General features: G+C 48.4%; 7 protein-coding genes across 7 annotated transcripts; 2 read left to right on the forward strand and 5 right to left on the reverse strand.

Annotated features, from left to right (window-relative positions):
* Positions 1 to 1065: 1065 nt before the first annotated feature.
* On the forward strand, positions 1066 to 9504 carry LOC132581443 (lysozyme C, milk isozyme-like). The gene is made up of 4 exons (XM_060252682.1): positions 1066 to 1231; positions 4067 to 4225; positions 7701 to 7779; positions 9438 to 9504. Exons 1-4 carry the CDS (start codon positions 1087 to 1089, stop codon positions 9502 to 9504), a joined length of 450 nt encoding a protein of 149 aa, XP_060108665.1. The 5' UTR covers positions 1066 to 1086.
* A 5681-nt stretch (positions 9505 to 15185) lies between these two features.
* On the reverse strand, positions 15186 to 22296 carry LOC132581850 (immunoglobulin gamma-1 heavy chain-like). The gene is made up of 3 exons (XM_060253268.1): positions 21867 to 22296; positions 18405 to 18767; positions 15186 to 15508 (listed from the first exon to the last, which is right to left on the reverse strand). Exons 1-3 carry the CDS (start codon positions 22294 to 22296, stop codon positions 15186 to 15188), a joined length of 1116 nt encoding a protein of 371 aa, XP_060109251.1.
* A 17404-nt stretch (positions 22297 to 39700) lies between these two features.
* Positions 39701 to 48271, reverse strand: LOC132581851 (lysozyme C-like). The gene is made up of 4 exons (XM_060253269.1): positions 48125 to 48271; positions 42303 to 42464; positions 41888 to 41969; positions 39701 to 39767 (listed from the first exon to the last, which is right to left on the reverse strand). Exons 1-4 carry the CDS (start codon positions 48261 to 48263, stop codon positions 39701 to 39703), a joined length of 450 nt encoding a protein of 149 aa, XP_060109252.1. The 5' UTR covers positions 48264 to 48271.
* A 4020-nt stretch (positions 48272 to 52291) lies between these two features.
* Positions 52292 to 56347, reverse strand: LOC132581852 (Ig heavy chain Mem5-like). The gene is given in 3 exon segments (XM_060253271.1): positions 52292 to 52632; positions 56000 to 56068; positions 56071 to 56347. Coding segments are annotated over 3 exon segments (687 nt in total).
* A 19748-nt stretch (positions 56348 to 76095) lies between these two features.
* On the reverse strand, positions 76096 to 84528 carry LOC132581638 (lysozyme C-like). Its single transcript, XM_060252986.1, has 4 exons — positions 84386 to 84528; positions 79595 to 79756; positions 78979 to 79060; positions 76096 to 76254 (listed from the first exon to the last, which is right to left on the reverse strand). Exons 1-4 carry the CDS (start codon positions 84522 to 84524, stop codon positions 76188 to 76190), a joined length of 450 nt encoding a protein of 149 aa, XP_060108969.1. The 5' UTR covers positions 84525 to 84528; the 3' UTR covers positions 76096 to 76187.
* Positions 84529 to 89697: 5169 nt separating this feature from the next.
* Positions 89698 to 98254, forward strand: LOC132581401 (sperm acrosome membrane-associated protein 3-like). Its single transcript, XM_060252636.1, has 4 exons — positions 89698 to 89865; positions 92531 to 92689; positions 95050 to 95128; positions 97967 to 98254. Exons 1-4 carry the CDS (start codon positions 89727 to 89729, stop codon positions 98031 to 98033), a joined length of 444 nt encoding a protein of 147 aa, XP_060108619.1. The 5' UTR covers positions 89698 to 89726; the 3' UTR covers positions 98034 to 98254.
* Positions 98255 to 137364: 39110 nt separating this feature from the next.
* Positions 137365 to 138312, reverse strand: LOC132581853 (olfactory receptor 1L4-like). Its single transcript, XM_060253272.1, has one exon. It carries the CDS (start codon positions 138310 to 138312, stop codon positions 137365 to 137367), a length of 948 nt encoding a protein of 315 aa, XP_060109255.1.
* Between the last annotated feature and the right edge of the window lie 2536 nt (positions 138313 to 140848).

A 140848-nucleotide genomic window follows, 5' to 3' on the forward strand; every position in this document is an offset into this window, starting at 1 on the left:
CCAACACTCTGTGTCACATAAGAACATAAGCGAAGCCATGTTGGATCAGGCCAGTGGCCCATCCAGTCCAACACTCTGTGTCACATAAGAGAAGCCCTGTTGGATCAGGCCAGTGGCCCATCCAGTCCAACACTCTGTGTCACATAAGAACATAAGAGAAGCCCTGTTGGATCAGGCCAGTGGCCCATCCAGGCCAACACTCTGTGTCACATAAGAACATAAGAGAAGCCCTGTTGGATCAGGCCAGTGGCCCATCCAGTTCAATATTTTGTGTCACATAGGAACATGAGAAGCCATGTTGGATCAGGCCAATGGCCCATCGAGTCCAACACTCTGTGGCCAAAAAATTATACACACACACACACACACACATATATATATACACACACTGTGGCTAATAGCCACTGTTGGACCTCTGCTCCATATTTTTATCTAACCTCCTCTTGAAGCTGTCTATGCTTGTAGCTGCCACCACCTCCTGTGGCAGCGAATAAAGCTGTGGGGGAGAAGTAGAGAGAGGCAAACTTGATGTCAGCAGCCACACCAGGCAAATGGGGCAAAGAGAGATTCAGTTGCTGGCTGTGCGTGAAGTCTGGAAGAGCTGCAAGTAGGGAGGAAATGGGGGGAAAGCTGGCCCGGGGCCCCTAAAGGGGTGGGGGCCCATAGGCCAGTGCCTACTTTGCCTAATTGTTAATCTAGCCCTGGCTGTATAACATTTTTCTCAAATTGTTGGGGAGATGCATTAGATAATGAAAAAGCTAATTTATTGAGGATAAAATGACCCCAGATTTTATTCATCCAGTTTTCTATTGTAGGCAATGTTCCCTCTAAGCTGTGGAGTCTACTGCATCAGTTAGTTTGCCCTGGGGCCGTCCTTCCTAAGCTGAGAGAAAAATGTCTGAGCTGGAGGCTAAAAAACTGAGCTAGCTCACGCTAACTCAGCTTAGAGGGGACATTGATTGTAGGTACCTTCTTATCTTTCCTCTTTACTTGACTCTTGTTTTAGGCACCCTACCTGTTCCTCTTCTTCCTGTAGGAGTCACCAGATCGACTGTTCAACTTCTCATCACATGTCCAGATGCAGGGATGAAGGCTCTCTTGCCCCGGCCTCTCTTCCTCCTCGCCTCCTTTGTCGTTGCCGTCCAAGCCAAGGTCTATGAGCGCTGTGAATTGGCCAAGAGACTGAAGGACCACGGAATGGACAGCTACCAGGGTTACAGCTTGGCCAACTGTGAGTGTGACTCAATGAATAGCATCCTTGGTTTCCAAATGTTGTTTGTGGATGGGATTTGGGCAGTAGAGGATATTGGAGATACCCCCTCAGCTGGGCTGCGTGATCTCCCAATAGGTTGCCAAGTCCAATTCAAGAAATATCTGGGGACTTTGGGGGTGAAGCCAGGAGACTTTGGGGGGTGGAGTCAGGAGACATTGGGGGCGGAGCCAGGAGCAAGGTTGTGACAAGCATAATTGAACTCCAGAGGGAGTTCTGGCCATCACAGCTAAAGGGGTCATGCCTTCCTTCCTTAGGAAATAATGAGGGATAGGGGCACCTTCTTTGGGGGCTCATGGAATTGGACCCCCCAGTCCAATCTTTTTGAACTTGGGGGGTGTTTTGAGGAGAGGCACCAGATGCTATGCAGACATTTTGGTGCGTCTATCTCAAAACACAGCCCCTCTGGAGCCCGAGATACCCACAGATCAATTCTCCATTACACCCCTGTGGGAATCGATCTCCATAGGGAAAAATGGAGTGCCATGCAGGAATTTCCCTCCACCCCCTGCTTTCTGATGACCCTGAGGTGAGGGGAGGGCCTCCAAACTAGTGGATTCCCTGCCTCCACCTGGGGATTGGCAACCCTAAGCAGGAGGGATCTCTCACTCAAGGGGTGGTGAGTCTCTTGGCAATAGAGCAGGGGTGTCCAAACTGTGGCTAGGGAGCCACATGTGGCTCTTCCACACATATTGTGTGGCTCTTGAAGCCCCCACTGCCCTGTCAACTAGCTTTGAGAAGGCATTTCTCTCTTTAAATCACTTCTCCAAGCCAAACCAGCTGGCAGCTTGGAGAATGCATTTCAAGTTAAAGTTGCTTTTTTTCTACCTCTCCCTCCCCAATCTTCCTTCCTTCCCTTCCCTTCCCTTCCTTTCTGCTCTCAAATATCTGACATTCCTGTCTTGCGGCTCTCAGACATCTGCTGTTTATTCTGTGTGGCTCTTATGTGAACCAAGTTTGGCCATCCCCTACATTAGAGGAGGGAAACATGTAGTTAGTCACATTCGGGCTGTTATTTCTTTGCATCACCTTTACTGTTTCTACCTTTCACTGTTGCATTAATAATGAAAATGTCTTGTTGTTTTGAGCCCGTAAAATAGGCTTGTTATTGTTACGCTGCCTGGGTCTGACTCCTCATGTCTCTTCAGTCGGATAGAAGTTTTAAAAAGAAGATGAAGGGGTTTTGTTGAGAAAGAAGACACAGGCACCAAATGCTCTAGTCCAGGGCTGTCAGACATGCAATTCAGGGGCCGAATCAGGCCTCTGGAGGGCTCCTATCAGGCCCCCAAGCATCTGACTGTCAGCTGCTTCCTTCTCCCTATATCTTGCTTCCTTCTGCATCACAACTTGCCTTGCAAGGCTTACTCAATCGCACAGGAGCTACAGAGCAAAACCTCTATTTTCTCCATTGGCTGAGGCTCCTCCCTGGGGGAGGAAGGGAGGAGGAATAGCTTGCTTCGCCAGGCTCTCTCAATCGCACAGCAGAGCTACTGAGTCAAGCCTCTCTTCCTTCTATTGGCTGAGGCTCCCCTCTCCCCCAGTCCCCTGGGGAAGGAAGGAAAGAGCCAGAGCTTCCTTTGTTCAGTTCCCTGCATCCCATGGGAGAAATACAAAGAAAGCACCTTTAAGACCAATGAGTGCTAATGTTTTAAGTTTTTTTTAAAAATATATATATATATTTGTGTTTATGTTCTTTATAAAATTTGTATCTCTGCTACCTAATCTTAAATAGGTTCACACATGGTCCAGCCTGACATGGCTAGGCGCTAGCTGACACGGCCTGGCCCAACAAGGTCTCATTTATGTCAGATCCGGCCCTCATAACAAATGAGCTTGGCACCCCTGCTATAGGCCCTCCCAGACAGACCCTTGCCAGAGTGGTGGCAGCCAGGAGAAGGCCCTCTGGTCCCCTGCTGTGTGGCATCCCCATCAGCAGGGTTCTTTTTTGTAGCGGAGCTCCTTTGCATATTAGGCCACATCTCCTTGATGTAGCCAATCCTCCAAGAGCTGACAGTAGGCCCTGTAAGAAGTGGCCTGTAAGCTTTTGGAGGCTTTGGCTACATCAAAGTAGGGTTGCCAATCCCCAGGTGGGGGCAGGGGATCCCCTGGTTTGGAGGCTCTCCCCCCGCTTCAGGGTCATCAGAAAGCGGGGGGGGAGGGAAATATTTGGGGGGACTTCCATCATTCCCTATGGAGACTGATCCTCATTGGGAATAATGAAGAATTGATACTCCGCAGGTATCTGGGACTCTGGGGGGGCTGTTGTTTGAGGTAGAGGCACCAAATTTGCAGTATAGCATCCAGTGCCTCTCCCCAAAATACCCCCCAAGTTTCAAAAAGATTGGACCAGGGGAGGGTCCAATTTTTTGAGCCCCATAAGAAGGTGCCCCTATCCTTATTTCATATGGAAGGAAGGCATTTAAAAAGGTGTGCGATCTCTTTAAATGTGAGGGCCAGAACTCCCTTGGTAGTTTAATTATTCCAGTCAGTATTTTATGTGAACAGGGCAACCCCAGGGATCCCTGGGGGTGTGGAAGGTAGTTGTGAATTTCCTGCATTGTGCAGGGGGTTGGACCCTGTGGGGTCCCTTCCGACTCAGTCAATCAATCCTTATTGTTACACCCTTGTTCCTGGCTCCAGCCCCAAAGTCTCCTGGCTCCACCCCCAAAGTTCCCAGATATTTCCTGAATTGGACTTGGGAACTCTACATCAAGGAGGTGTGGCCTAATATGCAAAGGAGCGTCTACTAGAAAAACAGCCCTGCCCATCAGAGATCTTTCATTTCTCTCCCCGCAGGGGTCTGCCTGGCCTTTTTTGAGAGTAGCTTTGACACGGAAGCCGTGGCTAGGAACAAAGACGGCACCCACAACTTTGGCATCTTTCAGATCAACAGCGGCTGGTGGTGCACCTACAGCGATACCGCCTCTGATAACCTGTGTGAAATAGATTGCCAAGGTCAGCTGCGCTTCTCACATCAACACTAGGGGGCGCCATGCCCAAGCAAAGGATCTCCGGGCTGCGACATACCTGGAGATTAGGGGAGGGGAGTCTGAGGAAGGCGGGGTTCAGAAAGGGGAGGGGCTTCACTGGGGTTTAACAGTGATATTGACGATATTGGATTTATATCCTGCCCTCCACTCCGAATCTCAGAATCTCAGAGCGGATCACAATCTCCTTTCCCTTCCTCCCCCACAACAGACACCCTGTGAGGTGGGTGAGGCTGAGAGAGCTCTCCCAGAAGCTGCCCTTTCAAGGACAACTCTTGCCAGAGCTATGGCTGACCCAAGGCCCTTCCAGCAGCTGCAAGTGGAGGAGTGGGGAATCAAACCCTGTAATGTAGCCGGGGCTGAGAGAACTCTGACAGAAGCTGCCCTTTCAAGGACAACTCTTGCCAGAGCTATGGCTGACCCAAGACCCTTCCAGCAGCTGCAAGTGGAGGAGTGGGGAATCAAATCCGGTTCTCCCAGATAAGAGTCCGCGCATTTAACCACTACACCAAACTGGCTCTCATGGACTCCACCTTCTGAAGCAGCTATTTTCTCCAGGGAATGTGATCTTCATCACCTGCAGATTAGTTATAATCCCAGGAGAACACCAGCCACCGCCTGTTAGGGTTGCCAGCCTCCAGGTGGGGCTTGGAGGTATCCTGCTTTTACAACTGAACTCCAGCTGGCAGAGATCAGCTCCTATGGAGAAAATGGCTGCTTTGAAGGTTGGACTCTGCGGCATTGGACCATGCACAAGGGAGAACTTCTATCCTTTTAAAACAGGGGTGCCAAACGTGGCCCAGGGGCCAAATCTGGTTCCCGGAGGGCTCCTATAAGGCCCCGAGCAACTTGCTTCCTTCCACATAACAGCTTGCTTTGCCAGGCTTGCTCAATTGCACAGGAACTACAGAGCAAAGCCTCTATTTTATCTATTGGCTGAGGCTCCTCCAGGACCAGATCTAGATGTTTTTTGAGGGGGGGGGAATTAAAAAAATGGCATCCCCTTATAGACCCATTCTACCTTATGGGCCCATAAACGAGAATGGACTCCATACAACTTGGCGCTCCCCCGACTCCGGTGGCGCTCAGGGCAAGCACCCCCCTCTGCCCCCCCCCAGATCTGACCCTGGGCTCCTTCTTTAGGGAGGAAGGGGGGGAGGAATAGCTTGCTTTGCCAGGCTCGCTCGATTGCACAGCAGAGCTAGTGAGCCAAGCCTTTTCCTTCTGTTGCCTGAGGCTCCTCCCCCTCCTGGTCCCCTGGGTGAGGAAGGAAAGAGCCAGAGCTTCCTTTGCCGAGTTCCCTGGATCCTGTGGGAGAAAAATAAAGAAAGCACCTTTGAGACCAACAAGTGCTAACGTTTTCACCTTTCAGACCAAAGAGTGCTAATGTTTTAAGGATGTTTTAAGGTTGGTTTTTTTTTTTTAAAATCTTTGTGTTTGCCTGTGTCCTTTATAAAGTTTATATCTCTGCTACCTAATCATACATACGGTAGGTACACACATAGTCTGGCCCAACCTGACATGGTCTCATTCACGTCAGATTCAGCCCTCATAACAAATGAGTTCGGCATCCCTGTTTTAAGGGAAGTGGATTCCACATATGAACGGTTGGAAGAGTTGAAAATTACTGCCATTCCGTGTTTGGACATTCTGTGAAGTCATTCTTAGTGGAATCATTACCCTGCCCCTTTTGTAGTTTTTTTGCTGCTGTGGGCTACTTTGTATATATAATGAGATTTATATAGAAACAAAAATGGCTAATTACAGAATTCAAACGATACTTACCGACAGGGTTTTTTTTTTTAACAGGAACTCCTTTGCATATTAGGCCACACACCCCTGATGTAGCCAATCCTCCACGAGCTTGCAGGGCTTTTTGTACAGGGCTCTTGGAGGATTGGCTACATCAGGGGTGTGTGGCTTAATAGGCAAAGGAGATCCTGCTACAAAAAAAGCCCTGCTTATCGAGCTTTATACATCACAATTCCTTTTTATTTGCTTGAGGGGGGTGGGTGTCCATTTTTGGATCTTGTTATAACTTGTTTATACACTCCGTATGATCTTTGACACACTTCTGTAATGAACAATATTTGTGGGCTAATCTGTACCCTCTTGGATTAATGTGTTGGGATTTTTCTTTATATATGTTATTGTTTTATTTCTATTTTCTTTTTCTAAGATTTGTATCCAGCCCTCCCTGCTGAAGCAGGCTCAGGACAGATCACAGGCTATATTAAACCATACAACGTTATAAAAAACATAATAGGCGCTATATTGCAGGGGTGGCCAACGGTAGCGCTCCAGATGTTTTTTTGCCTACAACTCCCATCAGCCCCAGCCAGCATGGCCAATGGCTGGGGCTGATGGGAGTTGTAGGCAAAAAACATCTGGAGAGCTACCGTTGGCCACCCTTGCATATTACATTTGTGTGAGAAATAACTAGGCGGTATCCAGGATTATCTTTGTTGTCACAGTTTACATCCGGTGGTCCTGGCTAGCAGGCCCCCACTTTTTCGGCAACAGGGAGCAGTTTTGTGGAAGACAATTTTTCCATGGACCGGGGCGGGGAGGGGCGATGGTTTCGGGATGATAAAACTGTGTACTTTATTTTGTTGTGGTGGTTAAGTGTGCGGACTCTTATCTGGGGGAACCAGGTTTGATTCCCCACTCCTCCACTTGCAGCTGCTGGAATGGCCTGGGGTCAGCCATAATAGCTCTGGCAGAGGTTGTCCTTGAAAGGGCAGCTTCTGTCAGAGCTCTCTCAGCCCCACCCACCTCACAGGGTGTCTGTTGTGGGGGAGGATGGTAAAGGAGATTGTGAGCCACTCTGAGATTCAGAGTGGAGGGCAGGATATAAATCCAATGTCGTTGTCTTCTTCTTCTTCATCATCATCACTACTACATTGTAATATATAATGAAATAATTATACAACTCACGGCCTGGTTGCTAACAGGCCACGGACGGGTACTGGTCCATGGCCCGGGGGTTAGGGACCCCTGGTCTAGGCAATGTTATGTGCAAGTTGTTCCTTCAGTTCCTCCACCCATTGTTATGTATCCTCTCAATAAAACGAAACACAATCAGTGTTCCCTGTAAGCTGAGTTAGTGTGAGCTAGCTCGCAGATTTTTGCCCTCTGGCTCACACATTTTTGTCTTAGCTCAGGAAAAATAGCCCCAGAGCAAACTAATTTATGCAGCAGCTCACAACTTTTAATGCTAGTAGCTCATCACTTTCATACCAGAAGCTCACTTTCATACAAAGTAGAATTTTTGCCCACAAGACTCCACGGCTTAGAGGAAACGTTGAATACAATAATGGCTCACACTGGCTTTCGTAACACCACCAGAAATTTGTGTTGTGCCTTTTCTTAATTTTGTGTGGGGAATCACACCAAGCGACAGCTTTCTCAGCCTTCTGTGCCTTCTTGTGCTTTTCTCCTAGAGCTGCTGCACCCTGGCATTGAACACGACATACTCTGCGCCAAGAGGATTGTGGAAGATCCCCAAGGCATGGCGGTCTGGTAAGAGAACGTCCTAAGCTGGCCGGTCCAGTTCAGGGGCTTCCTGGGTCCTCGTCTCCACCTGCTTGACATTTCCTACCTCGATGCGCTCTTTGACTCTGCATTACTCTTCCCCCACCAGGGGTGGCATTCTAGCAGGAGCGCCTTTGCATATTACGCCACTCCCCCTGATGTAGCCAATCCTCCAAGAGCTTACATGGCTCTTAGTACAGGGCTTACTGTCAGCTCCTGGAGGATTTGCTGCATCAGGGGGTGTGGCCTGATATGCAAAGGAGCTCTCCTAGAATTCCGCCCCTGCATATTAGGCCACTCCCCCTGATGTAGCCAATCCTCCAAGAGCTTACAGGGCTCTTAGTACAGGGCTTACTGTCAGCTCCTGGAGGATTGGCTGCATCAGGGGGTGTGGCCTGATATGCAAAGGAGCTCTCCTAGAATTCCGCCCCTGCATATTAGGCCACTCCCCCTGATGTAGCCAATCCTCCAAGAGCTTACAGGGCTCTTACTACAGGGCTTACTGTCAGCTCCAGGAGGATTGGCTACATCAGAGGTGTGGGACCTATTATGCAAAGGAGCTCCTGCTAGAATTCCACCCCTGCTAGTTTGTAAGAAAGCGCCAACACATTGACTTAACACATTTATTTATTTATTTTAGTAAATTTCTATTCCGCCCATTCCCCATAGGGCTCAGGGCCGAGTACGACATAAAACAACAAAATACAATAAAAACATTTTAAAACAGACAACTCAACAGCACTCAGATTACCATGACATCACATATTGCCCAGCCTAGCCGTCTCACATGGTATCTCATAGGGATGGCAGTTTTAGGTCCAATTTCTAGCACAGACGACAGTGCTGGCCGGGGAGGCCAACCAGATCAAGAATAGACGCCCGCAGCCTCAGCTAAAAGCCTGGCGGAACAGCTCCGTTTTACAGGCCCTACGGAAGGCTAATAAGCCAGGTAGGGCTTGGATCTTGATAGGGAGCGGATTCCACCAGGTTGGGGCCAGGACTGAAAAAGCCCTGGCCCTAGTTGAGGCGAGGCGGGCGTCTCTTGGGCCGGAGACGGCCAACAGATGTTGGGAGGCCGAACGTAACGACCTCCTGGACATATATGGAAAGAGACGGTCCCGCAGGTATGTTGGCCCCAGGCTGCGTAAGGCTTTAAATGTTAGCGCTAGAACCTTGAAACAGATCCGGTAATTGGTGGGCAGCCAGTGCAGACTGCGGAGCGCTGGCCAAATGCCCATCCGTAAAGGTGGTGCAGTCAGGCGAGCCGCTGCATTCTGCACCCGCTGCAGTTTCTGGATCAGTCTCAAGGGTAAGCCGGTGCAGAGCGAGTTACAGTAGGCAATGAAACCAGAACAATGGTCTCTCTAAGCTGTGGAGCCTTGTGAGCAAAAACTATTATTCAAAAGCCAAGAGAATGACTAGTATTAAAGTTGTGAGGGAGCCTGATTTGACTATCGTGTAAATTAGTTTTTCAATAGGGCAAACATGTGGTTTCAATCCCTTGTCAAGCTGTACATACATTGAATGTAACGTGAGAATTAGCCAACACACAAAGAAAAACCCAGTATCCCCTATCAAGGATGGTACGTGTGTTCTGTGTAATTTCTGAACAGGGGATGATTCTGTCTCTGATTTGCTTTCTGCAGGGATGAGTGGAAAACCCACTGTGAGAACCAAAACCTGACAGAATGGGTGAAGGGATGCCATCTCTGAAATGGTTGCTGGTCACTTTTTTGCCAATCCTCTTCAATGAAATATATAAGCCATATGGGTTTTTGGAATTAAATTTTAATTTTTTTTAAAAAAATGTGTATGTTTTGTTTGCCAGTTTATTGAGGCTGGGGAATCCTGCTCTTAAAACAAAGAAGAAGAAGAAGAAGACCAGAGTCTCAGAGCGGCTTACAATTGCCTTTACTTTCCTCCCCCACAGATGGGGAAGATGCTATTTTACATTTGTATGAGAAATAACTAGGCGATATCCAGGATTATCTTCATTGTCACAGTTTAGAAGAAGAAGACGACTGCAGATTTATACCCCGCCCTTCTCTCTGAATCAGAGTCTCAGAGCAGCTTACAATCTCCTTTACCTTCCTCCCCCACAACAGACACTCTGTGAGGTAGGTGGGGCTGAGAGAGCTCTGACAGAAGCTGCCCTTTCAAGGACAACTCCTGCGAGAGCTATGGCTGACCCAAGGCCATTCCAGCAGCTGTGAGGAGTGGGGAATCAAACCCGGTTCTCCCAGATAAGAGTCCACACACTTAACCACTACACCAAGCTGAAGATGCAGCCTGGTTCTGCATTTTATAAGGTCTGAACTGCCATGCCCTTTCCACCTACATTGGTTTGCTTGTTTGTTTGGAGCTGTAAATCAGACCCTTGGTCCATCGGGGTCAATCTTGTCTACTTAGACCTGCAGCGGCTCTCCAGAATCTCAGGTCAAGGTCTTTCACATCACCCGCTGCCTAAGAGCCTTTTAAGTAGAGATGCCGGGATTTGAACCTGGGACCTTCTGCACACAAAGCAGAGGCTCTTCCACTGATCTACACCTCCTCCCTAAGGGGATTCTCATGTGTATACTTTAGACTGGACAATGGGACATGATTCACAAATGAATAGAAACTGTTGTGGGGCAGGAATCTTCCAGCGGTGGCCAGCGATCTAGATAAAAACAGCTTAGTTGGTTCTTGTACTTTTTTACAACAAGTTTAATAGGCATATTGTGGTAGCTAAGGCTCTTCACTGAGTGCTGAGAAACATGAAGCTGTCCTGCACTGAATCAGACCCTTGCTTTATCAAGGTCAGTATTGTCTACATCAGCGGTGGCCAAACTTGCTTAACGTAAGAGCCACACAGAATAAATGTCAGATGTCAGGAAGGAAGGAAGGAAGGAAGGAAGGAAGGAAGGAAGGAAGGAAGGAAGGAAGGAAGGAAGGAAGGAAGGCAAAAAGGAAGGCAAATGGATAGGGGGAGGGAGATGTGGAAATAAAGCAACTTTAAATGCATTCTCCAAGCTGCTGGCTGCCTTGGCTTGGGGAAGTGATGATTATGATGATGAAGAAGACTGCAGAGTTATACCCCACCCTTCTCTCTGAATCAGAGTGGCTTACAATCTCCTTTATCTTCTCCCCCCACAACAGACACCCTGTGAGGTGGGTGGGGCTGAGAGGGCTCTCACAGCAGCTGCCCTTTCAAGGACAACTCCTACAAGAGCTATGACTGACCCATGGCCCTGCCAGCAGCTGCAAGTGGAGGAGTGGGGCATCAAACCCGGTTCTCCCAGATAAAAGTCCGCACACTTAATCACTATACCAGGCTGGCCAACGAGGGCGGTGGAGGCTTCAAGAGCCACATAATATGCATCAAAGAACCACATTTGGCTCCCGAGCCACCATTTGGCCACCTCTGGTCTACCCAGTCTGGCAGTGGCTCTCCAAGGTCTCAGGCAAAGGTCTTTCACGTCACCTCCTACCTGATCTCTTTAACTGGAGATGCCGGGGATTGAACCTGGGACCTTTTGCATGCCAGACAGAGACTCAACCCCTTGAGCTGTGGCGCATGCCCCTTGCTGGTTGCTTCCGATCTAGCCTCTATTAAAAGCATAGCAAGAGAGACTAGTTTCCAGCTAGATCTTCTGTATGTCGCAGTGAGGTGCTGGATCATAGAATAATAGAGTTGGAAGGGACCCCCAGGGTCATCTAGTCCAGCGGTCCCCAGCCTTTTTGGCACCAGGGACTGGTTTTGTGGAAGACAATTTTTCCATGGACCGGGCGGGTGGGGGTGGGGGATGATTTTGGGTTGATACAATTGTGCACTTTATTTTGGTGTGGTGGTTAAGTGTGCAGACTTTTATCTGGGGGAACCAGGTTTAATTCCCCACTCCTCCACTTGCAGCTGCAGGAATGGCATCGGTTCAGCCACAGCTCTCGCAGAGTTGTCCTTGAAAGGGCAGCTTATGTCAGAGCTCTCTCAGCCCCACCCACCTCACAGGGTGTCTGTTGTGGGGGCGGGGATAAGAGAAAGGCAATTGTGAGCTACTCTGAGATTTGGAGTGGAGGGCAGGATACAAATCCAATGATATAACTCACATCCCAGTTGCTAACAGGCCATGGACTGGTACCAGTCTACAGACCGGGGGGTTGGGGACACCTGATCTAGTCCAACCCCCAAGTCCTTTTATAGTAGGCTTCCCAACCCTCCTGCCCTGGCGGGGGACCCCAGGATTTCCAGCCTCTTCCTCCGCTCCCCAAAAAAACGGAAGCGGGGGGAGGGCGGGAAACGGCGCCAAGGAGCGCGGCCCAGTGAGTGGCAGGGGCGGCGGGACCGTGGCGATTGTCCAGGGCTGGCTGCCCTCTGGCCGCTTTTGGCCTTGCTCCCCCTCCTTCGGCAGTTCCCGCAGGGAGGAGGGGGCGTCTGGGCCGGGCTGGACTCCGAGCCCCCTTCGGCCGCGGCTGACCGGGCTGCCCCCTTTCTGACGTTGGTCCCATCCCCAGCAGGACGGCAAGAGCTGCTATGCTGGCTGGCTGGGCTGGGCTGGCCCCCCGAGGGGCTGGGCGGGCGGGCGGCCAATGACTGGCAGCAGCAGCTGGCCTGGGGCTGAGGTGGGGGGGAACGCGGGCAGTGTGCGTTGTGGAGAACATGGCCCAGTGAGTGGCAGGGGCGGCGGGGCGCTGTGGGGCGGCAGGCTGGTTGGAGGGGCTGGCTGCTTTTGGCTTTGCTCCCCCCCTCCGGTGGCTCCCGCGGGGAGGAGGGGGCGTCTGGGCCGGGCCGGGCTCCGAGCCCCCTTCGGCCAGAACTCCCTTCGGAGTTCAGTTATGCTTGTCACACCCTTGCTCCTGGCTCCGCCCCTAATGTCTCCTGGCTCCACCCCCAAAGTCCCCAGATATTTCTTACATTGGACTTGGCAACCCTATTTTATAGGGGTCAGCGCGTGCAACTGGAAACATGAAAAGTGTCCTGAAGCAGAAAGAGGCTGGCAGGGAAGCGTTTGGAACCCAGATATGAATCCAGACACAGTTCTTCTTACAAGCAGATGCAAGAACAGATACAAGATGGCAGATCCAGGTGGGCAGCTGTGTTGGTCTGAAGCAACTGAACAAAGCTGGAGTCCAGGGGCACCTTTAAGACCAACGGAGTTTTATTCAAGGTGGCAGCTTTTCCCGTGGGCATGCTCACTTCCGCAGATACAGAGACCAGAGTGAGAACCAATCTGATAGTCCAGTGGTGCCACCTAGTGGTCATGTGCTGGAAGGAACTGCACAGGTTGATGAGAAAAGGGACCTGTAAATACCTTGGGAATCCTATCAAAAGGTAATACGTGCAGACAACAAGGTTATGCAGATCCATCACCCCCAAGTCATAGAATGATAGAATCACAGAGTTGAAGGGGGGAATCAATGGATTATAGTGAGTTGATCCAGGAAAGAGCTGTCTATATTTTTCAAATGGGGAGGGACGGCGGCTCAGTGGTAGAGCATCTGCTTGGTAAGCAGAAGGTCCCAGGTTCAATCCCTGGCATCTCCAAAAAAAGAGTCCAGGCAAATAGGTGTGAAAAACCTCTGCTGGAGACCCTGGAGAGCCGCTGCCAGTCTGAGTAGACAATACTGACTTTGATGGACCCATGGTGCAAAGTGGTAAAGCTGCAGTACTGCAGTCCTAAGCTCTGCTCACAACCTGATTTTGATCCCGGCGGAAGCTGGGTTCAGGTAGCCGGCTCGAAGTTGACGCAGCCTTCCATCCTTCCGAGGTCAGTAAAATGAAGACCCAGCTTGCTGGGGGGGAAGTGTCGATGACTGGGGAAGGCAACGGCAAACCACCCCATTAAAAGTCTGCCGTGAAAACGTTGTGAAAGCAACGTCACCCCAGAGTTGGAAATGACTGGTGCTTGCACAGGGGACTACCTTGAACTTTTTTACAAAGTTGCACTGTGATAAGATACAAAGAGTCAATTTGATATTATATTTATCCGCGTATTTTATGTCCCATCTTATCTATTTCTATTTTATATGCCAATAAAGGATGGATTGATTGAGTCAGAAGAGACCCCCCCAGGATCATCTAGTCCAACCTCCTGCATTATGCAGGAAATTCACAACTACCTTCCACATCCCCAGGGACCCCTGGGGTTGCCCTGTTCACATAAAATACTGACCACACATTGCAGGTAGTGTGTTGTCCCATCACACAAGGTTGCAGTGCAAAAAAATCACAACTGAACAGGGCTTGGAATATATCTGAAGATTATTTCCGCATCCAAGTAGACTAATAAAGGCTGTGTGATCCTGCCCCAGAGTTATTGTTATTTATTGTATGGTAGAATTACACATAGGAAGTATTTAATAATATAAAATATATTGGATATGTAAAATATATCCAATGCATGGTTATAGGATGAGGGAAACTTGTCTTAGCAGCAGTATGTGCGAAAAGGATCTAGGGGTCTTAGTGGATCATACGCTGAACATGAGTCAACAGTGTAGTATGGTGGCTAAAAAGGCAAATGCAATTTTGGGCTGTATCAACAGAAGTATAGTGTCCAGATCATGTGAAGTGATGGTATCTATCGCTTTACTCTGCTCCCTCACCTGGAGTATTGTGTTCAGTTTTGGGCATCACATTTTAAGAAGGATATAGACAAGCTGGAACGGGTCCAGAGGAGGGTGACAAAGACAGTAAGGGGTCTGGAAACCAAGTCCGATGAAGAAAGGTTGAAGGAGCTCGGAATGTTTAGCCTGGAGAGGAGGCTGCTGAGAGGTGATATGATCACCATCTTCAAGTACTTGAAGGGCTGTCATATAGAGGAGGGTGTGGAATTGTTTTCTGTGGCCCCAGAAGATAGGACCGGAACCAATGGGTTGAAATTGACTCAAAAGAGTTTCCGGCTCAACATTAGGAAGAACTTCCTGACCATTAGAGCGATTCCTCAGTGGAACGACTTCCTCGGGAGGTGGTGGACTCTCCTTCCTTGGAGGTTTCTAAACATAGGCTAGATAGCCATCTGACAGCAATGAAGATCCTGTGAATTTAGGGGGAGGTATTTGTGAGTTTCCTGCATTGTGCTAGATGACCCTGGAGGTCCCATCCAACTCTATGATTCTATGCCTAGAAGATGGGAAAAAAACCTCCAGGGTCCCTGGCCAAACTTACCTTTAGAAAAATGGATGTCTGACGCCAAAGTGGCTATCAGTAATTCCCTGGACTTGCAAGAAGAAGGGCCCTAGCCAGGGGTGGAATTCTAGCAGGAGCTCCTTTGCGTATTAGGCCACCTCCCCCTAAATGTAGCCAGTCCTCCTGCAGCTTACAACAAAGAGCCTTGTAAGCTCTTGGAGGACTGGCTACATCAGGGGTGTGTGACCTAATATGCAAAGGAGCTCCTGCTAGAATTCCACCCCTGGCCCTAGCACAGTTTGAGACTCCTCTCTGCCTTGGAGCCAGAAGAATAATGGTGCACCGAACACTTGAGAGAGGCATTCTTGCCCAGCAGTTGGCGGGGGATTGTCAGGACGCTGCTGGCGCTGTAGGAGCCGTCGTCATTCAAGATAACTTCTCCAGGCGTCACCCCCTCCACGACGGTGTTCCCAGACATGCTCCATGTTATCTCCACAAAGCCTGGGTAGAACTGCTCGGCCAGACACAAGGCATGGAGATCAGGGGACTCCGATAGGTGGGCAGCCGCGTCGGACAAGAGGATGACCTTGGCGGGTTCCCTGGTTGATTCCCCTAGGAAAGAGGCATTTCCTTAACTCTCTGTTAGAGCATTTCTACCCCGCTTTATTGTCCCAGACTAGAGATCCCAACCAGAACCTCCAGGTGAGATCCGGAGATTCCCCCAGATTTATAGCCAGGGCTTTTCTTGAGCAGGAACGCATAGGAATGCAGTTCTGGCTGGCTTGGTGTCAGAGGGTGTGGCCTAATATGCAAATGCTTTCCTGCTGGGCTATTTCTACAAAAAAGCCCTGTGTGGAAAAATGGTGACATCAGGAGGTGTGTGGCCAAATATGCAAATGAGTTCCTGCTGGGCTTTTTCCAAACTGGAGAGCCAGTTTGGTGTAGTGGTTAAGTGTGCGGACTCTTATCTGGGAGAATCTTGATTCCCCACTCCTCCACTTGCACCTGCTGGAATGGCCTTGGGTCAGCCATAGCTCTGGCAGAGGTTGTCCTTGAAAGGGCAGCTGCTGTGAGAGCCCTCTCCAGCCCCACCCACCTCACAGGGTGTCTGTTGTGGGGGACGAAGGTAAAGGAGATTGTGAGCCACTCTGAGACTCTTCGGAGTGGAGGGCGGGATATAAATCCAATATCTTCTTCTTCTTCTTCTACAAAAAACCCAGCGTGCAACAACGGCGCCACCAGGGGGTATGGCCTAACATGCAAATGAGTTCCTGCTGGGCTTCCACAAAAGCCCCACGTGCAATGGTGGTGCCATCAGGGAGTGTGGCCTAACATGCAAATGAGTTCCTGCTGGGCTTTTTCTACAAAAAGTCCTTTGCGCAACAATGGTGACATCAGGGGGGTGGCCTAACATGCAAATGAGTCCCTGCTGGGCTTGTTCTACAAACAAAACCCTGATTTCAGCTCATCCGCAGACTATAGACATCCATTCCCCTGGAAAAAACTGAGGCTTTGGAGGGTGGGTGTTGTTGGTATTGTATCTACAGCATTGGGCGTGATTTGTAGAAAAAGCCCAGCAGGAACTCATTTGCATTTTAGGCCACACCCTCTGATATCACTATTGTTTCACACAGGGCTTTTTTGTAAAAAAAGGCCAGCAGGAACTCATTTGCATGTTAGGCCACACCCCTGATGCCAAGACAGCCGGAACTGTGTTCCTGTGCATTACTGCTAAAAAAGAGCCCTGCCTACGGTTGCCAGCCTCCAGGTGGGGGCTGGAGATCTCCCGCTATTACAACTGATCTCCCAGCAACAGAGACAAGTTCCCCTGGAGCAAATGGCTGCTTTGGAAGTTGAACTCTTTAGCCCCATTGAAACCCCTCCCCTCCTCAGGCTCCACCCCCCAAAAGTCTCCAGGTATTTCCCAGCCAAGAGCTGTCAACCCGAGCGGCTGCATTCCTTCCTATGATGTTCAGGGGTGGAGACCTCAGCAGGGCCCCAGGCCACGGAGTGCAGTCTCCAGAGCAGCCATTTTCTCCAGGGGAACTGATCTCTGTAGTCCACCTTAGTCAGCTTCACATGGAGCACCCAGTTCTTTTGAGGAACTGACCAGACTGAGGGCGTTTAGAGCACATTGAGCACTGGTTCCGGGTTGTTAATCATTGTTTGAGTGCCAAATATATTGCCGGAGGAAGGACGCAACCAAAACATGCCTTTTTTTTTTTACCAGAAGCATGTCACTTTCATTATTCTGGAGAGAAAATCCTAGCACTTTTCGAATATCCACTATATTGAAGGAAACTTACTTCATTCAGTGGACTCTGTATATTCATTCTAGTCAGGCCTCAGATTCAGCAGGAGCTCACAGGAGCGCAGCTCCGGAACCTTTCTGAGGGTTCCCTCTCCTCCTCCCCACATACCTTGTCCATTGAGTAGTAGGTGCAGCTGCATAACAATCCCTGGATTAGGAGAGCGGGCAGCCAGCCAGCCACCAGGGGCTTTGCCACGCCCCCAGCAGCCCTCATTAACCCCTAGCCCTTGCTCCACTTGTTATGTGATTTTGGAAGGCGGGTGGCTTGCTGGCCTTTTGACGGGGGTGGGAGGTCCAGGAGAGCCCCAGGTGAGTGAGGCCTGCTTGGGCTAGCTGGATCTCTGGCCAGCCCAAGCAGGCCTTGCTCACCCAGGGCTCTCCTTTCTTGCATTGGGTTACTTGTGGCTGGGGGGTGGTAGCATAGGTTAATGAGCTCCCCCACCTATTTTTCTGCAAAACGACCCCCGATTCTAGTAATGCGTGTTTTGTACATCCGTATTGTACATCTGAAACATATGGTAAACCCTTGTTGTATTTTCTGCTGATGTCACTGATTAATAAGGTCATTACAATTCAAAATCATTTTTTCTGGTATAATTAATTAATAAGTTTTCAATATGATTATTAGTATACATTGTGGAGTAACTGTATTTGTAGACACAGTGATCTCCAATCTGAGAACCAGTGGTTCTCAGTTTGGTGTAGTGGTTAAGTGTGTGGACTGTTATCTGGAAGAACTAGGTTTGATTCCCCTCTCGCCCACTTGCACCTGCTAGCATGGCCTTGGGTCCGCCATAGCTCTGGCAAGAGTTGTCCTTGAAAAGACAGCTGCTGTGAGAGCCCTCTCAGTCCCACCCACCTCACAGGGTGTCTGTTGTGAGGGAAGAAGATATAGGAGATTGTAAGCCGCTCTGAGTCTCTGATTCAGAGAGAAGGGCGGGGTATAAATCTGCAGTCTTCTTCTTCTGGTCAACCTTGTCCGTGTTCTCCCCCCCCCCCCTTTTTTTTTTTTTGCAACCTCCAGCTGCCTGGAGATCTCAAATCTCATAAATCAGTTCACCTGCAGAAGCTGGCTGCTTTGGAGGGTGGGCTCTGTGGCATTATATCGCCAGCGGGGTCCCTCCCCGCCCCAAAGCTCCTCAGGCTCCACCCCCGGAATCTCCCGACCTGGAGTTGGCCGCGCTCATCCGCACTCACCTCCCGTGACGCTGAGCTGCGTGCCAGCCCCCGAGACGGCGACGCTGAAGGAGTCGATCTCCGCCATGCACCAGTAGGTGGCGCTGTCCTCCGTGCGCAGTTCCTGGACGTGCAGCAGGTAGCTGTTGGCCGCGGCGTCCCGGACAGGTGCGAACCTCTCGTCGAAGCCGCTGGTTCGTTCGATCTGCCCGTCGAGGCGATGCTTCAGCACGTGGGCCGGCCGCTCAGCGGGCTGTTGCCGGAACCAGAGGACGTGGTAGTCCTGGATGTGGCCCTGCTCCAGGCGGCACGGCAGCACGGCGGTGGCGCCCTCGGGGAACGAGGCTTGCGGAGGCTGGACGGGCACCGGCTGGAAGGCTCCGCCTGGGGGCGGGGGGACATCCCGAGAGGCGTCTTGAAATGGAAGTAGGGTTGCCAATCCCCAGGTGGGGGCAGGGGATCCCCCGGGTTGGAGGACCTCCCCCCACTTTAGGGTCATCAGAAAGCGGGGGGGGGGGGCGGGGCGGAGGGAAATGTCTGCTGGATGCTCCCCGTATTCCCTATGGAGACCGATTCCTGTAGGGCAGTGGGGCAAACTGTGATTTGGTTACCAAGAACAATTCAAGAAATATCTGGGGACTTTGGGGTTGGAGCCAGGAGCAAGGGTGTGACAAGCAGAATTGAACTCCAAAGGGAGTGCTGGCCATCACATTTAAAGGAACCGCAAACCTTTTTCAATGCCTTCTTTCCATAGGAAATAATGAAGGATAGGGGCACCTTCTTTTTGGGGCTCATAGAATTGGAATCTCTGGTCCAATCTTTTTGAAACCTGGGGGGTATTTTGGGGAGAGGCTCTGGATGCTATGCTGAAAATTTGGTGCCTCTACCTCAAAAAATAGCCCTTCCAGAGCTCGAGATATCTGCGGATCAATTCTCTAATACCCTATGGGAATCGGTCAGCAGACATTTCCCTCCCCCACCCCCCTCTGCTTTCTGATGACTCTGAAGGGGGGGGGGGCTTCAAACCGGGGGATCGCCTGCCCCCACCTGGGGATTTGCAGCCCTGCTTTGCAGAGCCAGCCCTCATGAGGCCTGGGGAAACATCCTATGCAAGCATACCCAGAGGATTAGTCATTCCCTATATGTTACACTGAGAATTTTCTTCTCTATATAAATGCAGCTAATGTGGTATTCTTTAAATTCATCCTTTCCTTCCAGTCCTCATTCAGCACTGAATAGGGCAGAAGGGAAGGTGGATGGATGAAGGAACGAGCTTATCGATTGACTCCCCCCCCCCACCTTTTGGGTTCCAAACATCCTTCACGGCACTTCCTAGGGTTGCCAAGGCCAATTCAAGAAATATCTGGGGACTTTGGGGGTGGAGCCAGGAGCAAGGTTGTAACAAGCATGACTGAACTCCAAAGGGAGTCCTGCCCATCACATTTCAAGGACTGCACACTTTTTAAAAGCCTTCCTTCCATTGGAAATAATGAAGGATAGGGGCACCTTCTTTGGAGGCTCATCGAATTGGACCCCCTGGTCCAATTTTTTTGAAACTTGGAGGGTATTTGGGGGAGAGGCACTGGATGCTATGCTGAAAATGTAGTGTATCTGCCTCAAAAAACAGCCCCACCAGAGCCCCAGATACCCGTGGATCAATTCTCCATTACACCCTATGGGAATCGGTCTTCATAGGAAGTAATAAAGTGCCCAGCAGACATTTCCTTCCACCTCCCGCTTTCTGATGACCCTGAAATGGGGGGAGAGCCTCCAAATTGGGGGACCCCCTGGCCCCACCTGGGGATTGGCAACCCTAGCACTTTCCCTAAAACCTGTCCCCTTTTCTTAAACAGTTCCTGCGGCTGTTTGTTCTCCTCTAACAAAAATAACTAGCTGGGTTGGTAGACTCACCCTGATTGAAGAAAGTCAGTGAGAGGCACAGCTGTAGAACCCAGCAGCTCATCCTTCCTGGCTTGGAGGGAGACCCCTGATGCAACCACTCACTCATGCGGTGTACACCCTTGGGAGGCCTGCTTTTCTATATGCGCTGGGCTGATTTGCAAGTATTTGCATACCCAGCCAATGGCTTTGCTGAAGAAGAACAAGAAGACTGCAGATTTATATCCCGCCCTTCCCCCTGAATCAGAGTCTCAGAGCAGCTTACAATCTCTTTTGTTTCCCTCCCTCCACAACAGATACCCTGTGAGGGCTCTCACAGCAGCTGCCCTTTCAAGGAATCTGTTTTGAAGAGAGGTCCAGCAATGTGCCACAGAAGACCGTAGATTTATACCCCACCTTCTCTCTGAAACAGAGCGGTTTACAATCTCCTATATCTTCTCCCCCCCACAACAGACACCCTGTGAGGTGGGTGGGGCTGAGAGAGCCAGTTTGGTGTAGTGTTGAAGTGCATGGACGCTTATCTGGGAGAACCGAGTTTGATTCCCCACTCCACTTGCAGCTGCTGGAATGGCCTTGGGTCAGCCATAGCTCTGGCAGGAGTTGTCCTTGAAAGGGCAGCTGCTGTAAGAGCTCTCTCAGCCCCACCTACCTCACAGGGTGTCTGTTGTGGGGGGAGAAGATATAGGAGAATGTAAGTCGTGCTGAGTCTTTGATTCAGAGAAAAGGGCGGGGTATAAATCTGCAGTCTTCCTCTTCTTCTCACAGCAGCTACCGTTTCAAGGACAATCTCTGCCAGAGCTATGGCTGACCCAAGGCCATTCCAGCAGCTTCAAGTGGAGGAGTGGGGAATCAAACCCTGTGATGTAGGTGGGGCTGAGAGCGCTCTGACAGAAGCTGCCTTTTCAAGGACAACCTCTGCCAGAGCTATGGCTGACCTAAGGCCATTCCAGCAGGTGCAAGTGGAGGAGTGGGGAATCAAACCTGGTTCTTCCAGATAAGAGTTCATGCATTTAACCATTACAGCAAACTGGCTCTCCCTTCCACAAAATGGGAACCACAACAGAGAAAGACAGGTTGCTTACCTGTAACTGTAGATCTTCGAGTGGTCATCTGTGCAGTCACACTTGTGGGATACTGCGCCTGCGCGGGTCCCCGATCGGTATCTGTAAGAAGCCCGGGAATTTTCCGCGGTCGGCGCCACTGGGCATGCGCAGGCGTCCCATTGCGCACGCCCAACGGCGCCACCGTGGTAATCCCGCCAGTTCCTTCATGACCGCTGAAAAAAGCCCCCCATAAGAGGGAGACCGTCAGCAGTGGGGAAGGAGGGCGGGTAGTGTGACTGCACAGATGACCACTCGAAGATCTACAGTTACAGGTAAGCAACCTGTCTATCTTCTTCGTGGTCTCTGTGCATCACACTTGTGGGAGATTAGCAAGCAAGGCATACCTGGAGGTGGGAAGATGGTCAACCGGAGACGACAGATTGCAGCACCGCAGTCCCCAACCGAGTCCTCTGCTGAGCATGCACGTCCAGCGCGTAGTGCTTCATGAAGGCATGCGGGGAGGACCAGGTGGCAGCTTTGCAGACGTCCGCCAAGGAGACGCCTTTCAGGAACGCCACCGATGTCGCCATTGCTCTGGTGGAGTGTCCGCGAACAGGTCCTGGCAGCGGCCTCTTTGCTAGGAGGTAACAGGTCTTGATGGTCTCCGTCAGCCACTTTGAGAATCGCTGTGAAGAGATCCTAGACCCTAGCCTGGGCGAAGTATATGAGACGAACAGCTGTTGGTCCCTGCGAAAGGCTTTAGAGCGCTTTAGGTAAAAGAGTAAGGCACGCCTGACGTCTAGGGAGTGCAGCCTCCGCTCCTCGTCCGAGGAGGGGTTAGGGAAGAAGGTGGGTAGGCAAACCTCAAGATTGAGGTGGAATTGGGAGGGTACCTTGGGGAGGAAGTTGATATCTGGGGCCAGGGAGACACCAGATTCTGTAAAAGCTAGGTAGGGGTAGTCACAGCGCATCGCCGTGAGTTCCCCCACGCGACGAGCAGAGGTGATGGCCACGAGGAAGGCAGTCTTCCAGGACAGGAGCTGCAGAGAGCACGTGGCCATAGGTTCAAAGGGACGCCTGGTTAGCATGTCTAGGACCAGAGTCAAGTCCCACAGCTGGGTGGGGGGTCTAGATGGTGGATGTAGTCTAAATAGTCCCCTCATAAACTTTTTGGACTGAGGGTGGGCGAAAACTGAGTATCCGCCCACAGGGTCGTGAAAGGCAGATATTGCTGCCAAGTAGACCTTGATGGACGAGAAGACTAGGCCTGCGTCGACTAGAGACAATAGGAAGTCGAAGATTGCCGGCAGGCCTGCCCTCTGTGGTGTGCCTGGCCGGTCGGCCAGAAAGTTGGAGAATTTCTTCCACTTTCTATCGTAGGAAGCCCTGGTAGAGGGTTTTCTGCTATTTAGTAGGACTTCCTGGACCCTGCTGGAGAAGTCTAGGGGTCTATGAGCCACGCTGTCAGTTTCAGGTGTGGCACATTGTGGTGCAGCACTAGCCCCCCTTGAGATGACAGGAGGTCTGGGTCCGCTGGGAAGTGGTAGAAGTTCCTCCCTGCCATGCGTAGTAGGGAGGAGAACCAGTTCTGACGTGGCCACCAGGGGGCCACTAGGATGCAGCGTGGCCTGTCCCTGGCTATCTTGTTGAGTACCCTCGTCAAAAGGGGGAGGGGCGGAAAGAGATAGAGGAAGCGGCCCTCCCAGGAGATGAGAAGGCCGTCCCCGAGGGATGCCGGGTCGGCACCCCCTCTGGAGCAGAACCTGGGACACTTCTTGTTGTGTGCTGTGGCGAAGGCGTCCAGCTGAGGGTAACCCCACAGCTGGAAGACTGGCTGCAGGAAGCGCCACTGGAGTTCCCACTCGTGCGGTGAGGCCCCCCCTCTGCTCAGGGAGTCCGCCTGTATGTTGAGGACCCCTGGGAGGTGCGCGGCCTTGACGAAGATGTCGTGCTGGATGCATTCCGCCCATAAGTCCATTGCCAGTGCGCAAAGGCGACGGGACACTGTTCCACCCTGTCTGTTGATGTATGCCAGGGCGGTGGTGTTGTCTGTGAGCAGAGCCACCGTCTTCCCTGTCAGCTTCGGGCGGAATGAACGCAGAGCAAAGTGGATTGCTAACAGTTCCAGGTAGTTTATGTGTTGCAGGGCCAGCTTGGGTGGCCACTGGCCCCCCACGCACAGTCCTTCCATGTGAGCGCCCCATCCCCACTGGGAAGCGTCCGTGGTGATGGTCACTGTGGGGGCCGGAAGGTGGAAGGGCGCTCCTTGGCAGATGTTGTCCTTTGACCCCCACCAGTGAAGCGAGTGGAGCGCCATGGGGGGAATAGTGAACCTCTTTCGAGGTGAGTCCCTGGTTGGGCGGAACTGACGTAGGAACCATAGCTGCATGTTCCTCATCCTCAGTTTCGCGAAGAGAAGCACGCTTGTCGTCGCTGCCATCAGGCCCAGCATCCGCTGGATCTGTTTGACTGTGCCCCATCCCTGCCTCTGGAGCAATTGTACAGAGCTGGTAATGTCTTTTGCCCTTTGGGCGGGTAAGAACGCTCGGTGCAGGTTTGTATCCAGCACTGCTCCTATAAACTGCACTGACCTTGATGGGGTGAGTTTCGATTTTTCTAGGTTGACCTGTAGGCCCAGGGCATCCAGGAGGCATAGCGTGGACGTGATGTGAGCAGATAGGCTTTCCCTTGAACTGGCTACCAGGAGCCAGTCGTCTATGTATGGGAAGACCATCACCCCTTGTAGCCTGAGGTGGGCAGCCACTACGCTCATCATTTTTGTAAACACCCTGGGTGCTGTGGAAAGTCCGAATGGTAGGGCCGTGAACTGGAAGTGCTGCGGGCCTACCGCAAACCTTAGAAACCGTCTGAACTCTGGGTGGATGCTGATGTGGAAATAGGCATCCTTGAGATCTAGGGTGGCCATCCAATCGCCTTGGTTGATGAGGGGCAGGATGGATTGCAGTGTGGACATCCGGAACTTGCGGTATAGGATGAACTTGTTCAGATTCCGAAGGTCCATGATGGGTCTCAGTCCCCCGTCCCTCTTGGGAACCAGGAAGTAACGGGAGTAGAAACCCCCGGGACTGTCCTCTGGAGGTACTTCCTCTATAGCTTGTTTCTGTAGGAGGGTGGCCACCTCTGCCAGCAGCGGTGGGGAGGGGGGGGTGGTAAACACCACGGACTGGTTTGGAATCTGAGCAAAGTCTAATTTGTAGCCCTCTTTGATGATGGAGAGAGCCCACCTGTCTGAGGAGACCTGCTCCCAGGCAGGGAGGAAGGGGCGGAAGCGGATGGTGCAGCGGGCAGGGGCGACGATGCGTGGGACAGAAAAGTCAAAGTCCCTGCTTGGAGGGGCGGGCACCCTTAGGTTTGCCTGAATGCTGGGTGGTGTAGCGCCCCCTGTTAGTGTTATTGCCCGAATAGGCCTGCTTGTCGGGCTGCGAAGGGCGTGGGCGCCACTGTTGGTCTGTGGACGACTTGTGGGAGGGTTTCCTAGTCCAGGATCTACTCCACTGTCTAGCCCTGGGCTGTCTGGAGGGTGCCTGCACTCCCAGGCTCTTGGAGATCTTAAGGTTCTTATCTAGTTCCTGCAGGGCGTTATCTGTAGTGGAACTAAAGAGCCCGTCCCCCTCAAACGGCAGGTCCTCGATAAGTGCCCTGGTGTCCTGCTGCAGGGCGGTGGACCTCAGCCAGGAGTGCCTGCGGATGGCGATAGCGGACATGATGTGTGAGGCAGAGACGTCCACTAGGTGCTTTGCAGTTGTCAATTGCTGCTTGGCCACCTTCAGGCCCTCCTGCTGCAGTTTCTTGGCAGCCGCTTTTTTGTCCTCAGGCAGGGCGGATAGGAGCGGGGACAACTGTTCCCACATGGCGTATTGATATCTCGCCATGCAGGCTGCGTAGTTGGAGGCCTTGGCACCCAAGGATGCTGCAGAATAGATCTTCCTGCCCATGGAGTCTAGTTTCTTCCCCTCCTTGTCAGGGGGGGCAGAATGCACCTTGCGCGACCTCGAGGAAGACGAGACGATGGCTGAGTTGGGTGTTGGATGAGTGAATAAAAACTCAGCCCCCGCCTCCTGGATCTTGTATATGTGATCCAACTTCCTCGAGGACACCGGTGCCGATGATGGCTTTTTCCATGGGTCCTTGAGTGCCTGCAACATGACCCTGGTCATCGGTAGGGCTATGGCTGTGGAGGCGTCGCGTTGGACGATATCGAAGACGCTATCGTCCACCACTGGCTTGGGTTGCGAGATGGGTAAAGCGATGGTCGATGCCATCCTCTTGATCATCTCCGCATAGGAGCTCAGGTCCTCGGAGGGTGAAACCGGGAGGTCCTCCGCAGTATTTGGGTCGGGCGAGGGTTCCCAGGTCCTCCCCTCGTCGCTCTCCGAACCCGATGGTTCGGACTCTTCACAGTCCGAGTGTGTCGACAGAGGTGGTGTTGGCTCCCTCTGCTGGATCGGCGTCAGCGGTCGGGTCGGGGGGTCTATCGCGGCGGCGCGTTCCTCCGGCGGGATCGAGAGTGATGCCGATGGTTGCCTGGGTCGGTGTGATGTCCTAGAGAAGGAGGACGTATCGGACCGACGCTCCCATTCCTGGTGTTCCGGTGGCTGGTACCAGTGGTAAGGCGGGCAGCAGGGATACGAAGGCTGCCATCTGTGCTGTTCCCAGGGGGGCATAGATGGGAAGCGGCGCGGGTCGGCCGATGGGTCCCTTCGTCTCACGCGCTCGACCGATGGGTCGGTTCGCCTCACGCGCTCGACCGACGGGTCCCCTTGTCTCGGTCGCTTGGGCGCTGCAGGCGTCGCCTCGTCAGCCGATGGTAGGGGCTCGACGTCCGATGCCGAGTCGATGCTCCGACGAGAGGCCACCGAAGGGGATCGACGGGTTAGGTCGATCTCCGCTTCTGGTGCTGGAATGTGCTGCCCCTTAGCGCTCGGGGTCGAGGATCGGCGAGGTGTGCTGCCGATGAGCGCTAGCCCTCGGAGTTGAGGGACTGCGCGGCCGATGGACGCTAGCCCGCTGAGTTGTAGGGCTGTGCGACGTATGCGCGCCGACCGCTGGAGTCGAGGGGCTGCGGAGCGGAGAGGGAGGAACCCTTCTGCGCGGCTCAGTGGCGGTCGATGCCGCCGTGTCCGGTGGCGGAGGAGAGGAGCGAGGTCGCTTTTTCTTTTCTTTACTCTTCTCCTTCTTGGAGGACTCGCGGCCCGCTTCCTCGCGTCGCTTCTTCGACGGCTTCTCGGTCGATAGCTCGAGGGACCGTTTCGCCGAGTGCTGATCTCTCGGCGTTCCCGTGTCGACTACGGGGGCATCGACCGATGGACCCGTCGACAGTTGGGCATTTGCCATTTTCGGTACCGAAGCCGAAACTGGAGGTCTCAGTGCCGAGGCGGTTAGCGCTGCCGAAAGTCTTGCCGCCCTGTTTCTTCCTTGTCTGTTTGGAGAAGTGCTGGCAGTGTGGGCAGGTCTCCACGCGGTGCGCCTCTCCCAAACAAAGAAGACACAGGGAATGGCCGTCGGGAGGGGCGATCTTCTTCCCGCAGGCCTGGCACCTCTTGAAGAAACCCCAGCGACTGTCCATAGACAGTGGTCGCTAGGAGGGTCCTCTCAGAGTCCTCTGAGAGGAGAAAAAATTTTAGGGAGCAGGGGAGGGGGGGAGTCCCGGAGGACAAACCCCGCGACACGCACCCTGAGAAAAAACAACTTTTTTTTTTTTTTAACTAACTAGCTAACTACTAAGAACTAACTACTATTCTAAGAAAAACAATAAACAGGCTAATATATATACAGAGGCTAAGGGGGAAAAAAGGGTGAAAAACCCCGAAGCTCACCGACCGGGAACACGATGAAAACGCAGCTTCTTCGCGCAGCGGTCAGAAAGGAACTGGCGGGATTACCACGGTGGCGCCGTTGGGCGTGCGCAATGGGACGCCTGCGCATGCCCAGTGGCGCCGACCGCGGAAAATTCCCGGGCTTCTTACAGATACCGATCGGGGACCCGCGCAGGCGCAGTATCCCACAAGTGTGATGCACAGAGACCACGAAGAAGATCCTGTGGGGACAGGTGGCTTCTAATCTTACCTGTTTGCAAGGGGGGGGACCTCAAATCAATATTCAAGAGACAACTGGAGGGGTCAGTTTAAAAGCTGGTAACCCTTGTATTACTTGGGAAAATGACTGGACCTTGATACTGCTGCTTTTATCTGCATTTCAATTTTATGGGTATTTGGTCAACTCACACTTCATCATGCAGGAGGGGGCTGGAGATCTCCCACTATTACAACTGATCTCCAGGCGACAGAGATCAGTTCACATGGAGAAAAAGAGAGAGTACAGTATGGAGGATCAGTAGAAACACCATAACAATTTATTTATTTATATCCCACCCTCCCCTGACGGGCGCAGGGTGGCTAGCCACAGTTAAAACTACATAGTATTAAAACAGAATCGCAATAAAATTGTTAAAGTCTTTTCATACAATTTCATACAGTTTCAGTCACCAATCCCTAAAATCCAAGATGGCGTCATTTTTAGTTCTTATTGAACAAAACAATGAAAATCAACAAGGTTATTATCAATAAGGTGAACATACTAAAAATACTGATGAATAGTAAACTCTATAATTTGTAAAGATATATAGTCTAATGAATATAAATTATCTTAACATATTTCACACATTTTAACAACTCGGTCATAGCAATACACAATCCACAGGAATGCACAGAAGGAATACATACAAGGCTCTCTCCACTAGTAGTCCATTAGTATTCTAATCGTGACAAGTAAAGACAAATTTCATTCCAAAAAATAGTTCCAAGGCCGTCAGCTCAACAATATTCCCCCAACCCCAGATAGTAGCGAAGGTAGTTTCAGTGACTGACGGTCCTATATTTTCAGATATCAATTCAGCAACAACATGCATCCAGGACTTTAGACATATTTCTGGATCTTCTCCACAGTCGTAGTACACAAATGATAAAGAAAACCAATGTTCAAAGGAAATTACTCTTTCTCCAATAAAGTCTGTCACATAATTGTCCATGACATATCGGCTCTCATAAGTGTTTCACTGATTGATAGTAACATTGATCTTCATTGTTTTGACACAGAAGAGTTACAAGATTATGCGTGGGATAGATCTGGTAGAGAAAGAAGTACTTTTCTCCCTTTCTCACAATATGAGAACTCGTGGGCACTCAATGAAATTGCTGAGCAGTCGAGTTAGAGCAGGTAAAAGGAAGCCCTTCTTCACCCAAAGGGTGATTAACACCTGGAATTCATTGCCACAGGAGGTGGTGGTGGCTACAAGCATAGACAGCTTCAAGAGGGGGTTGGAGAAACATATGGAGTAGAGGTCCATCAGTGGCTGTTAGCCACAACATATTGTTGGAACTCTGTCTGGGGCAAGTGATGCTCTGTATTCTTTGTGCTTGGGGGGTGGGTGGGCAACAGCGGAAGGGCTTCTAGTGTCCTGGCCCTACTGATGGACCTCCTGATGGCACCTAGTTTTTTGGCCTCTGTGTGACGCAGAGCGTTCGACTGGATGGGCCATTGGCCTGATCCAACATGACTTCTCTTATGTTCTTATGGTATGTTCTGCAGTCCGGTTCCCCAGGGCTCCCAAGAAGTAGTAGCTGAGAGCTGGCAGCCCTCTGTTTCCTGCCCATTTCAGCAAGTGGTTTGGCTTCACTTGCACCAACTGACATTTCCCAATCCCAACCATCTTCAAGGGCTAGGGATGCCAGCCTCCAGGTGGGACCTGGGGATCCCCTGGAATTACAGCTCATCTCTCAGACTACAAAGATCACTTTCTCCTGGAGAAAATGGAATGCTTTGGAGGGTGGACTCGATGGATTGTACCCCACGGAGGTCCTTGTTCTCTCCAAGCTCCATCCCTAAATCTCCAGGAGTTCCCCTACCTGGGTTTGGCAACCCTTCACCCCTTCCATATTCTCTGCCAGTGGCCGGGCGGGGGGCGGAACCTGGCAACCCATATCAAAGGCAGCCTATGCAGAACACGTTATAGTAATCTACTCTGGTTGTCTCCGAGGGATGCAGGTGTAGCGAAAAAATAATTTACTTCAGGTGTTGGCCTAACTTTTAAAAACAAATACAGTAGAAAGTAGGGGATGCCAGCCTCCAGGTGGGACCTGGGGATCTCCTGGAATCACAGCTCATCTCCAGACCAGTGTTCCCTTTAAGCTGAGTTAGTGTGAGCCAGCTCACAGTTTTTTAGCCTACGGCTCACACATTTTTGTTTTAGCTCAGGAAAAATGGCCCCAGAACAAACTAATTTATGCAGTAAATGCCACTAGCTCACAGAGCAGAATTTTTGCTCACAAGACTCCACAGCTTTGAGTGAGTACTGCTCCAGACGACAAGAATTACTTCTCCTGGCGAAATCGATGTTTTGGAGGGTGGTTTCTGTGGCATTGTATCCCACTAAGGTCTCTGTTTTCATTCCCAAAACTTCAGGAGTTTCCCAACCTGGATCGGGCCATTCTACCTCCACATCTCCTGCTGGTGGCTGGGAAGGGACCTAGCAACCCTAGTAGAAGGTATAATTTGTGGTTGTGTGTCCCCCTTTCCCCTGTGTTCCATCGGTTCCACCAGTTGAAACGTAAACTGAAGGCACTGTGGTCCACTAGTCAGGGCTGTTGCTTCCCTGAGCAGTTGGGGCAGAGATAAACAATTTCATAATGCTGTGTCACTGGCTGAGTGTTGACAGGGGACAGGCTAACACAGCGTGTCCACCACAAGCGCACAGATGTTGCCATGACTGGGGTGTTTTTGTCTCCTTACCTCTTTCTCTTCCCGCCAATTTCAACATTTTACCACAAAACACAACGGCAGCTTGGGGAAATGAAAAAAATTCTCTTCAGTGCCTGCTTGAGTGTGACTGGATGATAGGGTTGCCAATCCCCAGGTGGGGGCAGGGGATCCCCCGGTTTGGAGGCCCCCTCCCCGCTTTAGGGTCATCAGAAAGCGGGGGGGGGGAGGGGAATGTCTGCTGGGAACTCTATTATTCCCTATGGAGATTTATTCCCATAGAAAATAATGGAGAATTGATCCACGGGTATCTGGGGCTCTGGGGGGACTGTTTTTTGAGGTAGAGGCACCCGTATAGCATCCAGTGCCCCTCCCCAAAATACCCCCCGAATTTTCAAAACGATTGGATCATGGGGTCCAATTCTATGAGCCTCAAAAGAAGGTGCCCCCATCCTTCATTATTTCCTATGGAAGGAAGGAATTGAAAAGGTGTGCCGTCCCTTTAAATGTGATGGCCAGAACTCCCTTTGGAGTTCAATGGTGCTTGTCACAACCTTGCACCTGGCTCCACCCCTAATGTCTCCTGGCTCCACCCCCAAAGTCCCTAGATATTTCTTAAATTGGACTTGACAACCCTACTGGATGAATGTGAGTTCAGGGATCCTTCACACACAAGAAAAGCCTGGATATTTCACAGGACAGGCTTCCAGAAAGAGGCCTCTAAAAGAAAGAAACCTCTGGGCCCGCTGAACATGGGCAGCATTGCTTCATTTCTGTCAGGTCCTCAGAGCATTCAGTGTGTTCAAAGCGCTTCACAAATATTATCTTGCTGTCATCCTTATGCCAGGTGTTAGTTTAACTGTTAAACTGTTTATCCCCACATTTCCTGAGCACGATAGAAATAGGCCCTCATACAGCTGTTAGCCTCAGCTGGGAGTAGGGTTGCCAGTCTCCAGGTGAGGCTGGAGATCTCCTGGAATTACAACTGTAGCAGTGGGGGGTGGCGGGGGGGGGCAGTAGGGTTTCGAAGTACCTTTAAGTCCTCGGTGGGGGACTCTCCTCGCACGCCAGTGCGTGTGGCATGATGATGTCACCTGGAAGTGACGTCATCGCGCTGGTGACGTTGTGCAGTGACCGCTCTAGACGATTCCGGGAAAACTCACACCATGGCAATGTCACACGGCGACCACTCTAGGTGTTTCTGGGAAAACTCTATGGTTTTCTCAGACGCTGTAGCCATTTGGGAGGGAAAAACTCTATGGTACCTATTGTACCAAAGAGTTTCTCCTCTCAAATGGCTAGAGCATGCGGGAAAACCATAGAGTTTTCCCAGAAACACCTAGAGTGGTCGCCGTGTGACATTGCCATGGTGATGATGTCACTTCCGGGTGACGTCATTGCGCTGGTGATGTCGGTGGAGGTTCCCCCTGCCGGCCAAGGAAAGATTTGAACTTCCTACCTACAGCTCCATTCAGCCACAAATGCTTATCGGCCTTGTGCCAGCCGTTGTCTCTTGGCCTAACCTACCTCACAGGGCTGTTTTGAAGATAAAAAATAAGGAAGAACCAAGCACCCCGTTTTGAGCTCTTGGGAGAAAGGGGGAATTAAGTATGTACCAGCATATCCCAGGATTTTTATCCTGAATTATTAAATCCCATCTGTACTAACAAAGAACTCCAGGGTCTTTTGTTTTTGTCCTTTGCAGGATGCTGTGCGCTAAAGGGTACTTTATCACCGGTTAGTTATTTCTCAGAATTCTCCACCAAAATCACAGAGAATGTTCCCTCCACCATCTGTTTGTCGTTGACTATGAATATAACAATGGCCCCAGCTTAATCCCACAGGGGTGGCCAACGGTAGCTCTCCAGATGCTTTTTGCTGACAACTTCCATTAGCCCCAGCCATTCGCCATGCTGGCTGGGGCTGATGGGAGCTGTAGGCAAAAAACATCTGGACAGCTACCGTTGGCCACCCCTGCCATAGAGAATAAGGTTGCAGTCATCTGATGTCACTTTGGTAATGGAGTGGTATGCCTCACCTAGGGTTGCCAACCTCCAGATGGCACCTTGAAATCTCCCGCTATTAGCATTCATCTCCAGATGGCCAAGATCAGCTCCCCTGGATAAAAAGGCTGCTTGGGATAGGATTATATTCCGTTGATATCCCTCCCCTCCATGAACCCCACCTCCTCAGGCACCATCTCCCAAATCTCCAGGTATTTTCCAAACCAAAGGTAGCAATCTTAGCTTCACCGCAGAGATAACAACCTAGCAATCTTATGGTCTGGAACTCATGTATCTGCGGGACTGGCTCTCCTTGTATACTGCCCTTCCCCACAAAGAGCATTGTACTCAGCAGATAAGAACATTCTGGTGGTCCCTGGCCTGAGAGACATCTGGCTGACCTCCACCAGGGCCAGGGTGTTTTCCATCCTGGCCTCAACCTGGTGGAACTCTCTGCCAAATCACATCCATTCCCTGCAGGAGTTAATGCAGTTCCACAGGGCTTATATGGCAGAGATGTTATGCCAGGCGTTTGGTTGAGGACACTGACAGTTGAGACAGTGAGAGTGTGGTTCTTAGCTTAGGGCGTCTAGCCTGGGGGCCCTATAGGAAGGAGAATAGCTCTTCTCAAATAGCTCTTCTCAAGTAGCCTTGAGAGACAGTTTGACAGTGGAGTATTAAGGAAGTACAAGATAAACAAAACTAATTTTTGGAATAGAATGCAGCAGCATGGCTGATAAGAGAGCTGAGGAAGTGACATGCAAAGTCTGTGGCATGTTTGTGATTCAGCTGGGCTGGAGGAAGGCCCTGGGACAGAACTACTGGCAAAGTGAGTGTTAGTTTTTGCTTTTCCTAAAATGCTGGAGAGAACTGACTTAGGCTGCTGTGTGAGAGAACAGTGTGTGATGGGAAGTGAGTGTTTTGGAGCCTGCTGAAAGGGGTTTCTGATTGCTTCTCTGTGTTTTTTGTCTGGTTGGTTGCTGAGGGAGGAGGGCCTCTTTGCCTGGGGGTGGTCATTGACTCACCCTCTACTGCTGCTCTGGCTGTTGAATGTTTTTATTGCAAGGCTGCTCCTCACCAGAAGCATGAGCGGAAGGTCGAGAGCTAAAGGGCTCTTAGCCTGGGGTCTAGCCAGGGGCTCTATATGAAGGAGAATAGGTCTTTACAGGTAGTCTTGAGAGGCAGTTTGGTAGTGAAATATCAGAGAAGTACAAGATAAATAGAACTAATTTTTGAAATAAATTGCAGCAGCATAGCTGGTGAGAAAGCTGAGGCAGTGATGTGCAAAGTCTGTGGCATGTTTGTACTCCTATCCGAGGGTAACAACAATTACACTTGCAGCAAGTGTAAGTTGGTAGTGTACTGGAGAAGAAGATGCAGGGACCTGAGGCACATTTGTCCACTCTCCAGTTTATAAGGGAAGATTAATGGACAGAACACACAAAGTGCTTTTGAGAGAGCAAAAGGAGGAGGAGAAAAAGGTATCCTAGCAAATGGAGGACCACTCAATACAGGAGGAAGGTGCATGGAAGGATGTAACCCGCAGGAACAGGAAAACCAGAAGACATTCTGAGCCTCTGTTGCTAAGCAATCAGTTCCAGTATCTCCCCACAGAATCACTGGAACAAGGGCTACTCCCCCAGCCTCCACAAAGCTTGAAAGGAATTTCTCAGGCCCCTGTGGATAAGAGGACTCAAGCTTCTGCTCCTCAATATAGGAGAAGGCGTGTGCTAGTAATTGGGGATTCCCTACAGGTTCATAGATCCAGAGGAGTTAGCTGTGTTAGTCTGTTGCTGCAAAATAGCAAACAGTCCAGATTTTATTGTACCATAAGCTTTTGAGAAACACAGCTCTCTTTATCAGATGCATCTGATGAAGAGAGCTGTGCTTCTCGAAAGCTTATGCTACAATAAAATTTGTTAATCTTAAAGGTGCTACTGGACCCTGGACTATCCTACTGCGAGGGGTAGAGGATAAAGTGAGCTGACCATTAGAGTGGTTCCTCAGTGGAACAGGCTTCCTCTGGAGGTGGTGGGCTCTCCTTCCTTGGAGGTTTTTTGATCAAAGGTTAGATGGCCATCTGACAGCAATGAGGATCTTGTGAATTTAGGGGGAGGTATTTGTGAATTTCCTGCATTGTGCAGGGAGTTGGACTAGATGACCCTGGAGGTCTCTTCCAACTCTATGATTCTATGATTCACACTTGTTGTCTCAAGAGGCATGCTGTCTACCAGGTGCACACATCCAGGACATGACAGAAAGCATAGGAAGACTCATCAAGCCCACGGATTATTATCCTTTCTTGCTGATCCATGTGGGAACAAATGATACTGCCAGACAGAGTCCCAAACATATTAAAAGAGATGATGTGGATCCGGATGAGAAGGTGAAGGACCTGAGAACACAAGTTGTGTTTTCGTCAGTTTTTCCTGTTGAAGGCTGTGGCTTAGGAGGGGAAAGAATACTGCAAATAAATGACTGGCTACGTAGATGATGTCATCAGGCATACGTTTTTAAGATGAAACTTTTCTATTGGAGATGGTTTGCACCTCAAGAAGGTAGGGGAAATGTGTTAGTAAGAACCTTGCAAACCTAAAACGTAGGGCTTTAAGCTAAATCCTATGGGGGAGTGAGACAAAAATTCAAGGCCTAGTACAGGGGCGGCCAAACTTACATAACATAAGAGCCACATAGAATAAATGTCAGATGCCTGAGAGTCACAAGACAGGAACATCAGATGTCTGAGAGCCAAAAGACAAGAATAACATCTGTCTGAGAGCCGCAGGACAAGAATGTCAAACGAAGGGAAAAACAGATGTGGAGGGAGGAGGCATTTAACTTTAAATGCATTCTCCAAGCTGCCAGCCAATAGGGCAGTGGGGGATTCAAGAGCCACACAATATGTATGAAAGAGCCACATGTGGCTCCTGAGCCACAGTTTGGCCACCCTTGATGTAGAATAAACATCAGATGTTTGAGAGCTGCAAGTCAGGAAGGAAGGCAGGTTGCCAGCCTCCAGGTGGGGCCTGGAGATCTCATGCTTTTACAATTGATCTCCAGCTGGCAGAGATCCGTTCCTCTGGAGAAAATGGCTGCTTTGAAGGGTGGACTCTGGCATTATACCATGTTGAGGCCCCTCCCTTTCCCCAAACCCTGCTGTCTCCCAGCTCCACCCCCAAAGGTTTCCAGGTATTTTCCAACACAGATCTGGCAACCCTCTAAGAAGGGAGAAAATTAGATGAGGAGAGGTGGAAAGAAAGCAACGTTAACTTAAATATTCTCCAAACTGCCGGTTGGCTTGACTTGGAGAAATGATTTATAGAGGGAAATACTTTCTTCAAGCCGGCCGATGGGGCAATGAGGGCTTTGAGAGCCATGCAATATGTGTGAAAGAGCCACACGGGGCTCTTGAGCCACAGTTTGGCCACCCCTGACCTAGTATGATGCCAGTAACTGGAGGTAAGAATGCTAAAGTTTTGAGGGGAGTGGCATATATGCTAAGTAACATTGACTCATAGGTCAGCACAGAAACTACAACTTCAGGGCACATAAAACATGGATTCTGATGTCTCTAATGCGCAGAGTATGGGAAACAAACAGAAGGAACTGGAAGTCCTAATACAGGAAGGGGGCTATGACCTAATAGGCACTACTGAAACTAAGTGGGATGACACTCATAATTGGAATATTAGGATTGAAGGGCACAACTTATTAAAAAGGACAGACAAATAAGGAAAGGCGGAGGAGTAGCATTATATGTAAAGGAGGTATATACCTATGAAGAAATACATGAATCTGAGCATGGAAGTTCAGTTGAGAGTCTCTGGGTAAAAATAAAAGGCATAAGAAATAAGAGTGATATTATGGTGGGGGTCTGCTATAGACCACCAAGCCAGGCAGAGGACTTGGATGAGACACTCCTATAGTGACTCCTGATGGGTTGGTAATTATGTAGATGAGACACTCCTCGATAGATCTGGGTAACTACCGACCCATCAGTTTGACGTCAATACCTGGAAAAACAGTCAGTCCTTGAGAATTTAGAAAGGATGGCTGTGATACTAAGAACAAGTCATGACTAAACTTATCTCTTTTTTTGAGAAAGTTACTACCTTGCAGGATCAGGGGGAAGCTGTAGACATAGTTTATCTTGATTTCAGTAAAGCTTTTGATAAGATTCCACATACTATTCCTGTTGGTGAATTGGTAAAATGTGGTTTGGATCCTGTTACTGTTTAGATGGATCTGTAACTGTGAATGGTTCCTCATCCTTGTGGAGAGGAGTGACAAGTGGAGTGCCTCAGAGATCTTTCCTGGGACCTGTTTTATTCAAAATCTTTATAAATGATTTGGATGAAGGAATAGCAGGAATACTTATTAAATTTGCAGATGATACTAAATTATAAGGGTTTACAAATACAGTAGAAGATGGAGACAGGATACAGGATGACCCTGATGGCTGGAAAACTGGGCTAAAACAAATAAAATGAATTTTAATGGGGATAAATTAAAGTTCTGCATTTAGGTAGGAAAAATCCAATGCATAATTATAGCATCGGAGAGACTTGTCTTGGCAGTAGTATGTGCAAAAAGGATCCAGGGGTCTTAGTGAACCATACGCTGAACATGAGTCAGCACTGTGATGCTGTAGCTAAAAATGCAAATATGATTTTGGGCTGTAGTACAGTGTCCAGATCTCACGAAATGATGGTATCACTTTACTCAACTCTGGTTAGACCTCACCTGGTGTATAGTGTTCAGTTTGGGGGCACCACAATTAAAGAAGGATATAGACAAGCTGCAGCAAAGGAGGGCAACAGGGATGATAAGGGATCTGAAGACTGTCCTATGAGGACAGGCAGAAGGAGCTGGGTATGTTTAGCCTGGAGAGGAGGCGGCTGAGAGGTGATATGATCACCATCTTCAAGTACTTGAAGAGCTGTCATATTGAGGATGGTGCAGAATTGTTTTCTGTGGCCCCAGAAGGTAGGCCTAGAACCAATGGGTTGAAATTAAATCAGAAAAGTTTTTGGCTAAACATTAGGAAGAACTTCCTGACCGTTAGAGCGATTCCTCAGTGGAACAGTCTTCCTCGGGAGGTGGTGGGCTCTCCTTCCTTGGAGGTTTTTCAACAAAGGCTACAAAGCCATCTGACAGCAATGCTGTGAATTTAGGCAGGTATTAGAGGGAGGGCAGGAAGGGCTGCATCAGGGCTTAGTTTTCATGAACCTTTCTTACATGCCACTTTGGGGTCAGTCAGCAGTTTTTCTCCAGGCCAGTTTGGAAACGGATCCTGGAGGTTTTTGCCATCTTCTAAACATGGAGCAGTGTCACCGTGTGTGTGTGTGTGTTGGGGGGGGGAGGAATTTGTGAATTTCCTGTATTGTGCAGGGGTTGGACTAGATGATCCTCAAGGTCCCTTTCAACTCTATGATTCTGTGGTTTCCATCTGTCTGGCAGTCTTGTCACTTGCTTTCTCTCCCCCGCTCCCCCACCATGAGGCAGTGGCATAATCAATAGTTTTAGTATTATCTTGTTAGGCAAATTATTGCTTGTATTGCTTTTACGGTTAATATTTGAATATTTTTATTGATGTACATCACCCTGGGCCCTGTTTCACTCTAAAAATCTTATGCTGCTGCTGATGATATGGTGTGTGTGTGCTTGAAGGAGTCAAGAACTCTAAATCTTGACAGAAGTTGAGGAACCAATTCTTTCCAGCCTTTGAATTAAATCTGTAAGTTATTACCAGAGATAAGGGGCCATTTCATAGAAAAAGAGGTGCCAGAGCTCATTAGCACAAGTCATTTGCATATGCCCCACACCCCTGACATCACCGGAAGGTGTACTAAATTATATCGGCTCAGCATCTACCTTAAAAGGCTTCTTGAATTAGAATTGTCATTATAAAACCTTGCTCCCATCATACTTTTTAAATGACTTTCTCCTATGTGGTAGTGTGATGAAGATTTCCATCTGTTTGCTTGATATGTTTGATATGTTTGGGTTATTTCCCCCTTTTTGTGGGGGAAAATATTAGAAAGTTTGTCAAATCTTAGAGTTCAGCAAAGTTCTCAGAGGGAGGTTGAACAATGGAGTCCAGAAACAAGTATTGGGGGGTGGGGTAAGAAAGAATGATCACAATACAATTTAGAGGTTCTGGAGCTCCACTACTGTGAGCTCCTGCCCAAAATTAGGCCTGCCAGAGAGAATTAATTAGAAGGAGAGATCTACAGAGTAGTGGGCCTCCTGATGAAGGAAACATAGGAGACATCTAATTTGCATGGCTTTTGCCTAGTTAGTCCTGAAAGTTCACAAGATGAAACAAATTGGTCAAGAAGGAGGACTTCCTGGCTAAATTCCAGTGCATGCACTAAAGGTTCTTCAGAAGGGGAATTTGCTAAACAGGGATCTGCTGTCAAAGGGTGGATCACTCCAGGTTTGTCTGGGATCCACTTTGGCACACTTCACTAAAATATCTGTTTAAGATAGGTTTTACATTGCAATCTAGTACATATCAGTCTCCTCCCATTCTCCATGGTGCTCAGGATAGAATAAATCAGAGGTCCCCAACATGACACCCATGGACACCTTTCCTGGTGCCTGCCAAGCATTTTTAGGAATTGGGTGGGGCCAGGTAGGTCTTTTGTCCTGACCTGAAATGACTGTTGGAGATGTGATTGGCTGTGCATTTTTTTTAAAAAACTGCTTTAGCAGCAGCTGCCAGCACAGCATGAAAATCCTCACAGTGTGACTGAAATTAAGCTGTTGCAATAACTTTGTGGTTGGCTCCGCCTCCTGCGGCAGGTTTTTTGTGGCAGCTAGGGTTGCCAAGTTCCCCACAGCCTCCTGCAAGTGACATCATTGTGCCCATGATGTTGTGCGCCGGTCGGTCTAGGAGCTTCCAGGAAAACTCTATGGTTTTCCGGGTGCACTAGCAATTTGGGAGGGAAAACTGCGAATGACATCATCATGCCAGCGACGTCAGGGGAGGATCCCCCCCCCCGCTGGCCCAATACAGGCCAGTGGGTGGGGAGCCTCCTGGGTGGGAGAACCCACACCTGGCCTGAGAACTTGGCAGCCCTAGTGGCAGCCATTTTGCTGCTGCACCCATTGTGCTGTGTAAGCAGGGCTTTTTTTGTAGCAGGAACTCCTTTGCATATTAGGCCACACACCCCTCATGCAGCCAATCCTCTGAGAGCTCACAGCAGGCCCTGTACGAAGAGCCCTGGAAACTACTGGACGATTGGCTACCTTAGAGGTATGTGGCCTACTATGCAAAGGCGTTCCTGCTACAAAAAAAGCCCTGTGTGTAAGAACTGCACATGTGCCCGCAGGCTCAAAAAAGTTGGGGATCCCAGTACAAACGATTCCCCTTTCCTTTATTGTATACTCACAACAACCCTGTGAAGTAGGTGAGCTGGCTTCCACTTGGGAAGGAAATACAGTCCCTCTAACAAAACTGTAAAACAGAAGATGAATATGGCTCACTCATTTGTTTCTCGATTTGAGTAGAGGCGGTATCTCGCTTGATGAGAGGAGAGAGAAGAAACTCTGTTTTCTTGGATCTCAGGTGACCCCACGGGACGGTGTTTCTTTACAGGCCGCATCCTGCCACATACTGAGACACGTCCGGACCTTGACAGTATAACCTCCACGCCACCCTTGGGGGAGAAAGAGAACAAATCAGAACACAGCCCATTTCACATGATTGTTGTATTTTGTTTCTACCTATCTACTTGGGTTACCAACCTCCAAGTGAGGGCATAGAAAGAGCTGCTAGGATCCCGCTGGGGGCGGGTTTTCCGCCGGTTTGGGGGCCCCCAACCCACCGGCATGGAGCTGGCCAGTGGGGGGAATCCCCGCCCCCAAAGAGCTTCATTGGCGCACGACATGCCCAAAGTGACGTCATCGCACCGGGCACATCACACGGGGAACACTCCAGCATTTGGGTTTCTTAACCTGAAGGGGAATCTCTATAGTGTGGTTGCCAACCTCCAGGTGGAGATCTGCTTTTACAACTGATCTCCAGATGAAAGAGATCAGTTCACTTAGAGAAAACAGCTGCTTGGGAAATTGGACTCTATGGCATTATGCCACCTTCCTCAGGCTTCACTCCCCATATCTCCAGTTTTCCCCCAACTCAGACCTCCCTCCACCCTCAAAGGTATCCTATGCCACCATATCCCTGAGTTCCCTCTTCTCCCCAAATTCCAGCTTCTCCAGGCACTGCCACCCGAAATCTTTGAGAATTTCCAAGAGTTTGGAAACCTACATCAAACATAGGGTTGCCAATTCAAGAAATATCTGGGGACTTTGGGGGTGGAGCCAGGAGCAAGGGTGTGACAAACACAATCCAACTCCAAAGGGAGTTCTGGCCATCACATTGAAAGGGACCATACGCCTTTTAAATGCCTTCCCTCTGTTGGAAATAATGAAGGATAGCGGCACCTTCTTTGGGAGCTCGTAGAATTGAACCCCCTGGTCCAATCTTTTTGAAACTTGGAGGGCATTTTGGGGAGAGGCATTGGATGCTATGCTGAAAATTTGGTGCATCTACTTAAAAAAAAAAGCCCCCCCCCCAAGAGCCTCAGATTCCCATTGTTCAATTCTCCATTACATGCTATGGGAATCAGTCTCTACATATTGTACATGTAATAGCCTGCTACACCGCCTCCCCCCCCCCCCCCCCCCGCAAGTTATTGGGGTGTATCCAGGGCTTTTTTTGTAGAAGAAGTCCAGTAGGAACTCATTTGTATATTAGACTATACCCCCGACACCAAACCAGCCAGAACTGCATTCCAGTGCATTCCTGCTAAAAACAAACAAACAAACAAAAAACGCCCTGGGTGTATCATAGAGTTTTGGAAAGTTTCAGGAGCTTTGCAGGTCTGTTTGTAGCATTTACCTACAAAACAGACTAGTTTAGATGATTGTAGGGGGTTCAGTCCTGGTCCGATCCTTTTGAAACTTGGAGGGTGTTTTGAGGAAGGGCTGCAAATTTGGTGCCTCTACCTCAAAGAAAATGAAATAGAAATGCCATCGTGTGCTATGCCATTGTACCCCAGTGTACTCCTTCCCCTCCTCAAACCCCATCCCTTCAGGCTCCACCCTCAAAGTCTCCAAGTTTTTCCCAGCCTGAACTGGCAGCCCTATGAGGGGGTGTCATAATCCTGGGCCTAGCGAGGCCTGCAGGCCCTAGGGAAGCCTGCTTAGAAGTACTGGGAAGAGCCTACATTTCCCAGGATCCCCCTCTATCCCTCTGATTGGGTAGCAGGGGTTTTGGAGGGAAACAGGCCCAGAGAGGGGGTGGGGCCTGGGAAGAGAATATATAAAGGCCAAGCCCCAGAAATGGGTGTTCTTTTCCCAGGAGGCAAAGCTGCAGAAGAGCTGCTGCCAGGGAGAGATCCTCACCCTGTAAGGTAGGGTGAGTAGGCCCAGGTTTGACTGAGACAGTTAGGGACAGTAAGTTCAGACGCATTTGGGCATTTGGTTATTTTTCCCTTCACCCCTTTTTCTGTTTTATGCACCTTATTTTGCTATCTTGCACTGACCTTAAGATAAAGCTTTTTGTTGTTGTTTACTCTGCCTGGTCCTCACACCTATAATTTGGCCTAAGCTACTTGAGGCGTGAAGGGCTTGGGAGGGTACTCTGGGCCTTCTCAAGGGAGACAACCCAGAGTGGTGGCAGCAATTGGTAAGACCCCCCCCTGAGTCGTGACAGGGGGCTAGTAGTAAGAGCCCCTAATTCTTCTACCTTCCCCAGCAATTAATGGCTCCTTACCAGGCTCCCATTCCATCTTCAGATTCGTCAACCACAATCTTAGCACAAGCCACGTCTGGGGCGATGTCGTCTGTCAGCAGTTCTGTGGGGAGGAAACGAAGAGGGCGATGATCCTCCCCCAGAATCCACTGATGGGAGTAGAGTCACTTCAGGACTGGCAAGGATGACACCTGACTCTCCCCTGGTTCCTCCCAGCTATACTGGGAGACCTGGAACTCAAGGGAGACTCGAGGTCAAATCCCCACTCATGGAAGCTTGCTTGGCCAGTCCCACTCTCTCAACCAAGCCTACCTCACAGGTCTGTTGTTATGTTGTTATGAAAGTATAACGGAGGGGAGGAGATGCTGTAAGTCCCTTTGGGTCCTCATCAGGGAGAAAACTGGGATAGAAACACTCAAAAGAAAGAAATTCTCACCAGAGCACTGAATCTTACAGATGTTGGAACTGGGCTCAGAGCCATACTGGCACCAGTAACGACTGTTGATCTGGAAGATGCCAAAGTCGGTGCTGCCATCGTAGTCATTGTAGTGCGTAGCGGCTGTGTTGTATCTGCTTTCATGGTCGGCCGTGCACACCCCTGAGGCACAAAGTGAGATGATAGGGCTGAAAAGAAGCACAGAGCTTTGTGCATGGATGTGTGTTTGTGTCTGCAGTTGCCAGGTCTGTGTTGGAAAATACCTGGAGACTTTGGGGGTGGATCCAGGAGATGGGGGATTGGGGAGGAAAAGGGCCTTAGCATGGTATAGTGCCATAGAGTCCATCCTTTAAAGCAGCCATCTTCTCCAAGAAGAGCCAGAAACAGAGGTTTTGAATTACATGCGTTGATCTGTACTTGAAATATATGGTACTGTGGCTCCTAGAAGCAGACTCTTTGAGAGAAAAGGCTGAGGAAGAACTGGGGATACGAAACTGTGGAAAATCCTGGGAATACGGTTCCTTACTCTCTCTGTTGGAATTGCGTTCACAGCTGAACACTGGAAGGCTCCACCCAAAGTTGCAGACCAATGAACTGATTCTACAGAGGCATTTGCCTGCTGGAACATTGAGTAGTAGTTTGAAATAAGACTTTTTGGGGGGAGAGAAGAGCACCCTGCATTTTAGTTTTGAGTGGCTGCAAATAACATATGACTATGCTTGATGAATGTTTATTTAAATTGCACTGAATAGAGCAGGGGTGTCGAACTCATTTCTTATGAGGGATGAATCTGACATAAATGAGACCTTGCCTGGCTGCTACCTATTTAGGATTAGGTAGCAGAGATATAAACTTTTTAAAGGACACAGACAAATAAAACTAAAGGTTTTTTATAAAACCTTAAAAGATACTTAAAACATTAGCACTGATTGGTCTTAAAGGTGCTTTTTTTGTATCTCTCCCATGGGATCTGGGGAACTGGGCATAGGAAGCTCTGGCTCTTTCCCTCCCTCCATGGGGAACCAGGAGGGGGAGGAGCCTCAACCAATGGGGAAAATTGAAGTTTTGCTCTGTAGCTCCCCTGTGATGAAGTAAGCCTTGCAAAGCAAATTGAGATGCAGAAGGAAGCAGAGAAGAGCCAGTTGCTCGGGGGCCTGATAGGAGCCCTCTGGGGGCCTGACTTGATGCACAGGCTGCATGTTTGAAACCCCTGGAATAGAGCATATGTACACACTGAATGTGTGAAGGTATTTTTGTTTACTGGTGATTAGTCCTGCAGTATCTTCTCCAGAGGAACTGATCTCTGCCAGATCAGTTGTCAAAGCGGGGGATCTCCAGGCCCCACCTGGAGGCCGGCAACCCTACCCACCCCACTCTGGGGTCAAGCAGCAGACTCTGGGGAAAGCCAAGCTTGGAGAAGGAAATTCTGCTGGATGACCAAGGCTGTTCGAGACCTGGATTTCGTACAGAACCACTTTCCTTTGTCCAATAAAAGCTCCAGAACTCAGCGCCTTAAGCAGTATGACGATCTGAAATTTCATTTATCATCTCTATTTATTTTCCCAAAGGCAAAAGGAATACTTTTTTCTTTGCAACATCCAAAGTTATATTAGGATTTTGATTAGGGTTGCCAAGTCCAATTCTAGAAATATCTGGGGACTTTGTGGGTGGGGCCAGGAGACGGGGTGGGACCAGGAGAGCCAGTTTGGTGTAGTGTTTAAGTGTGCGGACTCTTATCTGGGAGAACCGGGTTTGATTCCTCACTCCTCCACTTGCAGCTGCTGGAATGGCCTTGGTTCAGCCATAGCTCTGGCAGAGGTTGTCCTTGAAAGGGCAGCTGCTGTGAGAGCCTTCTCCAGCCCCACCCACCTCACAGGGTGTCTGTTATGGGGGAGGAAGGTAGAGGAGATTGTGAGCCGCTCTGAGACTCTTCGGAGTGGAGGGTGGGATATAAATCCAATATCATCTTCTTCTTCAGGAGACATTGGGGGTGGAGCCATGAGCAAGGTTGGAACAATTACAATTGAACTCCAAAGGGAGTTCTGGCCATCACATTGAAAGGAACTGCACACCTTTTCAATGCCTTCCCTCCATTAGAAATAATGAAGGACAGGGGCACCTTCTTTGGGGGCTCATAGAATTGGCCCCGCTGGTCCAAGCCTATTGAAACTTGGAGGGTGTTTTGAGGAAGGGCATCAGATGCTATGCTGCAAATTTGGTGCCTCTACCTCAAAGAACACTCCCCCCCTAGAGCCCCAGACATCTGCATTATTCCCTATGGGAATCGATCTCCATAGGGAATAATTGAGTGCCCAGTAGACATTTCCCTCTCCAGCCCCCGGTTTCTAAAGCTTTCTAAAGTGGGGAAGGACCTCCAAACCTGGGAATCCCCTGCCTCTACCTGGGGATTGGCAACCCTCCCTCTCTCACACACACTTACTGGGTCTCGTTACTTGCACTGCAAACGAAAGCAAAACAAATGGAAGCTGCAGCTGACCTTCCCCATGAAGTGCTTCCTGCTCAACTTTAAAGGCACACAAACAGAAACATTTTAAAACGGGACCTGTTTGCAGGTTTCTAAACCTGCCGGAGTGCTAGAGGTACATGGTGACTGTGGGGGCGGGGCTTACCCCGCCGGCCAGCTGACTGGGGGCAGGGGGAAGCCTGTAAAACCGGCTAGGACCTGGGGATTGGGAAGCCTAAGATCTGCGAGGAGGACGGGGACCACTCTGCTTGGATTAAAATCCTTGGCATTCACCAGCCCCGGTAGAATGAAATGGCAAATTAGAATATAGAGGACATTCCAGTGAAATATGAGAGACTGAATCTATTTTCCCAAGAGAGCAAGAGTAAATTCTGTCACAGTAGGGAAGATGCAGAAATGGGCCTCCTATAACCACCATTAAATGGGCATTCGTTTTAGCAAGACAAAAAGCCTCGAGAACAGAATTCAATAGTTCTGGCTTTAAGAAATCGCCCTTAACTTTGCATACCTATCCAAAGTAGGGTTGCCGATCCCCAGGTGGGGGCAGGGGATCCCCTGGTTTGGAGGCCTTCCCCCCACTACAGGGTCATCCAATACAGGGTGGGGGAGGGAAATATCTGCTGGACACTCCATTATTCCCTATGGAGACTGATTCCCATAGGGTATAATGGAGAATTGATTTGTGGGTATCTGGGGCTATGAGGGGGCTGTTGTTTGAGACAAATTCTCAGCATAGCATCCAGTGCCTCTTCCCAGATTACCCTCCAAGTTTCAAAAAGATTGGACCAGGGGGACCAATTCTATGAGCCCCAAAAGAAAGTGCCCCTATCCTTCATTATTTCCAATGGAGGGAAAGCATTTAAAAGGTGTCCTTTCAATGTGATGGCCAGAACTCCCTTTGGAGTTCAGTTGTGCTTGTCACAACCTTGCTCCTGGCTCCACCCCCAAAGTCTCCTGGCTCCACCTCCAAAGTCCCCAGATATTTCTTGAATTGGATTTGGCAATCCTAATCCAAAGGTATATAATATTTTGCTGTCACGTCACAGCTGACATGGCAACCCCTTTGGGGGTTTTCAAGGCAGGAGATGTTCTGAGGTGGTGTGCCATTGTCTACCTCTGTCATGACCCTGGTATTTCTTGGTGGTCTCCCATCCAAATACTGGCCAGGGCTAACCCTGCTTGACTTCCAAGGTCAGATGAGGTCAGTCTAGCCATGGATCATCCAAGTCAAGGGTGCCTAAAGCTACAACCTCCTTATCAAGGCTTTTTCTGTAGCAGGAACTGCTTTGCATATTAGGCCACGCCTCCCTGATGTAGCCAGTCCTCCAAAAGTTTAAAACAGGGGTGTCAAACATGCAGTTTGGGGGCCGAATGAGGCCCCCGGAGGGCTCCTATCAGGCCCCCGAACAATTGGCAGTCATCTGCTTCCTTCTCCCTATATCTTGCTTCCTTCTGCAGAACAGCTTGCTTTGCAAGGCCTGCTTAACTGCACAGGAGCTACAAAGCAAAACTTCTGTTTTCTCCATTGGCTGAGGCTCCTCTCCCCCAGTCCCCTGGGGAAGGAAGGAAAGAGCGAGAGCTTCCTTTGCCCAGGTCCCTGGATCCCATGGGAGAAATACAAAGAAAGCATCCTTAAGACCAATGAGTGCTAACGTTTTAAGCATGTTTTGCGTTTTTTAAAAAAGACATATTTGTGCTTGTCTGTGTTCTTTATAAAATTTGTATCTCTGCCAGCTAATCTTAAATAGGTAAACACATAGCCCGGCCCGACATGGCTCGGCCCAACCCGACATGGCCTGGCCGCAACAAGGTCTCGTTTATATCAGATCCGGCTCTCATAACAAATGAGTTTGACACCCCTGGTTTAAAAGGCTCTTCTTACAGGGCCTGCTGTAAGCTCCAGTAGGATTGGCTACATCAGGGGTGGGGCGTGGCCTAATATGCAAAGGATCTGCTGCTACAAAAAAGCCCTGCTCCTTATTAAGCCCGTCACCTCACACAGGTGCTATGCCAGTTTTACATGGTAATAATACCCTTGTACTTCCTAGCCTTCAGTGCGCTTTGCCAATCGTAGCATTTCAGGCAATTCCCAGAATGATGTGATATGGCTTCTGGGATTCTCCTAGAAGTGGTGTAATGCTGTTGCACTAATGATGATTCTTAAATTTATTTTTCTCCCACTGGCTGATGGAGCAGTGGTGGCCAGTAGAGGTTGCTAGAAGAAGCCGTCCCACCATAGCGGTAGACCTGGCAACGGGTCATGCATATAGCCTAGTTCAGGGGTGGCCAAACTTGCTTAACGTAAGAGCCACATAGAATAAACGTCAAATGTTTGAGAGCCTGAAGACGCAAACGTCAGATGTTTGAGAGCCACAAGGGAGGGAAGGAGGATAAATTGAAAGGAAGGTGGAAAGAAAGCAAATAAATGGGGGACGGAGAAGGGAGGGAGAGGTGGAAAGAAAGCAACTTTAACTTTCAATGCTGGCTGGCTTGGCTTGGGGAAGTGAGTTAAAGAGAGAACTGCTTTCTCCAAGCCAACCAATGAGCCACAGAATATATGTAAAAGAGCCACATGTGGCTCCTGAGCTGCTGTTTGGCCACCCCTGGTCCAATTGAACCTTTGGATTCTTTGTCCTTATTTGTTCCTTTAAAACCTCAACTTGTATTAGGGTTGCCAGATTCTGGATTAGGAAATTCCTGGAGGTTCAGTTGGGATTTGGAGAGGGATCTTTGTTAGAGTTACCTACCTCTAGGTGGTAGTTGGAGTATTCTCATGTAATTTCACTATCAAGAGTAAAAGCCTTTCATCTGTGGTTGAGCATTCTAATTTTGCCCAGTCTTTCTTGCAAAATGGAGTGGAGGTTTCCCATATTACAACTGATCTCCGGGTGACAGTGATCAATTTCCCTGGAGAAAGTGGCCACTTTGGAAGGTCGACTCTGGCATAACACCCCACTGAAGCCCTTCCCTTCCCTTCCCCTCCCCAAACCCCACCCTCCTTAGGCTCCACCCCCTAAATCTCCAGGTATTTCCCAGCCTGGAGCTGGCAGCCCTAACCTTTGCTGGATACAGTGTGACAGAGTCCATCCTCCAAAGCACCCAGGGCAACTGCAATCTGGAGACCGGTAAGAATTCTGGGAGACCTTGAGGGCCCACCTGGAGGTTGGTAACCCAACCCTGTGCCACACCCTTACGCTCCCCATACACAAACCTCCCCTCATAAATATACCGTTTGCATACATATATGGGGCAGATATAGAAGATCAAATACCACCCCCCAATGTCGTGGACCATCTTGCTGCCTTCCTACTCTTTTTATAAGAAGCCACGGACTCACAGTTAGCCAGGCTGTAGCCGGCGTAGCCGTCTAACCCCATCTTCTTGAGCTTTTGAGCCAGCTTGCATCGCTCGAAAATTTTGCTTTGTCCCATGGCGAGGATGCAGGCAAGGAGGGAGAGCAGCAAGAGAACCTTCATCGTTGCAGCCCGGGGTGACCAAAGGTAGAAAATGGAGAGTCGTGTCCACTTTTATAAGGATTCTGGAACACCTCTGGGAAGCAGCCAAGATTGGTGGACTTTGTGATAGTCCCTGGAACGTTTACCTTTCCATTGTGTGGCTATCGGGGTAGAGGTCAACAAAAGGACTCTTACAAGGTAGCTCTACCTTTGCATGATTAATAATCATACTCGCTGCTTTGCACCATTTAGTGTGCTCAGAGATACATTATCACATTACAATTCTAACCTTTTCTTGAATGATAGGAAAAGCAGAGTCATGGAAAATGTCCCGAGCTGCTTCTCAGATCTCACATGCTACCAAGTTTCATTCTGCCCTAGAAACAGGAATGAGAAGAGCATCACACGGAGGGAAATCCTATGAAACCGGGGAAGGGCTGTGGCTCAGTGGAAGAGCATCCAGGCCCCAGGTTCAATCCCCGGCATCTCCAGTTAAAAATGACCAGGTGGTGGGTGATGTAAAAAGACCTCTCTCTGAGATCCTAGAGATGTTGCCAGTCTTAGACAATACTAACATAGATGGATAGATGATATACTCCGTTAGTGCAGTATAAGACAGCTTCATGGGACTTCATGTGAAATAAAAGCTTTTAAAAACAAACAAGCCTTTTAGTGATTTTTTTAGTTGCCTTTTCCTGGGTCTTCTAGAGCAGGAGTCCCCAGCCGGTATCGGTCCATGGCCTCCTAGCAACCAGGCTGTGAGTTGTTTAATTATTTCATGATATATTACTATTATTTCATTATTTCACGCTATATTACAATGCAGTCGTTAGAAGAAGACGGCAACAACATTGGATTTATATCCTGCCCTCCACTCCGAATTTCAGAATCTCAGAGTGGCTCACAATCTCCTTTCCCTTCCTCCCCCACAACAGACACCCTGAGAAGTGGGTGGGACTGAGAGGGCTCTCACAGCAGCTGCCCTTTCAAGGACAACCTCTGCCAGAGCTATGGCTGACCCAAGGCCATTCCAGCAGGTGCAAGTGGAGGAGTGGAGAATCAAACCTGGTTCTTCCAGATAAGAGTCTGCACATTTAACCACCACAACAAACTAATAGAAATAAAGTGCACAATTATATCATCCTGAAACGCCCACCCCCCCTCAGTCCATGGAAAAATTGTCTTGCACAAAACCGGTACCTGGTGCCAAAAAGGTTGGGGACCACTGTTCTAGAGGAACGCTCCTCTGGAGCTCTTGTTGAGTTCCTAATAGTTGCCTGCTGGGGACCCACACCTTGCAACAACCTGTGTGTGACCAATATGATAATCCTCATCAGGGCTTTTTTCTGAGCAAGAAGCAGTTCCAGCTGGCTTGGCATCAGGGGGTGTGGCCTAACATGCGAATGTGTTCCGGCTTGGCATTTTCCTACCACCAAAAAAGCCCTGCTTCTCATTCAGATGGGGGAGAGAGGGTAAAACTGAGAGGGAAAGGCTCCTCTAAGTCGTCTAGGACAATGGTTCTTCAAAAAGGTGTCATGATCCTAGACCTCAAGCTGGCAACACAGCAGGAGAGAGAAATGTGGGGATGAGGGTAAAGGAAGGCGTAGGGGGCACTGCCAGTGATCAGAGCTGCCAACCCCCAGGTGCGCAACAATTACCAACCAAAAAAACTGTGGAGCAGTAACGAAGAAATATTACAGAATAAACATTCTGAATATCAAAACGCTCTTTATCTCCTTTCTGAATATCAGAATTACGTATCATCGATAAGAATTCATTACATCCATACAAAAATTACAGAATCTGGGAAGAGAAAAAGTGAAAGCTCTTAAATTTATACATGCGTGTCAATTTCCGACTTCCAACTTCTAAACAACCATTTGCCCGTGACTGCAGGTAAATTAAGTGCTAGTGGAGACAATTCCTTGTGCACAAATTCTTGCAGTCCTCTTTAGATTATTTCAGCAGATTCCAAGAAACTTTTTGGAATGCTTCACAAATATGAATGCAGGATCTTTTTAGCGGTGGGTCAACAGTGTGGTGTGGTGGCTAAAAAGGCAAATGCAATTTTGGGATGTATCAACAGAAATATAGTGTCCAGATCATGTGAAGTGATGGTATCTATCTCTTTACTCTGATCCTTCACCTGGAGTATTGTGTTCCGTTTTGGGCATCACATTTTAATAAGCATATAGACAAGCTGGAAGGGGTCCAGAGGAGGGCGACGAAGATGGTGAAGGGTTAGGAGACCAAGTCCTATGAGGAAAGGTTGAAAGAGCTGGGCATGTTTAGCCTGGAGAGAAAACAGCTGAGAGGTGATATGATCATCATCTTCAAGTACTTGAAGGGCTGTCATATAGAGGAGGGTGTGGAATTGTTTTCTGTGGCCCCAGAAGGTTGGACCAGAACCAATGTGTTGAAATTAAATCAAAAGAGTTTCCGGCTCAACATTAGGAAGAACTTAAGAACATAAGAGAAGCCATGTTAGATCAGGCCAATGGCCCATCCAGTCCAACATTCTGTGTCACACAGCGGCCAAATATATATATATATATATATATACACACACACACACACACTGTGGCTAATAGCCACTGATGGACCTCTGCTCCATATTTTTATCTAACCCCTTCTTGAAGGTGGCTATGCTTGTGGACGCCACCACCTCCTGTGGCAGTGAATTCCACATGTTAATCACCCTTTGGGTGAAGAAGTACTTCCTTTTATCCGTTTTAACCTGTCTGCTCAGCAATTTCATCGAATGCCCACGAGTTCTTGTATTGTGAGAAAGGGAGAAAAGTACTTCTTTCTCTACTTTCTCCATCCCATGCATTATCTTGTAAACTTCCATCATGTCACCCCTCAGTCGACGTTTCTCCAAGCTAAAGAGCCCTAAGCGTTTCAACCTTTCTTCATTGGGAAGGTGTTCCAGCCCTTTAATCATTTTAGTTGCCCTTTTCTGAACTTTCTCCAATGCTATAATATCCTTTTTGAGGTGCGGCGACCAGAACTGCACACAGTACTCCAAATGAGACCGCACCATCGATTTATACAGAGGCATTATGATACTGGCTGATTTGTTTTCAATTCCCTTCCTAATAATTCCCAGCATGGCGTTGGCCTTTTTTATTGCAAACGCACACTGTCTTGACATTTTCAGTGAATTATCTACCATGACCCCAAGATCTCTCTCTTGGTCTGTCTCTGCCAGTTCACACCCCATCAACTTGTATTTGTAGCTGGGATTCTTGGCCCCAATGTGCATTACTTTGCACTTGGCCACATTGAACCGCATCTGCCACGTTGACGCCCACTCACCCAGCCTCAACAGATCCCTTTGGAGTTCCTCACAATCCTCTCTGGTTCTCACCACCCTGAACAATTTAGTGTCATCCGCAAATTTGGCCACTTCACTGCTCACTCCCAACTCTAAATCATTTATGAACAAGTTAAAGAGGATGGGACCCAGTACCGAGCCCTGCGGCACCCCACTGCTTACCGTCCTCCACTACGAAGACTGCCCATTTATACTCACTCTCTGCTTCCTATTACTCAGCCAGTTTTCTGACCATTAGAGCGATTCCTCAGTGGAACGACTTCCTCGGGAGGTGGTGGACTCTCCTTGGAGGTTTCTAAACATAAGCTAGATAGCCATCTGACAGCAATGAAGATCCTGTGAATTTAGGGGGAGGTATTTGTGAGTTTCCTGCATTGTGCTAGATGACCCTGGAGGTCCCTTCCAATTCTATGATTCTATGCACAGAAGATGGGAAAAAACCTCCAGGGTCCCTGGCCAAACTGACCTTCAGAAAAATGGATGTCTGACGCCAAAGTGGCGATCAGTAATTCCCTGGGCTTGCAAGAAGAAGGGCCCTAGCCAGGGGTGGAATTCTAGCAGGAGCTCCTTTGCGTATTAGGCCACACACCCCTAATGTAGCCAGTCCTGCAGCTTACAACAAAGAGCCTTGTAAGCTCTTGGAGGATTGGCTACATCAGGGGTGTGTGACCTAATATGCAAAGGAGCTCCTGCTAGAATTCCACCCCTGGCCCTAGCACAGTTTGAGACTCCTCTCTGCCTTGGAGTCGGAAGAATAATGGTGCACCGAACACTTGAGAGAGGCATTCTTGCCCAGCAGGTGGCGGGGGATTGTCAGGACGCTGCTGGCGCTGTAGGAGCCGTCGTCATTCAAGATAACTTCTCCAGGCGTCACCCCCTCCACGATGGTGTTCCCAGACATGCTCCATGTTATCTCCACAAAGCCCGGGTAGAACTGCTCGGCCAGACACAAGGCATGGAGATCGGGGGACTCCGATAGGTGGGCAGCCGCGTCAGACAAGAGGATGACCTTGGCGGGTTCCCTGGTCGATTCCCCTAGGAAAGAGGCATGTCCTTAACTCTCTGTTAGAGCATTTCTACCCCGCTTTATTGTCCCAGACTAGAGATCCCAACTCCAACCTCCAGGTGCGATCCGGAGATTCCCCCAGATTTATAGCCAGGGCTTTTTTTGAGCAGGAACGCATAGGAATGCAGTTCTGGCTGGCTTGGTGTCAGAGGGTGTGGCCTAATATGCAAATGGATTCCTGCTGGGCTATTTCTACAAAAAAGCCCTGTGTGGAAAAATGGTGACATCAGGAGGTGTGTGGCCAAATATGCAAAATATGCAAATGAGTTCCTGCTGGGCCTTTTCCTACAAAAAACCCAGCGCGCAACAATAGTGCCATCAGGGGGTATGGCCTAACATGCAAATGCGTTCCTGCTGGGCTTTTTCTACAAAAGCCCCACATGGAACAATGGTGATATCTGGGGTGTGGCCTAACATGCAAATAAGTTCCTGCTGGGCTTTTTCTACAAAAAGCCCCGTGTACAACAATGGTGCCATCAGGGGGTGTGGCCTTACATGCAAATGAGTTCCTGCTGGGCTTCTACAAATAGCCCCACGTACAACAATGGTGCCATCAGGGGGTGTGGCCTAACATGCAAATGAGTTCCTGCTGGGCTTTTTCTACAAAAAGTCCTTTGCGCAACGATGGTGACATCAGGGGGGGTGGCCTAACATGCAGGTGAGTCCCTGCTGGGCTTCCACAAAAGCCCCACGTGCAACAGTGGTGCCATCAGGGGGTGTAGCCTAACATGCAAATAAGTTCCTGCTGGGCTTCTTCTACAAAAAGTTCTTGTACTTGTAGTTCTTTATTCACGGTCATCCGACCAGCTTAATACAAACAAAAACAAAATCATAAAAACAAACCCATCACCTCTTAGACAAAATTCCTGACTCCTACTATTACACATATTGTTAAAACTCATAACCAAGATTAACATTCTCAATTTCCCTCCTTTCCAACTGAGCAGCATAACAGAAACGGGCAATCTTAGATGAAACATCAGAATGAGCGTCAGACAGGAGGAAGGCAAATGAGTTCCTGCTGGGCTTTTTCTACAAAAAGTCCTGTGTGCAACGATGGTGACATCAGGGGGGGTGGCCTAACATGCAAATGAGTCCCTGCTGGGATTGTTCTACAAACAAAGCCCTGATTCCAGCTCATCCGCAGACTATAGACATCCATTCCCCTGGAGAAAACAGGCTTTGGAGGGTGTGTGTTGTTGGTATTGTACCTATAGCATTGCGCTTGATTTGTAGAAAAAGACCAGCAGGAACTCATTTGCATTTTAGGCCACACCCCCTGATGCCAAGACAGCCGGAACTGCGTCCCTGTCCATTCCTGCTTAAAAAAGCCCTGCCTATGGTTGCCAGCCTCCAGGTGAGGGCTGGAGATCAACTGATCTCCCAGCAACAGAGACAAGTTCCCCTGGAGCAAATGGCTGCTTTGGAAGTTGAACTCTATAGCCCCATTGAAACCCCTCCCCTCCCCAGGCTCCACCCCCCAAAAAATCTCCAGGTATTTCCCAACCAAGAGCTGTCAAAGAGCTGTCAACCCGAGCGGCTGCACTCCTTCCTATGATGTTCAGGGGTGGAGACCTCAGCAGGGCCCCAGGCCACGGAGTGCAGTCTCCAGAGCAGCCATTTTTTCCAGGGGAACTGATCTCTGTAGTCCACCTTAGTCAACTTCACGTGGAGCACCCAGTTCTTTTGAGGAACTGACCAGACTGAGGGCGTTTAGAGCACATTGAGCACTGGTTCTGGGTTGTTAATCATTGTTTGAGTGCCAAATATATTGCCGGAGGAAGGACGCAACCAAACATGCCTTTTTTTTTTAACCAGAAGCATGTCACTTTCATTATTCTGGAGAGAAAATCCTAGCACTTTTCAAATACCCACTATTTTGAAGGAAACTTCATTCAGTGGACTCTGTATATTCATTCTAGTCAGGCCTCAGATTCAGCAGGAGCTCACAGGAGCGCAGCTCCGGAACCTTTCTGAGGGTTCCCTCAGTTTGGTGTAGTGGTTAAGTGTGTGGACTCTTATCTGGGAGAACCGGGTTTGATTCCCCACTCCTCCACTTGCACCTGCTGAATGGCCTTGGGTTAGCCATAGCCCTGGCAGAGGTTGTCCTTGAAAGGGCAGCTGCTGTGAGAGCCCTCTCAGCCCCACCCTCCTCACAGGGTGTCTGTTGTGGGGGAGAAGGTAAAGGAGATTGTGAGCCGCTCTGAGACTCTTCGGAGTGAAGGGCGGGATATAAATCCAATATCATCTTCTTCTTCTTCTTCTCCCCACATACCTTGTCCATTGAGTAGTAGGTGCAGCTGCATAACAATCCCTGGATTAGGAGAGCGGCAGCCAGCCAGCCACCAGGGGCTTTGCCACGCCCCCAGCAGCCCTCATTAACCCCTAGCCCTTGCTCCACTTGTTATGTGATTTTGGAAGGCGGGTGGCTTGCTGGCCTTTTGACGGGGGGGGGGGGAGGTCCAGGAGAGCCCCAGGTGAGTGAGGCCTGCTTGGGCTAGCTGGATCTCTGGCCAGCCCAAGCAGGCCTTGCTCACTCAGGGCTCTCCTTTCTTGCCTTGGGTTGCTTGTGGGCTGGGGGGTGGTAGCATAGGTTAATGAGCTCCCCCACCTATTTTTCTGCAAACAACCCCTGATTCTAGTAATGCGTGTTTTGTACATCCGTGTTGTACATCTGAAACATACTGTAAACCCTTCTTGTATTTTCTGCTGATGTCACTGATTAATAAGGTCATTACAATTTGAAATCATTTTTTTCTGGTATAATTAATTAATAAGAGTTTTCAATAATATGATTATTAGTATACATTGTGGAGTAATTGTATTTATAGACACAGTGATCTCCAAACTGAGAACCAGTGGTTCTCAGTTTGGTAGTGGTTAAGTGTGTGGACTGTTATCTGGAAGAACTAGGTTTGATTCCCCTCTCGCCCATTGCACCTGCTGGAATGGCCTTGGGTCTGCCATAGCTCTGGCAAGAGTTGTCCTTGAAAGGACAGCTGCTGTGAGAGCCCTCTCAGTCCCATCCACCTCACAGGGTGTCTGTTGTGAGGGAAGAAGATATAGGAGATTGTAAGCCGCTCTGAGTCTCTGATTCAGAGAGAAGGGCGGGGTATAAATCTGCAGTCTTCTTCTTCTGGTCAACCTTGTCCGTGTTCTCCCCCCCCCCCCCTTTTTTTTTTGCAACCTCCAGCTGCCTGGAGATCTCAGAGATCAGTTCACCTGCAGAAGCTAGCTGCTTTGGAGGGTGGGCTCTGTGGCATTATATCGCTAGCGGTGTCCCTCCCCGCCTCAAACTCCTCAGGCTCCACCCCCGGAATCTCCCGACCTGGAGTTGGCCGCGCTCATCCGCACTCCTCCCCGTGACGCTGAGCTGCGTGCCCGCCCCCGAGACGGCGACGCTGAAGGAGTCGATCTCCGCATGCACCAGTAGGTGGCGCTGTCCTCCGTGCGCAGTTCCTGGACGTGCAGCAGGTAGCTGTTGGCCGCGGCGTCCCGGACAGGTGCGAACCTCTCGTCGAAGCCGCTGGTTCGTTCGATCTGCCCGTCGAGGCGATGCTTCAGCACGTGGGCCGGCCGCTCAGCGGGCTGTTGCCGGAACCAGAGGACGTGGTAGTCCTGGATGTGGCCCTGCTCCAGGCGGCACGGCAGCACGGCGGTGGCGCCCTCGGGGAACGAGGCTTGCGGAGGCTGGACGGGCATCGGCTGGAAGGCTCCGCCTGGGGCGGGGGGGGGGGGACATCCCGAGAGGCGTCTTGAAATGGAAGTAGGGTTGCCAATCCCCAGGTGGGGGCAGGGGATCCCCCGGGTTGGAGGACCTCCCCCCACTTTAGGGTCATCAGAAAGCGGGGGGGGGGGGGCGGGGCGGAGGGAAATGTCTGCTGGATGCTCCCAGTATTCCCTATGGAGACCGATTCCTGTAGGGCAGTAGGGGCCAAATTGGTTTGGTTGCCAAGTCCAATTCAAGAAATATCTGGGGACTTTGGGGGTGGAGCCAGGAGCAAGGGTGTGACAAGCAGAATTGAACTCCAAAGGGAGTTTTCGCCATCACATTTAAAGGAACCGCAAACCTTATTCAATGCCTTCTTTCCATAGGAAATAATGAAGGATAGGGGCACCTTCTTTGGAGGCTCATCCAATTGGACTTCCTGGTCCAATCTTTTTGAAACTTGGAGAGTATTTTGGGGAGAGGCACTGGATGCTATGCTGAAAATGTGGTGTATCTGCCTCAAAAAATAGCCCCAGAAGAGCCCCAGATACCCGTGGATCAATTCTCCTTTATACCCTATGAAAATTGGTCTTCATAGGAAGTAACAAAGTGCCCAGCAGACATTTCCCTCCACCTCCCGCTTTCTGATGACCCTGAAATGGGGGGAGAGCCTCCAAATTTGGGGACCCCCTGGCCCCACCTGGGGATTGGCAATCCTAGCACTTTTCCTAAAACCTGTCCCCTTTTCTTAAACAGTTCCTGCGGCTGTTTGTTCTCCTCTAACAAAAATAACTAGCTGGGTTGGTAGACTCACCCTGATTGAAGAAAGTCAGTGAGAGGCACAGCTGTAGAACCCAGCAGCTCATCCTTCCTGGCTTGGAGGGAGACCCCTGATGCAACCACTCACTCATGCATTGTACACCCTTGGGAGGCCCGCTTTTCTATATGCGCTGGGCTGATTTACAAGTATTTGCATACCCAGCCAATGGCTTTGCTGAAGAAGAAAAAGAAGACTGCAGATTTATATCCCACCCTTCCCTCTGAATCAGAGACTCAGAGCAGCTTACAATCTCCTGTCTCCCCCCCCCCCCGTCACAACAGCTATGGCTGACCCAAGGCCATTCCAGCAGGTGCAAGTGGAGGAGTGGGGAATCTGTTTTGAAGAAAGGACCAGCGATGTGCCACAGAAGACCGTAGATTTATACCCCACCTTCTCTCTGAATCAGAGACTCAGAGTGGCTTACAATCTCCTATATCTTCTCCCCCCCACAACAGACACCCTGTGAGGTGGGTGGGGCTGAGAGAGCCAGTTTGGTGTAGTGGTGAAGTGCATAAACTCTTATCTGGGAGAACTGTGTTTGATTTTCCACTCCTCCACTTGCTGCTGCTGGAATGGCCTTGGGTCAGCCATAGCTCTCGTAGGAGTTGTCCTTGAAAGGGCAGCTGCTGTGAGAGCCCTCTCAGCCCCACCCACCTCACAGGGTGTCTGTTATGGGGGGAGGAAGTGTCAAGCATGGTAGAATTCCATTGGTAATTAATTGAGAGCCAGTTTGGTGTAGTGGTTAAGTGTGTGGACTCTTTTCTGGGAGAACTGGGTTTGATTCCCCACTCTTCCACTTGCACCTGCTGGAATGGCCTTGGGTTAGCCATAGCCCTGGCAGAGGTTGTCCTTGAAAGGGCAGCTGCTGTAAGAGCTCTCTTAGCCCCACCCACCTCACAGGGTGTCTGTTGTGGGGGAGGAAGGTAAAGGAGATTGTGAGCCGCTCTGAGACTCTTCGGAGTGAAGGGCGGGATATAAATCCAATATCTTCTTCTTCTTCTTTTAGAGTCCTCCATTAGCTGGTCTGTGAAATATCATGTTTATTATTCTTTCCCCCTCCCCCTCCTTGCTTTATTGCTTGTAGAGTAGAGTAGAGAGAAACGAAACTAACTTGAGAAAAAATAATCAGCACCTTCCCATACATTCCTGTCTGGGAGTGTAACACATCTGGGGAAAGCAAGGACAGAGTACTGATAACATTGTGGGAATGTAGACATTTATGATAGTTTATGTATTAGAGCGCATCCCTCACCCCCACCTTTTGGAATCCTTTTGAAGTATGCCTTAAAAGTAGTGTATCAATGTATCTTCAGTATCACTCTCAAAAACCTGTTCCAGGAGAAAGTATCGGTCTATCAATAAACATAGTTTTGTATCAAACTTGACTCGTCATTGAAACCGCATGCTTGACATTTTGAGAGTGATCCTCTAAGGTTTAAAAGCTCTGGCAACTTTGTAACTGGATGGCTGAAAAGATTCCAGTGAGCAGTGAACTTCCAAAACCTGAAGAAGGGACGAGAGCACCAACACCACCGTGGCACGTGCTGGATGCCCGGAGAGTCGCTGGAAAGGGCTCCCCTCTCCACATTCAACAACTCTCGGTCACTCCTCGCCAGTGGCAGCCGCGCACCTCTACCACCACGATGGACGAGGCCCCGGCTCGCAGAGATGCCATCCTAACCAGGCACATGCACCGGGTGAGGATGACCACGGGGTCGGACGAGGCGGCTGAGCCTGGAGAGGAGGAGAGCATGGCAGTGGCCTGCGCGGAAGCCAATCCTCCCTTGTTAGAGGTGGAGACGGGCTTGCCCTCATATCCGTTCACCATTTGGAATGGGGAAGCCTTGTTGAGCTATGAACACTGTTATTGTAGCCATACTCCGCAAACGGCAACAGGTCTACCCAATTGGATTGTTGGTGGTTCACATAGCACCATAAGTATTGTTCTAGGAGTGCGTTTATCCGTTCCGTCTGTTTGAGGATGGTATGCCGAGCTCAAACCTTGTTCTATTCCCATTAGTTTGCAAAACTCCCGCCAGAAGTTGGCAACGAACTGTGGGCCACAGTCACTAATGACCTTATCTGGGAATGAGTGGATTTTCACAATCTCCTTTACATTCCTCCCCCACAACAGACACCCTGTGAGGTGGGTGGGGCTGGAGAGGGCTCTCTCAGCAGCTGCCCTTTCAAGGACAACTCCTGTGAGAGCTATGGCTGACCCAAGGCCATGCCAGCAGCTGCAAGCGGAGGAGTGGGGGAAACAAACTCGGTTCTCCCAGATAAGAGCCTGTTCACTTAACCACGACACCAAGCTGGCTCTGAGGTTTAGACAGTCTGCTTCAGTTACTGGTTGGCAGCAAACATCTAAAGAATGATGGGAAATAAATACTAGTCCAGGGTCTGGCCACACAGGGCGATCAGTTCTGCGGGAGATCTCGTCCAAAAAGTTACTTTCCCTAGCGACTTCCCAAAACAGCTGCGGTTACTGTTTAAAAAAAGGGGGGGCTGATTTTAGGGAATGCGCTCTGAAGGATTGGTGGTGGGAAGTGCTGTGAAGTCGCAGCTGCCTTATGGTGACCCCAGAGGGTTTTCAAGACAAGAGATGATCAGAGGTGGTTTGCCATGGCCTTTCATTGTGTACAGCTCCCCTGGTAAACCATCCAAATAATAACTAGGGCCATCTGGCTGCAACATTCAGGCCTCGGATTCAGCTGGAGCTCACGGGAGCGCAGCTCCTGAACCTATCTGAGGTTTCCCCCTCCTCCTCCCCACCTACTTTGTCCATTGACTAGTAGGTGCAGCTGCATAACAATCCCTGGAGAGCAGGCAGGCAGCCAACCACCAGGGGCTTTGCCACACCCCCAGCAGCCCTCATTAACCCCTGGAGAAGCCCGCACCACCCTTTCTCCACTTCTTGTGTGATTTTGGGCAGCAGGTTGGTTGCTGGCCTTTTGACTGGGGGGAATCAGGAGAGCCCCAGGTGAGCAAGGCAGGCCTCGCTCGCCCGGGGCTCTCCTTTCTTGCATTGGGTTGCTTTCAGCTGGGAAGGGGAGATATGCTAATGAGTTATGCTAATGAGCTCTGCTACCTCTTTTTCTACAAAACGACCCCTGGTGACACCTGTCACCCCATTGGTCGCCAGGGTTGATTCGGCTGATCTGGCTGGCTAGGCAGGTGTCCCGTACCTCCCTCACTGCTCCATGTGCGTCCCTCCCGAAGCTGTGCGCTTGGTGGAAGAGGACAACCATCCCAGATAGAAGGAGCGTACTGTTCTTTGGTCAAGGGTATACGATAGCTGTGCTCCCCTGCTAGAACCTCCGAACAAGCTCAAGGTCCACTTGTAGGAGAACTAGGGCCAACCCTGCTTAGATGCCAAGATCTGACTAGCCTGGGCCATCCAGGTAGATGAAGAAGATGAAGATATTGGATTTATACCCCGCCCTCCACTCCAAATTTCAGAGCAGCTCACAATCTCCTTTACCTTCCTCCCCCACAACAGACACCCTGTGAGGTGGGTGGGGCTGAGAGGGCTCTCACAGCAGCTGCCCTTTCAAGGACAACCTCTGCCAGAGCTATGGCTGACCCAAGGCCATGCCAGCAGCTGCAAATGGAGGAGTGGGGAATCAAACCCGGTTCTCCCAGATAAGAGTCCGCACACTTAACCACTACACCATACTGGCTCTTCAAACAGAGACAAACGGAGATAGTGACTGATTCGAGGTCAGCCAGTGACTTTCAAAGTGGAGATCTGAAGCCAGATCACTTCATGTACTGCTGGTGAGTGCTTCCTAGAAACATCTAGTCGGCAACAGAATTTTAGACTTCAGTGGCCCTTTGGCAAGATCCAGCAAGAAGTTTCTTCTGTCCACTTATGCCTTATCAAGGCAGTTCCAGAGGCATCAGCAAACCCATCAAAACCATCCAAAAGAAGCTTTAAAAGACACACATGTAAAATGATTGAAACAACAACAACGAAAAATTTAATTGCACCAAGCCATCCATTGCAGGGATAGAACATCTTGGAATGAGGCTAGCTGGCTGCATTCGGCACAAGATGGATGGTAGCACCACAGCCAAAAGGGGAGCAAAGTCCGGGCTTTCTTTTGTAGCAGGAACTCCTTTGCATATTAGGCCACACCCCTGATGTAGCCAATCCTCCGAGAACTTACAGGGCTCTTCATACAGGGCCTACTGTAAGCTCCGGGAGGATTGGCTACATCAGGGGTGGAATTCTAGCAGGAGCTCCTTTGCATATTAGGCCACACCCCCTGATGTAGCCAATCCTCCAAGAGCTTACAGGGCTCTTAGTACAGGGCGTACTGTAAGCTCCGGGAGGATTGGCTACATCTGGGGTGTGTGGCCTAATATGCAAAGCAGTTCCTGCTACAAAAAAAGCCCTGAGCAAGGTTACACCTCGTTGTTTGAGTCTGCAGCCGTCCTGGGATCTACGAAGGGGACCACAAAGGAGAAGTAGTTTCATGTCTCTAAAGATCCACATATTTGGCTCCTCAGGGTTCCCATACCTGCCATATTCCATGTGTGGAGTTTAGTTCTGGGTTTATATAATATTAAATACAAAAGGCCTCAGCCTGTGACTTCAGTTTAACCTAAACCCAGAGGTTTACTCCTCTTGGTTGCTGGAAGGCTTACAGCAGGGGTCCTCAAACTTTTTAAATAGGGGGCCAGTTCACTGTCCCTCAGACTGTTGGAGGGCCGGACTGTTGTGGTGGCTGCCGTTACTGTACAAGGCCGCGGGCCGTCAGTTCTCTGTCTTCTGCATCTCTCTCCCTTCCCCACACCACACACCCCAGCCTGGGAACTCACCTCACCTTGGTATCGCCTCACACTCTGTCTCTGCCACCTCAGCCCAGTGCCGGAAGTGTGCATTGCTAACGCGAGTTTAGGTCGAACGTCACTTCCGGTCTGATTTTGCCATAACCCGGCGGGCCGCATAAACGTCCTCAGCGGGCCGTAGTTTGAGGACCCCTGGCTTACAGTATGCATAGTAGTTTCTGTCAAGCACATACAACCTCTATTGTCTTCTCAAATCAAAGTTTGCTTTGAAGTCAGAGACTGGTGTTTGTTCAGAGAGATTCTGCTAGGGCTTATCTCGGGGGTGGCCACAGGACCGGATCCATATTTTTTTCAATGGGGGGCAAAATTAAAAAATGGCGTCCCCTTTTGGGCCATTCTGTCTAATGGTCCCACAGAATACAATGGACTCCATACCCAATTTGGCGGGGCAAGCACCCCCCTCTGCCCCCACCCCTAGATCTGGCCCTGGTGGCCAAACTTGCTTAACGTAAGAGCCATGTAGAATAAACATCAGAGGTTTGAGAGCTGTAAGACATGAATGTCAGATGTTTGAAAGCCACAAGACAGGAAGGTAGGTAGGTAATGGAGGAGGGAAAGGTGGAAAGAAAGCAACTTTAAATGTGTTCTTCCCAAGCTGCTGGCTGGTTTGGCTTTGAGAAGTTATTTAAAGAGAAAAATGCCTTCTTCAAGTGGCCAATGGGGTGGTGGGGTCTTTGAGACCCACAGAATATTTGTGAAAGAGCCACAGTTTGGCTACCCCTGATTTATCTTGGCTAGAGAAGGTGAAATCACTGCTTGACAAACCTGGGGCATGTTCATCAGATGAGGAATAATGTCCTGCCCCTTTAAGAGAAGCTTTAATGTATGGAAATGGGCAGCTGAAACTTTCCCGGGCAGAGAGGAAAGTAATTTCACATTTTCTGCTCATCAAATTTTATTTATCAACTTTATTTAGAGCCTTCCTTTTCTGCTCAGGTTCAAGGTTAAAATTAGCTCTGCAATGGGAACAGCATAAAACAAGGCCGCCTTACAAGTTCAGAAAATATGCCATGGAAATGGTATAAAACTCCATATAAGAAATGCAAAAACCAGATTACAAGAATTAGAGAACAATGCAGTCAAAGCTGTAAACTACACCCTTTAAATCCCTTTGTTGAAGTATCCTTCTGAACCATTCTCATTTTATTACACTCATTCTCTTTTGCAAAAATGCCCTCCTGGTGAATTCCATTTTTACTAATTCTGGGAAAAAATGATAGAAATGTGGGAGAGAAGAAGAAGAAAAAGAAATTGGATTCATATATTGCCCTTCACTTTGAATCTCAGAGCGGCTCACAATCTCCTTTCCCTTCCTCCCCCACAGCAGACACTCCGTGAAGTAGGTGGGGCTGAGAGAGCACTCCCAAAAGCTGCCCTTTCAAGGGCAGCTCTGGAAGAGCTATGACTGATCCAAGGCCATTCCAGCAACTACATGTGAAGGAGTGGGGAATCAAACCTGGTTCTCCCAGAAAAGACTCCACGCATTTAACCACTACAGCAAACTGGTTCTTCCTTCCACAAAATGGAAAGCACAACAGAGAACCTGTGGGGACAGGTGGCTTCTAATCTTACCTGTTTGCAATGGTGGGGGGGACCTCAAAGCAATATTCAAGAGACAACTGGAGGGGTCAGTTTAAAAGCTGGTAACCCTTGTATTACTTGGGAAAATGACTGGACTTTGATACTGCTGCTTTTATCTGCATTTCAATTTTATGGGTATTTGGTCAACTCACACTTTATCATGCAGGAGGGGGCTGGAGATCTCCCACTATTACAACTGATCTCCAGGCGACAGAGATCAGTTCACGTGGAGAAAAAGAGAGAGTACAGTATAGAGGATCAGTAGAAACACCATAACAATTTATTTATTTATATCCCGCCCTCGCCTGACGGGCGCAGGGTGGCTGGCCACAGTTAAAACTACGTACTATTAAAACAGAATCGCAATAAAATCGTTAAAGTCATTTCATACAATTTCATACATTTTCAGTCACCAGTCCCCTAAAATCCAAGATGGCGTCATTTTTAGTTCTTATTGAACAAAACAACGAAAACCAACAAGGTTATTATCAATAAGGTGAACACACTAAAAATACTGATGAATAGTAAACTCTATAATTTGTAAAGATATATAGTCTAATGAATATAAATTATCTTAACATATTTCACACATTTTAACAACTCAGTCATAGCAATACACAATCCGCAGGAACACACAGAAGGAATACATACAAGGCTGTCTCCACTAGTAGTCCATTAGTATTCTAATCATGACAAGTAAAGACAAATTTCATTCCAAAAAATAGTTCCAAGGCCGTCAGCTCAACAATATCCCCCCCCCCCCGATAGTAGCGAAGGTAGTTTCAGTGACTGACGGTCCTATATTTTCAGATATCAACGAAGGTGGCTTCAGCAACAACATGCATCCAGGACTTTAGACGTATTTCTGGATCTTCTCCACAGTTGTAGTACACAATAATGGAAATCAATGTTCAAAGGAAATTACTCTTTCTGACGACGATAAAGTCTGTCACATAATTGTCCATGACATATTGGCTCTCATAAGTGTTTCACTTATTGATAGTAGCGTTGCTCTTCATTGTTTTGACACAGAAGAGTTACAAGATTATGCGTTGGATAGATCAGGCAGAGAAAGTACTTTTCTCCCTTTCTCACAATATGAGAACTTGTGGACACTCAATGAAATTGCTGAGCAGTCGAGTTAGAATAAATAAAAAGAAGCCCTTCTTCACTCAAAGGGTGATTAACACTTGGAATTCACTGCCACAGGAGGTGGTGGTGGCTACAAGCACAGACAGCTTCAAGAGGGAGTTGGAGAAACATATGGAGTAGAGGTCCATCAGTGGCTGTTAGCCACAACGTATTGTGGGAACTCTGTCTGGGGCAAGTGATGCTCTGTATTCTTTGTGCTTGGGGGGAGCAACAGTGGGAGGGCTTCTAGTGTCCTGGCCCCACTGATGGACCTCCTGATGGCACCTAGTTTGTGACGCAGAGCGTTGGACTGGATGGGCCATTGGCCTGATCCAGCATGGCTTCTCTTATGTTCTTATGGTATCTTCTGCAGTCCCGTTCCCCAGGGCTCCCAAGAAGTAGTAGCTGAGAGCTGGCAGCCCTCTGTTTCCTGCCCATTTCAGCAAGTGGTTTGGCTTCACTTGCACCAACTGACATTTCCCAATCCCAACCATCTTCAAGGGCTAGGGATGCCAGCCTCCAGGTGGGACCTGGGGATCCCCTGGAATTACAGCTTATCTCTCAGACTACAAAGATCACTTTCCCCTGGAGAAAATGGAATGCTTTGGAGGGTGGACTCGATGGATTGTACCCCACGGAGGTCCTTGTTCTCTCCAAGCTCCATCCCTAAATCTCCAGGAGTTCCCCTACCTGGGCTTGGCAACCCTTCATCCCTCCCATATTCTCTGCCAGTGGCCGGGGGGGGGGTGGGGGAACCTGGCAACCCTATCAAAGGCACCCTATGCAGAACACGTTATAGTAATCTGCTCTGGTTGTCTTCGAAGAAGAAGATATTGGATTTATATCCCGCCCTCCACTCCAAAGAGTCTCAGAGCGGCTCACAATCTCCTTTACCTTCCTCCCCCACAACAGACACCCTGTGAGGTGGGTGGGGCTGGAGAGGGCTCTCACAGCAGCTGCCCTTTCAAGGACAACCTCTGCCAGAGCTATGGCTGACCCAAGGCCATTTCAGCAGGTGCAAGTGGAGGAGTGGGGAATCAAACCCGGTTCTCCCAGATAAGAGTCCGCACACTTAACCACTACACCAAACTGGCTCGAGGGATGCAGGTGTAGCGAAAAAATAATTTACTCCAGTTGTTGGTCTAACTTTTCAGAACAAATACAGTAGAAAGTAGGGATGCCAGCCTCCAGGTGGGACCTGGGGATCTCCTGGAATCACAGCTCATCTCCAGACCAGTGTTCCCTTTAAGCTGAGTTAGTGTGAGCCAGCTCACGGTTTTTTAACCTGCGGCTCACACATTTTTGTTTTAGCTCAGTAAAAACGGCCCCAGAGCAAACTAATTTATGAAGTAGCTTTAATGCCACTAGCTCACAGAGCAGAATTTTTGCTCACAAGACTCCACAGCTTTGAGTGAGTACTGCTCCAGATGACAAGAATTACTTCTCCTGGCGAAATCGATGTTTTGGAGGGTGGTTTCTGTGGCATTGTATCCCACTGAGGTCTCTGTTTTCATTCCCAAAACTTCAGGAGTTTCCCAACCTGGATCGGGCCACTCTACCTCCACATCTCTTGCTGGTGGCTGGGAAGGGACCTGGCAACCCTACTAGAAGGTATAATTTAATAATAATAATAAACTTTTATTTATACCCCGCCCTCCCCACCCAGGCAGGCTCAGGGCGGCTAACAGGACATGGTAAACCATGATACAAATAAACAATAGGTAATATAATTAATAATTTAAACAATAAAACCAATAAAACAGTATGACATTAAAATACAGTCAAATGGCATACAAGATGGCTCGGCATTACTGATCTTATCCTGAGTTCTGTCTTAAAAAGCTAGCTGGAAGAGGGCAGTTTTGCAGGCCCTACGGAACTGGTTAAGATCCCGTAGGGCCCGCACCTCTTCCGGCAATCGATTCCACCATTGGGGGGGCCTTTGTAGAGAACGCCTGTTCTCTAGTAGCTTTTAATTTAGTTTCTTTTGGCCCAGGGATTTCAAGAAGATTTTTTGAACTTGATCGCAGTGCTCTCTGGGGAACATATGGAGAGAGGCGGTCCCTAAGGTAGGCAGGTCCTCGGCCATATACGGCTTTAAAGGTGATGACCAGCACCTTGTAACGGACCCGGTAAACAATTGGCAGACACAAACAATTTGTGGTTGTGTGTCCCCCCTTCCCCCGTGTTCCATCGGTTCCACCAGTTGAAACGTAAACTGAAGGCACCGTGGTTCACTAGTCAGGGCTGTTGCTTCCCTGAGCAGTTGGAGCGGAGATAAACAATTTCATAATGCTGTGTCACTGGCTGAGTGTTGACAGGGGACGGGCTAACACAGCGTGTCCACCACAAGCGCACAGATGTTGCCATGACTGGGGTGTTTTTGTCTCCTTACCTCTTTCTCTTCCCGCCAATTTCAACATTTTACCACAAAACACAACGGCAGCTTGGGGAAATGAAAAACATTCTCTTCAGTGCCCGCTTGAGTGTGACTGGATGAATGTGAGTTCAGGGATTCTTCACACACAAGAGAAGCCTGGATATTTCACAGGACAGGCTTCCAGAAAGAGGCCTCTGAAAGAAAGAAACCTCTGGGCCAGCTGACCATGGGCAGCATTGCTTCATTTCTGTCAGGTCCTCAGAGCATTCAGTGTGTTCAAAGCGCTTCACAAATATTATCTTGCTGTCATCCTTATGCCAGGTGTTAGTTTAACTGTTAAACTGTTTATCCCCACATTTCCTGAGCATGATAGAAATAGGCCCTTGTACAACTGTTAGCCTCAGCTGGGAGTAGGGTTGCCAGTCTCCAGGTGATGGCTGGAGATATCCTGGAATTACAACTGGTCTCCAAGTGACTGAAATCCCAGTATTTCGTTAAGTAGCAGTGGGAGGTGGCGGGGGGGGGGCAGTAGGGTTGCCAAGTACCTTTAAGACCCCAGTGGGGGACTCTCCTTGTGCTCCAGTGCGTGCGGCATGATGATGTCGACTGGAAGATGTCATCCGGCATCTCCAAAAAAGAGTCCAGGCAAATAGGTGTGAAAAACCTCAGCTTGAGACCCTGGAGAGCCGCTGCCAGTCTGAGAAGACAATACTGACTTTGATGGACCAAGTGTCTGATTCAGTATAAGGCAGCTTCATATGTTCATGATGTCACCTGGAAGTGATGTCATCACTGGCGACGTTGCGTGACGACCACTCTAGGTGATTCCGGGAAAACTCTATAGTTTTCCTGGACGCTCTAGCCATTTGGGAGGGAAAACCTCTATGGGACCTATTGTACCATAGAGTTTCCTCTCCCAAATGGCTAGAGCATCTGGGAAAACCATAGAGTTTTCCTAGAAATGCCTTGAGTGGTTGCCAGGTGACATCATTGCGCTGCGACGTTGGTGGAAGTTCCCCCTGCTGGCCCGATGTGGAGGGGAACTTCCACCAACGAGTGGAGGAACCCCCGCCCGGACCGGGGGCTTGGCAGCCCTAGTTGCCAGGTCTCCTCCCCGCATCTCCTGTTCCTGAGCCCTGAAAGAGACAGAGACTTGCCTGAGGCTACCAAAGCAGTCCACAGCCAAGGAAACATTTGAACTTCCTACCTACAGCTCCATTCAGCCACAAAGCTTGCTGGTCGGCCTTGTGCCAGCCGTTGTCTGTTGGCCTAACCTACCTCACAGGGCTGTTTTGAAGATAAAAAATAAGGAAGAACCAAGCACCCCGTTTTGAGCTCTTGGGAGAAAGGGAGAATTAAGTATGTACCAGCATATCCCAGGATTTTTATCCTGAATTATTAAATCCCATCTGTACTAACAAAGAACTCCAGGGTCCTTTGTTTTTGTCATTTGCAGGATGCTGTGAGCTAAGGGGTACTTTATCACCGGTTAGTTATTTCTCAGAATTCTCCACCAAAATCATAGAGAATGTTCCCTCCACCATCTGTTTGTCGTTGACTATGAATATAACAATGGCCCCAGCTTAATCCCACAGGGGTGGCCAATGGTAGCTCTCCAGATGCTTTTTGCTGACAACTTCCATTAGCCCCAGCCATTGGCCATGCTGGCTGGGGCTGATGGGAGCTGTAGGCAAAAAACATCTGGAGACCCATTGTTGGCCACCTCTGCCATAGAGAATAAGGTTGCAGTCATCTGATGTCACTTTGGTAATGAAGTGGTATGTCTCACCTAGGGTTGCCAACCTCCAGATAGCACCTTGAAATCTCCCGCTATTAGCATTCATCTCCAGATGGCCAAGATCAGCTCCCCTGGATAAAAAGGCTGCTTGGGATAGGATTATATTCCATTGATATCCCTCCCCTCCATGAATCCCACCTCCTCAGGCGCCATCTCCCAAATCTCCAGGTATTTTCCAAACCAAAGGTAGCAATCTTAGCTTCACCACAGATATAACAACCTAGCAATCTTACGGTCTGGAACTCATGTATCTGCGGGACTGGCTCTCCTTGTATACTGCCCTTCCCCACAAAGAGCATTGTACTCAGCAGATAAGAACATTCTGGTGGTCCCTGGCCTGAGAGACATCTGGCTGACCTCCACCAGGGCCAGGGTGTTTTCCATCCTGGCCTCAACCTGGTGGAACTCTCTGCCAAATCACATCCATTCCCTGCAGGAGTTAGTGCAGTTCCACAGGGCTTATATGGCAGGGCTTATATGACAGGGCTTATATGCCAGGTGTTTGGTTGAGGACACTGACAGTTGAGAATAGCGTTTGGTTGAGGACAGTGATAGTGTGGTTCTTAGCTTAGGGGGTCTAGCCTGGGGGCCCTATAGGAAGGAGAACAGCTCTCCTCAAGTAGCCTTGAGAGTCAGTTTGACAGTGGAGTATTAAGGAAGTACAAGATAAACAAAACTAATTTTTGAAATAGATTGCAGCAGCATGGCTGATAAGGGAGCTGAGGCAGTGACATGCAAAGTCTGTGGCATGTTTGTGATTCAGCTGGGCTGGAGGAAGGCCCCAGGATAGAACTACTGGCAAGGTGAGTGTTAGTTTTTGCTTTTCCTAAAATGCTGAAGAGCATTGACTGAGGCTGCTGTGTGAGAGAACTGTGTGTGCTTGGAAGTGAGTGCTTGGAACCTGCTGGAGAAGGGTTTCTGATTGCTTCTGTGTGTTTTTTGTCTGGTAGGTTGCTGAGGGAGGAGGGCCTCTTTGCCTGGGGGTGGTTGTTGGCCCCACCCTCTACTGTTGCTCTGGCTGTTGGGTGTTTAAATTGCAAGGCTTCTCCTCACCAGAGGCATGAGCCGAAGGGCAAGAGCTAAAGGGCTCTTAGCCTGGGGGTCTAGCCAGGGGCTCTATATGAAGGAGAACAGGTCTTCACAGGTAGTCTTGGGAGGCAGTTTGGTACTGAAATATCAGAGAAGTACAAGATAAATAGAACTAATTTTTGAAATAAATTGCAGCAGCATAGTTGGTGAGAAAGCTGAGGCAGTGACATGCAAAGTCTGTGGCATGTTTGTATTCCTATCCAAGGGTAACAGCAATTATACTTGCACCAGGTGTAAGTTGGTAGCCATACTGGAGAAGAAGATACAGGGACCTGAGGCACATTTGTCCACACTCCAGTTTATAAGGGAAGATTTAATGGACAGAACATATAAAGTACTCTTGAGAGAGCAACAGAAGGAGGAGGAAAAGGTATCTTAGCAAATGAAGGACCATTCAATGCAGGAGGAAGGTGCACGGAAGGATGTAACCCGCAGGAGCAGGAAAATCAAAAGACATTCTGAGCCTCTGTTGCTAAGCAATCAGTTCCAGCATCTCCCCATAGATACTGATTCTGAATCACTGGAACAAGGGCTACTCCCCCAGCCTCCACAAAGCTTGAAAGGAATTTCTCAGGCCCCTGTGGAGAAGAGGACTCGAGCTTCTGCTCCTCAATATAGGAGAAGGAGTGTGCTGGTAACTGGGGATTCCTTACAGGGTCATAGATTCAGAGGAGTTAGCTGTGTTAGTCTGTTGCTGCAAAATAGCAAACAGTCCAGTAGCACCTTTAAGACTAACAGATTTTATTATGCTACAATAAAAGCTTATGCTATAATTAAATTTGTTAGTCTTAAAGGTGCTACTGGACCCTGGACTATCCTACTGAGAGGGGTAGAGGATAAAGTGAGCTGACCATTAGAGTGGTTCTTGGGTGGAACAGGCTTCCTCAGAAGGTGGTGGCTCTTCTTCCTTGGAGGTTTTTGAACAGAGGCTAGATGGCCATCTGACAGCAATGAGGATCTTGTGAATTTAGGGGGAGGTATTTGTGAGTTTCCTGCATTATGCAGGGAATTGGACTAGATGACCCCGGAGGTCCCTTCCAGCTCTATGATTCTATGATTCACACTTGTCTCAAGAGGCATGCTGTCTACCAGGTGAACACATCCAGGACATGACAGAAAGGGTAGGAAGACTCATCAAGCCCATGGATTATTATTCTTTCTTGTTGATCCATGTGGGAGCAAATGATACTGCCAGACAGAGTCCCAAACATATTAAAAGAGATGATGTGGCTCTGGATTAAAAGGTGAAGGACCTGAGAACACAAGTTGTGTTTTCGTCAGTTCTTCCTGTCAAAGGTTGTGGCTTAGGAAGGAAAAGAATACTGCAAATAAATGACTGGCTACATAGATGATGTCATCAGGAAAGGTTTGGATTTTTGGACCATGGCTTATGTTTGCTCCTCATGAGGATAAGAAAAATATATTTGATAAGAACCTTGCAAACCTAAAAAGGAGGGCTTTAAACTAAATCCTATGGGGGAGTGAGACAGAAATTCAAAGCCTGGTACCAGGAGTCGTTTTGTAGAAAAATAGGTGGTGGAGCTCATTAGCATAACTCATTAGCATATGCCACCCACCCACCCACTAGCCAAAATCAACCTGATGCAAGAAAGGAGAGATCCAGCTAGCCCAAGCAGGCCTGGCTCACCTGGGGCTCTCCTTGGCTGCTGCCCCCTCCCCCCACAATTAAAAGGGCAGCAAGCCACCTACCACCCAAAATCACATAAGAAGTTGAGAAAGGGTGACATGGGCTTCTCCAAGGGTTAATGAGGGCTTCTGGGGTGTGGCAAAGCTCTTGGTGGCTGACTGGCTGCCCATTCTCCTTATCCAGGGATTGTTATGCAGCTGCACCTACTATTCAATGGACAAGGTAAGTGGAAAGGAGGAGGGGAAATCTCAGAAAGGTTCAGGAGCTGTGGTCCTGTGAGCTCCTGCTGAATTCAAGGCTTGCCAAGCACTATGCCAATAACTGGAGATAAGAATGCTAACGTTTTGAGGGGAATGGCACATATGCTAGGTAACATTGACTTACAGGTCAGTACAGAAACTACAACCTCAAGGCACATAAAACATGGATTCTGATGTCTCTACACTAATGCACAGAGTATGGGAAACAAGCAGAAGGAACTGGAAGTCCTAATACAGGAAGGGGGCTATGACCTAATAGGCATTACTGAAACTAAGTGGGATGACACTCATAACTGGAATATTAGGACTGAAGGGCACAACTTATTTAAAAAGCACAGACAAATAAGGAAAGGCGGAGCAGTAGCATTGTTTGTAAAGGGGGTGTATGTTTATGAGGAAATACATGAATCTGAGCATGGAAGTTCAGTTGAAAGTCTCTGGGTAAAAATAAAAGGCATAAGAAATAAGAATGATATTATGGTGGGGGTCTGCCATAGACCACCAAGCCAGGCAGAGGACTTGGATGAGACACTCCTAGATAGAGACTTCGATGAGACACTCCTAGATAGTGACTCCTGATGGATTGGTAGTTACCTGGATGAGAATGTCTCATCTGGGTAACTACTGACCCATCAGTTTGGCGTCAATACCTGGAAAAACAGTCAGTCCTTGAGAATTTAAAAAGGACAGCTGTGATTGCTAAGAGCTAGCATGGACTTCTCAAGAACAAGTCATGACTAATCTTATCTCTCTCTCTCTCTTTTTTTTTTTAGAATGTTGCTATCTTGCTGGATCAGGGGGAAGCTGTAGACGCAAAAGGTCCGGCACTTCCTGATTCCGCGGAGCAGTTGGTGGGAAATCCGAGCAGACGCTGCGCGGTGAGGAGGGACTTCGCTCCTTGGTAAGCTGTGTGGGAAATCGCCCCAAGTGTAGACATAGTTTATTTTGATTTCAAGTAAGGCTTTTGATAAGGTTCCACATACTGTTCCTGTTGACGAATTGGTAAAATTGTGGCTTGGATCCTGTTACTGTTAAGTGGATCTGTAACTGGTTGACAGATTGCACCCAAAGAGTGCTTGTGAACGGTTCCTCATCCTCTTGGAGAGGAGTGACAAGCGGAGTGCCTCAAGGATCTGTCCCGGGACCTGTTTTGTTCAACATCTTTATAAATGATTCGGATGAAGGAATAGCAGGAATGCTTATGAAAAATGCAGATGATACTAGATTGTGAGGGGTTGCATATACAGTAGGAGACAGAAATAGGATGATCTTGACAGGCTGGAAAACTGGGCTGAAACCAATAAAATGAATGTTAACAGGGATAAATGTAAAGTTCTGCATTTAGGTAGGAAAAACCAAATGCATAATTATAGTATGGGAGAAACTTGTCTTGGCAGTAGTATGTGCAAAAAGGATCCAGGGGTCTTAGCGGACCATATGCTGAACATGAGTCAGCAGTGTGATGCTGCAGCTAAAAATGCAAATGCGATTTTGGGCTGTAGTACAGTGTCCGGATCACACGAAATGATGGTATCACTTTACCCTGCTCTGGTTAGACCTCACCTGGAGAATTGTGTTCAGTTTGGGGTGCCACATATGATATAGACAAGCTGAAGCATGTCCAGAGGAGTGCAATGAGAATGGTGAAGGATCTGACTAAGTCCTATGAGGACAGGCTGAAGGAGCTGGGTATGTTTAGGCTGGAGAGGAAGTGGCTGAGAGGTGATAAGATCACCATCTTCAAGTACTTGAAGGGCTGTCGTATAGAGGATGGTGCAGAATTGTTTTCTGTTGCCCCAGAAGGTTGGACCAGAACCAACAGGTTGAAATTAAATCAGAAGAGTTTCCGGCTCAACATTAGGAAGAACTTCCTGACCATTAGAGCGATTCCTCAGTGGAACAGGCTCCCTCAGGAGGTGGTGGGCTCTCCTTCCTTGGAGGCTTTTAAACAGAGGCTAGATGGCCACCTGACAGCAGTGAAGATCCTGTGAACTTAGGCAGGTCATGAAAGGGAGGGCAGGAAGGGCTGCATCAGTGGTTAGTCCTCCTGACTCTTTCTTACATGCTCACGGAAATGCTGATTGCCATCAGGGTCAGACAGCAGTTTTTCTCCAGGCCAGTTTGGCAAGGGATCCTGGAGGTTTTTCCCATCTTCTAGATGTGGAACAGAGTCACTGTGTGTGTGTGTGGGGGGGGGGGGGGGGAGAAATTTGTCAATCTCCTGTATTGTGCAGGGGGTTGGACTGGAGGTCCCTTCCAGCTCTATTAATCTATGGTTTCCATTTGCCTGGCACTCTTGTCTCTTGCGTTTCCCCCCCTCTCCCTGCCATAAGGCAGTGGCATAATCAAGAGTTTTAGTGTTATCTTACTAGGCGAAGTATTGTTTGTATTGCTTTACTGTTAATATTTGAATGTTGTTATTGATGTACATCACCCTGAGCCCTGTTTCACTCTAAAAATCTTAACAACAACAACAACAATAATAATAATGTTATTATTATTAATATTAATGATTATTATGCTTGAAGAAGGAGTCAAGAACTCTAAATCTTGACAGGAGTTGAGGAACCAATTCCTCCCAGCCTTTGAATTAAATCTGTACAGTGACTTATCACCAGAGATCAGGGGTCATTTTGTAAAAAAAAGAGGTGCTAGAGCTCATTAGCACAACTCGTTTGCCTATGCCACACACCCCTGACATCACTGGAAAGTTTACTAAATTATATCAGCTCGGCAGCTGCCTTAAAAGGCTTATTGAATTCTAATGGTCATCATAAAACCTTATTCCCATCATACTTTGAAAATTCCATCTGACTGCTTGATATGTTTGGGTTATTTCCCCCTTTTTGTGGGGAAAAATATTAGAAAGTTTGTCAACTCTTAGAGTTCGGGAACATTCTCACAAGGGGTTTGAACAATGGAGCCCAGAAAGAAAGAAAGAAAGAAAGAAAGAAAGAAAGAAAGAAAGAAAGAAAGAAAGAAAGAAAGAACATCTAGAGGTTCTGGAGCTGGGCTCCTCTGAGCTCCTGCCCCAAATTAGGCTTGCCAGTGCTAATTAATTAGAAGGAGAGATCTACAGAGTAGTGGGCCTCCTGATGAAGGAAACATGGGAGACATCTAATTCAGGTGGCTTTTTTCTGGTTAGTCCTGAAAGATCATGAGATGAAATAAACTGGTCAAGAACGAGGTATTCCTGGCTAAAGTCCAGTGCATGCATTAAAGGTTCCTCAGAAGGGGGATTTGCTATACAGGGATCTGCTATCAAAGGGTGGATCACTCCAGGTTTGTCTGGGATCCACTTTGGCACACTTCACTAAAATATCTGTTTAAGATAGGTTTACATTGCAATCTAGTACATATCAGTCTCCTCCCATTCTCCATGGTGCTCAGGATATTATAAATCAGAGGTCCCCAGCATGATGTCCATGGGTGCCAGAAGCAAGGTTGTGACAAGCATAATTGGGAGTTCTGGCCATCACATTTAAAGGGACTGCACACCCTTTAAATGTCTTCCCTCCTTTGGAAGTAATGAAGGATAGGGGCACCTTCTTTTGGGGCTCATAGAATTGGGCCCCCAGTCCAATTTTTTCTAACTTGGGTGTTTTGAGGAGAGGCACCGATTGCTATGCTGTGAATTTGCTGCCTCTACCCCAAAAACAGCCCCCCTCCCCCAGAGCCCCACAGATCAATTCTCCATTATTCCCTATGGGAACGGTCTCCATAGGGAATAATGAAGTGCAGAGCGGACATTTTCGTCCCCCCACCCCCGCTTTCTGATTTCTGATCTCCAAACTGGGAAATCCCCTGCCCCCAACTGGGGATTGGCAACCCTAACTGTTGGAGATTTGATTTGCTGTGTGGATTTTTTAAAAAATGCTGCTTTAGCAGCAGCTGTCGCCATACCGTGTAGATCCTCACTGTGTGACTGAAGTTAATCTGTGGCAACCATTTTGTTGTTGGCTCCGCCTCCTGCAGCAGCCATGTTGTGGCAGTCATTTTGTTGCTCAAAAAGGTTGGGGGCCTCTGGTACAAACAATCCTCCTTTCCTTTGTTTTATAATCACAACAACCCTGTGAAGTAGGTGAGGTGGCTTCCATTTGGGAAGGAAATATAATCCTTCTAAATGCTGAAACAAAACTGTAAAACAGAAGAGGAAAGTGGCTCACTCATTTATTTCTGGATTTGAGCAGAAGCGGTATCTCGCTTGATGAGAGGAGAGAGAAGAAAGTCTGTTTTCTTGGATCTCAGGTGACCCCACGGGACGGTGTTTCTTTACAGGTTGCATCCTGCCACATACTGAGACAGGTCCTGACCTTGACAGTATAACCTCCATGCCACCCTTGGGGGAGAAAGAGAACAAATCAGTACACAGCCCATTTCACGTGATTGTCAATTTTTTTGTTTCTACCCACCTACTTTGGATACCAACCTCCAGGTCAGGGCTTGGATTGCAACTGATTTCCAGATTACAGTAGAGTTGCCAAGTCCAATTCAAGAAATATCTGGGGACTTTGGGGGTGGAGCCAGGGGACTTTGGGGATGGAGCCAGGACAAGGGTGTGACCAGCATAATTGAACTCCAAAGGGAGTTCTGGCCATCACGTTTAAAGGGACTGCACACCTTTTAAATGCCTTCCCTCCATTGGAAATCATGAAGGATAGGGGCACCTTCTTTTGGGGCTCATAGAATTGAACTCCCTGATCCAATCCTTTTGAACGATGGAGGATCTTTTGAGGAGAGGTATTGGATGCTATGCTGTAAATTTGGTGCTTCTACCTAAAAAACAGCCCTCCCTTGAGCCCCAGATACCCGGAGATCAATTCTCCATTACACCCTATGGAAATCGGTCTCCATAGGGAATAATGGAGTGCCCAGCACAGCAGATATTTCCCTCCCCTCCAGTTTCTGATGACTCTGAAGTGGGGGGAGGGCCTCCAAGCCAGGGGATCCTCTGCCCTCACCTGAGGATTGGCAACCCTCCTTCCAGATGATAAGTAGTCAAAACAGTGGACTGCAGCGTGGAGAATACAAATCAAAAATACACTGCTCCAGGCATGACAATATAATGATAATTTAGTGGTAGCCAGTCATATACAACAAAACATACAAATCCCAAATATAAATTCCAAATATATGAACGATTCCAGATATAAATTCCAAATCTTTCCCTGCGTATTTATTGTAGGCTTCAGCTACAGGTAAATGTTTGTGGTGATTCCCGTATGAATACAAGTTATCATTGGAACTCTCTGTCTTGGGCAGTGATGCTCTGTATTCTTAGTGTTTGGGGGGGGGGCACAGTGGGAGGGCTTCTACTGTCCTGGCCCCACTGGTGGACCTCCTGATGGCACCTGGGTTTTTTGGCCACTGTGTGACAAAGAGTGTTGGACTGGATGGGCCATTGGCCTGATCCAACATGGCTTCTCTTATGTTTCTTATGTTCTTAAGTTCTTGTGTATAAGATTGCAAGCTCTTTGGAGCCTGCTTTGGCCCTCTCCAAAAGTGATAACAATTATTAAAATAGTAAGCTCTCTGGAGTCCAGGTTAAAGATCCCATTCCAAAGTGATACCAAGGCTATATATTTATCCATTCATCCTTGGACCCAGCGCTGGCCCGTGGGCGCGTGGCACTCCAGGCAGGCACCTTGCCTGCTGCCCTCCCTCTCTTCGCGGCACTCCCAGGCAGTGCCACGCTCCGTCACCCCCCAAAGCTGTGCTGCACCGAGGCTGGTCCTTATTGGTTTTGATGCAGCTGGCGCGGCTTCTACTTCTTTGAACAACCCGCAATGGGAGAGGAGACTTCGCTCCCCCTCCTTCCCGAAACTGGAAGTAAGGGGGAGCGAAGTCTCCTCTTACGTCCTAGGCTGTTCAAAGAAGTAGAAGCCATGCCAGTCGCATCGAAGCCACTAAGGACCAGCCTCGGTGCAGCGAGTGGGGAGGGGGGCGACGGAGCGCAGGGCTGCCTGGCAGTGCCACGAAGGGAAGGAGGGCAGTGGCGGCGGCAGGCTTGCAGCGGTGTGGAGGGGAGGCAAACTAGGCGTTTGCCATAGGCACCGGGAGGGGGGAGCCCAATTTGGCACCCCCTACCTCCTGGCACCCTAGGCAACCACTGGGTGAGCCAGCCCTGCTTGGACCTGATGAAGATTTGAGAAATGGTGTACTTTGGATTGACCCACCGTTGTCCAAATATTTGGAATTTATATCTGGAGTTGTCCATATATTTGGAATTTATATCTGGGATGTGTATGTTTTGTTGTATATGACTGGCTACCACTAAATTATCATTATATTCTTGTGCCTGGAGCAGTGTATTTTTGATTTGTAACCTCCAGATGATAGCTGGAGATCTCCAAAACTCCTTCTAAGCTGTGGAGTCTTGTGAGCGAAAATTCTACTTTGTGAGCTGCTGGCATTAAAGTTGTGAGCTACTGAATAAGTGTTTATCCTGCGCTAAGACAAAAATGTGTGAGCTGGAGGCTTAAAAAACTGAGCTAGCTCACAAGAGCCCTGTGGAGCAGAGTGGTAAAGCTACAGTATTGCAATCTGAACTCTCTGCTCCCAATCTGAGTTCGATCCCGGTGGAAGTTGGGTTCAGGTAGCCGGCTCAAGATTGACTCAGCCTTTCATGCTTCCGAGGTCAGTAAAATGAGTCCCCAGCTTGCTGGGGGGAAAGTGTAGATGACTGGGGAAGGCAATGGCAAACTACCCTGCCGTAAAAAGTCTGCCGTGAAAACGTCATGATGCGATGCCACCCCAGAGTCGGAAGCGATTGGTGCTTGCACAGGGGACTACTTTGACATTTTAGCTCACACTAACTCAGCTTAGAGGGAACACTGATTACAACTGATCTTCAGGTGAAGGGGATCAGTTCACTTGGATAAAATGGCCTCTTTGGAAGGTGGACTCTAAGGCATTGTACCGCACTGAAGTCCCTGCTCTCCTCAGGCTCCACCCCCCAAATTTTCCCACCCCTGAACTGGTACCCCTATGGGGGAGGTGGCAGTGAGAGCCCCTACCTCTTCTCTCCTTCCCCCCCCCCCCCCCGCAACCCGTGGTTCCTTACCAGGCTCCCATGCCGTTTGCAGAGTCGGTAACCACAATCTTAGCACAAGCCACATCTGTGGCGATGTTGTTTGTCAGGAGTTCTGTGGGGAGGAAAAGAAGAGGGTGACAATTCTGCCCCAGAATCCGATGATGGGTCTGGAGTAGCCTCAGGACTGGCAAGCACAACACCTGACCTATATGCTCTTGCTATACTGGAACTCAAGGGAGACTCGAGTTCAAATCCCCGCTCAGGGAAGCTTGCTTGGCCAGTCTCTCTCTCTCAGCCGAGCCTCCCTCACAGACCTGTTGTTATAAGGGTAAAATGGAGGAGAGGAGAATGATGCTGTAAGCCCCTTTGGGTCCTCGTCGGGATAGAAACACTAGGGCTCCCAAGCCCCTGGGGCAGGCGGGGGTTCTCCCACGCTGGAGGTTCCCAAGAAGTTTTCCCCTTCCAAATTGCTAGAGCATCTAGGAAAACCATCGAGTTTTCGTGGAAACACCTAGAGTGGATGGCGAGTGATGTTGCTGGCACGATGACGTCACTTCGAGGTGATGTCATTGTGAAAAAAGTCCCCCGCTGGAGTCCGCGGGGGACTTGGGAACCCTAAGAAATGCCCAAAGAAAGAAATTCTCACCAGAGCACTGAATCCCACAGATGTTGGAACTGGGCTGAGAGCCATACTGGCACCAGTAACGGCTGTTGATCTGGAAGATACCGAAGTCGGTGCTTCCATCGTAGTTGTTGTAGTGTGTGGCAGCCGTGTTGAAGCGGCTCTCATGGAAGGCTGTGCAGACCCCTGAGGCAAGGAAAGAGACAGAACTGAAGAGAAGCACAGAGCTTTGCGCATGGATGTGTGCGTGTTCTGGGGTCAAGCAACATACTCTGGGGAATGCCAATCTTAGAGGACGAAAGTCTGTGGCATGTCTAAGTCTGTGCAAAAATTGGATTTCATACAGAATCCCTCAATAGTTCTCTTTTGTAGAAAACAGTCCAGCAGGAACTCATTTGCATATTAGGCCACACACCCTGACACCACTATTGTTTCACTATTGTAGAATGGCCTTGGGTTATCCATAGCTCTCACAGAGGTTGTCCTTGAAAGGGCAGCTGCTGTGAGAGCCCTCTCAGCCCCAACCACCTCACAGGGTGTCTGTTGTGGGGGAAGGAGATATAGGAGATTGTGAGCCACTCTGAATCTCTGATTCAGAGAGAAGGGTGGGGTATAAATCTGCAGGCATCTTCTTCTTCATCATCATCATCATCCCTATTTATTTATCATCCCTATTTACTTTGCTCTGGTAAGACCTCACCTGGAGTATTGTGTTCAGTTTTGGGCACCACATTTTAAGAAGGATATAGACAAGCTGGAACGGGTCCAGAGGAGGGCGATGAAGATGGTGAGGGGTCTGGAGACCAAGTCCTATGAGGAAAGGTTGAAGGAGCTGGGCATGTTTAGCCTGGAGAGGGGGCGGATGAGAGGTGATATGATCACCAAGTCCTTGAAGGGCTGTCCTATAGAGGATGGTGTGGAATTGTTTTCTGTGGCCCCAGAAGGTAGGACCAAAACCAGCTGGTGGAGATTAAATCAAAAGAGTTTCTGGCTCAACATTAGGAAGAACTTTCTGGCCATTAGAGCGGATCCTCAGTGGAACAGGCTTCCTCGGGAGGTGGTGGGCTCTCCTTCCTTGGAGGTTTTTTCAACAGAGGCTAGATGGCTATCTGTCAGTGATGGCGATCCTGTGAATTTGGGGTAGGTCTTTGTGGCTTTCCTGCATTGTGCAGGGGGTTGGACTAGATGATCCTGGAGGTCCCTTCCAACTCTATGATTCTATGATTATCCCCAAAACAAAAAAAAGACTAAATTGTTTCTGCAACATCTAAGGTTATATTTGGATTTTGATTTGCAAGGAGGATGAGGACTACCCTGCTTGGATTAAAATCATGGCCATTCACCAGCCCGGGTTGAATGAAATGGCAGATTAGACTAGAGAGGGCATTCCAATAAAATATGAGAGACTGAATCTGTTTTACCAAGGGAGCAAGAGCAAATTCTCTCCGAGTCAGGAAGCTGCAAAAAGCAACCTCTCACAACCAATGTTCCATCTAACTAAGCTGCAGCGTCTTGTGAGCAGAAATTTTACTTTGTGAGCTACTGGCATTAAAGTGGTGAGCTCCTGCATAAATAATTGTGCCCTGGGCCATTTTTCGTGAGCTAAGACAAAAATGTGTGAGCCAGAGGCTAAAAAAACTGAGTGAACTCACACTAACTCAGCTTAGAGGAAACATATGAACATATGAAGCTGCCTTATACTGAGTCAGACCCTCAGTCCATCAAAGTCAGTCTTGTCTACTCAGACTGGCAGTGGCTCTCCAGGGTCTCAAGCTGAGATTTTTCATGCCTATTTGCCTGGGCCCTTTTTAGTTGGAGATACCAGGGATTGAACCTGGGACCTTCTGCTTACCAAGCAGATGCTCTACCACTGAGCCACCGTCCCACCTGCTCATAACCACCCAGGCCCGGCACCCTCCCACAGTTCATTTGTTGCATGCACGCTTTGCATGCGCGCGACCTATTGACATCACCCAGAGATGATGTCATCATGCCGGCACTCAGCGCATCCCCTCCGCAGCGTTTGCAGAGTTTGGCAGGCACTGCAGACGAGAAACGCTGTTTTTTCTTGGCTTTAAGGTGTTGGGGAAATTTCTGTGACCCCTTAAAGCCAGGAAAAAAACAGTCAGCGCTTCCCCTCCACAGCGCTTACCTGGCCCTGCTGGGAGCTGGCGCCCTAGGTATTTGCCTAGTTTGCTTACTCCCACGTGCTGGGCCTGTAACCACTGTTGAATGGGCATTCATTCTAGCAAGAGTAAAAGCCCCGAGTAGGCCAGAACGCAATCGTTGTGGCTTTAAGAAATCACCTTACCTTCCCATACCTATCCACAGCTCTCTAACATATTGCTGTTAAGTCATAGCTGATTTACAGCGAGCCCGAAAGATTTTCAAGGCAAGAGACTTTCTTTGGAGAGCCAGTTTGGTGAAGTGGTTAAGTGTGCGGACTCTTATCTGGGAGAACCGGGTTTGATTCCCCACTCCTCCACTTGCGCCTGCTGGAATGGCCTCGGGTCAGCCATAGCTGTCGTAGGAGTTGTCCTTGAAAGGGCAGCTGCTGTGAGAGTCCTCTCAGCCCCACCCACCTCACAGGGTGTCTGTTGTTGGGGAGGAGGGTAAAGAAGATTGTGAGCCGCTCTGAGACTCTTCAGAGTGGAGGGCGGGATATAAATCCAATATCTTCTTCTTCTGCTCAGAGGTGGTTTGCCCTTGCCTGCCTCTGCATCACCACCCTGGTATTCCTTGGAGGTCTTCCATCCCAATACTTGTCAGGGCTGATCCTGCTTAGCTTCCAAGATCTGATGAGGTCAGGCTGGGCTGGGTTACCTGGTGCCCAAAGCTTCAGCCTCCTTATTAAACCCTTCGCCTCTCCATGGGCCCACACAGGTGCTATGCCCAATGGGTATGGTAGTGCCCTTGAACTGCCAACCCTTCAGCGTGCCCTGCTAGTCATAGCATTTCTGGCAATTCCCAGAGCAATGTGGCACAGCTTCTGGGATTTTCCCAGAAGCACTGTAATGCTGTTGTGCTTATGGCAATTTTTAACTTTATTTTTCTCGCACTGACTGATGGAGCAGAGGTGGCGAGCGGAGGTTGCCGGCGGGAGGTGTCCTACCACAGTGGTAGACCTGGCAATGTATAGTCTAGTCCAGGGGTGGCCAAACTTGCTTAACATAAGAGCCATATTTATCAATCAATCAACATTATGTTTATATCCCGCCCTCCCCGCCGAAGCAGGCTCATTTAAAAAATGTCAGATGTTTGAAAGCTGCAAGACATGAATGTCAGATGCCTGAGAGGAGGAAGGAAGGAAAACAGAAAGGGAGGGAGGGAGAAAGGAAAATAGAAGGGGAGGAAGGAAGATGGGGAAGGAGGGAGGGCAGGAGGGAGGAAAGAAGGAAAATAGAAGGGGGGGGAGGGAGAAAGGAAAATAGAAGGGGAGGAAGGAAGATGGGGAAGGAGGGAGGGAGGGAGGAAGAATAGAAGGGGAGGAAGGAAGATGGGGAAGGAGGGAGGGAGGGAGGAAGAATAGAAGGGGAGGGAGGAAGGAAGGAAGATAAATGGGGAGGGAGGGAGGAGGGAAGATAGATGGGGAGGGAGGAAAGAAGGAAGAGGCAGGTAGGCAGGTAGATGGAGGAGGGGGGGAGTTAAAAAAGAAAGCAACTTTAACTTTTAACGCATTCTCCAAGCTGCTGGCTGGAGTGAAGTGATTTAAAGACAGACATGTCTTTTCCAAGTCAGCTGACGGAATGGTGGGGTCTTCGAGAGCCACACAATATGTGTGAAAGAGTCATATGGGGCTCCTGAGCCACAGTTTGGCCACTCCTGGTCTAGTCAAACCTTTGGGCTCTTTGTCCCTATTTGTTCATTGAAAGCCTCACTTGTGCCAGATTCTGGATTAGGAAATTCTTGGAGGTTTGGGTGAGATTTGGGGAGGGACATTTGTTAGGGTTACCAACAGGGGTGGAATTCTAGCGGGAGCTCCTCTGCATATTAGGCCACACACCCCTGATGTAGCCAATCCTCCAAGAGCTTACAAGGCTCTTTTTCTGTAAGCTCTTGGAGGATTGGCTACATGAGAGGTGTGTGGCCTAATATGCAAAGGAGCTCCTGCTAGAATTCCACCCCTGGTTACCAACCTCCAGTTGGTCACTGGAGATGTCCAGGGATTACAACCAATCCCTAGGAGACAGAGATCACTTCACCTGGAGCCAATGGCCACTTTGCAAGGACCACTCTATGGCATTGTACCCCGCTGAAATCCCTCCCCAAACCCTCTTTTATCTTCCTCCCTCACAACAGACACCATGTGAGGTAGATGAAGATATTGGATTTATATCCCACCCTCCACTCCGAAGAGTCTCAGAGCGGCTCACAATCTCCTTTATCTTCCTTCCCCACAACAGACACCCTGTGAGGTAGATGAAGATATTGGATTTATATCCCGCCCTCCACTCCGAAGAGTCTCAGAGTGGCTCACAATCTCCTTTATCTTCCTTCCCCACAACAGACACCCTGTGAGGTGGGTGGGGCTGAGAGGGCTCTCACAACAGCTGCCCTTTCAAGGACAACCTCTGCCAGAGCTATGGCTGACCCAAGGCCATTCCAGCAGGTGTTCATGGAGGAGTGGGGAATCAAACCCTGTTCTCCCAGATAAGAGTCCGCACACTTAACCACCACACCAAACTGGCTCTCAGATAGATATATGGGATAGACATATGGGAAGATCAAATACCACCCCCACCCCCCAACGTTGTGCTTCATCTTTCTGCCCTTCCTAAGGTAGTCTACCGTTTCCATAAGCAGCCCCGGACTCACAGTTAGCCAGGCTGTAGCCGGCGTAGCCGTCTAACCCCATCTGCTGGAGAGTCTGAGCCAGCTCACATCGGCTGAAAATTTCGCTTTGTCCCATGGGGAGGACGCAGGCGAGGAGGGACAACAGCAAGAAAGCCTTCATAGTTTCAGCCTAGAGTGACCGATGGTGGAAGATGGGGAGTTGTGTCCACTTTTATATGGATCCTGGAACACCTCTGGGAAGCAGCCAAAGTTGGCGGACTTTGTGATAGTCCCTGGAACATTTACCTTTCCATTGTGCGGCTATTGGGGTAGAGGTCAACAAAAGGACTCTTACACGGTAGTCTCTATGCGAGCCGTAGCTCTACCTTTGCAGGAATAATAATCACACTCGTCGCTTTGCACTGTTTAGTGTGCTCAGAGATACATTATCATTATGATTCTAACCTGTCCTTGAACAATAGGAAAAGCAGAGTCATGGAAAACGTTCCGAGCTGCTTTTCGGATGCCACATGCTACCATGTTTCGTTGGGCCCTAGAAACAGGAATGGAAAGAGCACCAGAAATGATGTGGCACGGAGGGAAATCCTATGAAACCGGGAAAGGGCTTTGGCTTAGTGGTAGAGCATCCAGGCCCCAGGTTCAATCCCCGGCATCTCCAGTTAAAAAGGACCAGGCGGTGGGTGATGTAAAAAGACCTCTCTCTGAGATCCTAGAGATGCTGCCAGTCTTAGACAGTACTAACGTTGATGGACCGATGGTACATACTGCATTCATGCAGTATGAGACAGCTTCATGAGTTTTCATGTGAAATAAAAAAAAGGTAAAGGTAGTCCCTTGTGTAAGCATCAATCGTTTCTGACTCTAGGGTGACATTGCTTTCACAACTTTTTCACGGCAGACATTTTATGGGGTTGTTTACCTGTGCACAATAGAGTTTTTTACCTCCCAAATAGCTAGACCGTCCAGGAAAACCCTATAGTTTTCCTGGAAATGCCTAGAGTGGCCCTGCATGGGCACTGCCATTTTTATGACATCACTTCTGGGTGACGTCATCGCGCCAGCGATGGGGGAGGTTCCCCCCCTGGTGGCCCAATGTGGGCCGGCGGGTTGGGAAGTTTCCGGGCAGGAGAACCCCCATTCGCACCTGGGGCTTGGCAGCCCTATAGAAGACCCTATAGCTAGTGTGCTCTTGTAAAGATCCAGGACATTATGCTTCCTGCCTTTCTTGGCACACACAGAGGAAAGACAGGTTGTTTTGAACACAGGGAGACTGAGACACCAACCAGCTACCCTGGTTGTCCCTGACATAGCTGGCCGCCAGTGGAGGAGCCGGGAGCTCAGTGGGAAGGTGATGCCAATAGAGTTGCCGTGGTCAGGCAATGCCCGGCAACCAGCAGGGGGCAGCCTGGGAGAAAAATGAAACAGAAAAATAAGGTCTCATCTAATTACAGGAAGTTCTTACCATAGAGCTCCTAGTGGTTCCTAGATCTACCCACAAGTGACAAAGGGTAGCTTTAGGAATTGACAGAAACTCTGTGGTAAGACCAGAAGGCAGGCAACAGGACCTGGGCACTGGGGGCTTGGCAGCCCTAGATGTTAGAGTTCCAGGTCTGGGTTGAAAAATACCTGGAGACTTTGGAGGTTGGATCCAGGAGACGGCAGGGTTTGGGGAGGGGAAGGGCCTGCCTCAGCAGGGGACAATGCCATAGAGTCTGCCCTCCAAAGCTGCCATTTCTCCAATGGGATGGATTGCAGCAGTTTGGAGATCAGTTGTAAACTCCAGAAGAACAGGTAGGTTTGCCAACTGGGGGAAAACTCATGAGGTTCTGGCTTGAAGCCCTTTAAGAACATAAGAGAAGCCATGTTAGAGCAGACCAATGGCCCATCCAGTCCAACACTCTGTGTCACACTGTGGCCAAAAAAACCCAGGCACCATCAGGAGGTCCATCAGTGGGTCCAGGACACTAGAAGCCCTCCCACTGTGCCCGCCCAAGCACGAAGAATACACAGCATCACTGCTCCAGATAGAGAGTGCCAACAATACGCTGTGGCTAATAGCCACTGATGGACCTCTGCTCCAAACACTGTGGCATTGCACTCTGCTTTCCAAACACAGGCTTGTTGGGGAATCTAATAAATTGCATTCCATCAGAGAGAAGCCACATGGGTGAGCTGGAAAGCTGGTACTTTAAATCGGGGATGGATTCTTTGTTTATGCAGGATTCAAAAGGAACACCAAATGCCCTTCAAAACTCAGGCGGAGTGGAATTCCTTATCTAGGGCCAGCTAAGCCTAAGGTGTAATGTACTGGGCTGTCGTGCATTAGATTGTATAAGCAATCTGCCCTCTAGGCCCCGCCCCGTGTACTGTGCTGGAGAGTGCACAAAACACACCTCTGTTGGGAAGAGATGAAGGGGACTTGTGTCGGTGCTGCTAGGAGCGTGACCAAAGGGGTAGTTCAACAGGAACTGCTTGGGACAACTAGGGCTGCCAGTAGGGTTGCCAATCCCCAGGTGGGGGCAGGAGATCCTCTGGCTTGGAGGCCCTCCCCCTGCTTCAGGGTCATCAGAAAGCGGGGGGGGGAGGGCAATGTCTGCTGGACACTCCATTATTCCCTATGGAGACCAATTCCCATAGGGTGTAATAGAGAATTGATCTGCGGGTATCTGGGGCTCTTGGGGAGGGGGGTCTGTTTTTTAAGGTAGAGGCACTGAATTTTCTGCATAGCATCCGGTGCCTCTCCCTAAAATACCCTCCAAGATTCAAAAAGATTGGACCGGGGGGGTCCAATTCTATGAGCCCCAGAAGGTGCCCCTATCCATTGTTTCCAATGCAGGGAAGGCATTTAAAAGGTGTGCGGTTCCTTTAAATGTGATGGCCAGAACATCCTTTGGAGTTCTATTATGCGTGTCACAACCTTGCTCCTGGCTCCACCCCCAAAGTCTTCTGGCTCCACCCCCAAAGTCCCCAGATTTTTCTTGAATTAGATCTGGCAACCCTAGTTGCCAGGTGCCTGCTAGCCACTGGTGGGGAACTGGAGTGTAGGGTTGTCAGATCTGTGTTGGGAAACTCCTGGAGATTTGGGGGTAGAGCCTGGGGAGGACAGAGACCTCAGTGGGGTACAATGGAACAAAGTCCCCCCCCCCCGCTCCAAAGCATCCATTTCCTTCAGGAGTACTGATCTCTGTAGTCTGGAGATGAGCTGTAATTCCAGGAGATCTCCAGGCAGCACCTGGAGTCTGGCACCCCTAGTTCTAGAAGCAGAGTAAGGATGATGTCACAGGAAGCGGTTGGATTCCAGAAGCCCTTGTGCTTTGGGACCCACTGCCTTCAACTCTGGAGGGATCTGAGCATTCCTCTGACTTGGTCAGTAAGTAGATCCCTGGGAGGGTGGTGGGGAAATCCGAGCTGGGTGGGAAGACTTAAGATGGAGGTCTCAAGGACTTCAGGTGGTCCTTTGGGAAGGAAAATGTGGTCTCCTGAATGAAACCCAGTTGGCCAAGTGGGCGTGGCCAGATTCCCATGTTCTTGTTGGTCTAAAAATAAAGGAGGAAGACTGAGTTGAATACATTGGACACATGAAGCTGCCTTATTCTGAATCAGACCCTTGGTCAATCACAGTCCATAGAAGAGCCAATTGGTGTAGTGGTTAAGTGTGCGGACTCTTATCTGGGAGAACCGGGTTTGATTCCCCGCTCCTCCAGTTGCAGCTGCTGGACTGGCCTTAGGTCAGCCATAGCTCTTGCAAAGTTTTCCTTGAAAGGGCAGCTGCTGTGAGAACTCTCTCAGCCCCACCCACCTCACAGGGTGTCTGTTGTGGGGGAGGAAGGGAAAGGAGATTGTGAGCCTCCCTGAGACTTTGAGATTTGGAGTGGACAGTGGGATATAAATCCAATATCATGAACATATGAAGCTGCCTTATACTGAATCAGACCCTTGGTCCACCAAAGTCAGTATTGTCTACTCAGATTGGCAGCAGCTCCCCAGGGTCTCAAGCTGAGGTTTTTCACACCTATTTGCCTGGACCCATTTTTGGAGATGCCAGGGATTGAACCTGGGACCTTCTGCTTACCAAGCAGATGCTCTGCCACTGAGCCACCGTCCCTCATCTCTTCCTCTTCTTCGCAGTCAGTATTGTCTGCTCAGACTGGCAGCAGCTCTCCAGGGTCTCAGGCCAAGGTCTTTCCCATCACCTGCTGCCTGGGTCCTTTTAACTGGAGATGCTGGGGATTGAACCTGGGACCTTCTGCATGCCAAGCAGATGCTCTTCTCTAGAGCCATGAGCCACTCAGTTATCTCAATTACTCTCAACAATTAAGAAAGATGCTTTTACAAATTAGTCTCCTGCTTCGACATATTTATCGCCAGGGCTTTTTTTGAGCAGGAACCCACAGGAACACAGTTCCTGCTGGCTTGATGTCAGGGGTGTGGCCTAACATGCAAATGAGTTCCTGCCGGGCATTTTGTTTATTACTTCACTTCCCCCCTATGAATAAATCCAAAACATATTGTGACCTAGATATATATGAAATGTTAACTTCCGTTTCAATGTATCTGAGGCTGTGTTGTGTACACATGGAAGCTCATATCTTCAATAAATTTTTGTTGGTCTTAAAGGTGCCACCGGACTCAAAGTCTCTTCTACATCCAATGTTTCTCAAACATTATAGCTTTAGAGTGGATGTTCCAAATCTTTCCTAGAACTCAATCCTTTAGCCCGGGGTGGCCAAACTGTGGCTCTTTCACACATATTGTGTAGCTCTAGAGGCCCCCAATGGTTGGCTTGGAGAAGATATTTGGCTCTTTAAATCACTTCTCCAATCCAAGTCAGCCAGCAGCTTGGAGAATGCATTTAAAGTTGCTTTCTTTCTCCCTCCCCTCCCTCCTCATCTAATTTCCTTCCTTCCTTCCTCCCTCCCTCCTGCTTTCAAATGTGATGTTCATGTCTTGCGGCTCTCAAACGTCTGACATTTATTCTATGTGGCTCTTACATTAAGCAAGTTTAACGCTTTAGCCCTTGACAACGTAACCATGTGAGTTTTGTGGATGTGACAGGCAGAAATCTCATAGCAGCTTATTTGCTGGGTTGAAAGATCAAAGTGGTCTGTGGTTATAAGAGAAAAAATAACAGTGAGAAGAAACATCATAGAGTTGCCAGAATCCAGGTGCCATCTGGAGATCTTCCACGGTCACAATTGATTTCCAGATGACCAAGATTAGCTTCCTTGGAGAGAATAGACTGATACCTTTGACCACAAAACAATCCCATGATCCTTCTCTGTTTCCTCACAGGCCACCTTGGAATCTCCCCCCTTTCTTCTCTGCCGTGTCCGTTCTCGCCTGTTCCAATGGTTTTTCAGGGATGACGCGTCTTCTTCTGCTGGCTCTCCTCACATGCCTGACGTCCAGAGTTATGGGGAAGATATTTGGACGGTGCGAACTGGCCCAGATGTTGAAGGAAGCTGGCTTGGATGGATACCGTGGATACAGCCTGGCGAATTGTGTGTGCTTCTCTTTCCCCTCTTCTCTTCATTCTTACGATCTGGGCGCTGTTAGTACTGGATAGAACTAGGTCCCCTGGACTTCCCGGTCGGTGACTGGAGATCTCTCGGCATTACAACTGATCTCCAGGAGATCGAGATCAGTTCCCCTGGAGAAAATGGCCGCTTTGGAAGGTGGACTCTGTGTAGGCTTGCCAATCCCCAGGTCCCAGCAGGGGGTTTCCCACTTTCCCAGGCTTCTTCCCACCTCCAGTCAGCTGGCCAGCAGGGGGAAGCTCTGCCCCCACAGTTACCATGTGCCTTTCCCCTCCAGGATGCTGGGAGAAAGCTTGCAAAGCCTTCCTTTTGGCATGATGTGTCTGTGTCTTTAAGGCTGAAGGGGGGAGGGGTGAGCAGGCAGAACAACGGGGCTGCTCCCAGGAGCTGTAAAAGCAGCCCAGGCCCTCCGTTTGTTGGACAAGCTTTTCAGAAGTCGTTTGCATAGTAAAGGGTAAACTTGAACCTTTGGTTTCCCTGTGTTAATGGAAGTTCAGCAACTCGTGGGTAAATTGCCCCAGTGAGACCACACCAGCGTGGAATGGCAAACCGTTTTATTTTTGCTTCTGTGTGTGTGTGTGAGAGAGAAAGATGATTTGCAGCTGCTTGGGTGAGGAAATGAAGACTGTATTCAGGGGGACTGCACTGCTATGTTTTTATTTCTTTCTTTTCAGGGAAAGTCTCTTGGCCCCACCCCCAAAGTCTCCTGGCCCCACCCCGAAGTCTCCTGGCTCCACACCCAAAAGTCAACAGATGTCTGAGTTAGACTTGGCAACCCTGACTCTATGACATTCTATTCTGCTGAAGTCCCTCACCTTCCTCAAACCCTGCCCACCCCAGCAGGGCTTTTCTTCTGCCGGAGCCCACAGGAGTAGAGCTGCGCTTGGGTTAGCCAGGGCTCTGGCTGACCCAACCCACTATATTGAAGCTCCCAGGCCAGGAGGTGTGGCCTAATATGCAAATGAGCTCCTGCTGGGCTTTTGTTTTTGCACATAAATCAAACTGTATTGAAATAAATAGAGGTTACAGCAAAAGGGATAGCAAAATAAATAAGTCATTTCAATGAAAAAACAACCAACCAACCATATACTTCAGAGTATCTTCGTTACAGTGATACAAAACAATGAATGAAAAGGTCTGGTTTACTAAAATAAATACAAAGGTGCATGTCAAAACATTAGAAGTAAAGCAAATCTTGATAGTAAGCATTTTTTTTGGAATGACGTTATGATTGGTCAGGTACTCCACTATGGGGTACCAAAGAGCTTCAGATTTCTGTTGATAAGTTACTAGATTTGGCCTTAAAGCATTATTTGAGATCTTGCCACATGCAAGAGATTCCCAGAGTTTATTTTGCCGTTGTTGGATTGTAGGAGGTTCTTTGTCTCTCCATTTTGTGGCTTTGACTTGTCTAGCAGTAGACAATAAATATGAAGGTTAGTTTGTTACCAGAAAAGGAAGGGCTTTTTTCTACAAAAAAAAAAAAGCACTGCTCCCCAGACTCCACCCCTCAAATCTCCAAGAATCTCCCAACCCAGAGCTGGCAACTCCAGAGAAACCCAGAATTCAAATCCCTACTCTGCCATGGAAGCTTGCTGGGTGATCTTGGGCCAGTCACACACTCATAGCCTCACCTACCTCACAGGCAGCGGTGGAATTCTAGTAGGGTTGCCAAGTCCAATTCAAGAAATATCTGGGGACTTTGGGGGCGGAGCCAGGAGACTTTGGGGGCAGAGCCAGGAGACGTTGAGGTGGAGCCAGGAGCTAGGTTGTGACAAGCATAACTGAACTCCAAAGGGACTTCTGGCTGTCACATTTAAAGGAACTGCACACCTTTTAAATGCCTCCCTCCATTGGAAATAATGAAAGATAGGGGCACTTTCTTTTGGGGCTCATAGAATTGAACCCCCTGGTCCACTCTTTTTTAAACTTGGAGGGTATTTTGGGAAGAAGCACTGGATGCTATGCTGCCAATTTGGTGCCTTTACCTCAAAAAATAGCTCCCCCAGACCTTCAGATACCCACAGATCAATTCTCTATTATACCCTATGGTAATCAGCAGACATTTCCCTCTCCCCCCCCCACATTCTAATGACCCTGAAGCGGGGGGGGGGGGGGGAGGACCGGGGAATTTAAAAGGTGTGTGGTCCCTTTAAACGTGATTGCCAGAACTTCCTTTGGAGTTCAGTTATGCTTGTCACACCCTTGCTCCTGGCTCCGCCCCCAGAGTCTCCTGGCTCCACCCCCAAAGTCCCCAGATATTTCTTGAATTGGACTCGATATCCCTATGTTGTGCCCAGCCCTTCTCGAGAGCCGGTGATTACTTGAGCCTGCTGCCTAGTGCAAATACGCACTATTTGCATAGTATATTTAGGTGGCAGCAGGGGTGGGATTCTAGCAGGAGCTCCTTTGCATATTAGGCCACACCCCCTAATGTAGCCATTCCTCCTGGAACTTATGAAAAAGAGCCTTGTAAACCCTGGAGGATTGGCTACATCAGGGGTGTGTGGCCTAATATGCAAAAGGAGCTCCTGCTAGAATTCCACCCCTGGGTGGCAGAATTTAGCTTCTCCGGGAGCAGAGTTCCCAGATCTCTCTTGATCTCTTTCTCCCTCCCTCCCTATTACAGGGGTTTGCTTGGCCTTCTATGAGAGCCACTTTAACACAGGACTGGTGGACCACGAAGCTGATGGCAGCACCAGCAATGGCATCTTTCAGATCAACAGCCACCTCTGGTGTGATGACCTCATGCATCCCTCCCCGAACCTCTGTGAAGTGCACTGCTCCGGTGAGTTTTGGAATCCCATGTCAGGCCACCAGAGGGAGCTGTGTCCCGGCCATATGGGAAGAAGGCTCTCATTCTTTCCCCCCCTCTCTATGGTTTCTTGGAGCAATGGTCAATGCTGCCCTCACTTTGAGTGTGTGCAAGTGAAACTCACCAGCCCTTCTCTGTATGAGTCACTGATCTGGGCATACCAGCTTACTGGAAGGAAGGGAGCCTAATACGGAGACACACTGGCAGCCTCCTCTAAGGGCAGATAATTTGGCTGCAGTAGAAAAATCTTGAGTGTCTCTTGGACTCTTGCAAGAAGATCAAATCAGTCAGTCCTAAGGAAAATCAACCCTGACTGTTCCCTGGAAGGTCAGATGATGAAGTTGAAGGCTACCAAATGAGAAGGGAGCACTCCCTGGAGAAGACCCTGATGCTGGGAAAGACAGAAGAGAAGGCAAAAGAAGAAGGGGACGGCAAAAGAGGAGATGGCTGGACAGCGTTACTGATAATACGGATTTGAGCGGACTTCGGAGGATGGTGGAAGACAAGAGGGCCTGGCGTGACTTGGCCCATGGGTCGCAAAGAGTCAGACTCAACTGTGTGACTGAACAACAACAACAACATACAACAACAGAATGGCCCAGGTTTTCCCCCCTGCCATCTGGAAGTTTTTTGCCATTTTCTGGATGTGGAATGGGTCACCGGGGGTGCGTGGGGGGAGGTGTTTGTGAGTTTCCTGCATTGTGCAGGGGGGGTTGGACTAGATGACCCTGGAGGTCCCTTCCAACTCTATGATTCTATAAGTGCAGTCTAGGATTACCAGCTCTTGATGGGGAAATTTCTGGAGATTTGGGGGTGGCACCTGGGGAGGGGGAGGTCGGAGGAGGGGGAGGGACCTCAGCAGACAGCCTGCGCTCCAAAGCAGCCATTTTCTCCAGGAGAACTGATCTTTTTTTGCTAGACATCCGTTGCAATTCCTAGAGGTCTCCAGGCCCCACCTGGAGGTTGTAGCAACCAAGAGTCACACAGAAAGTGGAACTGGAGAAAAAGACCCCTGAAGGCTCTGTGTACAAATACCTCTTCAAGATGTCAAACAATATTCTCCAATAAGACACCAAAGAACCTTCAATGTAGTAATAAAGTTTCGCTTTTCACAATGTGCCCAAGCACACAGGTATTACTTCAAAAATGGCAAGATTCCAATTCACACGTTTATGATATTCCACCAAAGGCAGTGATATAAATTCCAATTGACATCCAATGATTTATTCCACTCAACCTGTATAAAGGTAAAGGTAGTCCCCTGTGCAAGCACCAGTCGTTTTCGACTCTGGGGTTGCTTTCACAATGTTTTCACGGCAGACTTTTTACGGGGTGGTTTGCCATTGTCTTCCCCAGTCATCTACGCTTTCCCCCCAGCAAGCTGGGTACTCATTTTACTGACCTTGGAAGGATGGAAGGCTGAGTCAACCTGGAGCCAGCTACCTGAACCCAGCTTCCACTTGGATCGAACTCAGGTCATGTGCAGAGGGCTCTGACTGCAGTATTGCAGCTTTACCACTCTGCGCCACGGGGCTCTTTTCAATCTATATAGCAACAGGCAAAACCGGTTTAATGTCCTGTTTCACACATGGGCTTTTTCTGGCTTCTGAATTCTCAATCACTTTCCACATCTTACCACAGCGCTATGCTTCATGCTCAATCTTACTATATCTTGTGGCTAATGGCCACTGATGGACCTCTGCTCCATCTTTTTATCCAATCCCCTCTTGAAGCTGTCTACGCTTGTAGCTGCTGCCACCTCCTGTGGCAGTGAATTCCACATGTTAATGACTTTGGGTGAAGAAACACTTCCTTTTACCTGTTCTAAGCCTACTGCTCATGCATTTCATGAAGCACCCACAAGTTTTTGTATTGCAAGGAAGGGAGAAAAGTTCTTTCTCTATCTTCTCTATCCCATGCATAACCTTGTAAACCTCTCTCATGTCACCCCTCAGTCATAATTTCTCCAAGCTAAAGAGCCCTAACCGCTTTAACCTTACTTCAGAGAAGAGGTGTTCCATCCCCTTTATCAGAACAGTTAATCAATACCTCACTGGCCCTCTAAGTTGTGGAGTCTTGCGAGCAGAAATTCTACTTCATGAGCTACTGGCATGAAAGTTGTGACTGAGGGATTTGGCTACTGCGTAAATGAGTGTGCTCTGGGGCCCACCTTCCTGAGCTAAGACAAAAATGTGTGAGCCAGAGGCTACAAAACTGTGAGCTACCTCACACTATCTCAGCTTACAGGGAATACTGTTGAGCTGTCTCTTTTGGAAGGGGGGCTCAGGAGTTGTCTTAGCGCCTCACATCCTCTGTCCTGTCTCTCCCCACAGATCTGCTGACCAGTAGCCTCAATGATGACATTACCTGCGCCATGAGGATCGTACAAACCCCAAGAGGCATGGGGACATGGTAAGGACTTTGTGGGGCTATGGGATGGAGGTAGGGCTGCCAATCCCCTGGTGGGGGCAGAGAATCCCCCTGTTTGGAGGCCTCCCCTCCCCACTTCAGGATCATCAGAAAATGGGGTGGGGGGAGCGGGGAAGGAAATGCCTGCTGCGCATTTCATTATTCCCTATGGAGACCAATTCCCATAGGGTGTAATGGAAAATTGATCCGTGGATATCTAGGGCTCTAGGGGGGGTTGTTTTTTGAGGTAGAGGCACCAGATTTTCAGCATACCATCCGGTGACTCTCCTCAAAATACCCTCCAAGTTTCAAAATGATTGGACTGGGGGCGGGGTCCAATTCTGTGAGCCCCATAATGAGGTGCCCCTATCCTTCGTTATTCCAAACAGAGGGAAGGCATTTAAAAGGGGGCGTGGTCCCTTTAAATGTGATGGCCAGAACTCCCTTTGGAGTTCAGTTGTGCTTGTCACACCCTTGCTCCTGACTCCACCCCCAGAGTCCCCAGATATTTCTTGAGGCGGACTTGGCAGCCCTAGATGGGGATGAAAGTAAATGAAATTTCTTCTGGTCATTGACTTGGATTCCCTCCAGAAACTTCTATGGGCACGTAAGGGGCTGATCTTGGCTGATCCAAGCCAAGCCAGCCAGCAGCTTGGAGAATGCATTTAAAGTTAAAGTTGCTTTCTTTTCACCTCAACCTCCCTCCCCATTTTCCTTCCTTGCTTCCTCCCTTCTGTTTGCAGCTCTCAAACATCTGACAGTTATTCTATGTGGCCACCCCTGGATTATGCCATGCTGAGGGCTCTCCCCTCCCTAACCCCTGCCTTCCCCAGGCTCCACCTCCCAAATGTCCAGGGATTTCCCAATCCAGGATTACCAACTCTAACCAAAACTATTCATAATGAAGAAAAATCTAATTCATTTTGTGGAAACTGTGCCTCTGGTATGCACTGCCATCTAGTGGGCTGCTTTGGACAGTGATTTACAGTGCAATCCTAAACAGCGCCAGTCTTTCAAATCCTAGAGCAGGGCTGGCCAAACTGTGGCTCTGGATCCACATGTGGCTCTTCCCACACATATTGTGGGGCTCTCAAATCCCCACTGCTCCATCAGCAGGTTTGGAGAAGGCATTTCTCTCTTTAAATCACTGCTCCAACCCAGGCCAGCCAGAAGCTTGGAGAAGGCATTTAAAATTAAAGTTGCTTTCTTTCCCCCCTCCCCTCCCCATCTATTTGCCCTTCCTTCCTTCCTTCCTTCCTTCCTTCCTTCCTTCCTTCCTTCCTTCCTTCCTTCCTTCCTTCCTTCCTTCCTTCCTTCCTTCCTTCCTTCCTCCCTCCCTCCCTCCCTCCCTTCCTTCCTTCCTTCCTTCCTTCCTTCCTTCCTTCCTTCCTTCCTCCCTCCCTCCCTCCCTCCCTCCCTCCCTCCCTTCCTTCCTTCCTTCCTTCCTTCCTTCCTTCCTTCCTCCCTCCCACCATTCCAAATACTAACCACAGTCGACCCTGTTTAGCTTCCAAGATCTGATGAGATTTGGCTTGCTTGGACTATTTAACTCAGGGCAGCTCTATGGGCATTCTGACATGCCAGGAAAGTCTGAGAATTCTGACTAATTTCTCTCACTTGAAAATCTGAATTCGGTAATGTGAACCTGTTGTACCTAGTGGCTAGTCTTTTAAAATAGCTCAGTCTTTTGATTTTGGTCCTAAAATTTTGTTGATCGCTGCATTCTTGCCTGCAAAGCTGCACCCCGTTCCCCCCTGTCAAAGGAACTCTGGATACCTGGAGATTTTGGGGGTGGAGCCAGGGGAGCGTGGGGTTTGGGAAGGGGAGGGGCCTCAGCAGCCACAGAGTCCACCCTCCTCAGCAGCCCTTTTCTCTACTTGCAATAGTGTCGGGTTACCAGGTTTGACTCAAGAAATATCTGGGGACTTTGGGGCTGGAGCTGGGAGGCTTTGGGGGTGGAGTCAGGAGCAAGGGTGTGACAAGCATGACTGAACTCCAAAGAGAGTTCTGGCAATGAAATGTAAAGGGACCGCACACCTTTTAAATGCCTTCCCTCCATTTGGAAATAATGAAGGATAGGGGCACCTTCTTTGGGGGCTCATGGAACTGCACCCCCTGGTCCATTCTTTGTTAAAGTTGGGGGGGCTTTTTGAGGAAAGGCACCAGATGCTATGCTGAAAATTTGGTGCCTCTACCTCAAAAAACAACCCCCCCCCAGAGCCTGAGATACCACAGATCAATTTTCCATTATATCCTCTGGGAATTGGTCTCCATAGGGTATAATGGAGTGCCCAGCAGACATTCCCCTCCCTCCCCCCACTTTCTAATGGCCTGACTCTGAAGTGGGGAGAAGGCCTCCAAACTGTCTCCAGCTGGGGATTGGCAACCCTCCAATAGGGAGAGATCTTCAGCTGCCACCTAGAAACTGGCAGGGCTGGCAAGCCCCCGCTCTGCATGGGAGTTCTCCCACCCAGGAGGTTCTCAACCCACTAGCCCACACTGGACCGGTGGGCGGAACCTCCCCTGGAACCACTGGTGTGATGACGTCACCTGCGAGTGTTGCATACTGGCTGCTCTAGGCATTTCTGGGAAAACTCTATGGTTCTCCCAAAATGCTAGGGTGTCTGGGAAAAACCATAGAGTTTCCCTGGCAACGCCTAGAGCAGCTGGTGTGCGATGTCGCTGGCGTGATGACAAGTTCCCCGCCAGAGGCTGGGGGGGGGGGGACTTGGCAACTCTAAAAGTTGGCAACCCTAACTTTCTCTGGGATCTGACTCTAAGGTCCCATATCGACTGAGGCTGCTTTTACTGATTGTCTGCGTTCTGTCTGTTCCCTCTCAGGATGGCTTGGAGGAATAACTGTGAAGGCCTTGATTTGTCCCACTGGCTGAAAGGATGTGAACTCTGAGAGTTGCTATGTAGGAAAGAAGCAGGAAATGGAAAGGACGTGGAAACGCTGGGTGTAATCGCATAACGTGCTCCAACGCTGCTGGCTTCTGGGAGCCGGACAGTCAGCAACACATGGACAAATCTGTTTCACGCTCTACGTAGACCCTCTTGCTGGGGAAAGGGATTGCCGTTCCGGGAGCGAGAATCCGATCTTGCGATATAAAAAAAAATATTTATTCAGATTTCTGCAATGGAGTTGTGGTGTGTTACAGTTTCTGCTAGTGGACGCTGGGAACCTACGACGCCCGGATGGTTGTTTCCAAGGCTTTTTTTGGGTAGACAAAGCCAGCAGGAACTCATTTGCATATTAGGCCACACCCCTGGACTCCACCATTGTTTCACACAGGGTTTTTTTTTGTAGAAAAAGCTGTGGAACCTCATTTGCATATTAGGCCACACCCCCTGACACCAAGCCAGCTGGAACTGCTTTCCTGTGCATTCCTGCTCAAAAAAAGCCCTGGTTGTTTCTATTTATGAGAAGGGAAGTCCAGGCTGGGAAATTCCTGGAGATTTGGGGGGTGGAGCCTGTGGAGAGCGGGGATTGGAGAGAAGAGAGACCTCAGTGAGATAGCAATGCCATACAGTCCAGCTTCCAAAGCAGTAAGAGCCCGATGTTCACACTGAAATGAGAAGCTTAATGCTGTGATTAAAGAATGTGGAATGGGGTTCCTAAACAATCGAGCCGTTAAACTGAAGAAGGAATTGAAACGCCATCAAAATCTAGAGAGGCATCTTTTTAAGAAAGCGGCTGCGTTGAAGCTACACTCCTCAGGAGCACCCACCTTGTGAATTCCAGTTGGACTATTTCCAAATTTGGACTTAGATATTCATTTGGGGATGGGGGTTTTTTTGGCCCCCTTGGGGTTTCTGTTACTCTAAAAGGCCTTAGCACCGCCGGCCTCTGTCGTTATTGTATGGTTTATTATGTGTTGCACGCAATCCTTGTATATATTTTTGCAAACTGAAAGAAGGTGTATTACTTGGTGGCTTTGATCAGTCTACTAATTACGCCAAGTGCCCTTCAAGCAGCACACAATATGTGCTGCAGCACCCAAGCTACAGTTTCGCAGTGCCTGAAGAACGGTTAAAACACTTGGGCTCTTTAGCGTGGAGAAACGTCGACTGCGGGGTGACATGAGAGAGGTTTACAAGATAATGCATGGGATGGAGAAGGTAGAGAAAGAAGTACTTTTCTCCCTTTCTCACAATACAAGAACTCGTGGGCATTTGGTGAAATTGCTGAGCAGTCAGGTTATATATATAAATAATTTTTTGGCCACTGTGTGACACAGAGAGTTGGACTGAATGGGCCATTGGCCTGATCCAACACGGCTTCTCTTATGTTCTTATGTGTATTGAAGATGGATTCCCGAAAGAAGGCAGGTTCTCCTGTTTTCCTTTTGAGTCGCTTTTATCCTGCATTTAGAGATGCCACCCTGGAGATTTTGGGAGTTGGAGCCCAGGGAGGGCAGGGTTTGGGGATGGAAGGGCTCTTAGCAGGGTGTGATGCCCTAGAGTCCACCTTCTAAGGCAGCCATTTCCTCCATGGGAACTGATCTCTGTAGTCTGGAACAGACCTGTAATTCCAGGGCATCTCCAGGTGCCACCTGGAGGCTGGCAACCATAGTTCACATCTCGTTTTCAGCTGGAAAGTCCTCAAGCAGGGCATGAAGGCGACAGACTTCCCTTGTGGTTGTTCCCCCGCAACTGGTAACTGAAAGGTAGACTGTCTAATAGAGAAGTTCCACCATCATAGGTAATGGCTATTAGCAGGCTCATGGTATAATCCGAAATGTGGTTACAACCTTTAAAGCCGATCAAAGTCAGTGGAGCTCAGGAGATTGTAACGCTGTCCAGGATTGCACTCAGGCAGGGGTGGGATTCTAGCAGGAGCTCCTTTGCATATTGGGCCACACCCTCCTGATGTAGCCAGTCCTCCAAGAGCTTACGGGGTGTCAAACATGCGGCCGGGGTTCCAGTCAGGCCCCCGAGCAACTGGCTGTCGTCTGCTTCCTTCTCCCTCTCTCTTGCTTCCTTCTGCATCACTGCTTGCTTTGCCAGGCTTGTTCAATTGCACAGGAGCAACAGAGCAAAGTCTCTATTTTCTTCATTGGCTGAGGCTCCTCCCCCTCCTGGTCCCTTGGGGAAGGAGGGAAAGAGCCAGAGCTTCCTTTGCCCAGTTCCCTGGATCCCATGGGAGGAATGCAAAGAAAGCACTTTTAAGACCAACAAGTGTTAATGTATTAAGCATGTGTTAAGTTTTTTTTTTAAAAAAAATCTTGAATTGTGGTTGTCTGTGTCCTTTATAAAGTTTACTCTGCTACCTAATCTTAAATAGGTACACACATGGCCTGGCCCAACAAGGTCTCATTTATGACAGATCCAGCCCTCATAACAAATAAGTTTGACACCCCTGGCTTACAAGGCTCTTTTTTGTAAGCTCTTGGCAGATTGGCTACATCAGGGGTGTGTGGCCTAATATGCAAAGGAGCTCCTGCTAGAATTCCACCCCTGAACTCAGGGCTTTTTTTGAGCAGGAATGCAGTTCCGGCTGGCTTGCTGTCAGAGGGTGTGGCCTAATATGCAAATGAGCTCCACTCCCCCCCCACAAAAAAGTCCTGTGTTAAACAATGGTGATTTCAGGGAGGGGTGTGTCCTAATATGCAAATGAGTTCCTGCTGGGCGTTGATTGCGCTGTTACTTATTTACTTCATTTGTACTCCACTTTCCTCCCCAGTGGGCACCCAAAGTGACTGACATCGTTCTTCTCTCCTTCATGTTGTCCTCGCAATGACCCTGCGAGGTAGGCTAGGCTGAGAGAATGTGTGTGCCCCAAGTTCACCCAGCGACTTTCCAGTGGGGATTTTCGTGGGTTTTGGCATGCTAGCCTGACCCTCCTAACCACTACGCTGCCCTGGAATCCTTGATGAATGTGTCTAATTTCCAGGGGTGGAATTCTAGCAGCAGCTCCTTTGCACATTAGGCCACACCCCCTGATGTAGCCAATCCTCCAAGAGCTTACAAGTAGGCCCTGTAACAAGAGCCCTGTAAGCTCTTGGAGGACTGGCTATGTCAGGGGGTGTGGCCTAACATGCAAAGGAGCTCCTGCTAGAATTCCACCCCAGCATTTCCGTTTAACATATCTAAGCCACTAGCTGGCAGTGGCCCTCCTGGAGGCAAGGACTTTGCTAAGTGTCATCTCTTGTGTTACATGATATGATTTCTTGTGTTAGTCAGAAATCTGCAGTGAGTAAATCCAGGGGGGGGTTGGTAGAAAAAGCCCAGCAGGAACTCATTTGCATATTAGGCCACACCCCCTGACACCACCATTGTTTCACACAGGGCTCTTTTGTAGGAAAAGCCCAGCAGGGATTCATTTACATATTAGGCCACACCCCCTGGTGCCAAGCCAGCCGGAACTGTGTTCCTGTGTGTTCCTGAGTAAATGCAATTGTTGGAGTCCAGTTGCACCTTGAAGACCAACAAAGTTTTTTTCAGGGGTATAAGCTTCCCCCAACAGGTTATTGCTTCAGTCTGCTAAAACATTTTCACTATTTTGCATACTGACTCACTGCCTCTTCTCTATATATTTTTGTTGTTGTTCAGTCGCACAGTCGAGTCTGACTCTGCGACCCCATGGACAAAGCCACGCCAGGCCCTCCTGTCTTTCACCATCCTCTGAAGTCTGCTCAAATTCATGTTGGTTATATCAGTGACGCTGTCCAGCCATCTCCTCTTTTGCTGTCCCCTTCTTCTTTTGCCTTCTGTCTTTCCCAGCATCAGGATCTTCTCCAGGGAGCGCTCCTTTCTCATTGGGTGGCCAAAGTATTGGAGCTTCAGCTTCAGCCTCTGACCTTCCAGGGAACAGTCTGGGTTGATTCCCCTTAGGACTGACTGATTGGATCTTCTCACTCTCCAGATTTTCTATATATGCAGGACAGCTAATTCCATCCAGAGCTATTCATCTGATGAAGTGGGCTTTTTGTACACGAAAGCTTACATTGTGAATAAAACTTTGTTGGTCTTAAAGGTGCTGCTGGATTCCAACTTTGTTCTGCTGCTTCATGGAATTGTGTGATTCCAAGTTGTACTAAATACAAGGGAAGGAAGAGGTAAGTGCTTCTCTCTAGTGACTGGTTTCGGCATCTCTTTGGTTGAATCTAACATAATATTTCCTCTTTCTGATGCCAGCTCCAGTTTTACTCAGAGAATCGTTTGGGTCAGGGGTGGCCAATCTGTGGCTTTTTGGGACCCACATGTGGCTCTTTCACACACATGATGCGGCTCTCAAAGCCCCTGGCCAGCTCGGAGAAGGCATTTGTCTCTTTAAATCAATTCTTCAAGCCAAGCTAGTTGGTGGCTTGGAGATAGGGTTGCCAATCCCCAGGTGGGGGCAGGGGATCCCCCTCTTTGGAGGATCATCAGGGTCATCAGAAAGCGGGGGGAGGGGAATGTCTGCTGGGCACTATGGAGACCAATTCCCATAGGCTATGATGGAAAATTGTTCTGCTGGTATCTGGAGCTCTGGGGGGCCCCCCTGTTTTTTGGAGTAGAGGCACCAAATTTGCAGCATAGCATCCCATGCCTCTCTTCAAAATACTCTCCAAGTTTCAAAAGGATTGGACCAGGGGGTCCAATTCTATGATCCCTAAAAGAAGGTGCCCCTGTCCTTCGTTACTTCCAATAGAGAGAAGGCGTTTAAAATATGTGCGGTCCCTTTAAATGTGATGGCCAGAACTCCCTTTGGAGTTCAATGATGCTTGTCACACCCTGGCTTCACCCCTGATGTCTCCTGGCCCCACCCCCAAAGTCCCCAGATATTTCTTGAATTGGACTTGGCAACTCTACTTGGAGAATGCATTTAAAGTTAAAGTTGCTTTCTTTCCACCTCTCTCTCTCCCCCAAAATCTATTTCCTTCCTATCTTCCTTCCTTCCTTCCTGAGAGCCAGTTTGGTGTAGTGGATAAGTGTGTGGACTCTTATCTGGGAGAACCGGGTTTGATTCCCCACTCCTCCACTTGCAGCTGCTGGAACGGCCTTGGGTCAGCCATAGCTCTGGAAGAGGTTGTCCTTGAAAGGGCAGCTGCTGTGAGAGTCCTCTCAGCCCCACCCACCTCACAGGGTGTCTGTTGTGGCCTGTGGGGGAGGAAGGGAAAGGAGATTGTGAGCCGCTCTGAGATTCGGAGTGAAGGGCGGGATATACCGGTAAATCCAGTATCTTCTTCTTCTTCTTCCTTCTGGCTCTCAAACATCTGACCTTTACTCTATGTGGATTTTATGTTAAGCAAGTGTGGCCACCCCTGGTTTGGATCCTGCCTGAATTCTCCGTGGACAGAAGATATTTCCATATTTTCAAATTTCACTTGATTTAGACCCCACTTTTCTCCCCACTGGGGACCCAGAGTGGCTTCCATCATTCTCTACTCCTTCATTTCATCCTCCCAGATTCTGGTCTTACACTAACCACCGTTACCCCCTGCTGACTCTTAGGAACTGCAGAACAATACTTTCTGGCTGCAACGCAAAATGACACCCCCCCCCATCCTAGGGGATGGAATAGTTTGAGGGGGGGAGGAGTTGGAAGTCTGCCATTGGAGGGGAGAAATCTGCAAAAATCACCCCCTTCTTTCAGTTTAAAATTTCGGTGGGCTCTGAGTATGTCTTGTGTGTCACTCTGCAGGGGTTCCCTCCTGAAGCCCGTAAGCTAAAATCAACCAAACCAACTTCATGGTTTCTCCCGCTCTAGGGCATGCTTGCAAAATATTTTGGCTGCCAGCTTTTGCTCATTTGTAACCCCCTTTTTAGCAGCCCCGTGGCGTAGAGTGGTAAAACTGCAATACTGCAGTCCGAACTCTCTGCTCACGACCGGAGTTCGATCCTGGTGGAAGCTGGGTTCAGGTAGCCGGCTCCAGGTTGACTCAGCCTTCTGAGTCCGGTAAAATGAGTACCCAGCTTGCTGGGGGGAAAGTGTAGATGACTGGCGAAGGCAATGGCAAACCACTTCGTAAAAAAGTCTGCTGTGAAAACATCGTGAGGCGATGTCACCCCAGAGTAAAAAAATGGTGCTTGCACTGGGGACTACCTTGACCTTTTTAACCCCCCTTTTAAGTACCGTCCATTTCATTAGTGTTGGGCTAGTGGTAGTGGCGCAGAGTGCTAAAGCTGCTGTACTGCAGTTGGAGCCCTCTGCTCACGAGTCACGACCTGAGTTCGATCCCAGCGAAAGCTGGTTCAGGTAGCCAGCTCCAGGTTGACTCAGCCTTCCATCCTTCTGAGGTCGGGCAAATGAGTTCCCAGCTTGCTGGGGGGAAAGTGTAGATGACTGGGGAAGGCAGTGGCAAACCATCCCGTTAAAGCCAGTTTGGTGTGGAGAGCCAGTTTGGTATAGTGCTTAAGTGTGTGGACTCTTATCTGGGAGAACCGGGTTTGATTCCCCACTCCTCCACTTGCAGCTGCTGGAATGGCCTTGGGTTAGCCATAGCTCTGGCAGAGGCTGTCCTTGAAAGGGCAGCTGCCGTGAGAGCCCTCTCAGCCCCACCCACCTCACAGGGTGTCTGTTGTGGGGGGAGAAGATAGAGGAGATTGTAAGCCGCTCTGAGCCTCTGATTCAGAGAGAAGGGCAGGGTATAAATCTGCAGTCTTCTTCTTCTTTACATAAGAGCCACATAGAATAAATGGCAGATATTCGAGAGCCGCAAGACCTGAACATCAGATGTTTGAGAGTTGCAAGACATGAATGTCAGATGTTTGAGAGCCACAAAATGGATGGATGGAAAGAAAATGAATGGGCAAGAGAGGTAGAAAGAAAGCAACTTTAACTTTAAATGCATTCGCCAGCTGGCTTGGCAAAGTGATTTAAAGAGAGAAATGCCTTCTCCAAGCTAGCTGATGGGGTGGTGGGGGCTTTGAGAGCCACACAATCTGTGTGAAAGCCACATGTGGCTCCTGAGCCACAGTATGGCCACCCCTGGCTTATACCCAGAAATAAGACTTTGTTGGTCTTAAAGGTGCCACTGGACTCCCAACTGTGTTCTGTTGCTTCAGGCCAACAGTTGCCTCTCCGAATCTATCTCTTTGCTTTTATGGGTGCTTTGCTCTATGCAGGCGTTTAAAACTGTCAAGAGAAAAATCAAAAGGATTTGCCCTCTGGTTTGAGGAGGATATGATAGACTACATGCGCACAAAGCCAAGCATGTTCAAAACCAGGCATCTAAACAAACAAACAAAAACCCAAACCAGCATTCAACAACCAGCATTTGAATGTAGAGACATGCATTTTGGGATAATGCTATGACCCAGCTTTTATAGAGGACAGTAATCAGTTCTTGCCTTGGTAGTCCTGAGGGAAATCAACCCAGACTGTTCCCTGGAAGGTCAGATGCTGCAGCTGAAGCTCAAAATACTTTGGCCACCAAATGAGAAGGGAGCACTCCCTGGAGAAGATCCTGATGCTGGGAAAGACAGAAGGCAAAAGAAGGGGACGGTAAAAGATGAGATGGCTGGATAGTATTACTGATGTAACTAACACAAATTTGAGCAGGGTTCGGAGGATGGTGGACTCGACTGCAAAGGAACAAAATCGGGAGTTCTTGCCTTGATAGTTTGTGTAAGAATATTTAAGGATTGCAGTGTGAAAGACCAAAATAAAGCTAACACAGTTAGCTGTAATAGCACAGATAAAGAACAATTTTCAAAAATGTCAATGATGACAAAATCTAATTGTATTTCTACACATTGTTGCCTCTTAACATGGAGCATTAAAGCAACAAGCGGAGTATATAAAGTCCCCAAAACAAAGAAATTAATTCACAAAGTCCATTATAAGTGTGAACTTCGATGTACTCTGCCTGTTGCTTTAATGCTCCATGTTAAGAGGCAATAATATTGTGTAAAAATACAATTAGGTTTTGTCATTGTTGACATTTTTGAACATTGTTCTTTTATTTTGCGTGCTATTACAGCTAACTTTTATTTTGATAGTTTGTGTGCCATGATGGAAAGGAGAGGATTTTTAAACCCTGCTTTTGCAGGATCAGTCTCACTTTAATCCGATTGGTTAAAGCCACTTAAAATGCAGAGGACCATGGACACGAAAGTCTTAAGTCCAGGGGCAGCTTTGAGATCAAGTATTAAATCAGGGCCATAAACTTTCCTGAACACATGCCCTTCATATAGCTGAAGTGTGCTTGCACAGGAAAGTTTATACCCAGATTTAAACTTTGGCCTTAAAAACTACTAGTTTGCCAGTTTGGTGTAGCAGCTAAGTGCACAGACTCTTATCTGGGAGAACAGGGTTTGATTCCCCACTCCTTCACTTGCAGCTGTTGGAATGGCCTTGGGTCAGTCATAGCTCTCATAGAGCTGTCCTTGAAAGGGCAGCTTCTGGGGAAGCTCTCTCAGCCCCACCCACCTCAGTGTTTGATTCCCCACTCCTCCACTTGAAGCCGCTGTTATGGCCTTGGGACAGCCATAGCACTTGCAGGAGTTGTCCTTGAAAGGGCAGCTTCTGGGAGAGCTCTCTCAGCCTCCACCAACCACAGGGTTTGATTCCTCCACTTGCAGCTGCTGCAATGGCCATGGATCAGCCATAGCTCTTGCAGTTGTCCTTGAAAGGGCAGTTGCTGTGAGAGCCCTCTCAGCCCCACCTACCTCACAAGATGTCTGTTGTAGGAAGGGGTGGGGTGGGGAAGGTAAAGAAGGTTGTCTAGGGTGAGATATAAATCCAATCTTACCACTGGACTAAAGACAGAAGTCCTGCTGCTTCAGACCCAACACAGCTGCCCACCTGACTTAGTACTGTTTGTACCAAATGCTGCTCTCCCCCCCACCCCACATCAAACAGCCACCTTTGGGGCTTCATCAAGACATTTGTGAAGAGGGTCCCATGGAACAGTATATAGCAGTATGCAGAGGCCAATGTTGTGGTTTCCCAACAGGCCCCCTAGAGGCCAGCTGCCCCACTCCCCCCTGTGTGACTGATGTGTTCTGACTCTTCACTAAGAGCCATTGGGAAATGGTGGGTTTGTTATAATAATAAGTGCTGGTTGGGTACCACCCACCCTATTATGGTGGAAACAGGATAAAAGTTAAGTTATTAGTGTATCCAGAAAAGATAAATATTCAGGTTGCCTAAAGCAGTCCAGTGGCACCTTTTTTAAGGCCAACAAAAGTTAATTTATTCTGGGTATAAGCATGTGTGTGTATGTTCAGAATTACCTTCATTAAGGCCAACCCCCCCCCCCCCAAGTTTTATTCAGGGAATAAATTTGTGTACACTCAGAGCCATATACACCAACCAGGAAGCTGTAGAATTGCAATTCTATTGTTTTTAGGGGGAGTACATGAGTGCTGTGGAAACACAACTAGAGCCAAATTACTATAAATGCATGAAGGAAAATACAGGGGGGACACACCAGGAAGCCACAGAACAGTTTGTTCAACACCATGTGGGAAAGTACCGTATTTTTAAAATGAGTAAATGTTTGCAAAATGCCAGCAAAGGTCCACTAAAACAAAGCCCCATTTCCCTCTTTTGAATAGGAGAGGCAGCTGCCTCCCAAGACAACCTGGTGACTTGACAAAGAAGACTACAAGTGACATCCAAGTCTGCTGAACTAGTATCAAGTTTTTTATTTTAGACCCAGCAATTAACATCCAGCCAGATCCATCAAAACAAATGCAGCCCAATATAAGAACACAAGACAATACATTAAAAGAATTACAGGAGCACAATACATGAACGGTTTTCCTAGTGTTTTGCAAAACATGCCCACACAGCACACAACAATAGCAATGGAGAAGCCAGGGTAGCTTTTCAGCCAGCTGCAGTGAAACACACATTACTTGCAAAAGGCACATTTAAGAGAAAACAGCAATATAACAAAGTGTTTCAGGCTTAAAGAAACATGGAAGAGCCTTTTAGACCAAAACTCATGAAACTAGGCTTAGTGTGGGTGGGTGGGGATTAAAGATCCAACATTTTGCAATAAAAGCTAGTTCAGACATACCAATCACCACCTCCTCGCTTACCACACCATGCATTTGATCCAACCAGGATCTTTTTAGGAAACGTTGGAAAATCCTGGCTTGAAATTACCCAAACAATGCAGCACTTTCCAAGAGTCCAGAAGAGTGCTCACGTTTGAGCAATCCTCAGCCAGAAAGACCAGTCTGCGGGGTCCAGGCAAAGGCGGGAAGGGTCCCCTAGAAGCCACTTCATCACAGAGCACTTAAGAGAGCAGAAGGAGAGACCCAAGTGCTCTGTGGTGAAGTCACCTTCACGGGGGAAAAGAGATGCTGGTTCCGGGTCCAAGAAAGCAGGCAGGAGGGCAGAGGAACCTGAGGCAGAGCCTCACCCAAAAAAGAAAGCACTTTCCTGAATCAGATACACAGCAGAAAGTGCCTTCTTCTGGGCAGGGCTCAGTCAGGGGGGTGCAGAAGATCCGTGGGGCATCTTTGAAGAACGCCTTTTTGGGGAGCTTCTCAGGACAGAAATTGACAGATTACAACCAGTGTTCCCTCTAAGTTAGTGTGAGCTAGCTGACAAGATTTTTAGCCCCAGCTCATACATTTTGTCTTTGCTCAGGAAAATAGCCCCAGAGCAAACAATTGATGCAGCAGCTCCCAACTTTTAATGCCAGCAGCTCCCAAAGTAGATTTTTTTGCTCACAAGACTCTGCAGCTTAGAGGGAACATTTGATCGCAACCCAATTCCATCCATGCAAGTCCGAGGCTGTCGGGGAGTCGTTTGACTGGCTTCCTTGAAGCTGGGCCTAGTTTCCTAGAAACGACACAAGATAGATCCATGTTAGGCTGTAGCAGTAGAAAAGAACTGAGACGAATAGCCCCTTAAAAGACTAGCAGTTCTTGTGGCAGGGGATGTGTTCTTCAGAGACTGGAATCAAAAGATTTAAGCAAACGCACACCACCCTCCCAGCGCTCAGAAACAAGTCCCCCCCTCTGCAAAGCAGGAGAGAGCAAAACCTCCAAGATCTGGAGTCCTTCCTAGGTGGGAAGCTGGGAGAGAATCCCTTTCCCCGCCTGGCCAGTCGCTGAGCCCAAACAGAACCCCACACAAACAAGATAGCACTTAATTGAATTGGGGTGACCACAAGCAAGTGCCACTGTCTGTGTGGGCTTCCGGAGGCCTGGGGGGGTCTTGGCGGGAGGCGGCTTCCATCCGAAACCTGCGAAGGGGAGAGAGAAAAGGGTCGCCCTTGGGGAAAGATGGGAAAACGAAAGCAAGTTGCACGGGGGAGGGGGAAAGGAAGGATCCCGGGCTCCCAGCAGCAGGCTGGAAAGATACAAATGTTTAGCAGGAAACGGAAGTGTGAATGGATGAAAAAATTAAAAATCTGGGGCTCATCTTTGGGAATTTTGGGGAGAAAGGGGAGTCCCCGTTGGTTTCAAGGGAACTCTGCCCCAATGATGCGCGTGCAAAAAAGAAACGTGGTTTGCTAAGGGGAGGGTGGAGTTTTTGGGAAGTGCAAGTTTTTGGTTGAAGGCAAATGCCATTTTTCAAGAACCCCGCTGGAGGAGTCGCGGGCGCGCAGCTCCACCCCACGTTGGCTACAGGCGTGGAGGCACGTTGGTTTGAAGCAGCAGGATTCCCAAGTTTGATCCAAGGGCTAAGCTTTCTGGCGGGAGGAAGAAGCGTGCGCGCACGGGAAAGCTCACACCTGGGATAAAACTTTGGTTGGTCCTAAAGGTGCCGCTGGACTGATTGGCTGCGGGGTCCCGATCCGCGCCGCCTGCAAATTTTGGTCGAGGGACAAAGATGAAATAAAAAAAATAAGCTAACGCTGGCGCAGAAGCAGCGCAAAAAAGGCTCAGGGTTTTTTTAATTAGCGCGGGGTTTATAAAATGCAATTTTAAGCGCGCCGGAGTTCTGCTATTGCTAAAAATCGCCCCCATTCGTTTAAAATTGCATTTTAAACGCGCTAGAGACCTTCCGATTAATCGCCAATTAGTTTATTCTGCCGCTAGAGGCGCTGTTGAGAAAACCAATCCATCCGCACCGCGCCCCTAGTGGAGGTACGGGGAATGACCGGTAAGCGGCTTTTTTGAGATTCAGGTGGGTCGTTGCGTTGGGGCTTGAAAGCCGCAGAACGAAGTTTTTGGGAGTCCAGCGGCAACGCAGTTGGGTCTTCCTACCTAGGCGAGATACATTTAGGGCAGTTTCAAATCCCCCCTTCCCCCACCCCAGAAGACAGGCTGACCCAAGACGGCGCCAATACAAGAAAGCACTTTCTCGAAGTTTGCAATACAAGACAGTGCCATCGTATTGGTGGCGTCCAGGCAGAGGTCGGAGAAACCTTCCTCGACGCCCCCACCCCTCCCGGAACCTTGCTTCCATGAAACACTGGAACTACAACCCCCAACTCTAGGTCCGTAGGATTGCCAGACCACCCAAAACTCATCTGCTGCATCCGGGGTGTGTGTGTGTGTGCAGCTGCCCCCCCTTGGACCATCCCAAAGATCTCCCCAAGTTGAGAATCTGACCCCCCCGGCCACGTGGTCTCCCCCATCCACACTAGAGAATCGCCACTGCACAGGATCCGCTGAAACGCGAGGCGAACGGGGTTGGGATGGGGGGAGAGGTTGCGCCCTTTCTCGAGAAAGAAAAATTGCACCAAGATGCAATCCCGCCCCCCCCCCCCAAATGCCCTGCCCTCCGGAGCCTAGAAACAGTTCCGAAAAGCAAAGGAACAGGAAAAACCTGGAAGGGCTCCCGTGGCCTGGGAGAGATCTCCGATCCAAAACCTCTGCCCCAGCGGCACAAGAATCCCAAGAATTCAAACCTCCCGGGCAGAGCGAGAGGGATCTCCACGTGGCCCTTCCAGGATCCAATGCCTGGGCTTCCATTGGAAGAGGATCCCTCCCCTCCCTTCCATCCACAGCCCACCCACCCAAAGCAAAGAGAAAGCCCCTCCCCCAATACTCACCAGCTGATAGAAGAGCCAGCCCAAGTTCTTTCTCTCTGCGTCTCCTTGGCTGACCAAGGATGTAGCTCTCCCCACTGGGACGCTGCCTTATAAAGCTTGAGATCTCAGGGGTGGGATTGGTCCATACCTTCCCTCCACTGGCCGTCTTCCTCCAATCAAGTTCAAGATCCGGAGGGGCCTCCTCCCTTCCCCCCTCCCCTGACCAAGCCCTTGAGTGGATTAAGGAAGCCAGGTGGGATGGGGGGCTGATGGACCATCAAGGGATTGGTGGAGGGCAAGATAGCTCAAGCCAGGAGACAATGGGCCAAGGAGGGCGGGCAGTTTTCAGTTATGCAGATGTGGGGGACCCAATTCCATTCCAATGGGCCAATCCGCCCAAGAGCACTGCCTTGGGGGGATGAGAAATCTCTTTGTTTTTGCATGGAGTGATTGGGTCAACCCCAATGATATTGAATCAGCCAAGCGGGCTAGACAGAATGATACCAAAGTTCTTTTTTGGGGGGAGGAGGGATAGGAAGTACTCAATTTTTTGGGGGGGGGGATTTCATCCATTTGGGGGGAGATGACCCAGTGTTTCCCCCTCTGGTGCAAAATATTAGCCTCCTGTGTGAATCTATTTCTAATATTTTTCATTCTACATCGAATGAAAGAGGCCTATGTTAATATATATATATATATTAACATATATATATATAACATATATATATAACATATATATATAACCTACATCTTCAGGATATCTCATGGCTGCAAGAAATATCATAGCTGCTCTTCTCGAATTAAGATCTGTGCAAAATCCATCCCTGGCTTTGCATTACACAAATTGCTGGTTTATAATTCACTGGAATAGATGATGGAATCAAGAAGACAGGATCAAGGAATATTACACAAATGTCATTTTCTATAGGTGTCCCGTCCGTGATAGCTATGCTATGGCAAATGGTGAAGGAGTTGGAACACTTTCCCTGTGAGCAAAGGCATTTGGGTTTTTTAAGCGGGGGGGGGGGGGAGGTTAGAAAAAAAGAGCAAAAGGGAGACACGATAGAGGTTTATAATTATTATATAGTTGTAATTATGCATGGAGTCAAAAAGGGTATAGAGATAATTTTTTTTCTGCCTTTCCAGAAAGCTAGAAATCAGAGGGTTTGGGCAATGCTCCCTCTAATCTGCAGAGTCTTGTGAGCAAAAATTCTACTTTGTGAGGTACTGGTGTTAAAGTCGTGAACGACTGGCATTAAAGTTGTGAGGTACTGCCTAAATTATTGTGCTCTGGGGTCATCCTTCCTGAGCTAAGACAAAAATCTGTGAGCTGGAGGCAAAAAATCTGTGAGCTAGCTCACGCTCACTCAGCGTAGAGGAAACACTGGTTTTGGGACACCCAGTGAAACTGATCTGCAGTAGATTCTGGACAGACCAAAGAACAACATGCCCTTCATATAATACAAAATTAACAGGTGGAACTCACTGCCACTAGACACGGCAATGGTCGTGTGAGCTAAGATGGCTTGGAAAAGGGGGCTAGACAGAATCATGGAGGACGGATCTATCAATGGCTGTGAGCCTCAATGCTACAGGGGCTTTTCCTGCTCAGGGACAGCAAACCCACTGAGTGCCAGTTGCTGGGATGGGCAACAATATGGGAGAATTGCCACCCTCCCCCACAGGCCACTCTGCACAGCAGGATGTGATGTGGCTGTTGATCTGATCCAGCAGGGACCTTGTGTTTTCAAACCCATCAGATCCAAATTTCATGAAGAACAATCCATGGGATCTTGAATGATTCTAGCAGCGCTGGGCAATGTTGCTAGCTTTCAGGGTTACACAGAACGCTTCTCCAAGGGGGCAGTTGTGGTGCAGCCCAAGAGCTTCTTCCTCGGTTAGCTTGGTCTAACAGAAGAATCCAACACCCCCCAGCTTACCAGCTCCAACACTCCCCGACATCTGATGCAGTCACAGACTACAATCTTGGACCCAGTTTTGTGACTTGAAATCCTCCCGAATGAAGACAGAATTGCTTTTGGTGTAAATATTCAGAGGATTGAGCTGCACAAAACTGAAAGGCACTTGCGTGTTCCTGTCATGGTTCACACTTGGACCATGGAGTTCTAAAGATGTGTCTGTAGTCTGAGAATCCAAAGCAGAGGTTTGTTGGTTTTCTCTTCTACAAAATGGAATGGACTTCGGGAGGCTTCAGTTTCTCTCTTCTTCGAGGGGCTCTGGAGATCTGAACTACAGAACTGGGGACCACCTGCTGTGTCGAGTCAAGGTTGTTGTGTTGAGGTTGTTCCCTGCTGGAGAGAGCCAACGTGGTGTAGCAGTGAAGAGTGTCAGACAAATGTCAGATGCTTGAGAGAAGAAAGGAAGGAAAATAGAGGGGGAGGGAAGGGAGTGGGAAGAAAGCAACTTTAACTTTAAATGCATTCTCCACGCTGCCAGCTGGCTTGGTTTGGAGAAGTGATTTAAAGAGAGAAATGTCTTCTCCAAGAAGGCCAACAGCTGTGAGAGCCACACAATATGTGTGAAAGAGCCACATGTGGCTCCCAAGCCACAGTTTGGCCACCCCTGGTCTAGACTGGTAGAAATCCATCTAAGGGTTGTGGAAACCAGTGGCAGTTAGAGAGCATCCTGGCTTTGTTAGTACAAGGTCAGACTCAGCATCTCCCAGCCGGAGATGCAACTTCTTGAGCTCGGGACCCGCACAGAATCAATATTGTTTCTTGGTCTAACAAATGTTAGTTTCATTCATACCCCCCTTTTGTAATAATAATAATAATAAATTTTTATTTGTATCCCGCCCTCCCCGCCGAGGTGGGCTCAGGGCGGCTAACAACATTTCATAAAAATTATACAGAGTTTAAAATCACATTAGCTTTTAAACATTCCAATTAATCAAGTATTATACAGGTTTCCAGGTGCTAATTCCATTTATAAACGATAATAGCGAAAGTCACCCAACAGCGGTCTCTCAGCCAGCAAAGGCCATCCTGAAAAGGGAGGCCTTGCAGGCCCTGCGGAACTGGTCAAGGCACCGCAGGGCTCGCACTTCTTCCGGGAGCTGGTTCCATAGTTGTGGAGCTGCGTTGGAGAAGGCCCGTTTTGTCTCCAATGGAAGCCTCAAGCGACCCACAAGGTAGGGTTCCCAACTTCCAGGTGATGTCTGGAGATCTCCTGGGGTTCAAACTGATCTCCAGGTGACAGAGATCAATTGCCCTGGAGGGGGGACTCCATGGCGTTGTAGCTTGCTGAGGTCCCCTCCCAAACCCCACCCAACCAGGATCTACCCCCCCAAATCTCCAGGTAATTCCCAACCCAGAGCTGACAACCCCAGGGCTTTTCTTGTAGCAGGAACACCTTTGCATATTAGGCCACACCCCTCTGATGGAGTCAATCCTCCAAGAGCTGACAGGGCTCTTAGTACAGGCCTACTGTAAGCTCCAGTGGCCTAATATGCAACTGAGTTCCTGCCCTGGGCCACCCTATCACAACATCATTATCTTTTCCTCCATTTTATCCTCACAACAAGCCTGCGGTGGAGGTTGGGCCAAGAGCGTGACTAGGCCAAGGTCACCTGGCAGGCTTCCACAGCAGAGGGGGGGTTTGAACCGGAGAGTCTCAGATCCTTGTTCGACGCTGCAACTGCCACCATGCTGGCTCAGCAGAAGAGACCCATTCGATCTGCACCCAAAATATTAGACTATGGATACGTTAAGTTTCAAGACTGAAAGTTTATATTCTGGATCTCAGTGGATCTGATAGGTGAAAGGAAAACAAGAATTTCATACCTGCTTTCCCCCAAATAGGAGACAAAACATGGCACCGTTGTGGGTTGCCAACTTCCAGGTGGTAGGTGGAGATCTCCCAGTATTAGACGTATCTCCAGGTGACAAAAATTAGTTGACCTGCAGAAAATGGCTGCTTTAAAAGTTGGATTCTGTGGTCTTATGCCCTAACCCTGCTCTCCTTGGGCATCCCTTCCAAAATCCCCAGATATTTCCCAACCTGGAGTTGGCAACCGTAGTCATTAGACACAAGGGCTTGGCAGCAAATTTCAGATTTGGCTCCCAGCTGTGGCTCTCCCTGGCATAAGTCCTGGATGAGCCAGTATTTTTGTAGACAAGGCAAGAAGAAGGTTAATTCTGGGTATCAGCTTTCGTGTGCATGTTATCTGAAAAAGTGTGCATGCACACAAAAGCCTGTACCCAGAATTAAGCTTTTTCGGTCTTAAAGGGGCCAGTGGACTCAGTTGTTCTCTTCCTTCGGTGAGTAATTCGCAACAACATCCATGCATCCAGCTTCAGCTGGTGTGATGTAACAGTTAGAGGGGTGGACTTGGGAACAGGGCAGTCCCAGTTCAAATTCCCTACTCAGCCATGAAGCCAACTGGGTGACCCTGAGCCAGTCACTCCCTCTCTCTCAGCCTAGTCTCTCTCCCATGGTTGTGGTGAGGAGAAAATGGAGGAAGGTCGAATAACACAGAGCCCTGTGGCGCAGTTCTGCTCACGACCTGTGTTCAATCTCCAGCGGAAGCTGGGTTTTCAGGTAGCTGGCTCGAGGTTGACTCAGCCTTCCATCCTCCCGAGGTCGGTAAAATGAGGACCCAACTTGCTGGGGAGAAAGTGTAGATGACTGGGGAAGGCAATGGCAAGGAAAGGAAAGGTCCCCTGTGTAACCACCAGTCGTTTCCGACTCTGGGGTGATGTTGCTTTCACAGCGTTTTCATGGCAGACTTTTTACGGGGTGGTTTGACATTGCCTTCCCCAGTCATCTACACTTCCCCCCCCCGGCAAGCTGAGTACTTCATTTTACCCACCTAGGAAGGATGGGAAGCTGAGTCAACCTCGAGCTGGCTATCTGAAAACCCAGCTTCCGCAGGGGATTGAACTCAGGTTGTGAGCAGAGCTTAGGACTGCGGTACTGCAGCTTTAACGCTCCGCGCCACGGAGCTCTTTAGGCAATGGCAAACCACCCTGTAAAAAAAGTTTGCCATGAAAACGTTGTTCAGGCAATGTCACCCCAGAGTTCGAAATGACTGGTGCTTGCACAGGGGATCTTTCCTTTCCTCCTCCCAACCCCCGGGCCACAGACCAGTCCCAGTCCATGGCCTGTTAGCAATTGGCCTGCAGAGTGAGGCAGAGACCTTTGCTTACTCATGTAAAGACTCCCATGGAGGGGAGCAGGGATGGGGTATGGGCTTGGGGGCAGTCTGGGGCACCCCCACCAGCTCTTTCGCCAGGCTTTTAATTTACCGGGCGTCCTCTGAAGCCTTCCCCCAGGATTTTACTATCCTTGTGCTTGAGTTGGTCAGGGTCTGAGTGGTATCAATGACCTGAAGCTGCGCTAAGTGGTGTTAATCAGCTGAAGTCATACCAATTGCCGAACTGTGGCTTCTGGCTGTATTACCATCGGAGTTATGATCCTCTATTTATGTATTATGTTTATGAGATTTTAAATCTGTTGTGTTTAATTGGATACGTTTCATTTATTGTTATTGCAATGTTTTAATGTTGTAAGCTGCTCTGAGCCCGCCTAGTGGGATAGGGCAGGGTATAAGTCGCAAAGTAAATTAAGTTAAATTAAAAATTGTCTTCCACAAAACCGGTCCCTAGTGCCAAAAAGGCTGGGGGCCACTGGAATAACATACTATGCCACTGTCCTGAGTTCCCTTGGAAGAAGGGCAGGGTTTTGTTTTCCTTTTTTTAAAAAATGATGAAACAGAGTGAAAAGAGTCTGGGGACACCTTTAAGACCAATGAAGTTTAATTCTGGCTAGAACCTTTTGTGTGAAGTGTGCATGCACATGAAAACGTATGCCCAGAATTAGACTTCGTTGGTCTTCTTAAAGGTGCCCCTGGACTCAAGGTTTGTTCTGCTGCTTCAGACAAACATGGCTGCCCCTACCTGAATCTAGGTTGAAAATCCATCATTCCATAATGGCCCTGCAATGTTGAATGGTGGGTTTTCAGCAGTTGAAGTAGGATGCACAGCCCAGGGAAGGAGGAGAGGCAGATATAGACTACTCCACGAAGGATGGATTTATGAGAACTTCCTTCTTCCAGGACATCTGTTAAAGTGAATTCAACAACAAATCTGGCTCCAGACCACGTGCTTGAATGCATTAGGGATGTGGGAGAGACTAAAACAAATCATACTCTCTCTTTTTTTAAAATTTCAAATAAGTTTATTTCAAAATACAGAGTTACACACAGAATCATATAAAGAATTATACAGACAAGATCAATCCCACCCAGTCGCCAAAAAAACAACGCCTAAAGAAACCCAGATTATAAACAGTAATCAAGTAACACAAACTAATGCCAAACCAGCATATATTGCTCATTTGAACCAAAATTTCCATGTGAAAAATAATCCAGAAAAGGGGACCACATTACTAAAATAGTAAAAGGAAAGGTCCCCTGTGCAAGCACCAGTAGTTTCTGACTCTGGGGTGATGTTACTTTCACATTTTCATGGCAGACTTTTAATGGGGTGGTTTGCCATTGCCGTCCCCAGTCATCTACGCTTTTCCCTCAGCAAGCTGGGGACTCATTTTACCGACCTCGGAAGGATGAAAGGCTGAGTCAACCTCAAGCCAGCTATCTGAAAACCCAGCTTCCGCCGGGGATGGAACTCAGGTTGTGAGCAGAATTTAGGACTGCAGGACTGCTTTAACACTCCGCACCACAGGGCTCTTAAATATTAAAATATTAGACCTCCTCCCTTCCAAATTATGTGATTTTATCTAAAATAAAATACGCCCAACATTTATTCTGCCAAACTTTTATGGAAGGGCATGGCTTTAATTCCCAATGCAAGGCTATAGCGAATTTAGTTATACAAAGCTAACAAATCATACTCTTTTCATTCCAGCCCGAGAAATACAGGGCAGTGTAAAAAGAAGCCCAGAGGGGCAGCTGTATGAGCCCATGTCATCTAGGATAGACAGTTCCCCTTTGGCTGCTTGTGTGTTTGGATGTGAAGTAGGGTTGCACTTGCCAGTTCCAGGTTGAGAAACTGTTGGAGATTTAGGGGCAGAGCCTGGATTCTATGGTACAATACTCTTCCGAGGTCCCTGTCTTCCTCAGGCTCCATCCCCAACTCCAGGAGTTCCAGACCTGGAACTCTAGACCCCCATCTTCTGCTGTTGGTCTAGGTGGGGGGGTGGAACCTGGTAACCCTACACACACACCCTGGCCAAGTTTGAGAGACCTTGGTAACCCCCTGTTTTGACTTTCCCAGGCAGGCATCAAAGCCAAAGAGATTTATGGAGTCTTGGGTAGGCCAACATGATTGGGTTACAAGTACTACCAGCCTGGCCTGTTTCCTCCAGGCTGTGTGGTATCGGAAAAACACACAAACAAAATGGAGTTCCTTCAGGAGAAAGTAGAGGTAAGGTAGCAATGGAAGAGCTTTGTTGTTGTTGTTTTTGGCCTAGATTCATTTGCCTCCCAAAAGGAAGCGTGAGGAGGACAACCTCTTTAAAAGTCGACCTTGGCTCCAGGCTTCTGAAATCACCTCAGGAAGATTATATTATGATGAGGGGAAAGAATAGTTGGCGGGCTGGCTGGAGATAGTGGATTGTGAAGCACTTAATCTTCCCATGACAAAGCCCCTAGGTCTATTCAACTTCCATTCAAATGCAGAGGTTTTCCCTCCTAAACCCCCTATAGGCCAAAGATTTCCTGCCTTTTCCCTCCTCCCGAGACAGTTCCCAAGAACTATTGATATGCAGGAATCTTCACTTTTGGAGGGTCGAATGGCTCCTTCCACCCCCACCTCCCTCACTGTGGCCATCAGCTATCAAAACGTGAAGCCAGTTCTGGGTCAATTCTGTCCTCCCATGAATGTTAACAGCTCTACCCAGTACAAAAGATACAGTTTGCATGAGGGTTCCCACCCCCCCCCCCACCCCGTTTGGTAAGCACAGCAGGATTTCTTAACACAAAGTTAATGGAGCAGTTTTTAAGTTTAAAAAAATTAAAATATAATTGTTCATATTCCCCCCCCCCTCTAATAAGCACTATGAATATTTTTTTAAAAAAATATAATCTTAATTTATTGAGTAAATTGGTAGCATACATGGCACGCCAGGAAAGAATACCACCATAAAATGCCAATAGTAGCTTTACAACAGCTTCACAAAATCTTGAAACTGAATATTAAACGATCACAGAATGTAAGGCGGTTGTATTATGCAAGACAACTAATTCCTAAACTATTTAGTAAAACGTTGATCTAAGAAAGGTTTCAATTTCCCATAAATTGTGTAAATTACTATGAATATGACAATACAATTCTAAGTGTGCCTACTGGCTAACTTTAAGCACTTTGAAACCTGTGGCGTTTTCTTGAAGGGGGACGTTGTCCTGAGCATGGGGATGTGTCACTTGGGGCGGTCCAAGCATCGCTTTGGGGTACAGCCTGGCTCCAGCGTCTGCCTCTTTGAGTGTCCTGGAGGCACCTTGCTGTAGAGCAGCCGGCATGAGAACCCCTCTTTGGACCATCAGTTAGCACATGTCCTCTCGAAGGGCAGCGTCTCCTGAACATGGGAGTGTATGATATATGGTCTAGACCTTATTTTGGGGTTCAGAGCCTTCCAACTCTCCTCAGTGTTTTTGGTTGTATTCATCAATAAATAATGAATAAGGAGTTTAACTAGAAGAAGTAAAAGATGGTTACTGATTAAGAAAGCCACAAATAGCAGTAGAAAAGAGGAAGAGTCCAGTAGCGCCTTAAAGACCAACAAAATTTGTGACGGGGGATGAGCTTTCCTGTTTAAAGAAGTGAACATTGAGTCACAAAAAGTTCTCACCCTGCCACAAGTTTTTGTTAATCTTTAAGGCGTTACTGAACTCTTGCTCTTTCCTACTGCTACAGACAGGCTAACATGGCTACCCATTTTAAGAACAAAAGAGAAGCCATGTTGGATCAGGCCAATGGCTCATCCAGTCCAACACTCTGTGTCACACAGTGGCCAAAAAACCCATCAGGAGGTCCATCAGTGGGGCCAGGACACTAGAAGTCCTCCCATGGTGCCCCTCCCCCAAAGCACCAAGAATACAGAGCATCACTGCCCCAGACAGAGATTGATTTGCCATGGCCTTCCTCTAATAGCCACTGATGGACTTCTGCTCCATATGCATATCCAATCCCCTCTTGAAGCTGTCTATGCTTGTAGTCGCCACCACCTCCTATGGCAGTGAATTCCATGTGTTAATTGGGTGAAGAAGTACTTCCTTTTATCCGTTCTAACCCGACTGCTCAGGAATTTCATTGAGTGTCCATGAGTATTGTGAAAAAGGGAAAAGACTTCTTTCTCTACCTTCTCTATCCCGTGCATAATCTTGTAAACCTCTATCATGTCACCCCTCAGCTAAAGAGCCGTAAGCCTTTTAACCTTTCTTCATAGGGAACGTTTTCGTTTTCCAACTCTTTAATCATTCTAGTTGCCCTTAACCCTAAATAGGCCTACATAAAAATCATAGTTGTATTCAATGCTGCTTACTGCCAGGAAAGCATCCTTAAGATTGTAGCTAAAAAGAGATTTCAATTTGGCTGAATCATACCCAGCATTTCCCATAGAAATAATGAAATGTAAGAAAAATGTTCTTTTAAGAATTTAGTAGAAGACTGTCCCCATTCCCGCTACACCAAAATAGTAAAGAAAAGGATTTCCAGTGGATGGATCCAAGTGGGCAGTTGTGTTGGTCTGAAGCAGTAGAACAAAGTAGGAGTCCAGAAGCACATTTAAGACCAACAGAGCTTTATTCAGAATGTAAGCTTCATATGCTTGTTTCGATTTCCAATAGAACAACTTTGTTTTCTTGATTTGACTTTCACCTCATTAACGTTGCAAGCCTCCCCCATTTGGCAAGCTCCTACCATGGGTTTCTGTCCACTCATCAGCTCGTTACCAGGGATGTGGGCCTAACATATGGCCCTATATGGCCGAGGACCTACCTACCTAAGGGACCGTCTCTCCCCATATGAGCCCCAGAGGACACTGAGGTCATCTGGGAAAAACCAGCTGAATATCCCTGGGCCAAGGGAGGCCAGACTGAAAGCCACCCGGGACCGGGCCTTCTCTATTACTGCTCCATTACTGTGGAACCAACTCCCTGAGGAGGTGAGGGCCCTACGATGTTTAGAGGGATTCCATAGGGCCTGTAAGACCCACCTTTTCAAGATGGCCTTCAACTAGCGGAAAACTGTGACAAATCTAGATATGCTGCTAGAAATGCTTTTATTCTTGAAATGTTTTTACTTCTGAAATTTATTGAAACCTGTTTATAACGCCATACTGTTATGTTAATTTTAATACTCTGTAATTGTTTTAACCATGTTTTATAAGTATAATTGATGTAATGTATGTTTTATGTTGTGAGCCGCCCTGAGCCTGCTCCGGCGGGGAGGGCGGGATAGAAATAAAAAATTATTATTATATTATTATATAACACCACCTCTGATTTAGCAGATGTAACTTCTACCAATTCATCCTTACTTTTCCTCCGTGGGATCTTGTATGTTTAACCTAGAAGGATTAAAAGTACTTTAAATACATATATATGTCTTCCCTTTAGGGAGGGAAGGAAGCATTGGATCTTATCCATACTTGGATGGTATAGCTGGATCTCATGATGGGCTGGGTTGGTAGATGGGTTGGTACTTGGATGGGAGACCACCAAGGAAGGCTTTGCAGAGGAAGGCCATGGCAAATCACCTCTGCTTCTCACTTGCCTGGAAAGCCCTTTGCTGGAGTGTGCGGACTCTTATCTGGGAGAACCGGGTTTGATTCCCCACTCCTCCACTTGCACCTGCTGGAATGGCCTTGGGTCAGCCATAGCTCTGGCAGAGGTTGTCCTTGAAAGGACAGCTGCTGTGAGAGCCCTCTCCAGCCCCACCCATCTCACAGAGTGTCTGTTGTGGGGGAAGAAGGGAAAGGAGATTGTGAGCCGCTCTGAGACTCTTTGGAGTGGAGTGCGGGATATAAATCCAATATCTTCTTCTTCTTCATAAATTAGAAGCTAAGCAGGGTCAGTACTTGGATGAGAGACCACCAAGGAATCAGAATCGTAGAGTTGGAAGGGACCTCCAGGGTCATCTAGTCCAACCCCTTGCACAATGCAGGAAACTCACAAACACCTCCCCCTAAATTCACAGGATCCTCATTGCTGTCAGATGGCCATCTAGCCTCTGTTTAGAAACCTCCAAGGAGGGAGAGCCCACCACCTCCCAAGGAGGAAGCCTGTTCCACTGAGGAACTGCTCTAACAGTCAAGTCAGGAAGTTCTTCCTGATGTTGAGCCGGAAACTCTTTTGATTTAATTTCAACCCATTGGTTTAATTTCAACCCATTGGAAGGCTCTGCAGAGGAAGGCCATGGCAAACCATCTCTGCTGTTCATTTGCCTAGAAATCTACTTGCTGTTAGAAGCCAAGCAGGGTTGGTACCTAGATGGGAGACCACCAAGGAAGGCTTCAGACCAACATGGTTGCCCACCTGAATTGATCTGCAGATGATAGTGCTGGGAGGACAGCAGTGGAAGGGCTTCTAGTGTCCTGGCCCCACTAGTGGACCTTCTGATGACACTTGGTTTTTTGGCCACTGTGTAACACAGAGCGTTGGACTGGGTGGGCCATTGGCCTGATGCAACATGGCTCCTCATGTTCTTATGAAGGCAATGGCAAACTACTTCTGCCTCTCACTTGCCTTGAAAGCCCCTTGCTGGGGTCACCAGAAGTCCACTGCCTATACATAATATGATACTTTTCTTTGCCATACAAGCCGCTTTATCCTTGAGAGCAATGTTCCCTCTAAGCTGTGGAGTTTTGTGAGCAGAAATTCTACTTTGTGAGGTACTAGCATTAAAACTGTGAGCTACTAGCATTAAAGTTGTGAGCTTGCTGTGGGGCCATTTTTCGTGTGCTAAGACAAAAATGTGAGAGGCTAAAAAATTGTGAGCTAGCTCACACTAGCTTAGAGAGGGAATACTGCTTGAGAGGAAACCAATGAAATTCCAGAAAATGGGAGCGGAGTACTGCATGTATGTGAAGTATGAAAGATACAAAGTATGAGGAGTAAACTCTTCACAATTAATTTTGAGTCCTGGCTGGTTTTTCTGAACCTTTGACCTTTCACTGTAATTCTTATTGATTTCAGTGGGAGAAAAGTTCTAGAGACAATCCTACATATTTACTTAAAAATTAAAACTCCCGATTTCAATGGACTTCATTGCTGTGCGACTATACAGGGGACTGCAACCACAACTACATCCTCCATTAGATTTAATGGAGAGCCAGTTTGGTGTAGTGGTTAAGTGTGCAGACTCTTATCTGGGAGAACCGGGTTGGATTCCCCACTCCTCCACTTGCACCTGCTAGCATGGCCTTGGGTCAGCCATAGCTCTGGCAGAGGTTGTCCTTGAAAGGGCAGCTGCTGTGAGAGCCCTCTCCAGCCACACCCACCTCACAGGGTGTCTGTTGTGGGGGAGGAAGGTAAAGGAGATTGTGAGCCGCTCTGAGACTCTTCGGAGTGGAGGGCAGGATATAAATCCAATATCTTCTTCTTCATCTTCTTAATGTTTGCCTTATTCCAAAACTTAGGAGGAAAATGTTTCCAAAGTGTTCAGCTTGCTTATGAAAGTTTCCAGATGTTGCCTTTGACGCTCTTATTTCAAGAAACACAAGTATTTAAAAATCTGAATTTCAACATCATTTTAATGTGGGTCTTTTCTGGGCAGTATAGTAACCATTTTCAAACTCCCCTACTGATTTCAATGGAACGGTGTTCCCCCCACCCCAGGGCGTTCAATACCATTCTACTGAAATCATTCAAGTGCGTTTATCAGTAGCTGGATCATGCCCTGTGGGTATTTTCTCCTGGAGCAGACAGAAAATACTGGAATTCTAGGGGGAAAACCAAAGAGAAAAGGGCATATCTTCTTTTTTCACTTGCTTCTCAGCAAATGTAAATTCTATTCCAATCTGCCTGATAAGGTCATGGCAACTAACTATTTCTATCCCTCCCCAGCTGCAATTTTAAGTAGTAAAAGGTAAAGCATCAGTCATTTCGGACTCTGGGGTGACGTTGCTTTCACAATGTTTTCATGGCAGACTTTTTTACAGGGTGGTTTGCCATTGCCTTCCCTAGTCATCTACACCAGGGGTGTCGAACTCATATGTTATGAGGGCCGGATCTGACATAAATGAGACCTTGAGGGGCCAGGCTGTGTTGGGTTGGGCCATGTATGTACCTATTTAGAGCAGAGATATAAATGTTATAAGGAACACAGACAAACACAAATATATATATTTTAAAAAACTTAAAACATGCTTAAAATGTTAGCACTCATTGGTCTTAAAGATGCTTTCTTTGTATTTCTCCCATGAGATCCAGGGAACTGGGCAAAGGAAGCTCTGGCTCTTTCTTTCCTTCCTCGGGGTTTGGGGGGGGGGGAAAGCCTCAGTCAGTGGAGAAAATAGAGGTTTTGTTCTGTAGTTCCTGAGCAATTGAGCAAGCCTGGCAAAGCAAGCTGCGATGCAGAAGGAAGCAAGAGTGAGGCAGAAGGAAGCAGATGACAGCCAGTTGCTCGGGGGCCTGATAGGAGCCCTCTGCATGTTTGACACCCCTGATCTACACTCTCCCCCCAGCAAGCTGGCTACTCATTTTACCGACCTCAAAAGGATGGAAGGCTGAGTCAATCTTGAGCTGGCTACCTGGACCCAGCTTCCGCTGGGATCGAACTCAGATTGTGAGCAAAGCTTAGAACTGCAGTTCTGCAGCTTTGCCACTCTGCGCCATGGGGCTCTTATTTTAAGTAGACTTAACTTGAATTGATCAGGATGTGGCTGAAAATCTATCATCATATGATGGGCTTCTGTCAAGGAAATTCAGAAAACGTTTCCACTGGCTGCTAATGGGAAAAATATCTTTAAGGATAGTTTTCATCTCCACTGTGAGATGTTTCAGGTGTGTTTTATTTCCAGGTACTGAGCTGAGTTTTGGATGAACTCGTGGGAGTCCCTACTGAAATTTAGGATTCTAAGAAGACCATTCTAGCTAAGACACAGCAAGCCCTATTGAAGTCTCCAAGAAGGCCAGAAACTCATTTTTGCGCTGTGTCAACGTCATGGGGGTAGAGTTCCCAGGTGCCCCCCCACCCCCCCGGCCACCAGTGGGGGAGATACGGTTGCCAGTCCAGGTTGGGAAACTCCTGAAGGTTTGGGGATGCAACCTGAGGAAGACAGAGACCTCAGTGGGGTACAATGCCACAGAGTCCATCCTCCAAAGCAGGGGTGGCCAAACTTGCTTAACGTAAGAGCCGTATAAAATAAACATTTCTGCCTTTCACTTGCCCTAAAAACTCCTTACTGGGGTTGCCATAAATCGGTTGCAACCTGGATTGCGCTTACATTGAATTCAATGTGAAATACCAATTTTAAAAAGAGGCAGATGCATACATTTTTTCCAACTTCCTCACTTAGGGATGCCAACCTCCAGGTGGGACATGGGCATCCCCTAGTATTACAGCTCATCTTCAAACTGCAGAAACCGATTTCCCCATGGAGAACATGAATGCTTTGGAGCAGAGGTGGCCAAACTGTGGCTCAGGAGCCACGTGTGGAACTTCCACACATATTGTGGGGCTCTCGAAGCCCCCACCCCACTCCATTGATCAACTTGGAGAAGGCATTTCTCTCTTTAAATCACTTCTCCAAACCAAGCCAGTCAGTGGCTTAGAGAACGCATTTAAAGTCCAAGCTGTTTTCTTTCCACCTCTCCTTCCTTCCTTCCTTTGTGGCTCTCAAACATCTGACATTCATGTCTTGAAGCTCTCAAACATCTGACATTTATTCTATATGAAAGGGCATAGCTTCCTTTTCTGGTTGCTTCTCAGCAAATGCAAATTCTATTCCAATCTCCCTGACAAGGTCATGACAGGTGATTATTTCTACCCCCTCCCCAGCTGCCATTTTAAGTAGACTAAACTTGGAGTGACTTCTGAGTAAACACACAAAGGATGAGGCTGAAAGTCTATCGTCACATGGTAGGCTTCAGGCAAGGAAATTCTGAAAACGTTTCAACTGATTGCTAATGGGGAAAATATCTTTAAGGATAGTTTTCATCTCCAGTGTGAGAAGTTTCAGGTGAATTTTGTGGCTCTCAAACATCTGATGTTTATTCTGTGTGGCTCTTATGTGAAGCAGGTTTGGCCAGCCCTGGTCTAGACCGACTCCCACCCCAGTTGTTGGAAGAATTCATTACCTGGGTAGCTGGCTGGGCTGAGCAGATTCCCTGGGGATTTCCTGATCTTTGTGTGGATAGATCATTAATTAAGCTGTTGGGCAAGGGTGGGACAGAGGATGGTCTGGGCAGTGACTCATGTTCTCTTTATTTCCCAGCTCTTTGTGTCAATTCTCTCACAATCCAGGCAAAGGTGACTCACCCCCCAGCCCCAATCCAATCATCTGGTGTTTGTTCTCTTTTTCCAGCACAGCCAAGGGTGTGAGTCTCTCACTTTAACTTGAGTCTCTCACTTTAACCAAGTTTTCCAGCCACTATGCATAACCTTCCTGATGTTATTTTATTTTCTGCCCTAGCTGAACTTCTTTGGGGATGCTTACTGAGGTGAAGATAATTTTGGTGCACATGCAGACAAAAGCTTATACCAAGAATTAAACACTGAATTAAATCAAGTTTTAAAGTAAGCCAACTTTGTAGGGCTTCAAGGTGTCCATGGACTCAAACTTTGTACAAAGGTGAAGATGATGATGTGTGGTCGCTGGCAGTGGTGGTGGCTGAGGGGAGTGTTTTCTGAGCTCATTTAGGACCTTTAATATTTTTAACCACACAAAGGGGGGATGCCTTTGTGATTCACTTTCCTCACAGGGGATTAAAACCTTGTCAGCAGAGATAGGATCCCTTTGAGCTAGATTGATCCTTATCTTCATTCACTTCATTCACCTCGGTTAATTTTTAAACACAGAAGCTCTGTGGAGGGATATTCTGTCAGCACCTCAAATTGGCGGCCATTTTGTAGGACGTTCCAAGAGATCTTGACATAGAAAATGGCTCCAACACAAAGGTGAGGAAGTTGGTGGCAGGAAATCTTTGTTTGGTTTTAAATTTTTGAGCAATTCCTGCCCATGGTTTTGGGGGAGCAACCTGATCCCTCTTGCCTTCACCTTCAAATTCAATGAGATATTACACATTCCCACTTAAAGACAAGGCCAATTTTGGATTCTCTTTTAAACCAATTTCTAAGCTAAGGATAGGGATGCCAGCTTCTATCTAGGTGGAACAGCTCATTTCCAGACTGCAGAGATCAGTTCCCCTGGGGAAAAAATGGATGCAGGGGTGGCCAAACTTGCTTAACATAAGAGCCATAGATGTCAGATGTTTGAGAGCTGTGAGTCTATCCTCAAAAGCATCCATTTTCTCCAGGGGGGCTGATCTCTGTAGTCTGGAAATGAACATCCGATGTTTGAGAGCTGTAAGGAAGGAAGGAAGGAAAGAAGGAAGGAAGGAAAGAAGGAGGGAGGGAAGGAAGGAAGGCAAATAGATGGGGAAGGAGAGCTGGAAAACAAGCAACTTTTAATTTTAAATACATTATCCAAGCTGCTGGCTGGCTTGACTTGGAGAAGTGCTTTAAAGAGAGAAATGCCTTCTCCAAGCCTGCTGATGAGGCAGCGAGGGCTTTTGAGAGCCACACAATATACGTGAAAGAGCCACATGTGGCTCCTGAGCTGCAATTTGGCCACAACTGCTTGGGAGGGTGGAGCCTATTGGTATTGTACTCCACTGAGGTCTCTGTTCTCCCCAGGCTCCATCCTGCAATCTCCAGGAGTTTCCCGCCCTGAATCTGGCAACCCTACCCTCCATCCCCTCAGTGGGGTGCAATGCCACAGAGTCCACCCTCGAAAGCATCCGTTTTTCTCCAGGGGGACGGATCTCTGTAGTCTGGAAATTAGCTGTAATCCCAAGAGATCCCCATGTTCCACCTGGAGGCTGGCATCCCAATTTTGAAATCTGGTCCTTCCACCTTTCTTCATAGGACTTGGTCTCCAGACCCTTTACCATCTCATCCCCTTTTTTCCCAGTCTCACTGGGGCTCTTGAACAGCAAAAGAAGGAAAGGAACTTGACAAGATTTTTGATGACAAGGCTCATTTATCTTTTAGGAAACAAAAGTTAAGAATTCATTTCAGAATACTTACTGTATTTTACATGGAAGAACGTTTACTTTGGCTCAGTTTAATGATTTTTAACTGTGAAGAAATAATAATGCCTAGTGACAGTGGTTTCTTGAGAGTCCCTTAGACTGCAAGAAGATCCAATCAGTCAGTCCTAAGGGAAATCAACCCAGACTGTCCCCTGGAAGGTCAGATGCTGAAGCTGAAGGTCAAATACTCTGGCCACCCAATGAGAAGGGAGCACTCACTGGAGAAGATCCTGATTCTGGGGAAAACAGAAGACAAAAGAAGAAGCGGATGGCAAAAAATGAGATGGCTGGACAGCATTTCTGACATAACTAACACAAACTGAGCAGACTTTGGAGGATGGTGGAAGACAGGAGGGCCTGCCGTGACTTGGCCCATGGGATCGCAAAGAGTCGGACTCGACTGTGCGACTGAACAACAAAACGGTGGTTTCCCCCTCCCACATCAGCACTGAGGCAACTTTGTAGATGCTGAGAATCAAGTGACTGGACTTCCTGGGAATTCCATGAGGAAAGCTGGGAAGACGACTAACATTGCCTGTCTATAATGCATTTTCAGCATCCCACCAGCAATTTAGTTTAAAGTTCAGCCAGACCTGAAGGGAATCTGCCATCCTTGCGTCCACTGAGTGAACTGAGCACCATCAATCCACTTTCAGTGCACTTTAGCAGTTGTTTGCAAAGTGGATTTTGCTGTTTTGAGGCAAATGCAGTTGCAAAGTGCATCGAAAGTTGTTTCAAAATGCATTATTCAGCACGTGAATCATGCCTTTAGTTAGAAAATGAAGGTGGCAGAAGGGGAAAATGCATGAAATTAGGGTTGCCAGGTCTGGGTTGGAAAATATCTGGAGACTTCGGGGGTGGATCCGGGAGAGCGTGGGGTTTGGGGAGGGGAGGGGGCTCACCCCCCCCAACAGCCATTTTCTCCAAGGTCATTGATCTCCAGGTTGGATGGTGGACTGTATGAGGTCCTCTCCCCAGGCTCCACCCCCAAACCTCCAAAAATTTCCCAACTCAAAGATGGCAACCCTAGTAGTGTTATGTTTGTGCTGCAGAACCCACTTTGCTGGATCTGTTATTCACAGCTGGCAGATCCATTTGCAGACAAACTAGCCTGGTGAAGTGGTGAAAGAATTCCCCTCACACCAGAAGCGGCCTTGCTTGACTTTTGGCCACCATCTCGCACATTGTTGTTGTTCAGTCGTACAGTGGAATCTGACTCTTTGCAACCCCATGGACCAAGTCATGCCAGGCCCTCCTGTCTTCCACCATCCTCTGAAGTCTGCTCAAATTTGTGTTAGTTACATCAGTAACACTGTCCAGCCGTCTCATCTAGCCCATTAGATTCTCACAAAAAAGAGATCACTCTGATCCTAGTTTCCATTGCAAAGACTCAAATTGCTGCTAAGTGGAAAGCTAAAAATGCTCCCACCATTCAGTCCTGGTATTTTAAAATCTGGGACTACTTCATACAAAGTAAACTAACCTTTTCCCTTAATTACTTTTTACCACATTTGTATGGGAAAAAAACAATAGTTCAACCTTTCCTGTTATTTTGTATTTAATGGATAATGAGCATTTAATCTATGCATCAATGATCCATTTTTGACTGAGCATACAGTAAGTCTTTAAACATTTAAATTTCATGTATTATATCCTCTTGAACTTGTTTGTCTGAGAACTGCATTTAAATTTGTAGAGCTGCTTTTCATGCTTAAGAATTACTTGATTATTTATTATATGTTATGCTGTGTTATATTTTATTATGTTGGTGTTGCTTAATATGGCCAAGTGCAAAGTAATGCACATTGGGGCCAAGAATCCCAGCTACAAATACAAGTTGATGGGGTGTGAACTGGCAGAGACTGACCAAGAGAGAGATCTTGGGGTCGTGGTAGATAACTCACTGAAAATGTCAAGACAGTGTGCGTCTGCAATAAAAAAGGCCAACGCCATGCTGGGAATTATTAGGAAGGGAATTGAAAACAAATCAGCCAGTATCATAATGCCCCTGTATAAATCGATGGTGCGGTCTCATTTGGAGTACTGTGTGCAGTTCTGGTCGCCGCACCTCAAAAAGGATATTATAGCATTGGAGAAAGTCCAGAGAAGGGCAACTAGAATGATTAAAGGGCTGGAGCACTTTCCCTATGAAGAAAGGTTGAAACGCTTGGGACTCTTTAGCTTGGAGAAACGTCGACTGCGGGGTGACATGATAGAGGTTTACAAGATAATGCATGGGATGGAGAAAGTAGAGAAAGAAGTACTTTTCTCCCTTTCTCACAATACAAGAACTCGTGGGCATTCGATGAAATTGCTGAGCAGAAAGGTTAAAACGGATAAAAGGAAGTACTTCTTTACCCAAAGGGTGATTAACATGTGGAATTCACTGCCACAGGAGGTGGTGGCGGCCACAAGTATAGCCACCTTCAAGAGGGGTTTAGATAAAAATATGGAGCACAGGTCCATCAGTGGCTATTAGCCACAGTGTATGTGTGTATATAAAATTTTTTTTGCCACTGTGTGACACAGAGTGTTGGACTTGATGGGCCGTTGGCCTGATCCAGCATGGCTTCTCTTATGTTCTTAATAAAAAAATTTAAATGGGGTGTAGTGGTGAATGCTTTAGACTAGTATTCAGGAAACCCAGATTCAATTCCCTGCTTGTGCCATGGAAACTTGCAGAGTGACCTTGGCCCAGTCACACACTCTCAGCCTAAGTGACCTTTCAGGAGAACAACGTTCGCGTCCAGGGGCACCTTCAAGATCAACAGGGTTTTATTCTGGGTATAAGCTTTTGGGCGCATGCACGACTCTTCAGATACTGAGTGTGCATGCACACTGAAGCTTATGCCCAGAATTAAACTTCGTTGCTCTTCAAGGTTCTACCGGAGTCAAACATTGTTCTGCTGCTTCAGACCAACATGGCTGCCCGCCTGAATTTACCTCACAGGGTTGTTGTGAGGATACAACATAGGAGAGGAGAATGATGTGGATCCCCAATGGGCTGAAAGACGGGATATAAAGTAATTTTTTAAAAAACAGCAACCTGGGAAATCACCTGGTAATGTCCCCCAGATCCTAGCGGGACACTCCAAGACAGGGGTGGCCAAACTTGCTTAATGTAAGAGCCACATAGCATAAATGTCAGATATTTGAGAGAAGGAAGGAAGGAAGGAAGGAAGGAAGGAAGGAAGGAAGGAAGGAAGGAAGGAAGGAAGGAAGGAAGGAAGGAAGGAAACTTTAAATGCATTCACCAATGAAAGTAATTTAAAGGGAGAAATGCCTTTTCCAAGGTGGCCAACGAGGTGGGGGTGGGGGTTTTAAGAGCCACACAGTATGTGAGAAAGAGTCACATGTAGCTCCCAAGCCACAGTTTGGCCACCCCTGCTCAAAGACCTGGGGGCACAAGAAGCGCAGTCCTTAAATTGTCGCTGGTCTCAGGGATCAGTCAAGTTTGTTAGTTTTTGGGCCTTTCTGCATATCGCTTTCCTGGTGGAATGGAATTTAGTGGGGTTTACAATGGGGAGGGAAAGGGAGGTCGCCTGCTTGGAAGCTCAGTGGTGAGACCTGTTTCTGAGAGAGGAACTGAAGCAGCCAGTTCTAACAGGTTCCGTGCTTGGGAAGAGATTGGTGTCCCTTGTATTTCCCCCTCACAACTTTCCGCCACCCTGCCCCTCACCATCTGATATGCAGGAATTTGGCCTTCAAGGCCGAAATTCACTTGCAAATTGAGGAAGGAGGGAAACAAACCAGAGTCAAAGGCTAGATTTTTGGAGAGGGGGAGGGGGGACAAAGAAGTTTGAGATCCAGAGGTACACCCAAAGGCATATTCCTACATTCCATCCCTGCTCTCACCCCCTTCCTTTGGGGGTACAGAAGCGTCCCCCCATCTCCTCTCTTCATCTAGGGAGAAGAAGCAAGCGTTTTGGAAGACAGCTTAAAAGGCGTTGGGAGTGCTTCTGACGGGAATGATTTTCAGTTAAAACCTGCCTGTTTACTCATGGGGCAGCAGTCCCCATCAGTTTAAGGGAGCTTCCTCCCAGGTAAGTGGGCACAGGACTGCAGACTTCAGCCTAAGCCAGACAAACCAAACAATCCTTCTGATCCGGCAGCCCAAGAGGTTTATTGTTCTGAATAATATAATTTTCAAATAGACATATGTGAAATGAATAAATATGGGCACAGGATACCTTATTTCAGGGGTCCCCGGCCTTTTTGAGCATGTGGGCGCCTCTGGAATTCTGACACAGCGTGGTCGCGCATCCACAACATGGCCACCATAAAACAACTGCCTCAGAAGGCAGTGAGCCATAAAATGGCCGCCACCATTTACCTAAGTTACTTATTAAAGATCCTTTAGCGATAGTGGCGGCTGCTGACAAAACAACATTTTTTTTTAAAAAAAGTTGCATGGTCAACCACATATCCCAGGGCCCACTGAAGAAGCTTTGTTAGGAAAACGCCCCATGTGGCCCTCCCGTTTTCTAAAAATACTTGGCGGACGCCATGGAAGTTGTCAGAGGGCACCAGTTGTCTTATTTGCTAAGTCCAGATATGTGGCTGTGTTAAGTCTGTAGCAGCCAGATAAAGCTGGAGTCCAGTGGCACCTGGCAACATTTATTCCAGCATAGGCTTTTCGGGAGTCATAGCACACTTCATCTGATCGATATAGAGTGTAGAGCCATTAGGTCAATTATTAAAGGCATTTGAGCTCAGTCACTTGCTCATCCCCCAGTGCAATAGATGCTATCATGTGTCAACGATGCCCCTCCAGAGAGGCCAGTCCCCACACGGAAGAGAAGTCCATTCCTATTGACATGGATGGCCCAGGCTAGCATGATCTTGTCAGAACTTGGAAGCTAAGCAGGGTCTGCCCTGGTTAGCATTGATGGGAGACCACCAAGAAAGCCCAGAGTTGTGATGCAAAGACAGGCAATGGCACAACTGCCTCTAAATATCTCTTGCCTTGAAAACCCTAGCGGGGTTGCCATAAGGTAGCTGAAACTCAACAATACTTCCCAACACCACTTTGTAGAAGGCCCATCCCACGGATGGACCTTCTGTGGCACCTGGCTTTTGGCCACTGTGTGACAGAGTGTTGGACTGGATGGGCCACTAGCCTGATCAACATGTTTTCTCTTACATTGTTATGTCTGGGGCAGTGATACTCTGTATTCTTGGTCCTTGGGATAACCGTGGGAGGGCTTCTGGAGTTCTGGTCCTGCTGGTGAACCTCTTGATGGCACCTGGTTTTGTTTTTTTTGCACTGTGTGACATGGAGTGTTGGACTGGATAGGCCATTGGCCTGATCCAACATGCCGTCTTTTGTTAACATAAGAGCCACATAGAATAAACATCAGATTTTTGAGGCAGGGAGGGAGGAAGGAAGGGAGGGAGGGGGGGAAAGATAGAAAGAAAGCAACTTTAACTTTAAATTCATTCTCCAAGCTGCTGGCTGGCTTGGAGAAGTGATTTAAAGAGAGAAATGCCATCTCCAAGCTGACTGATAGGGTGGTGGGTGCTTCGAGAGCCACACAATATGTGTGACAGCGCCACATGTGGTTCCCGAGCCACAGTTTGGCCACCCCTGCTCCAGGGGCTTCAGAACTTTGCATAGACACATTGGGGGACTATTTCCACAAGTAGAGATCTACTGCTTTGGTAGTGGTGGAAAGTGCCATCAAGTGATTGCTGACTTAGGAAAGCTCTATTTTTTGCAAGGCAAGAGGTAAACAGAGGTGGCTTTGCCCTTGCCTTCCTCTGCATAGCAACCCTGAACTCCCTTGGGTCCAGGCAAGTAGGCGTGAAAAACCTCAGCTTGAGACCCTGGAGAGCTGCTGCCAGTCTGAGTAGACAATACTGACTTTGATGGGTCTGATTCAGTATAAGGCAGCTTAAGAACATAAGAGAAGCCATGTCGGATCAGGCCAGTGGCCCATCCAGTCCGTGTCACACAGTGGCCAAAAAACCCAAGTGCCATCAGGAGGTTCACCAGTGGGGCTAGAAGTCCTCCCACTGTCCCCCGCTCCATGCTTCATATGACCAGAGGTAGTCTTCATTGCCTGCAACCCTGGACTTCCTTGGTGGTCTCCCATCTCAGTCTTCACCCTGCTAAGCTTCTGAGATCTGACTTGATGAGGTTATTCTGGGCCATTTATTGAGGCATCTCCTGCTTTAAAGGGGCTACACATTTAGGAGGATCCCAGGGTAATTCTAGAAGGGTATTTTCTTAAAGCAGAAATATCTCCTTGGAGGGGCTCCCGGGCAAGTCAGCCTCCATTGTTTCACACCCCCTGTAGTGCTCAGCAGGCGCTGGGCTCCTCCAGCCATGAATATCAAAGGGCCTTGGGAAGGGAAGGAGATGGGCCATTGTGTGGGGAGGGGGGAATCCTGAGCCCTTGGCCCCCTGCTTGCTTCTCATTAACATTCAGACCAGATTAGATCAGAAGAGCCAATTAGTGCTGATGAAAGGGCGGGGTGGGGGTGGGGAAGAAGAGAAGAGGATGCAGGGACCAGAGCGGAATTCCAACCATACCTTGTTTCTCCAAAGCGGCCAACTCCCATTAAATCCAGACTCAAGTTCCTTTACTGAATGCAGTGAAACTCCATGAAATCTGACCCTTGGAAGTTCCAGAGATAGGAAATGGATACTTCCATTTGCAACACTCCACCCCCCATCCCCAGTCAGACCCAATTCTTGAAGCTCTGTGCAAATTTTGGAGTTCAACAGAACTCTTCTTCAGATATTCCTGGTCTGAAATTAGAATGCTGTGAATTCTAAAGGTTTGAGAATTAGGGAGTGGGTGTGTTCCTAAGGACAGTATTGTTTCATATCTCTGAATATATGAACATATGAAGCTGCCTTATACTGAATCAGACCCTCAGTCCATCAAAGTCAGTATTGTCTACTCAGACTAGCAGTGGCTCTCCAGGGTCTCAAACTGAGGTTTTTCATGCCTATATGCCTGGACCCGTTTCAGCTGGAGATGCCGGGGATTGAAGCTGGGACCTTCTGTTTACCAAGCAGATGCTCTACCACTGAGCCACCATCCCTCCCTCTGGAACTTCCAGGGTCAAACTTCAAGTTTTTGTTTGACCTTTGGAGAAGAATCACTTCACTAGCTCTATATGGGATTCTTCTAGTACAATGGTGGCTAAACTTGCTTAACATAAGAGCCACACAGAGTAAACATCAGATGTTTGAGAGCTGCAAAACATGAACATCAGATGTAGGTGGGAAGGGAGGGAGGGAGGTGGAAAGAAAGCAACTTTAACAGATTCTCCAAGTCACTGGCTGCCTTGGCTTAAAAAAGTGATTTAAAGAGAGAAATGCCATCTCCAAGCTGGCAAACAGGTTGGTGGGGGCTTTGAAAGCCAGACAATATGTGTGAAAGAGCCACACGTAGCTCCTGAGTCACAATTTGGCCACCCTTCTTCTAGTGCAGGGGCAGCCAAACTTGCTTAACATAAGAGCCACATAAAATAAGCGTCAGTTTGAGAGCCACAAGACAGGCTGGCAGGCAGACAGATGGGGGTGGAGAGATGGAAAGAAAGCAACTTTAATTTTAAATGTTTTCTCCAAGTTGCTTGGTTGGCTTGGCTTGCAGAAGTGATTTAAAGAGAGAAACGCCTTCTCCAAGCTGGCTGACAGGGCAGGGGGGCTTTGAGAGCCACCGAATATGTGAGGAAGAGCCACATGTGACTCCCGAGCCACAGAATGGCCACCCCTATTCTAGTGGAATATCAGGGCTACAGTGGCTTTCAAACTCTGAACAGAGACCCGTCCATCTAAAATGTATTTTCTTCAGCCTGAAAAGATTCAAGTAAATACCTGCTTTCTGATGTCAAAATCTCTATGGTCTTTGAGGCCTCCTCATTCTTTCCCGAGGAATGCCAACACTGTCATTTTTGATCCAGATTTGTGAGCTGGCATGTTTTTGACAGCTTCTCCATTTGCCACATTCAGAATCCCAAGAGGACATCTATTTGAACGAAAATCTGCACCCAGTGAAACTTCTCCCTTCACTGCCATATTAAATGCAAACTGGCTGGGGATGCTCGCCAGCTTCCAGGTGGGGCCTGGGGATCCACCAGAATCCCAACTCATCTCCAGACTGTGGAGATCAGTTCCCCTGAAGAAAATGAATTCTTTGGAGCAGGGGTGGCCAAACTGGTTTGGGAGCCACATGTAGCTCTTTCACACATATGGTGTGGCTCTTGAAGCCCCTACCGCACCATCGGCCAGCTTGAAGAAGGCATTTCTTTATTTAAATCACTTCTCCAAGCCAAGCCAGCTAGAGGCTTCGAGAATGCATTTAAAGTTGCTTTCTGTCCACCTCTTCCTCCCTCATCTCCCTCCCTCCCTTCCATTTTGCAGCTCTCAAACATCTGATGTTTATTTTATGTGGCTCTTATGCAATATTCCCTCTAAGCTGCAGAGTCTTGGGAGCAGAAATTCTACTTAGTGAGCTGCTGGCATTAAAGTTGTGAGCTGCTGCATAAATTATTGTGCTCTGGGGCCATCCTTCCTGAGCTAAGACAAAAATGTGTGAGCTGGAGGCTAAAAATCTGTGAACTAGCTCACGCTAACTCAGCTTAAAGGGAACACTGCTCTTATATTAAGCAACTTTGGCCACCTATAATATATTTACTTAATTTATACCTCACCTTTCTAGGGTTGGCAGCTCTGGGTTGGGAAATTCCTGGAAATTTTGGGTGTGGAGACTGGGGAGGGGAGGGACCTCAGCAGACTATAATGCCAGAGTCCACCCTGCCTAGCAGCCATTTTCTCCAGGGAACCTGATTACAGTCATCTAGAGATCAATTGTCATAGTGGGTGATTTCCAGGTGCCACCTGGAGGTTGGCAACCCTATCAGCAACCTCTCAGTGGGAACCCAAGATGGCTCTCATTATTCTTTTCTCCCCTGCTTGATCCTTACAACCACCCTGTGAGTGAAAGTGTGTGACTGGCCCAAAGTCACTCAGCAAGTATAGTTTTCAGGGCCTTCATCAGTCCATTTTGTGAGGCAATCCAAGATGGCTGCCTGTCGCAGTGCAACATTGTATACAAATACCCGACACTCCCCCATCCTTGATAAGTTGTTCGCACAGGGCCCTTCCCCTCCGAGCTTCACATCCTGTGCCTTCCCCTCAGTTTCTCCAGCGCTCTGCGGCAGGCGGCTTTCATGTCCTCGTTCCTCAGGGTGTAGATGAACGGGTTGAGCATGGGCGTCACTACCGTGTAGAAGACTGTGGCCACCTTGTCCTTCTCTCCCGAGTAACTGGAGAGGGGCCGGAAGTAGACCCCGATCGCCGAGCTGTAAAAGAGGATCACCACAGTCAGGTGAGAAGCGCACGTCTGGAAGGCCTTGCTCCGGCCATGCGTGGAGGGCACGTGAAGCACCGCCTGGAGGATGAACGCGTACGAGATGAGGATCAGGATGAAGTTGCCGATAATAATGGTGCCGCCTTCAAAGAAGCTCAGCATCTCGCTGAGGTGCTTCGGGGGGCAGGCCATCACCACCAAGGGCTGGAAGTCACAGAAGAAATGCGGGATGAGGCGATGGCCACAGAAGGAGAGCCTGGACATCAGGACCGTGTGCATGAAGGAGTGGAGGTGGGCCAGGGACCACGCGACAAACACCATGAGGTGGCACCGGTTCGAGTTCATCAGCAGGAAGTAGTGCAACGGCTGGCAGATGGCCACGAAGCGGTCCAGGGCCATGGCACCCAAGAGGAAGTTCTCTGTGATGGCGAAGGCCATGAAGAAGTACATCTGGGCCATGCAGCCGGCGAAGGTGATGTTCTTGCGGCCCACGCGGAGGTTGTTCAGCATCTTGGGGATGGTGGTGGAGGTGAAGCAGATGTCCACGGTGGAGAGATGGCTGAGGAAGAAGTACATGGGGGTGGTGGAGAGCTGGGCATCGAAGCGGATCAGGATGATGATCAGAAGGTTGCCCATCAGGTTCAGCAAGTAGAGGGTGAGGAAGATGACCAAGAGGGGGGCTTCTTGCTCAGGCTCAGTGGAAAAGCCCATCAAGAGGAAATCAGGGCAGCTGGAGTGGTTCTCCCGTTCCATGGAACTAAGTGAGAAACAATGACAATAAAGAAGATAAGAGCAAGAGTGATATCGAACATTGTAACTTCTTGAGGTCGGCCTTTCTGGGGAACTTTTAAGATGTTATCTGGCAATTGTTGTGTTTATGTTCTGTTAGGCCACACACCCCTGATGTAGCCAGTTCTCCTGGAGCTTACAGTAGGCCCTGTACTAAAAGCCCTGTAAGCTCTTGGGAGGATTGGCTACATCAGGGGTGTGTGGCCTAATATGCAAAGGAGTTCCTGCTACAAAAAACCTCTGATTTACACCCTGCCTTTCTCCCCTGTGGAGACCCAAAGCAGCTTATATTGTTTTTCCTCTCTATTTTATACTCACAATAATAAGTTAATGTAAACGATCTATTTTTCCAACAAGTGCTTTCGTGTCCATTTACTACACACTATCATTCCGTCATCAGTTCTACATATCTTAATTTCATGCATATAACAATGCTTCCATCGATCACAGTACAAAATTGACATTAAGGTCTGCAAAACATATCTTCAAAGGGTCTGCTAGAAAATGTTTGTAAATTCAATCTCTTTGTTCTTTCACAAAGTTAGCGGCCAAGGCGTCTCCTCCAACACAAACCAGCGACAACGCACTCTCCGGATTCAAGCATGTTATCGTAGTCTTCTTTAAGGTTCTGGTTGCAGCCAAGACCTTACCTTGATTCTGGAACCACTGCCTTGTTTGCTTCGTCTGCAGTTCACAATCACGCCCTGAATTCTTTGTTTTATTAAGTATTATCAAGCAACAGCCTTACAACCTTCTTTACCATCGATAATCATTGGAGACATACAAGTAAAAATATATCGCACAAATAATTAAACTATAATCATGGAGCATACATAGGTAACATAGAAATACTACTACTATTGATGAGAATCAGGGTTTTTTTGTAGCGAGAGCTCCTTTGCATATTAGGCCACACACCCCTGATATAGCCAATCCTCCTGGAGCTTACAGTAGGCCCTGTAAGAAGAGCCCTCTAAGCTCTTGGAGGATTGGCTACATCAAAGGTGTGTGGCCTAATATGCAAAGGAGTTCTTTTTACAAAAAAAGCTCTGGATGAGAAAAAAGGATAAAGAAAAAGGAAAAAGGATAAAGGATAAAGAAAAAAATGCTATAAATGTATCATTTGAGTATATAGTGGGTTACGAGAAAGAACATCATGTTCAGGAAGATAAGTAAATATAAGAAACCAAATAAATTGTAACTCTTGATATTACAAACTCAGCAATGAGTACTAATAGATATTTTGTGCATAATAAAGTGGTCCCATAGGCATTGTTGCCAAGTTTTAGTAGAAGGCAATGTTTGCCTATCCATTTCGCTGCAACTGTAGTACAAGCAATGATAGTAAGGTATGAATTCTCTCTGTATTTTGTTTATTGTTTGTAGGGTCTGACCATTTACACTCCCTGAACTTTTGAGTGTTGTTGCTGTCTTGTCAATTTCACCCGGTTAGGCGGTGGTTCCAGAATCAAGTTGAGGTTTTTCTGACTTAGATGGATACACTGTAGTCCCTTAGTTCATATACTCTCGGCTTCGATGGCAGAGCAGGGATTTGAACACGGGTTTTGTAGACCCTAGTCTAACAATTTAACTACTATATCATGCTGGTGATTTAAAAAAAAACAATACGGGATCTTTTGACTTGGTTTATTACTCACCCACCCCCTTTTTGCATACTAGATTGCAAATGGAGTGGGGTCTTGAAAGGTGAGTTTGGTTCTGCCTCTTTAGGCAAGGGGGGCGAGAACTGAGAAATTAGAATCTACCCTGAGTCTCTGCAGATTAGAAAATAAAGCCAAGTTGCATGTTTGGGGTTGATTACCTCTGAGGCCTGCCCTACCCAGTTCTAGCATTGAGCTTTGAATGCTGTGACTTCTACTGAGGCATCTCAATAACCACAATTTTGTCAAGAAATACTTGTTTACAAAGACAACAGTGGCCTGTCAGAGGTCTCTGGGAAACTCGCAAGTGCATCCCGGCTGGACTGCTGCTGTGCAATCTACAAGGGACTGCCCCTGGAGACTGGATGCTTCATCTTGTGCAAAATGCTGAGAGATCTTAGCAAGACGACCTCCGGAAATCATGACATCCATTTTACATATCTAGTGTCTGGGGCTGCCTACACAATTTGAAATGGTTCCCACAATCACGTGATAGTCTTAAGATTACGACAGTTTCTTTCACGACCTGTTACTCTTCATTCGACCCAGTGGTCTTGAGCAGCAATTGTGCAAAACGCAGTGGCAAGATTGCTTGCTTCTGTGGACCACAGAGATGGAATCAGGCCTCATTTTGGGCAGGAGCTCACAGGAGTGGCGCTCTGGAACCTCTCAATTTTATTGTGCTTTCTTTCTTAAACACCGCCCCCCCCCACACTTGCTTCTGGACTTCATTGTTCAAGCCTTCTGTGAGCATTTTTCTGGACTCTTAAGATTTGACAAACTTTCTAATATTTTCCCCACAAAAAATGGAAAATAACCAAAATGTATCAAGCAGACAG

This window comes from Heteronotia binoei, chromosome 13, assembly GCF_032191835.1.
Source record: "Heteronotia binoei isolate CCM8104 ecotype False Entrance Well chromosome 13, APGP_CSIRO_Hbin_v1, whole genome shotgun sequence".
Taxonomy (NCBI): domain Eukaryota; kingdom Metazoa; phylum Chordata; class Lepidosauria; order Squamata; family Gekkonidae; genus Heteronotia; species Heteronotia binoei.

Bases quoted from the DNA above. Each gene is read 5' to 3' on its own strand.
- LOC132581443 (XM_060252682.1), top strand. From the start codon at position 1,087: ATGAAGGCTCTCTTGCCCCGGCCTCTCTTCCTCCTCGCCTCCTTTGTC. The intron at 1,232-4,066 runs GTGAGTGTGACT...CTCTCCCCGCAG, and splicing joins GGGTTACAGCTTGGCCAACT to GGGTCTGCCTGGCCTTTTTT. The intron at 4,226-7,700 runs GTCAGCTGCGCT...CTTTTCTCCTAG, and splicing joins GTGTGAAATAGATTGCCAAG to AGCTGCTGCACCCTGGCATT.
- LOC132581850 (XM_060253268.1), bottom strand. From the start codon at position 22,296: ATGCGCTGTGACTACCCCTACCTAGCTTTTACAGAATCTGGTGTCTCC. The intron at 18,768-21,866 runs GCAAAGCTGCCA...CCCCGCCCCCAG, and splicing joins CGTCTCCTTGGCGGACGTCT to GCGGAGCCTTCCAGCCGGTG. The intron at 15,509-18,404 runs GTGAGTGCGGAT...CCTCTTTCCTAG, and splicing joins GCAGCTCAGCGTCACGGGAG to GGGAATCAACCAGGGAACCC.
- LOC132581851 (XM_060253269.1), bottom strand. From the start codon at position 48,263: ATGAAGGTTCTCTTGCTGCTCTCCCTCCTTGCCTGCATCCTCGCCATG. The intron at 42,465-48,124 runs GTGAGTCCGTGG...TTTGTGCCTCAG, and splicing joins CGGCTACAGCCTGGCTAACT to GGGTGTGCACGGCCGACCAT. The intron at 39,768-41,887 runs GTAAGGAGCCAT...TTCTCCCCCAAG, and splicing joins GAAGATGGAATGGGAGCCTG to GGTGGCGTGGAGGTTATACT.
- LOC132581638 (XM_060252986.1), bottom strand. From the start codon at position 84,524: ATGAAGGCTTTCTTGCTGTTGTCCCTCCTCGCCTGCGTCCTCCCCATG. The intron at 79,061-79,594 runs GTGAGAATTTCT...TCCTCCCCACAG, and splicing joins CTGTGGGATTCAGTGCTCTG to AACTCCTGACAAACAACATC. The intron at 76,255-78,978 runs GTAAGGAACCAC...TTCTCCCCCAAG, and splicing joins GCAAACGGCATGGGAGCCTG to GGTGGCATGGAGGTTATACT.
- LOC132581401 (XM_060252636.1), top strand. From the start codon at position 89,727: ATGACGCGTCTTCTTCTGCTGGCTCTCCTCACATGCCTGACGTCCAGA. The intron at 89,866-92,530 runs GTGTGTGCTTCT...TCCCTATTACAG, and splicing joins TGGATACAGCCTGGCGAATT to GGGTTTGCTTGGCCTTCTAT. The intron at 95,129-97,966 runs GTAAGGACTTTG...GTTCCCTCTCAG, and splicing joins CCAAGAGGCATGGGGACATG to GATGGCTTGGAGGAATAACT.
- LOC132581853 (XM_060253272.1), bottom strand. From the start codon at position 138,312: ATGGAACGGGAGAACCACTCCAGCTGCCCTGATTTCCTCTTGATGGGC.